This window comes from Falco rusticolus, chromosome 13 (assembly GCF_015220075.1).
Source record: "Falco rusticolus isolate bFalRus1 chromosome 13, bFalRus1.pri, whole genome shotgun sequence".
Classification (NCBI taxonomy): Eukaryota; Metazoa; Chordata; class Aves; order Falconiformes; family Falconidae; genus Falco; species Falco rusticolus.
In genome coordinates this window covers 10,695,893-10,819,462 of record NC_051199.1, presented here as the reverse complement: position 1 = coordinate 10,819,462, position 123,570 = coordinate 10,695,893, and the positions used below count along the sequence as shown (strand labels likewise).

The 123,570-nt window shown below is 43.1% G+C and overlaps 2 protein-coding genes and 1 long non-coding RNA gene across 9 annotated transcripts; 2 read left to right on the top strand and 1 right to left on the bottom strand.

Moving 5' to 3' along the window:
* Positions 1–10,941: 10,941 nt before the first annotated feature.
* Positions 10,942–69,853, top strand: CUL3 (cullin 3). 3 transcript variants are annotated; one of them, XM_037406543.1, is made up of 16 exons: positions 10,942–11,412; positions 30,811–31,008; positions 38,275–38,388; positions 45,354–45,514; positions 46,837–46,951; positions 48,263–48,491; positions 50,146–50,291; positions 53,225–53,401; positions 54,468–54,638; positions 56,101–56,208; positions 59,550–59,674; positions 60,011–60,107; positions 61,155–61,289; positions 66,332–66,518; positions 68,210–68,355; positions 69,036–69,853. In XM_037406543.1, the coding sequence occupies exons 1-16, from the start codon at positions 11,347–11,349 to the stop codon at positions 69,165–69,167; spliced, it is 2,307 nt and encodes a 768-aa protein (XP_037262440.1). In that variant the 5' UTR covers positions 10,942–11,346; the 3' UTR covers positions 69,168–69,853. The 3 variants fall into 3 exon arrangements, with proteins under 3 accessions (XP_037262440.1, XP_037262442.1, XP_037262441.1); XM_037406545.1 differs by lacking the exon at positions 10,942–11,412 and adding an exon at positions 27,519–27,537 and having other exon boundaries at positions 69,036–69,515; XM_037406544.1 differs by lacking the exon at positions 10,942–11,412 and adding an exon at positions 27,803–27,886 and having other exon boundaries at positions 69,036–69,515.
* Positions 12,823–28,540, bottom strand: LOC119156588. 2 transcript variants are annotated; one of them, XR_005107217.1, is made up of 2 exons: positions 28,328–28,540; positions 12,823–14,568 (listed from the first exon to the last, which is right to left on the bottom strand). It is a non-coding gene; the product is annotated as an uncharacterized LOC119156588 (long non-coding RNA). The 2 variants fall into 2 exon arrangements; XR_005107216.1 differs by lacking the exon at positions 12,823–14,568 and adding an exon at positions 23,933–26,887.
* A 14,276-nt stretch (positions 69,854–84,129) lies between the features above and the next one.
* FAM124B (family with sequence similarity 124 member B) lies at positions 84,130–105,460 on the top strand. 4 transcript variants are annotated; one of them, XR_005107304.1, is made up of 4 exons: positions 84,130–84,596; positions 84,719–85,458; positions 88,426–89,493; positions 104,714–105,460. XR_005107304.1 is itself a non-coding variant. In XM_037407290.1 (3 exons), exons 2-3 carry the CDS (start codon positions 84,730–84,732, stop codon positions 89,053–89,055), a joined length of 1,359 nt encoding a protein of 452 aa, XP_037263187.1. In that variant the 5' UTR covers positions 84,130–84,503; positions 84,719–84,729; the 3' UTR covers positions 89,056–90,687. The 4 variants fall into 4 exon arrangements, 2 of the variants coding, with proteins under 2 accessions (XP_037263187.1, XP_037263186.1); XR_005107303.1 differs by lacking the exon at positions 104,714–105,460 and adding an exon at positions 90,172–90,687; XM_037407290.1 differs by lacking the exon at positions 104,714–105,460 and having other exon boundaries at positions 84,130–84,503; positions 88,426–90,687.
* Positions 105,461–123,570: the final 18,110 nt, after the last annotated feature.

Sequence of the window (123,570 nt, the reverse complement as noted above, 5' to 3'; positions counted from 1 at the left end):
CAGAAGGGAAAATCCTAAAAATAATGTCATAAGCTAATGCTGATACACATGGAAAGAGCTCAGCAGTTACATAAAGGATTGGTTGGTCTGGTGTAGACTTCTATGCAGGGAAGGCTGGCTGGGATATTTTTTAATATTTTCTTTTGGTGTCAAATATCTAGGAAAGAGGGGAGAAGTAGAAGACATGAAGAGTGAGACAGAGTGTGTTAATGGTTTGAGCTGTGCAGAGATATGACTAGAAAATTAATCTTCCCTATGGGAAGAATTGTATCTATTTCACCACAGGGTTTTTTTCAGCTATTTAGCCCTCTTCAGGCTGTACTGGCTTCCTAGTGAGTGCTTTAAGAGTCTGGCAGAAGGTATGCAGAGCCAGACTTTGATGCTCCTCTCTTCTTTCTGGATGCTTTCCTGCAAATGCTGAAAAGCAACTCTGGAATATCATAGAATTTCTTCTCATAGTCATCTATACATATTTCCTTGTTAGTAAGCACCATATGTCACTCTTTAAACAGCCCAGTACTGTATTTACTGAGACCTGAGTGTATGTGGTAACACCACAGCTCCTGTATATGATGTACCAGCTATACATTACACACAATTTCAATAAACAAGTCACTTTTAATCATTTCTCCCCCATTCAGAAATGCATTTATATATGTGTTCTCCTGCCCACGATGAAGAAGTGTTTGAAATATGTTATTAAGGGTAACAGATGTATTTGAATAAGGGCTTTTTTTTATGTCTGACTGTTCATTGGGATAAGTCTTTGAAGTCAGGGCAATTCCAAAATGTGAAAGCAGCATTAAATAAAAAATAATGATAAAAAAACCCCCAAAACCAAAACCATGCCACTCTCCCTGAGTGAAAATCTACAAGGACATTAATCACCCTTTTAACTAATTGGAAAATTCTTTAGACACGTTTCTGCTATGGCAACTGGGCCAGAATTAGGCTGATTGATGGGGCTTGTGAAATCATCTTTAGGACTTTCCACTTTGATCAAAAATATTCCCAACTAATAGTCCAGCTGGCCTGGAGACAGAGCGAGGGATGTCTTCATAGATCCTTGGGATGTGTTAAAAAATGCAGTCTTTCTTTTAGCAATGTAAGTATATGTAACTCTTTGGTACTTTTCCAGCCACTCACTTAAACTTGACTATGTATTGAGTGCTAGGTGTGAAAGAAATATACATGTCTTTAAAAGCTAACAAGAAAAGGATTTTTGTTTGTTTAATTTAGAAACTGGCGTTCTGCCTCGGGCTTTTTCTAGTTGCTAATAGCAGGCAACTTCAATCTCTTGCTAGGTCCTGAGAACAACTAGAGGCACTGAGTACACAAGAGGACAGGATTTACACCTTTCCATTTGGCTGACTCTGCCTAATTTGGTAGAAGAAAAATCGTTGGCATTCCTGCTTTTAAGAAATCTGCAGACTCAATGAGGTTTGCTGAACTGTTGCCTGATGTCTAGGCGTTGCTAAACTGTGATAGCATTTTGACAATGAAATGGCTAAATTAGCACAAGCATAGCTCCTGTAATTTTTAAGACATCTTGGGACTATCCCAGAATTTACTTGTTTTTATTTTCCTGAACAATCTGGTACTAGAGACAAGGTTTGAAGTTAACATTCATCCCGCATCTCTGTCATTAATGCACACATTTGTTAAATTCTTGTTCTGCTAAGATGCCCACTTGATTTGAAAATAAGATAAAATTGGAAATCTTTGAGGAGGAGAATTCTTGAAGGTCTTTAGCTAAGGTGAATGCAAATCCCTTGCAATTAATTAAGAGCCTTCTTAGGGACAGGCAGATTGATGGCAAGGTCACAAAAGCACACTGCCTTCTTGGGGGGAACTCTGGTGCCTAGTTCAAAGATTGTGTTTTAGAAAATGGAAAAGAAAAAAAAAAGGAAAACCTGCTCAGTACCTGTGTTTGGCTGGAAAGCACTCGGTGCCTGGATCTGGCACTGGACATGCTAAAAACGGCTCAGGAGGTCTGAGACCTGGCTGCCAGGCTTGTAGGTCAGCTTGGGCTTGGTCGGACCCTCTAGAGAGCAGAGAGAGCAGCAGACAAAGCCAGGCACTGGCATACCTTGGCCTCGCCCCGCCGCTGGCTGCTGCTGGTGGGTGCGTTTTGCAGAGGGCTGCAGGAGGGTGGTGGTGGCCCTTCCCCTGCTAACCTGCTGCTGAGAGGCAGGGGAGCTGGACCTCTCTGCCCAGGGGCTGCCAGCCCCCTTGACCCCACCGGGAGGACTCAAGGCTCCAGGGGGAGAGGGGCGTCTGGAGAGAAAGCCCTGCTGCCTCCCGGTGCATCGGTGACCTGGGTGCCAGCATCCCGGTGGTACCCTGACAGCCCTCCCCGGAGGGGACCGGCCCTGCCACTGCACCTCTTGAACTTGGAGGAAATATTTGCCCAGTGACTCAAGGAACAGGGGCTGGAGCCTCTGCAATCACCACTGTTTTTTCACAGGCAAATAGGAAGTGTTGCTAATATATGTGTGTACATACAGTTGTCCTGCACATTGGAGTCGTCAGAAATACCCCTCACAATGGCCTTTCAAGTAAAATTGAAGGAAATGGTAGGTAATATTGACCAAAAATGAAACTGTATCATTTTGAAAATTGTCGAATACTGTGATTGGTTTGTATTTTCACCTCCTTTTTAATTTTTATACTACAGTTCTGAAACCAACAGAAAGTAATAAAGCATATAACTAAATCCATATTATTGGTTGAAAAAGGTTTCTGATGATAGCATGTTCCTGTCCCTAGGTGTTATAATTTCTCAATTAGAAGAACCAGAAAAGTAGGTGAGGGAGATTATACTTAAGCAATTTGCAGGATTTTTTTCATTCCTCCACTCCCACCTAGACATGTCAGGATCCCATTGAACTAAGAAGAAAATATATTCCAGAAACAATTCTTATTGTCTGTCTTAAATTTACTACTAATATTCTCTCTCCATACTGAAACAGAAGTGTTTTACAGATTCAGATTTTCTTTACAGTGGTATCAAACTTGCTGTTTGCTCAAATTAAGGAACACCATGGATATGTGCAATAAAATATTATTTAAGAGTGCTCATTTTCAACGTAGGTCATTTGCATCTTTCAATGAATTTCAGCTTAGCTCATTTGAATAATATTGCTTGGCTTATGCTATACGGGAAGAATCTGCAGACTTTCCAACACCATTTTAAATCAAATTAGTGATTTTAGTAATGACATGAATAAAACATCACCTAGCCAGGTAGCTGGAGCCAAATAAGCCTTGAGATGTGGCCACAAGCAATTTCACTCCCTAGAAAGAATTTGGATCAGCAAGAGACAGTAAGAAATTGCCAACCTGAGTATCACCTGGAAAAGCTGTTACTGTTTGTTCAAATATTTTTTTTTTTAATCGGCACCACAGGCTTGTGCGAAGTACGTTAGTAACAATGCACTTTTGTTAATATATGCTGCATTTCTATTAGGAAGATTTTGCCATACATCTGATACACCTATCCTGGGAGAATGGTCTTGTATACAGATTTTTATTCTAGTGTATGTAGCTCTTTATCCTTTATGGTCTTGGTTTTTTCTGCACTTTGTATTATAATGTCTTGAGAAACTGTAGCCATTTCACGGGAGTGGGTCTGTGCTACCCAGTATTAACATACCATGCCCCTCTTACCAGGACATTATTTATTTAGGTATTTCCTGAAGGTAAAACAACTAACTTATGGGCATCAAAAGCTTATCCTTACCTTGCATCCATGTCATGACAGTTCAAAAAGCCAGGCTCACATGTGGACCTCGTTTACCCAGCCCACTGGACTCTGCATGAAAGACACATGCATACATAGGTGGTCTCATGCATGTTCACAGCAGGTTCAAGTTATTTAGTATGTGATTTTTTTTTTCTTATTTGCTTTAGGCCTCCTTTCAGACTGAAAGTCCAAGAACCATAATCACATTCCTGAAAACACACCTTCCTTCATGCCACACCTTCCCCATAACCTGCCTTATCTACAATTTGCGAGCTGTTTTGTAGAAGAGTGTCTATTTTTTTGTGCTTGACTAGTGACGGATGCGAGTACTGTTAGTTGGCCCTTAGATAACAGTGTAGTAAAGGTAACAGCAATAACCTTACAGTTTCGAGAAGCATCTTGTCTGAATTTATTGTCATTGTATAAAATTTGTTAAAAGATCACTTTTTGCACTGAACTCCAGCTTGTGAGTTGAGAGCTGTTTAATGGCTGAAGGACAGTTGTGTTTTTCATGGATGTTTCACATTTTTTACGATGGTTGTCGTGATGTGCTCAACTGCTTGGTGGTCATGTGCCATTACCATTTCACAAACACCTTTTGACTACTGAAAGTCTTGCTCTGTCTACCTCTAGGAGTTACCACTGGCACAACTCTGCCAAAAAGGTGTATCCAGGGGAATAAATGCAGCTAGTTTGCTTCAGGCCAGTTCTGCTGGGTAAGTTCAACCAGCTGACAAAGGCAGGCTTGCACGAACCAGCATGCTTTGTCTTGAGCAGATAGGAAAACAGCAGCACAATTCCAATTTATGGAGCTATGGGAAGAGCCAGGATTTCTGGGAATGCCCATTCCAGATGCCTGGCATCTTTAGCCTGCAGAGCCACGTCTGGAAGAGGATGTTTACTGGCAGCCTCTAAAATAATGACTGTTTTCTGAGGCTACAGTCACGCGGTCATTGTAAAAATGGCTTTGTGGCACTTGAAGACATCCATTCCCACCATAAAGTGGAAATTACTCTCTTCCTGGTACAGCTCAGATGTCAGAATAAATCAGCTGGGCACTCCTCACGTATTACAGCAGAAGGGCAGCAGGTTAGTAAGTGCCAGTAGGAGTGATGTGAGTTCCCCCACCTGACTTTCCACTGGAGTTTAAAGACCGATTTTTTTTATACAGTCTTTTATGCTATGCAATAGGGCTGTCTGTACAGCTGCTGTGGAGCAATGACAAACACCTGGATGTCAGTCACACCTTAAACTGGCACAGCTGCTTCTCCAGTAAATACCTGACCAAGACTGAAGATTAGTCACTCTGCTGCACAAGGCTTTCTACAGCAGTGTGAAGGACCTGGAAAATATGCAAACTACAGCCAGCTAGAGACTTCTCCAGTGCATTGTAATTTTTAAAACAATGCATATATTTTAGAAGGAGGAAATTCCCATGTGGGAAACTTAAAAAGAGTTTTTACCTGAATCTGAAAAGGCCACAAATGTACAGGCATTTTAAGTATGCAAGGTGACCAATTCTCTGTCACTTAGTGAACAGGAAACGTCAAAATAGGTGAGGCATGAAAGTCAGTAACAGCCACAAATAAAGTAATCTCTGGTGAGTATAACTATGAAAACTCTGAAACATGTTTCTCCCTCAACTTTCAAAGCAACTTCCTCCAGTCCCAAAGACACTGAATAGGTACTAAGAAATGAGCTCTCCTAAGAATAAAAATTCATCAACCATCTCAGAGCAGACGTTCTCCAGGGCCAGCATCGTGAGTGCCACAGCAAAGAAGTGAGTGCTACCAAACACCTACATTACCCACCTGCATCTGCCTATGGTGCCAGGAGCCAAGATGGTTTTACTACTGAAGTGCCTCAGTAAATCTGGAGCTTCTGTTTTGGAAGAAAGTGGTGTTAGCTAGTCCTGACAAAACTCGCCCCGTTCTCATTCTGTCTTGGTATTTAGCAAGTTACTGAGCTTCATTTGACAGATTGAATCATGAAGGATCTGTTGCACATGTAGGTAAATAGTTTCAAGGAATAATTACTTTTGGTGTGGCATTGGTTTTGATCTTGCTTCATTTTCCAACCGTTTTGTTGAACTGTCTTTTCCTACTTGATTTAAATGGCAGTACTCTCAGAAACCACTTTCCCACGTGGGTGCTTTATACACCAAGATCAGGTCACCCCTAACCTTTTGGCAGGTGTTTGTACAGTATGATGGTACTGGCGCCATCTTTTAACTTTTACTTGGGTTTGTGCACAATATTTTCTTCCATGGTTTGTACCAGAAACTTTTTTCCCTGAAAATTTGCCGTGAGTGTTTTAAAGATGGCTTTTTTAGGCCTTCTTCTGACACATGTACACATTTGTTCATCTCTAAGAGCAGACTGTTGTGATGCAGTAGGAAAAATTTCTGAACCTGAACCATTTGTCTAACCTCACCATTGCAGCTTTCACTGTTGACTGCAACTGCTGTAGCATGATTATTTTTTTTTTGTAATGTGAGCACTGCACAAAAGATTTGCTCCAACCAAATCTCCTGTCACGCTCCTGAAAGCCTGTGAAAACTCCCGACTTGGCAGTGAGGCAGCGGTCTCACAGCTAGAAAATGTGGCTGTAACAAGAAGTCTGCCTTTTCTCAATGCAATAGCATCCCCTGTTCTAGCAGTAGCACTGTAGTGAGGACACAGGCATTTATACAGGTACATTGTACTGCTCTAGTCCTTGTTTGACACAGTTAGGGTGCAAAAGCAGCTGATGGTACAGTAATTACAGCAATTGCTGCCGTAAGAGAAGCTGCAGTGCTGGTGAATTACAGGCCATCAGTTTGCTGGTGTATTTTGCAGCCATATTGTGTAAGATGACTGTCAAAGGCATGCATTAGAGATTTGAGTTCGCACTTGAACCCAGACTTGACTTAGTCTGTTAAGGACTTCATTATTATTCGATGTGTTATTCCAACAATCTCGAAGTGGGTCAGGTACTGAAAGGGAAGCCGGTGCTGGTTGGACAGCATTAACGTTGGTTATTATGTGCATTGTCTGGTTAGACCTGTTTTTAAAATGTGCCACTACATGATGCGCTCATTACAGCAACCTCATCATCTCCTGCCAGTCCTCAGCACTCTGCCTGTAAACAGTCCACTCTGAGCCCGCCAGCGCTAGGGGCAGATCTTGTGCAACAAGTGGTGGGGGAGTCTGCTGATGGGACGGAAAGTGATACACAGAGCTCTAAGGGAGAGCATGGGTTAAGCTGTGCCCGTCAGCAAGGGTTTTGTCTGTTAAGTCAGGTCAGTAATAGAGAACATAGGGTAGAGATAGTACCTCGACACCTCTTTTTCTTCCTGCTTGCAAGATTATTTGAAAGTGCTTCAATCTGATTTAATTTTGAAACTGTTGAGCTGTTTAGACTGTCATATTTTAGCATTTACTCTGTTTGTGGTGGCATTTAAATGCAACAGAAATTAAATTTGAACACAGCCCAGCCAAATGTTCTAAGCAATGAGTTTCCATGAGTGAACAAGCAAATGACTTTATGCTGCCTGTTTTCCTTCTTGCCTTGACACTCCACAGCCTTTCACTGTACCCACTGGAAAAAAAAAACCCAAAAAAAAAAAAAAACAACCAAAAAACCAACAACCCTGGCCCCTGATTCCGGGTTTTAAAAGAAGAGAACTCACTTTTTCCCACCACAATATGCAAAACTCTTTGGTTTCTTTTTTTCTGCAGTACAGTGAGGTCAAGCCCTGAAATGCTTGCTCCTGTGTTTGCAGTCAAGTATTTAGGTGTTCTGTGGACCAGGATGTGGTCATTCGGTTTCCTGCTGTGATAGAAAAACTTTTTTTTTTCCTTCTTTATGCTTGTGTATTTCAGTGGTGAAATACTACTGAGGATCGCAGGGGTGAGGGAATATGTAAGGAAGACCTGAGAATATGTATGTATGATTCCTTGGAAGTGATGTTTACTTTAAAAAAAAAAATACAACTTGGTTCCTGGCTTTGGTGGAGCACAATCAAGCCTTACAAAGGAAAAAGTCACCATTTGAGATAAAGAAATCATATTTTCATAGGTATATAGAGAGAATTTCTCTGCAAGTTAAACAAGAGCCATGTTCCACTTTTAAAGGCCTGATTATAAAAATGTAATTTTAGATTGATTCTAATGTAATGTACTCTTCACATTCTTCTAAAATTTCTTCCACCCTTCAAATGATTAAGGTAAGTGCTAAATCAGATTACAAGAACAGTGTTTAAATAATTAAAATTTGTTACCACCTTCAAGATAAACATGTCAATGAAAAGGGTCATCCTTCTTGCACTGAGATAAAGATGGCAACATATTGCTCAGGTGGAAATACTAAAAATGGATTAGCAGGCACCTGAACAACTTCCACTATTATTTAGTGATAGCATCAATACCTAAAATCAGAGGACTGATAGGACCTTAGAAAAAAAAAACACCATGAAATGAGTGCTTTGGATAATGCTGAGCTCTTCCCTGCACAGCACAAGTTATTTTGGGGGCCTTCACACCTCTGCATGATGTTGTGGTTGGTCGAAGATGCATTCAAGGCTGCTGCAACACACAGATGTGAACTTTCCAACAAGGGTGATTGCTCTTCTGCACAACTGTTACTTCACTGCCGGACTAACAGAAGAGATACATGTATGTGAGATAGCTAAGATGACCCAATTAAGCAACGGGGTGGCTAACTCTTATGCTAAACTCAGTTTCTCCACCTGTCTTCCTTCTGGCTGTAACCCACCTAGAGTTAACATTATAAGCACTTAACAAACCTCTAAATTAGTTCTCAGTGTAAGTTCAAAGACTAATTTTTAGCAAAACTTCATTTTGTACATTATGCATGGAAACAGAAAATTTGCACTAAAAAAATAGTAATTGTCTCCACCTTGGACAGTCACAGAACAGACCTCAGACATGAAGGGAGGAGCTACGGATGAATTTCTGTATAGCAGATGCCCTCACTGGGTCATAAATCTGCACAAAGAAAAGGCTCAGACTCCAAATTCAGCTTTTAGTAATAAAGTTACAACTAGCGATACACCTATGCTGCCGTGTTTTGGTTGTAAGCTCACAGTGTAAAATAAAGCTACTTGATGTGAGAATTGTGATCACTTGGTAGGAGAGTGATTTTATTTTTTCTTCAGCATGGTGTGCCAGACTGAACAGTTTCTAAGGGCGAGTCAGTGCTTTTCTGGCTTTCAAATTAAAATGTGCATTAGTAACAACTCTAGATGAAGAGAAGGCAAGAGGCTGGTGGTCCAGGGCTGCTATAAGCATAAGGCCAGCATCGGGAAGCACAAAAGCAGTAATTACAGAAGTTAATCTAGAGCAATCTGCAGTAATGGATACAGTAAGAGTTGTTTTTCTTCTTTCTTGAAAGAAGAAATGCCACTTCCTCAAAAACAGTTTGCAGAGAAATTTTGGTTTTTGAAAACAGCACTAAATTTGTTGAAAAGTACTCTTGTAACATTTCAAAAATGAAAACTCTGTTTCAGTACAAAATTAATTTTTACCTCCATTTTGTAAACTTTTTACAAGAGTCAAAACTAAATATTTTCAGATGACTTGATCTTAACAGTCACAGAATGGAAAAAAAATATTAACATAAGAGGTTGTCTTCATTTGGCAAAGGAATTACTTTGGAGGAGAAATAAGATTTAAATTATATTGAAATGTGGAAGCCATATTCTTCATATTAACAAATGGCAATCTTTCCCTTCTCATCTTATCTTTGTTTTGTCTGCATTTTGACTATACTGTAATTTTGGAAAGGCCTGGTTCATATTGCACAGTCATGTTGCAATCATTGTTTATTGTGTTGCTGTTATGTAACATCTTCTCTAGGTGTGTATACCTAATTCTGATCAGGACATTTAAAAAAGACTTATATGAGCATGCATAGTCCCAACGGGAAGTGGTTGTAACAAACTCAAGAGACAAAAACGGTGAAACTACTCTTACAGTTGCTTCTGTGCCCTGAGGGCACATGCTACATAAAGGCACCTGCAGGAAAACAGTGATGATAGAGGTAAGTGGAGCTGGATGCAAAACGTGCATCACAAGATGCCCTGCTATTAAGAGGACAGTTTAAGAGTCACCTAAAAGCAATTCTCTTCCGGGCTATGCCACGTACTTCCTCCGGGGGATCTTGAGCAAGGCATGTCTTGATCCAGATTTGTTTCATCCACTACATTATCAGTTAGTCTCCTGGTGACTGGGACCTAGATTGTTTTCTGGCTGACCAGCCTAACTTTCAGAGGCACTATGCTGCTCCTAACGCATGGAATTTGACATTTTCAAAACATTCTTCCCCTTTACAGCAACTGCCTTTTCCCGAATGACCTGCATTTAAGCCTGGGCTCTTGTAAGCACTGCCTCAGGTGGTACCCTCATTTCTCAGGCATGCATTGCGACTAAAACACAAACCATAAATAAATAAAAATGTCTTGCATCATGCCATTCTGCCGTGGAGGGCTACGCCTACTGGTGATATGATTCAGAAGGGCAGAATTGACATCCGGGAGACTTCAAAGGGTAACAAATAGGAAAAGGAACAAACTACCTTTCCTTTTTTTAGCTGTGCACAGCAAGGTTAATAACAGGTAGCCAGAACACGGGGTAGTCTGGGGGCCGGCCTGGGGCAATGCCCCGTTTTCCACAGGCCGCATGCTGCTAGGCCCACTCACGCTTCCCCCCGTGGGGGCCGAAACCCGCGCTTTAACCCTAATGAAGCATCTGCCACAAGCCCAAGGAGTGGGATATCCACGGGGGGGGCGGGACAGGACGACACCTGCCAAAAAGTCCCCACACGAAGGCAGCCGTGCCCGCACCAGGCGCCCCGCAGGCAGACCAGGCGCCCCGCAGGCAGACCCGCCGCCCCCGGCCCCACCGCCGCCCCTGTCAGGCGGCACCGCCCGCCCGACTTCGCCACGCCCACCTCCCCGCGGCGTCGCCCTCCGCCAATGAGCGCCGCCCTCTCCTCCCGCGCGCCTTCCCCGCCCTCCCCGCCCCGCCCTCCGCGACGGTGACCGTTCGGAGCCGCCCGGGCCCGCCCGTCGGAGAGGAGCCGACGGATTGTCTCGCGAGAGCAGCGGCAGCCTCGCGAGAGCGGCGAGCCCCCTCCCCCCCCCCCTCCCCCGCAGCGGCGCTCCGCCCCGCGGCCCTCCCGCCGCCCCCGCCCGCCGCCGCGGCCGGATCTGTCTCTCGCTGGCTGCTGGCTGGGCGGTGGGAAGGGAAAGGAGAGGAAGGGGGGGGGGCGCTCGGCCCTGCGCACTGAGCGATGTTTGTCCGCCATCGCGGCGGAGGAGGAGGGTGAAGGAAGCGCTGCCGCCGGAGCGAGGGGCCTGCGCCGCCGCCTCGCCCCTCGCCGCCGCCTCCCCCGCCGCTCCCCCCCTCCCCTTTGGCCCGGCTCGGCCCGGCCCTCCCGCCCTCCGCGCAGCCCCGGGGGCCGCAGCCCGGAGTGAAGGTCGCCAGCGGCCTCCCCCGCCCGGCGCCCGGCCCCCGGCCCCGCTCCCGGGGTCTGCCGCCCCGCCGCGCGTTCCCCGGCGCCCCTCCGGACGGGAGGCGCCGCCGCCGCCGGGCCCGAAGATGTCGAACCTGAGCAAGGGGACGGGCAGCCGGAAGGACACCAAGATGCGGATCCGAGCCTTCCCCGTGAGTACCGGGCCTAGGCCGGGCCGAGCGGCCGCGGCAGGCCCCGGACTCCTCCTGCCCGCAGGCCCCGCGGCCTCACCGCCCTGTCAGCCGCGCCGTGTGCCCGGGCCCGCGGGGCGACCGGGCGGGCCGGCCCCGGGCAGAGGCGGCCTGGCAGGGGGCGGCGGGTGCGAGCGGTACGGGGGGAGCTGTCAGCCGGCCGGCGGCCCCGGGCACCCCCGTGCGAATGGCGGGGGGCGAAGGGGTGTGTGTGTGTCTACGGCGTTGGGGGGGGCACACGGGGACGTGCGGGAGCCGCATCCCGGGGGAGCGGTGCTACCTGCCGTGCGGCGAGTGGGAGGTGGAGGAACTGGTCCCCGCGATTATCGTCTCCCTCATCAGTCAAGCAAATCAATTATGAAAATCCACGTACGGCATCGGGAGGAGGGGGGGCTGGTTTCTTTGTTTTCAAGGAAAAGGCCTCAAAGAAGGAGTCGGAGGTTATACGCCTACATCAAAACAAAATTAGCTAAGCCTTGTGTGTGTGGGGGGCGGTATTTATTTATGTCTTCTGGAGAGTTTCCTCTTGGTGAATGTATTTCACTCCCTGCTCCGTGAAAGAGGCTATAAGTCGTATGATTGTAGGATTTAGGTGGCATAATGCCAGCTGTTGAGAAGATGTTACTATAAGCATGTTGACATAGGTAACTTTCATGCGTGTTTGGTAGAACCATGAGCATACCATCCCTTTGACTTACAGAAGGGAATGAGCCAGATTATTAATTTAAACTGCTGTAAAGCTTGTTGTGTTTTGACAGTTGGTTCAATTAAAGCTTACAGCAGAATAACAACTACAGTACTATTAATGATGTTGAGGAAGGGGAGAAATAGAAAAGCTTCAGCCTGCCAGAGGATGGCCAGGAAATGTGTATGTGTTCATTGGTGTGTACGTTAAAAAGCAAGATACCTAGTTGAGTCACTGGCATTTAAGGTTTAGTGTTAACTTTTTGATGCTACATCTGATCCCAGTAGCCAGTAGTGTAGAACTAATGTGCCTTGCCTTTACGAGAAACTGGACATACCTGTTTATCGTATTTCACTGACAAGGGATATATCAATATATATGCTTCATCAAAACTCTCGCTGGTGAAATTAGAGAATTCTTTATATTCTCGAAAGCTGACTTAATCATAGCAAAAGCTGACTTAATCGTAGCAATCTGATTTATGCTGTTTTCCTCTTTCTTTTAATCATTGACAGTTGCATTTAGTGGTAAAAGTCAAAAGAAGAAAGTGGGCTATGAAATTATGAATTTTAGCTGATGAAAGGTTTTTGATCTCCAAATTGTATTTATTTCTTTATACAACCTTTTTCAAGAATGTAAGTTTTGTTAGGACGTCTTGGATTGTAGGAATAAAGAAAAAGACTTACTGCAGCATGGCCAGGGCTTTACTAATAAGTAATAGGAAAACTTGTACAAAAATAAAACATTACATATACAGCATGTATGTTTTATAACAAACTACGCCAGAAATATAGCAGTCTTTTAATTTGGTAAACAGATTCATGTATTCCAACCATGAATATGTAGATATGGGTCAGTCAACAAAGGCAGACTTAACAATGGGGTAAACTTTACTCTTCTTTTTTTTTTTTTTTTTTTTTTTTTTACTTTTTTCACCACCTTTGTAAATGAGCATATGAAGTCAGTTTGGGGGTTGAATTCTACTCACACAGAGCCCTGCTCTTACATGAATATTGTCATCAGGTTTTTTTCTTCTGAAACTGCTTTTGCTAGCATTGTCTTTCTTTTCAGTTGCTTAAGGAATGTCCAGGTTAAAAGTTTTAAAAAGTCTAAAAATTACCTTCTCCTGGTTAAACCGCAGCACTCCCTAAAATAATTCAATAATAGCCATCAAGGCCTACAGATCTTATATGTTCGATGACATCTGTTGGCAGCAATTTTTCAGGTGTTCCCTTGAACATACTTTCTTTTCTAAGACAATTTGTTGACAATCCTGTTGATAAAGTTGTTTATAGAAAAGAAGCATGTACTTGGTTGAGAGATTTGGAGGGTTTTCTCAGTCATAATTGCAGAAGGCAATAGCTGTAGTTTGTACAAAAATCTTAACGCAAAATTTGTGGAGGCCTGAGTGGTTGTATAGCTTTGGTCCTGCAAATAGAGCCAGTGACTGCCAGTGGGATTATTCATGTCAATGAGGTTGCATTTGTGTGTGGGATAGAGTCTATATTTAGAAAATGTACTGTTCGTACTTCAGCTACTGATCTTCGTTCTTTTATCTCAAATTTGGTGGTTCTGCTTTTCAGTTCTGAATTAAAAGTGCTTCCAGAGGTGACTTTGTAGGCTGCTTCAATTTGTCGTCTTATTGATTGTCTTTCCTTAGCAGGTCTACCTGGCTTAGATAAGTTGGCTTCTTGCATGGATGTAGCAATTTACTATTATATTAAACTAGAAATAGCCAAATCGGAGAGGTAAGGTTCCTGTAACGTCACAATATTATGGTAACCCATCCATGTAGGTTCTGTCTCTTTAATATTTTCTATTTTTCATAATATTTTTGAAATTTCTGTTGTTGTATTTTACAGTAGGTAAAGGAAAGGAGAAATAGTAATTTGCAAAATACTACTACTACTTCAAAGTTTCTTCTTTTTCTTCCTTACTAGAATTTAAGTAGAAATTGACCAAAACATTTGAAAACTACCAGTGTTGTACCAAGAGATCTTAATGTTTTGGAATTATTTTTATTCTAGATCCCTTCTTTATTATTTTTTTCTAATTGGCAGCAGATTATCTGTCATCCCAAGTGTCCATTCATACTTGCTAGCTCCTGTTATGTGCCTTGATGTGTTTTTTCTTACCTCAAGGGCGATGACTTTGAGTACAAGGCATACTGTTTTGCTGAAGTGGGTTGTAGACTAAGCAAAAGTAATTGAGGAAAGTAATTTTCTGTACATTTAATCCATTCTTCTGTTCACAGTAGAGAAAAAAATGCATTTCTTTTCCTAATTTGAAAATTTAGCTTACTAAAAAAATGTTTCCTGTGTTCTCTTGTTGGGCTTGAATTGAAGATGGTGATAATCATTGTATCAGAAGTAGTCCAGATGAGGATGCATTCTTTTTTGAGACTTCAGACTTGAGTGGGCGTTTTTTCAAATCTAGAAAGAATAATGGAAATTTTTAGTGAAAGTTTATCGTATGTTCAGTAGAGAAACTGATGAGCTTAAGCTTGTGGAGTTAAGTAGCCTTACTTACAGCTGTAGAAGACTTCCATTGTGCTACTTTCAATAACCGCTTATGGTACTTTTAATGCCTTCCTAATACATAGTTGCTCTGTATTTATGTAAGGTCTATCTAGATAGCATTTTGAGTTATTATTTGAGTGTTAGAGTAGTTAAAGCAAGAAGTGAAATAGTGTAAGAGGGCTTTTGAGTGAGCGTAGTTTTTCTTAAGCAGTCTTTAAAATTTCTTGTTTCAAATTCATGCACAACACAACAAATAGGAATATGTTGTATTTGGACACTAAAAAAACCCAAAAATTTCTGAAATCTCAGTATTGTCAGTGATTTCTGTTGGATATAGTTTATAAGTTTTTAAATCATTTGAGGAGTGCAGTAGTATTTTTGCTGATACACAGTATGTGTGTTATGCAAAAATGCAAGGATGATACTTCTACAAGACATGAATTAATTGCACTTGTTTTGGAGAAGGATTGTGGTGGTTTTCTTCCTTACCCTGGTTTGAAGTACTTTCAGGGTCTCAGACTGGCTCTCATTGCTTAACTCTCAGTGAGCCCATTACTGCTGGCTAAAGGAATACTTTAAAAGCTCTCAAACAAGCTTGCAGCAAATCTAATTTTAAAATTTAGTTGATTTGTGAAAAGTGGTGCCAAAGAATGCTAGATTTGTACTTCAAACTTTTGGAGAGATGTGATGTTTGTAACAGCAAGCTAGCATGTATAAATCACGTTTCCCTGAAAATGTATTGTGAACTGTTCTGCTGTGACTTTAGTTAGTGGAAAACAGTAGCGCTAAATGTGTTTTGATGAAAAAGTGGTACCAAGTAAAAAATGCACATTTCTACAGAAATTAAATAGTATTTGAGAACTAATTTTCAAAATTCGTACAAGTCATGTTAAGCTGTGTTGAGTGAACGTTTTTGCAAGAACTCATCCTTCTCTCGTTGCAATATGTCAGTTGTCACCGTAAAATTGGTTGGTGAGATCTTTCTGGAAACCAGCATGACCTGATGTAGGTTATTGGATTTGATCTTCATAGTTGGGTATTTGGGTGGTTTTTTGAGTGCTTGTAATCATTTTCATTTCCTGCAGAGATATCTTTCCTCTTCAGAGCATATGCCAGAATTGCCAGTTCTCAGAACTATTCCAGTGGATCAGTATTATATAGTTACATTATGAATTCTGGAAAGCGTTTAGAGAGATCCTACACATGCACTTGTAATAGAATGAATCTTTCAAGTGCGTGTATGTGTGTGTATATATATATATATATGAAAAAGCTTCACTGAATCATATTATCAGCAGTACTTGTGCCCCAGAAAATTATCATTTCATCCAGTCTTATGCAAAAAGGCAGACAGCGTTTTACTTCTTTCAACCCCATTTATCAATTGATGATACTTCTTCCTCAAATAAACTTCTGTAAACCTGAAGTAAATGGCTTCAGCTCTTCTGTGAGAAAGTATTAAGACTTCTATTTTCATTGCCCCTGCTCCTTTCTCCTGAGCTGTAACAGCCACTTGTTTTAGGCTTTATGTAGGCAGAAGGCTTTTTTTTTTTTTTTTTCTCTCAGAATGCTGGCTGCTTCTGTGGTCTGTTTTGAATCTTGGGGAACTGATGATGCAAGTTGAGATGAGGTTTGTTAAATTTATACTTCAACCTGTAATGTGTAGATCTATCAATTCAAGTAGTTGATGTAAATTTTGTGTCTTACCTGAGCATCTTACAACAGATAGACCCTAGAAAACACATTTAATTGTATTTAAATATTTCAGCGTTCAGGTTCTGTAGGCAATATACGTATTTCTGTTTTGGCTTATAACCCTTGGAGTATGTATGCTGTATTAGTGAGTGACTGGAGAGGCATGGTGGGTGGGATGAGGATAGAATTGTAGGCTTTTTCATCTCTGATTAAAATCATGTAAACCCACTGAGTGCTGCAGGACCACCTGGTTAACTTAAGTTTTTACATGTTTGTCTTTGTAAATCTTGATACTTTTATAAAAGTAGGTTTGAAAATATAAAGCAATCTTAGCTATTAACCCATATAGTATATACAGCAGCAATAATGTTCACAACTAAAATTCTAGTAGGTTTAAAACCTAGAAATAAAACAAACCAAAGAACTAAAACACTGCTTATCTTATTCAAAAGAAGGAGTTGTTTTGGTGTCAGTTACAGAAAAATACAGAAATACTGGCTGTTTACTGGACAGTTAATCTTACAAAGGTCTTCCAGTTTTCACAGATCTGGGTTTTTTTTAATGAAATATTATGAGCAGACTGAATGCCCTAATACTACATTTAGAATTTTTAAGAGATGATAACACTAATTCCAGGATAGACTTTGAGTAGTTGTAGGTGGTTTTTTGTTTGGTTGGGTTTTTATAACACAGTGTACATATTATGTTTTAGTTGTGGTCTAACCTAATCTCATTAGAATTTCTGAGCTATGTAGATGTTCAGGCTTCAGTTGCAAATTTTCTTGGTTTTCCGTGTTAGTTGGGTCCTCAGTTCTGAGCAGTCATTTTTCCAGTTTGAATTGAGTAGGTGCCTCTGCATGGCACTGGAAAGTGTACTGCTGTTTGCAGTACCTGTATTTAAAATTTGCTTGATTTTTGTGCAAGAGTATAAAGTAACAGCACTAGGATTCTGTTAATATTTTTATACTGGCTAATTCAGTCTGAGTTTTTCCATGTGGCTGGGTATGTTTCTTCACCCCCTCATTCTTGTGTTGTATAGTAGTACATTATTAAACAGGATTTACTGGTTTTTTTTCCTTGGTAGTGGTAGGTAAAGGGGCTTTATCAGGGTTGCTGTAAAACTGATCAAGAGTTTTTGGTGTTCTACATGAGTTATAATAATAGTAACATAAAAAAATTGAAGTTTTTTTCCAGAAAAATTATTACAACTTTTCAAGATGTTTCTTCTTTTAATTTCTTCTGGGCAGGTAAAAACAGCATAAGTGGCAACATTGCTCAGAATTTCAAATACGTATTCTGAAGTCTTTGGCTTTGATCTGTGGGACATGTAGTCTTAGTGCAGGTGCTTTTGAATTTTCATCACCATGACTGATCTGCAGTGTCTGGTAATCTCTGTATGTGGTGAAAACATTTTGTGGTATGACTGGGACAGATCTTGAGATAAATTTGGTCGAGTCCATTCATAAAATGCACAGTGATTCTGTTACAGTCCAAAATATGTTCCTGACCTTGTGTGTATGATCACTGGATCTTTGATTTCTAGTAGGTACATGTGGAAAACCAACTCTTGAGAAGTGGGGAGCTCATATTTCTCATCCTGAGTCAGTTTTTTGTGGAAACAAGTACGAAAGTATTGTAGTAGAAAACTAGCATGGCCAACCATACTTTTTATCATGGTTGTTTTATTTTTCTGAAGTTCAGTTAAAGCCGGTAGAATTTTTAAATCACAAATGGTTCTTTTGTGAAGGTGCAAGTACTAGCATATTGGCAGAATGCTGTTAGATGACATAAAAGAACTTCTACATCTGCATTTTTAACATGTGCATTTTAGGGAAGGAAAAAAGTGTGTTTAATACCAGAGTACAACAAGGAGGACAAAACTGTAATAAACATTTACATTTGGATGGTGCTTGCTGTGGAGTTGCTTAGGTTCTTCAATTAGTTGTGCATAAAATTAGTGTCTGAGGGCTGAAGCTGTCTTGCTTGTAATTTAAATAAGGTATAATAGTATGCAAAATGTATGCAGATACTTGCTTTATTTGTTTATGATTATGGATGAGGAGCATTTGTGGAAATGCCAATTTTTGGTTTACTACTAATGAGAATAAACATAAATGAAGACAATAATAATTTAGATTATACATATGAATGTTATAAAACTGGACTAGCTTATATCATCAAAAATTCGTAATGTTCATTTCTTCTACTACCTGTGGTCTGAGAGTACATGCTGTGCGTGTCTGTTCCTTACTTTTTGCATGTGAAGAATCTTTATTGAAATAAATAACTTTCTTTTTACTTTCACACTAATTTTGGTTTTAAAATGTTGGTAGCATCTGAGTGGATCTATTTTTTTTTTTATGTTATAGGTGTGGATATAATCTTCCTGTGTAGCTCTGGATTTATTTTTTTCTGTTGCAGTCATTTTAGTGATGGTCTTGTTCTTCCAGGCACTGCTGATTTGTGCATCTGATCATGGTGTATTCACTGTATGGTGCAAAAATCCCCCAGAGAAAGGTTCTTGTCAGCATACAGTGGTATTGATTATTTGTAAATGTGTAAGTGATTTATTAAGTGTATCTTCCATCCCCTCCATGAAGTAAGCTGAGAAAAAAAGATTATCCTTTATTGGCCTCTGTCTACCATAAAATTTAATCTTTTATTTACAAGTTCTCAATTTGATATGCTGTTATTATGGAGGAGGAGTTGTCATCAAGCCCCCAAAACCTCTGAAGACCCTTCTGCGCCACCCCCACTCCCCCTTTATTCCTTCATCCCCCTGTAAATTGTTCATTGTATTCCTTGTTTTGAAATAGCTTCAGGAAATGTGTCTACAGTCTAGATAATCTGATAAGCATTTCATAGATTTTCTCTTTAAATAGTGTTGATTTTTGAACATTTGTAAAATATTGACCTACTTGCAGGTTAATTGAAGGAAAAAAAAAAACCAAACCCAAAACCAAACCAGAAATAATTCTTGCGGGATTTGCACTGAAGTTGAGTGGGCAAAGAATGGGTCATCTGTGGTTCAGGGAAGCTTTCTGATTCCAGGACATTGGGGTGGGGAAGTTAATGAACTAAAGGATTTTTTTCACTTGGAGAGATGATACTAGTGAGGAGACTCCGTGCCTTCCACAGAAGGTACAGATGTGCAGTACAGCATTGCTCTTCCCCTTGACAGTTCTTAACTGAGATTGAGGCACATATTATTCCGGCATTATAATGTTAATATTATACAAGTCATCACTAGAAAAGATCTGCCAAAAAAACCCATGAATTTGCCTCTTATTAAATTAATGCTATTTCTTTCTACTTTGTAGCATTAGGATGATGGTCTTAAAAGTAATGGAAGTACCATGACATACTGCATCGAAAGTTTTAAACACTTTTGAGTCAGGTAAAAAATAAATAAATAAAAAATCTGTTGGCTTATAGTTAGGAATGATAGCAGTAGCAGGCTGGGATGTAGTAGTGCGGCTTCTGCAGACAGTGACCTATCATCTGTTACGGCAGTTTCAAGACAACCTACTGCACGTTACCTGGAATGTTGCAGTCCCACACTTGGGTTTCAAAAGGAGTTTGAGAGCCAGGGACCAAAATCCCACTGAAATTTGAGAGTTCCAGCAACTTTTAATCTTTGCTAGTAAATCTTGTGAGGTTATAAGCAAACAAACAACTTCCCTTTCTGCTGTTCAGTCTTTAATAAATTGGAAGTAATTCCAGTGGAAGGGGAATGAGCCACGTTCGTTCTACTGCAGCGTGAGAACCTGCACGTGGCCAGTTATCCCAGGTGAGCTGCTTTGAGGAAATCTGCAGTCGAACTTACTTTGTTGCAGTTTGCTCATAGTCACATAGTCCTCAAGTTTTGAAAAAACATGTCCTTGGCTGTCCTAAGATTTTGTTGCACTGGAATGCTAAATGACTTGTGTGAAATTTTTAGGATCTGGCCCTTGTTTGTAAATGGGAAAGGCGTGCCCAGTAGTTTATAAAAAAATGTTGTGCCACTGTTTCCACTGTCTGCTGCTTCACCTTTGACAAGAGCCTGTTTGACAGCTACAGGGACACAGCTGAGTTCTTGAAGTGCAGAAATGTCTGTCTCTCCCTGTGCCACCTAGACCACCAGGATCCTGCTAATAGATGAGAGAAATGATTCACTCCCAGAAATTCAGCTCTTCTTCATTCCGTTTCTGCTGTTCTAATTAGCTTCAAATATTTTAACACCAACTTTGGGATAGAAACCTGAAAGTGATTGTATTTCTTTCAAGAATTGATTTCCTGCTGCTACACAAGCCTTTCAGATTTTTTTTCCCCATAACTTTTATTTGAGGAAACTTGTTTTAGGATTGCTACTTCTGAAGTGAGTCAAGAGGACTCTGAACTTCTCATTAGTCTTCAAAATACCAATATTAATTTTTATTCTTTTGGGCATGGGAGAGGAAGTAGGTAGATTTTTGGTGTCAAGGCTTTGTATTTATTCCTCTGTTTCATTTAGAATGGATTTTTGAGTTAACTGATCCTGACCTGATACACTTCCCCCACTCCCCACCCCCAGCTGTTACTTGTACCCTTAAGCAATCAAGACAACTACTGAAACAAGCCAAAAACTTATTTCATGTCTGAAAATGCTTCTGATACCTTGCAAAGTTAAACGTGAAAGGTCAGACTTCTTAAATCGTAAACTTAAATCTAGACTTCAGCTCTTAACAGTTTCCAATTTAGTAAGAGAAGCTTCAGAAGTATAGATGGTTCTTCCTTACTATTGTTAAGTTGCAGTGTTCTTAGGAAATAAGTAGTTTCATTATAGGTGTTTTATAATCCTCCTCCATTTTCAGGCACTATAGTAATGAGCGCTGTAGAAATGTCATTAAATGTTTCTAAAAGAACCTTGCTTAATAATACAGGCAATGTCACTGTTTTGGCTGTACAAGCACTTCCATTCTATAGCAGTGACAACTATCTTTTGAACTAGAACTTCCTATATTTAGCCTCTTACCAATTCAGTTCTTCTAGAAGTTTAAACCAAACCAGTTAATTGTTATATTTTAAATACAACTTTTTTAAAACAAGCCTCATAGCCTGATGGCAGGTGGGTAGAAGTTGTACCATGGTAGGGGGAGATTTACTCGTTTACAGATAATGCCTTTTGGTATTTGAAAAGGCTTTTATTTATATTTGTCTGCAGATGCTGGGGTGTGGGGGGGTGCAGGGCAGGGGTGAAGGTAACTTAAAAACTTGGATTTCTGTAGTTTTTAGTTAAGTACTATTCTGTTGTCCTTTTTGGGCAAAGCATGTGTGTAATTCTAGGATAAAGTCCCTAGTGTAATTAGTAGCGTCTTTGAAAGTTTATGTTGAAAAGAAGTTAATTTTTTGTCTGTTTTTCTTTGTTTTTCTCCAGTATCCAGCCCTGCTGGAGGAAAACATCCTAAAGTCATTGCTCACTAAAGCCATGCGTATTTCAAGGCGTTTGGGTCTTGTGGGAAATAACCAGTAAGACAGATAAGTGTGTAAGAGGCAGAGATAAGCTTGTTATACATGATCTTAGATACAGTATTTACTGACTTCAGTTACCCTGTTTTGTTACTTAACTTACTGATGTAGCCTTTATGCAGAACCTTAAAGATTGGTTTCTGTGAATGCATATATATCAGTAAGTGAATGAAAAATGAGGCTGGTGAACTATCATTCATTTTTCATTGCCTTACTCAGACAAGTAATATTCTGCTTTTATCTGTATTAATGAGAGTTTTGTTTTTATCTGTATTAATGAAAGTGACTGTTTGAAGGTGCAGTTTGTAAGCTGAGCATCATAAATTGCAAATTGAACCCATATGTTCATTTATACACAGTATAACATAGTTTGTGGACTGCACTTAACAGACCTGCAGGAGAGGAAAGAGATTGATAGGTCTTGTCCCCAGACTTAAACGTGTCAAGCAAGAGTCTGCATCTCTAATGGAAAAATTGAAAGAATGGCAAATTGGAGAGTCTCAGTGGTATTAGAGAGTAGTGAATACACATGGACCTTCTTTTTGAATGAAGTAGGTGCTCTTACATGCTATGCTTCTGCTAGTTACTGCTGCCTAAATATGTTGTCTTTTACAGGTTGGATATCTGTGAAACTGTTTTATGAAAGACTGTTGACCTTAGTCTTTATGTATATGAAGCATCTTATAGTTGCTCATTAGTAGTTACAAACACTTAATATGAGTTAGTGTTGGGAAGGTGTGTGAAGGTCTGTAAATGGGTATCTGTGTTCACAGAATCAGCACTGTGTCATTTTGTCTTTCAGTTTATATTTAGTTGTCTGCCTCTCCGGATTGTTTCCATTGTTTTTGCATTTTTAAAGAAATTAAAAAGGTTTAGATTATTATTTGCCTTGTGTTTATTCAATACCTGATGGCTGCTCAGTTTTACACAGTTCTTAGTCACAGTTGAAATGAAATAGGTGTTTGGGAGAGTTGTTGTTCTCATTTTTTTTGCCCTTCAGGATATTATGTGCCACAGATTTGCAAGACTGAAGTTGAGGAGGGGCATTTGGGAAAAATGAAGAAATTGTATTAAATAGAAGTTGAAATATAGAAAAACTGAGGTATGTTAGCAGTTCAGGATTAGTCTCATTCTTCTGAAATGGTTCCTAAAATATTGAAAGAGAAATGAGTCTCTGATCTTTCTTCAGATTTGTTCAATCTTCTATACATGTCAAAACTGTTGCTGCAGTAGGACATTTTCTGTTAAAGACTTGTTTTAAACTGTGCATATAGAGTGTTAAATTGCTATTAGATGGTAAAGTTTCTGTCAGGTCTACCTATAATGCAGACAAATGTTACCTCTTGAGAGGAGGAGCAAATCTGGTTTTTCCGGGGCTTTAAGCTTACTAGGAAAGGAAGTTCTTGGAGGATATTATAGTTTGCTGTAAAGCTTATCAAAACTAACCAACCATACCCCTTGCTCTTTAAGCCCCTACCCCAAAGCAGCATGCACTTTGTGATGAGCTCAGCAGTGCTCTAAGACAATGCCTTGAAGGTAGACTAAATCTGTCAATCATTATGTAGGAGGTTCAACTCCCATCTTCTAAGGAGCAATTATGTTTTAATCTACTTACACCTCTTCTGTTCCATGCTGGCAGAATAGCTTTTTGTGGCTGCAGAACCCATTTAAGCAAAATGGAGAAGGAAAGGGTTTTGCCTAAAATCCTGCAGCTCTTGGGTGTTTCAACTGACAAAGAGGATTCCTTTTTTGATTTAATTGAGTGTTCTGCTTGCTTCTGCTGAGTAAAGCCTGACAGCCTGGGAAGGAAAGGTGGATACTGCAGTTCTTGCATTTCTACTACTGACTGTTTGTTGTGATAGAGCCCTGCCTATTCTACAGAGGGTCAGGCTAGAGTTGATTTTACTCTTGGCCTTTATGAGATTACTCTCCACACTGGTTACTCAGCTCATCTTCTGAGCCTGGAATGGAGCATGGTGCAGGCCATGAATATTCCTTGCAGGAGGAATCTCAAGAGGCTTAGTGTAGAGGTTGCCCACCCAAACAAGTGTGAGGCTTGGATGTCAAGGCATGAATGAAGAATAAAACACAAATATTAAAAATGGTGTCAGCATTTAATGTTGTAAATGATAACTGGCAGATGCCATAAGCAAACAAAGGCATAGATTTCCCCACCACCATACACACCCTCTGAGGGAGTGTAATAAATATTATAGTAGGCATTTCCTGACACTCCTAGGACATGTGGGGAATACTGGATCAACATCTTCAGTTGTTACAGGTCACCTAGGAGCAAAAGCCAAGTTACTAGGATCAGTTTTGATAGCGCATTGCTGTGACTTCCCTGTGACTCTTTCAGCAGATAGCCAAAGTTGAGTAAGCTGCAGAAGAACAGCAGTAGGTCAGGGTGCCCCTTACTTTCTTCATGCTCCTTCTCTTAGCTTACAGTAGTGTTTTTTGGTCTGTAACAATCAATCTATTCAGATAACGCTATTGAGGAATTTTGTGCCTGGTGGTTTTGGTAGTTTAGAGATCGGTTGCTTTTATTTGTGTGTTGTGGAGTTGTCTGCTTTGTGACATACTGATGTTTCTTCAGCAGTGAGGTGTAGCCAATGCATCTTCTTCCAGATATGCTTATCGCTATACAGTGATGAAAATCTCAAAATTCAGAAATGTGAAAATGGAGCTCTCCATTTGTCATTAACAAGAGTACATTTTATCAGCTCTGTAGTTGAAGGATCCGTAGTTCCATATATTAATAGGCCATTTTTCAAGAGATATTCTTGGTGCAAACACTAGATAATATATCTCTGTCACTGTAAATTCTTGTCTTTTAAATTAACAATATTGGAAGGGTTTATAAAAATTCAAGTAGTGATTAATCTCTGAGGCAGGAAGTGTGCTGCTCTTGCTCTTTTCTGGAGAACCTCAGCCAAACTTCACCCAGAATGAAGGATCCAGGCTAAGGATGCTGAGTTATTCTGTAACAGGCTATTTAATACCACCTTGATGAATGCCCTTTCTTGAAATCAAAGTGAAGACTATTAGTTTTGACAGCCTTCCTTGCCTCTTGGACTGTGGGTCAGGACCCCTGTGGTGGCAGTTTTAGGTGGCAGCAGTCAGCCCTTGCTCATTTTATCTGCTGAGGGATAGGAAATGGTGGAGTGAGAACAGACTGCAATCACTAGATGCAGATGTTTACTCCCAGAGCTGCTAAGTAACTTTAATTGTCAGTATCCACTTGTTTCCTTCAGGGCAGAGCGTAAACACTTGCATTTTGTAATTTCAGTCGGTTCTTGCTCCAGTGCTCTGGGGTATTAGGCCTAAAGGGTGTCATGGAAAGGAATGAGGCAGGTCATGGTTGCGTTTTTTGAAAAATTTGAGAAACATTGCTGAGCAGTAATAATTTCCAAATTGATCTCTTTCACCTGGTAGTGTGTAGAATAGTGATAAATGCTCTGCAGCTAGTCTGTAGAAAAATTGAATAGTAATGTTTGTGACTTTTTGAGGTAAAAATACCCTGCAAGTGTGTTTACAGTATGTTAAAATTTCTGAGGATTAACAGTGGTCTGTTTTGGTTTGAGGTCTTTGTGAGAACTTTATAGAACTTGTCCAGAAACTCTTTGTGCAAAAAGGATGAGAAGCTGTGTCTAGTCACTAGTCCTGTGAGTACTAGTTCATGTGCTTCCTGCTTCTGTTGGTTGGTACGCCTCTGTGGATACTCCTACAGAGATTCTGTAGGACATCTATTACCTCTTCCTCACTTCTTTCTTACCGTCTCTTATTCAAGAAGACTAAGTAGCTACTTCCGATAAAAGTAAGCTGGTGTAAACTGTCAAGAATTCAGGAGGTTCTTAAGCAGTTACAGAAGTAAACTTTTCCTACAATTCATGGTACTTCAAGCATGTTCATGTAAGTAAGAATAGCAAGTTCTGAGAGTTAAGGGCAAAATGACCAACTGACAAGAATATGAAATGAAGTTGCATACAAAGGAGACAGTTGTAAAGGGTAAGCTGTATAGAATGGAAATTACACCAAAAAGTATTTTAATTTTGTGCAAAGTAATCTCGATTTCGAGCAGTAGGTCTGTTTGATGTTCTGCATGAATCTGGGAGTTTTAGCGTTGTTCTTTGTAGTAGGTACAATCTGGGGAACAAATGTCTGGTTCCACTGGTGACAAGCAGCATTTTGTTGCTCACCTTTGTTATCCTGCAAAACATTTCAGTTGGAAGAGTGATACTGGCAGTTTTAATAGGTCACACTTGGTCAGGGAGCCCTGGTTTTCTGGCTTCCTTGGTATACAGGTGTAATGTGTATTACCAAGCACAGAATGATTGAGGTTGGAAGGCACCTCCAGAGCTCATCTTGTACAACCACCCTGCTCAAGCAGGGTCACCTAGAGCCAGTTGCTCAGGACCGTATCCACACAGCTTTTGAGCATCTCCAAGGATGGGGACTCTATAACCTCTCTGGGCAACCTGTGACAGTGCTTGGTAACCCTAACTGTTAAAAAAAATAAAAATCTTACTCCTCGTGTTCAGAGGGATCTCCTGTGTTTCAGATTGTGCCCACTGTCACTGGTCCTGTCACTGGGCTCCACTGAAGCCTGGCTCCCTCTACTGTACACCCTTCCTCGAGGTATTTATATACACTGATTTGATCCCCCTGAGGCTTCTCTAAGCCAAAGAGGGGTGGCTCTCTCAGTCTTTTGTCATGCAAGAGGTGCTCCAGTCAGTTATCTCGGTGGCCCTTCACTGCACTCTCCATTATGTCCATGTCTCTCTTGTACTGGGGAGCCCAGAGCTGGATGCAGTACTCCACCCGTCTCACCAGTGCTGAGTAGAGCTCTTGACCTGCTGGCTACACTCCTCGGAAGGCAGCCCAGGATACCATTAACCTTCTTCGCCTCAAGGGCCCATTCAACTTGATGTCCAAGGAGAGCCCCAGGTTCTTCTCTACCAGGCGACTGGCCGGGTAGTTGGCCCCAGCATGTGTTAATGCAGCGGGTTGTTCCTCCCCAGGATGTTGCAGTTTCCTTTGAACTACATGACTAGAGGGGAGAGAATGATACTTTGTATGATGTTATGTGTTAATACCAAAACTACTAAAGTTTAGCTGTTTGCCCCTTTTGATTTAAGGAAGGCTGATAAAGTTGTTCAGAAGAGGTGGTGTCTGCAGTGTAAGCCTGGGGGAGGGAGAGACTGAGAAGTGTATTTAGGACTGTGCCTAGCGGTGTCATGCTCTTCAGGTGGTAACAGCAATAGATTGCTGACAGTGATTGTTTACTCAGTCTTGGAGCTTTTAAGAGGTTAGACAAACATTGTTAAAGAAAGTGCCTGCAAGTGCCTGATCCTGCACTGTGGCAGTACTGTGGAATAAAGGACCTTTTGAGTCCTTTGCAGACTTCGGTGAAACAATTGCACTTTAATGTACACTGATACTTTAGTCTTATTTCCTCAAGATGTACTTCTGCTACACTTCGAGTTCAGATGTTTTGTGTTCAAGCTGCATATTTGAATCATTAGCATTTGGGCAGCGGTTTCTGGAATTTTTCCAACTAGCAGATTCTTACAAACAGCTATCTCTTCTGCCAGTAACAGACTTGATCTCTCTCCCATTCCCCAAGAAAGGTAATGTTCAGATAAACTGGAGTAGGTTAACACATTTCCTCTCTTTGGTCACTTGCTTGGTATTATCTTGGTGAGTCTGTGTGTAAACACTGCTGAAATTATTTTTTTATTATTATTGCTTCTGAAAGCTTTTCTAAACCCGGGTGGTTGGGGTTTTGTTTTGGTTTGGTTTTTTTCCAAAGCACCAGCAGAAGCAGTAATCTAGTTTCTGCTTATATCTGCAGGAATAGAAGGCATAAAGAAAGCAACTGTATTACAACTGGAGTTCACTTTTAAATTACAACCATTAGAAGAAATCTGCAAATGAGCATGGAAAAACATTTGGGCTTTGATTCTGTATTCATATTTGTGGAAGTGGATGCGTTTTAAATCTGCGTCCAAGCCTGACTTAAAGAAGGGAGATGAAAAGAGATGAACCTGTGAGTTAATTAATCCAAGGGTAGATGTAGTCATTGCATTTCTTCTGTAACTTTGAGGATAATCATGCAGGAAGACCTCTTCTGTTCAAAAGCTAAACAACTGTTCAGCAGTGGAAAGGAAATAATAAATTTTTGTTAAAGCTTTACTTTAGTTGAACTTACTGTCCAAGAGAGTGGCCATTATTTAGAGTATAAGGAGTCTTTGCTTTGTTAGAAAACACTGGTGCAAACAAGGTAGCTATGCTAGATCTTTTTGGAAGATAGCACTCTTCTAACTTGATACCAGGTAACTTGAACAATCCTGTTCCCACAAACCCTCAGAAATCTAAGTCAGTAGCAGAATAGGAAACTGCACCGAGAAGCAGAGTCCTTCATGCTTAATCTTAAAAGGCAGTAAGTTTTCGTAGTACTATTTCTAATGTGTACTCCTTATAAAATTACCTTTTATGGATCTTCCTTGTGCTTCCAGAGCAGCTGGTGGTGAGTTGTTAAGTGGTGGAAAACTCTGTGTTGATGTTTGTATTCAGTGAGTTCGGAGCAAATAAGGTTACAAACATTCCTGGTTTCTTTTTTTTTATATATATATAGCATTTGGATTCAAGTATAAGAATTGCACAGTTCACTTTTAGCTTTTCCTTGAACAGATCTGGATTACTAGAGGTACTGCTTATCTATAACATACAGAAATGTTTACCAGCTGACCAACCCAGAATGCTGTAATACCTCTTCAAACTGGCAGCGGGTGGTTTGCCTGTTTTATGCAGATCATACTTTTTTTTTTTAATACAGTGAGCAATTAAATTGCAGTTGAGATTAAAAATGTGGCATGTTGGCTGGGAGATTTTTGATTAGCAAGGGAAGAAAAAGGCTCTGGGAAGTGTTGGTTTGAGTCTATGCTTTGTTTGAAAACAAAACCTTTTTTTTTTTAAAAAAAAAAAAGGAAAACTGAAAAGCTTTTACTTGGATTGCTGTCCGCAATTCTAAATGGTTGCCTTCATTATCAGTACTTGTAAAATTGCTTGTTCAGGAAGGCTTTAGAAAATAATTTCCCTGAAGAGGCACCAATGTAGCAAATGCAAATTAAAAGATAATAACTGACCTTTCAGTATTATACATAGTAGAATAACCAAGTGAGAGGGAAAATGTTCCACCATTTTTCTGTTACTTTGAGGTTTGGGGAGATAGGGAGCTAAGAATTTTTGAATGTGTTTGTGGTTTTGGTTTTTGGGTTTTTTTGGTGTTAGATATACAGTGACGTGAGTTTTGGGCACATACAGATTAGTAGGCTTATGGATCTGGTATCAGGAGAGTGGAAGAAGCAGTGACAGGATTATTTTTATCATTAAAATCTTTGTACTTAACCAAAATGCCACAAGATGAGGAGGATGGAGGAAGATGTGTCTTGTTTTGATTTTGTTCAGCAATTCAGTTCCTCCCAAGGCACTGAATGGCTTATCTTTATTATGAGGTGTACTTTTATAAATAATGCCTAGAAACTTGATATTTTGAAATTGCACGTAGAAATGTACTTTGAATGAAAAAAGTTCTGCTGATTCTTGTGGTTGATTACTAATGCAGGCACATCTAGTCTTCCATGTCTTTCCTCTATTCACTTAGTGGTTTCTGGGTGGAAGGGGAGGAAGAAGAGGGATAGACGAGTGCTGGTCATGATTTTCCTCTATAATGTCATACCACTATTCTTCAGTCTTTACTACTTTCAGATCTTATTTTCAAAGATGCTTTGACAGTATTGGTAGACTCGGGGTTATTTTCTCTCTCCACAGTAATTCTGGGAGTAGTGGCTTTTTCCCTTTCTTCAGCCTTTTTCTTTAGATATCAAATACTAGATCAGTTCCTTTTTGTATAAACTATATGAAACCAAACTTTAAACAATGCATTTTAAACCTGGTTCAATTAAAAAGTGGTGGGTTTTTTTTCAGTTGGGTGATAAAACTTAGCTAAGTCACAAACTTTAAGCAATACTGACATCTGGTATTTTGTTGCTGTACTCATTTGCCATCCCTGAATCTGCTTTATCTCCAAAGCATCATATTTTGAAGCACCTTTGCATTGATAAAGCACAATTGTAAACTGATTAAGCACTGGACAGTAGAGGACAAAAGTTGGTTTGCTATTGAGACTGTTTCTTACAGGAATTTCTTTCTCAAAAATGACAGCAATAACATTTCAATTTGATGCATTTAGTGAAGTATTTAGTTTCTCAATAAAAGATCAAGTGGATGCATATTCTGCTTAGTGCTTGATGCATATCCTGTCACAATTATTTAACCGTATTTATGCAGTGGAAGTATGTTCAATACAGATGTTTATTTTGGATGTTTGTGAGCGTTTTCAACAACACCTGTAAATATTTAAATTGTAGACACATAATTCTTTGGCCATTAGTACATTGCTGTAAATAAAGAATACCTAGTTAGCTCAAGCAGATGACTAAGTGAGTTTGCTAACTCTGTTTCAGGCATTATTATCTTTTATTGTACAAGTAATCAACTTGGGGTATGGTTAAGCAGATGGGTGTTGCTGTATGATTTATGAGGTGCTAAGTAGCATGTTGGTATGGGAGGAAAGTTAACTGACTGTCTTTGTTAATGCTGGAGGAAGAGACTCATGGCCACGATTACCTGTCTGCCTACCTGCACAGACTCTGGAGTTGTTCTGTGCATTTGCAGGTCTGGAGGAGAAAAGCATTAAACTTTTACAATTATAATTTTCATAAGTATTTCTTGAAACGCCTACTGGTTTCATAAATACTGTTCTTCTGATAAAGTTTGAGAAACCTTGTGATAGTGGAATCAAGAAAATGTGGCAGAAGCAATTACTGCTCCTGGACTTGTTTCTAAAGATAACTTTCTGTAGCGGTCTTTCTTGATTCCAAACAATAATGTGTTGTTTTATTTTTACAGATGACTATGGATGAGAAATATGTGAACAGCATTTGGGATCTTCTAAAAAATGCAATCCAAGAGATCCAGCGTAAGAACAATAGTGGTCTCAGTTTTGAGGAGCTATATAGGAATGCATATACAATGGTGTTGCATAAACATGGTGAAAAACTCTATACTGGGCTAAGAGAAGTGGTCACTGAGCATCTAATAAACAAGGTATGTAATTTTCTGAATTAAAATTGAAGTGTCTTATATGAATTCTGAATAGTTATTTAAATGACAGAAAAAATTCCTTCACTATGTTATGTTGTCTTGTGTTGAAATTGTATTGCTACCCTCAAATTGGTAGCTTAGAGCTAACATCAAGCTTAAATGACTTCATATTCCGGATACTGTTTGTTGTAAATTACTGATGGAGGGCGGACCACAGGAAGTATTTAAAAGTGTGTGACAGGAAACAACTTTAGCTGAAGCATAACTATTGAGAGTGGGAATTTTTGAAAAAAAGATTTGTGGTATTTTGGGACTTTCTCAGAATAAATTTTGGGTTGTTTTCCAGTCAGTTTTTCATCTGTGAAACAAAATAAATACCGATGTAAGAACCTGTTTGTTATGGGCTAATGAACTAGTTCACAAGTTAATGAGAATGTCGTACTGGGATTATGCTGTTTAAAGAAGCAGTAGACAATGTAGAGAAACATGAGCTCAGCAGCAACAGAAGTCCCGAGTAGTCTGCATTCTATCATTTCAGCCTTTTCAAAACAATGTAATTCAGTCAAAATGACATTCATAAAGTTCTTACTTCTGAAGATGTATCATCTGAAAAAAGGGCTCTTCATCTCTGTTAAACCGTTAAAGCACCTCTTCAGTCTTTGTGAGGAAAGTTTAAGGTTGATTAATGAGTATATAATTGAAAAAAAAAAAGTTAAAATTCACTTTTTATGAGTGCAGATAATATTTAGCAGTATTAGAATCCTATGTCTAGGGAAGATGCTTTACTCCTTGCAGTAACATCCATACCTCTCCATCTTTGAAAAGAGACTGCCTCTGGGTCCAGGTGGAATATCGGGGTTTTGTCCTGTTAATACATTTCAAAAGGAAAGTCAGACACCATCATGTGTCTTGGATGATTACTTCTGGCTGAATTAGCAGATGGGAGGTTTGTGTCTATATAATGCTTGGAGACTGCTGTGGCAGAGAAGTGTGTTCTTTCTTTTCTAAAATCTTTTTAGTTTTCAGAGGTGTGGTCTAAAGAAGCATAGAGTATTTTTACTGTTTGCGTGAGAAGAAGCATCCTGTATGAATGGCTCTATTCTATAACTGTAGTACATCTGTGACTCTTGAACACTTCTTTCATTATCTCTGCATTCATAATCTGTACTATTAATATAAAATGTGGCAAATGGCTCAGGTTTTTTGTGTTTTGTTGTTGTATATGCCTGTGTTTACAGTCTGTACTTAATAATCATGACATTAAACTTTTATTCTTACTGGGCTTTAGTTTGTCCTTGTTTGAGGAAAGTGTCTTATCTTTGTTCCTAGCGATTCTGTATAATAAAAATTATTGATACATAAAAATAAGATTTCTAAAGTGTTAATATTGGTAAACTGGCAGAAGAGCAGAAGATCCTGTGAGTTAGTACTGGTGCTGCACTGGCTGAGAGGGTTACACAGATACCATTGTAGAGAAATGCCTTTCTGGCACTTAATGATATTGTATCTGATGCTTTAAAGAATAAAAAATCAAAAGACTTCTCCAATGATCTAATATTCTGATCTTTAATGTGATTATTTTTGTTACCCACTCACACAATTTGGTTAGATGACCTAAAGTTTTTTAAATGAAAAGGCTAACTCCTGAGGTTTTTTAGTTAGATGCTGTGAAGTTAAAAAAAAATACAATTATTCAAATGTCTGATTATGCTGTCCTAGAAATTAATCCCAGGAAAAGATTTTTAAAAAAAAGAAAATTTGACTTATGTCAAAAAGTTCTGCGCAATAAAGATGATACCTGTAGGCTCAAAGCTACTCCTTGTCCTTTTTGATGGTTTCCTTTATGTTGTTACTTTGAGGCAGTTATAGATGGAAGTACGGAAAAAATGGTGCATTGTTTCTTAAGAATAGGATCAGTTCTGTAATGGCATCTTATGATTGTGCCATTAGTACTTCTTGTAAGATAGATAAAAAGAAGGTTTTGTTTAACTTCACATTTTATATAACAGAAATTTTAGAGGAATCTTGTATTTTCAGTCTCTCTTTCCAAGAGTAGTTCTGTTAAATGTTAAGTAGCTAATTAACATAAATGCTCTCATCACAAGTCTTTGTAAACTTCTATTCAGAGAATCAATGGTGGATGCTAGAGTTTAGAAGAGGGGGATTTTGCCAACTGAGGTGTTGTTCATGAAATCTGTTAACTCTTATCAAAATGAAAATGTGTAGAAATTAATAGATTTTTAGTAAACGACTACGCTCAGTTCAAGAAGTGCTTCTGAGGAGCCAAAGCCGAATTTTTAATTGCTGAAATCCTTGAAACAGAATTGCCATTTGCTGTCTGTATATGCTCGTTATCTTTCTGCAAAAAACAGATTCCTGTAGTATTCCAGTCATGCTGGTTAATTGAGAATAGGTGAAAAGACTATGTAGAGGCAATGTATTTGTTCATATGTTTTTACAAATAGTTTTCAAGCTTGGAAAGTGAAAGATTTTATTTTTGGCATGGCATAATTTAAGAGTTATATTTATGCTTTATGCTTATTTAATTACTAGATGAAAGTTGTGTTTACTCAGCATCTTCATTAGAAAGAAACAAAGCACCTTGAAGAAAATTATTTAACTTCTCAACAAGAAAACTTAATATTTTGTATTGTTTTTACAGCCTATTTAATTCTAAATAAAATGATAGGTGCAAACATGATCAATACAAGATACAAGCATGCAAGCAAGTATGCTTGGTTTTGAACTTGCAGACCCTAATGGCTTGTAGTTACATTTACCAGGTTCTGGCTGCTTGATGAAGGCAGTAGTAAGCCAGGTAGCTTACTGTACATCATTGACAGGAGCCAGCTGTCTTGAACTACCTTGGTTTTACTATGGGGTAAGGATGTGCTAAAACTTGCCTTTGCCTGTGTACTTGACATCATTATTAAAGCTGTAGAATTGAATTTAAAAATACCATTGAATAAGAAGTACTGTAACCTTTCATCTTAATTCAAGCATTTAATTCTTGTACATCTGGCACTTGGTTGACTTCTCCCTTTCTTCAGCATTCTTATAGCTTGATGTGGACACTCTTCTTTCACAGTTTTTGAGCCCAGTCCATTACTACCTCACACAAATACTGTAAAAGTGTTTTTAAAAAACAAACATAAAAAGCTTGTTTTATAGCTGTGTAAACCAATTGATGATAAGCAGCATCACTTGTGTTAGAAGTAAAATATCTTGACATTAAAAAGTTTGCAGGATAATATTTTTAAAATTCCCTTCATTTTTATGAACATTTTATAGGCAGGGGTCCTCAAACTACTGCCTGCCACTTCATCTGCGTGCCGGCCCCCTTTTTAAAAAGTTTGAGGACCCCTGGATTAGTGAAATCTAACCCCACAACATGCAACATAACATGTATACGTTCTGTAAATTGTGTGACAGTTATTGATTGGTGTGTTGGCCAAGCCCTATACAGGTCTGTTGTTTTTTCTGTGCAATGTACATCAGAGACTGAGATGTAAAGGACTGTCCTGAAATTAAATGGGCTGAAACATACTGGTTTGGTGAAAAAACGAAGAGGTGCTTGGGTTACTCTCATGTCCTGTAAGATTTCTTGGTCTTACTGAACACTTAACATTATTGTTTGTCGCTGGCATGCCAGAATGCCTTATGACATGGTGGTCGGCTGATACAACGGGTAGAGTTTGATAGTGACTGTGCATGCTGTTTCAGAATAATAATAAAGGCAGGCATGCAAGAAAACCTTCCGTGAGGTGGGCCCAGAGCCAGGTAGTGTTAAGTGCAGAAGGAATTGCATGGGCTGCTGGTACAAAAGGTCTGGGTTGAAAGCAAGCGTATTTATCCTGGGTCTTACAAACATGTCTAGGATCCTTGGCCAGTTTTAAATTTGCTATCAGTGTCGCAGAGAGAAGGGGAGAGAGAAGATAGGAATCTCCTACAGGAGTATGAAATTATTTCTGTAAGATCTATGCAATAGGAAGGAATGACATGAGGAGTCCTGTAGGAGACATAATTAGTGAGCATTAGGGTGTACTGTCAGCCTGACAAGGTATGAGATGTTAGCTGTCTTTATCTTTCCGTAATGATGTTTTAAGATGATCCTGTGCAAGTGTGCAGTTACATGGAGGGCAAAAGGATGTGAGAGAATTGCCAGAAAGTAAATGCTATTCAGAATCACTGGTAATCTTCAGTGGGATTTTTTCTTTCAGCAAGAGGGTAGAAGCTGCAGGGGTGAACAGACTTTTCTGGTAAAGTCATAGTTAAATCTGTTAACTTAGTTGGAACTCTAAGAATTTAGAACACTATCTTTTGGACTACTTGGACTTCTGTGAAAGGTGAAGAAATTCCTTAAGGACTGAGACCTTGAGGCCTTAATTCAGAAAGTGCTGTTCTATACTGCTGCTCCCCACAGAAGGTTCTGGCTGTCCTTACAGTAGTGGAAATTATATAATTGAACTATTAGTGCTGCTGCATCAGGCCAGGCACTGTGGAAGAGAAAATACTAGGCTATAAGTCTGCTTTTTGTGCACTTAATAGAGAGTTATTGAAAAGTATTGCAAGCTTATGCCAATAAACTATTCTTAAGAGATTGGTAGGGGAAGGTGCTATATTTCCTTAAGAGCTATATCCAGTATAAAATACAATTGAGTCTGAAATTACATACAAGATTTTATCCTTGCAAATATAAGACAACATTATGTAGATTGTAAGGCTGCTAATTTATTTTTGAGACTGTATATGGACAGTCCTATTGAAGCTGAATATCTGACAATTTACTGCATAACTGCAAAGATTTGTCATAGAAATCACTGCAAGCTCAGCTAATTGAAACTAACATTCTGCTAATAATCTTTGAGATTGAAATTTTCTTAAGGCTTTGGAAAAGTAGCAGCTGTGTCTCTGAGGGGCTTCCTTCTCCATAGAAGAGTGTGGATATCTATGGGTTTTTACAAGTCATTCCACCAAAGTGGTTTAACTCCGTGTCTTTGCATGGCTAAGATGTTTTGTGCATTGTAGTAGTTTCCCTGTAATACTGTTGTATTCGTGGCCCATACAGGGAATGTGTTCAATGCTTATTAACTGGACAGCTGTTGTAAGCAATAATTTGGTTGGGTTTTGCAGCAGCTAAAAGAACGGCTTCCCAAACCTGTCTACAGCTTAAAATAAACCTAGGAGAATGTCATTGAGGAGCTTCACAGAGAGACTCTTACAGTAGTTTTGTTGTACAGCACCCGTTCCTAGATTTAAAACACATTTCCAGAAAGCCACATGACATACAGTGCAGAGCAGGAGTGGTACAGATCTGAGCGTTCCTGTGTCTGCCGGGAAGCAAGTCATCATTGCTACCTGGTGGCAAGCACCCTTTTTTTGCTACCAGTTTATGGGATTTGGTACTGGCTGGTTTAAGAGGATTATTGTGATTGATGCATGTGATTATAAAAGCACACTGCCTCTGTGTTGTAAAAAAAATAATAAATTATATATATATATATAAAAAAATCTTTGATCCTTGAAGAGTTCTGTGATGGCCTCATATACCTGGGTAAAATTAATTCCTACCCTGATTATCTGCGCTTGTAAAGTAATCAGGCTTTTAAGTTTGCTTGGGTAAATTTCCTAGTGTGGGTGATCTACCAAATCCAAATGATGTTTCCAGTGTTTTTCCATATTGACTGAAGAAGTGAAAGCAACCATGTCCTGTTTGTTTCTTTTACTCTGAGAGATTGTGTCCCCTCTTTACAAGTACAGCTGGTGAAGTTTTTAATGCATGCTTACATTTAGCTAAAATCTGCATAGATTGGATGAGAACAGGGCACACATTTGGGAGACCAAAGGGTAAATGATGATCACTATCAGAAAGAGCGAGGCAGCTAAGCAGTACTGGTTGTAACTTATAAATGCGTGTTATGTTTTCCAAAAGCAAGGAGGAGAGGCCTTGCTGGGGTCTGGGGAGTGGGTATGTGAAGGTTTCAGAAAGCTTTGAACAACCTACAAGCATACCTGTATCACCTAGATTCAATAACAACATGAATATTCTGGGGTTATGTTTCCACAGCTTCTTGAGAACAGGTCACTGTGTTCCTGTTACGCCATGCTACGTTTCTGGTTTGCTCATCTAAGTTTATGGAGTATATATAGTCATGTGACAGACTATGAATTTTTTGTTAATGCTGGGTTTTGCCTGATTACCTCATAAAACTTAAATGACAAAGCGAAGCCTGTCAGGTGGTTGCATCTGATGTTGGTGCAGCTTGTGGCTGCTTGTCAGGTGTGTTTTGTTTTCCTCTTTGAATTCTCTATCCTGAAATTTACACTATTGTGCAAGTATAAATGCAGATCTATAAATGTAGAAATATATTCTGTTTGGTTACAACAGCAGGCAGAAAGTATTCTGTATGCTATGTCAAAAGTCAATTCACACATTTTGTTAACCCTGGAATAATTTTTTTTATGTTCCTTCAGGTTTTTTTTACATGAGTTTAAAGCTTGAGCACTGCAGTATATGCCTATTGCATATACGAAATCAAAATATGAAACTGAATGTTCTTTTTTATTAGTAGGGAGTAGCAGTGTCAAAGAAATAAAGCCTGAAGTTGATGGGACAAGTGAGGCAACTAGCAAATACATTCATGAAAACAATGATGACTTCCTTTTGTTCTCTGAAGTCTTGTTGATGATTGTGGACTATTAGTATAAGAGTCTGGTCTTTACCAAATGATTGTTTCCTTTCAGAACTGTTGTTTGCTCTAACTTTATGCTACCTCAGCTTGTCTTTCTAAATGTCATCATGGCCATCATGGCCGCTTTTTCATCTGTAGTTGTTTCTAACAATAACCAGTACTACCCTAAATTCTGAAATTACTTGTTACAGTAAAGTTAACGTTAGTTAAAACACTATAGTATAGAAAATTAAAGCTTTGAGGATTTGTAAAAAAAATATTTTTAACATTTGGGATTTCAGGTGTTGCTTTGAAATTGAATATCCATGTTTATTTTGTTTCTCTTGGGTTTAGCCTGATTTTTCTTACTTGTGTGAACTCTTTTTTTTCCACAGAAGTGAAATACGAGGTAGGGATGGTCAACACCCAGGGAAAAGCAAGAACTTGTTCATAATGTTCAAGTTCATAGAGAAGCAAGGAGGGGTGGGGGGTGTTGTGTTTGGTTTTTTTTTAAAAAAAAAAAACCAACAAAGCTTGTTAAGATTTAAATGATGCAGGAGAAACTGACGGATTTATGACTTTTTTTTTTTTTCTTCAGGTTCGAGAAGATGTGTTAAACTCCTTAAATAACAACTTTCTACAAACACTAAACCAAGCATGGAATGATCATCAAACAGCAATGGTGATGATTAGAGACATTCTGATGTATATGGTGGGTATCTTCTCTTTCACATGTTTAACTTGATACAGTAACTTGTCTTTGACAAATGTAAGCAAATAAGCTGGAGGAGTAAAAAGCAAGGCATGCTTACCAGTCCTCTTCCTTAGACTACTGTCTGTCCCTTATTTTGAATTCCCTGTGTGCATGTGAAACTATTGTGGGTGTGTGACAAATTATAGTTGGACTCTTCTTTCAAGTTAGCTCATTACTGCTTGAAAAAAGGCTGAATTTTGCAATTCTTAAAAAATAAGCTAATCGGACCCATTCTGGCAGGTTATATATATTACTCGCACGTTTCGGTTCACGTAGCAGTGGTTTGTTAATGTGAAAAGCATGACACTGTAAAGTCTCCTCAAACTTCCAATATAGCTGTTCTTTAAGGTTAAAGTTTTGAAGGGGATAACTTCGCTTAGGCATAGTCTTGTGTCCTTGAATGTTAAATTCTCATTGAATCCTTTGCTGTTCATACACTGCCTGGGTACGAGATTAAGCAGTGCACGTAGATGAGAGTGCGATCTGTGGTTGTAATTTTAGATGTAAAAAAAGCATTCCTTACCTGATAGCTAACAGAAAAGGTCTTTTTTGAAGAGAGTGGAGAGGGCATTACATTCTTGTGTCTGGATTGTGTTATGCTTTAGGTGGTTGGTATATGTTTAAATTCCCAGAACGGTAGGCATGCTCTAGGATGGAGGAGAGTGTATTTATTGCATAGCTCCTAGCCAAAGGCTTTAACTTCAGAAGGAGAACAAATGTGTTGTGACACTGTGGGGGTTTTATGTAAAATCTTCTCCCCCCCCACCCCAAAATAGCATACTGAGGATAGTACTTCATGCAGTATTATACAGTGAAGGACAGATAATGGTAGCGTGCCTTTTTTTTCTTTGTCAAAAAAGATGATTAGCTGAAATTGTATGCTTATCTGCTGAACAACTGGAGTCAAGAACTTACCTGGTAGCTTTTAAAGATCTCATGCTATGAAATTGAACCTGTTTGTATTACCTGTGAAGAAATCCATCTTGGTTAATAAGCTACTAAAAGTTAAAGAATTTGGAATAATTATTGTAGTGACATAGCTTAATTGTTTGGGGGTTTGGTGGTTGTTTTTTTAATGGGTTTACTGACTTTTGCGCTGTAGATTGTGTGGCTTTTTGGTGGGGTTTTTTTGATTTTTTTTTTAAGCTGGGAAAAGACTGCATATCTAAAGATAGAGGGCTGGATAAAATGTGGCACTTAATGATGTGTGTATCTTATCTTGCCAAAAGGGAGATTGAGATGTTATTTTGAAGATGTACTGTCTTTCCTATGAGAAATCCTGGAATTGCTGATCTGTTTGTAGAGGACAAATACAAATCAATGGCTGATAGCTGCATCTGGGCAAATTCAAGAATAGGTAATGATTAGAATAATCTACCAAAGCTAGTGGTGAATTTTCAGAAACGTTTGAAGATGGAATCCAGAGCTTTCTAGTGAAGTAGCCGTTGTGTTTTAGCAAAATACTATGTATTATTTCACTACAGGAGGTGCTGCATGCTCCAAGGTACATAGGTGGTGAGAACAGATAATGCAATGTTATCTGCTGCTCTTGAATTCAGTAACTCTTTGAACTTTCAAACAATGTCAGAGAAAGCTGGCTTATCGGCTGGCCCTCTTTTAGTATATTGACCAGTATACTGAGGACCAAGAAGTCTCCTCTTTGTGGAAGGCTTACATGCTTCAGTTAGCACTTCTGGGGGGAGATGAGAGCTCTTTTCTAAGTACTTTTTGTGCTCAGGAGAGCAATGTCTTGATTTTTGTTTGAAGCTTGCCAGTGCTGTTAGAGCAGACAGCCTTTACTTTTCCACCAAAACTCCAGGAGATGGGAGACCTGCAGCATTCCTCCAAGTGCAGATTGGACTTCGTTGGGTTTTAGTTTAGATTCAGAATATAATCGTAAATAAGTAAACTTTAATACCTCTGGAATCATATATATGTCTTTCATGTGCTGTTTCGCAGTTCCAGACAATTTCAAGTGGCTGTTCAGTCGAGTCCTCCGCTTGACTATTTGCCTCCCAAAGGCTTTTTATCTTGTACCAAAATGAGACCTAAAGAAACAGAAAGGATGTATCTACAATAACATGTATTTCTACTATAATAGTAAAAGTAGAATACATTTTTCTTTCAAGATGCTTGTATAAACTTGTCAAACTTGAGCACTGATGTCTGTTAAATATCTATAATGTAACATGGTTTTTCTCATTATACATTTACTCTTTTTTAGTTCGAACTATCTAATGCAAGGAGCTTATACAATGGGCAGACTGCCTCCTTTTCTTTGATGTAAAACAAATTGTCATTAAAAAATATGTGCTTTGATTACATATTACATATTTACATATTTAAAGTATAAGCAGTGATTTAAAACAGGACTAGTGTCAAAGATTTGCAGTTTCACTTTTTTTGTTATTGGGGTGTCCTGTTGATTGAAACGTAATTCTGTTTGTTGGAAAGAGACTAAGAGCAGAAAACTTCTAGTCTTGACTGTGTTAATTCAAAAAGCTTGGAAAAGCTGCTAGTACGACTAAATTATAAAGCAGAGGAACATCTGGTAAAAGACGAGACCTGACTGCTCTTCAAAGAAACAATTTTCAAGAACTTTATAAAATAAGGAATGATTTGTTCTTTATGATGTTGAGGCTGAATAAAATGTAGTTTTATAGTGATATGTTTGTCAGAAGTTGTTAATACCTTTTTATTCAAGCACAACTAACATGATTTACATAAAAAGTGTTTTATCTTAAAAAACCCTCACTTTATAAACTCAGTTACCAGGCATTGTTGATTCATATGCTTGTGTTCCACCAGGAGAAGTATATGCATTTATAATATATTTATTAATAAGGGATAACCCAGTCCTTCTCTTATTTTGTAGGCCGTCCCAATTACTTACCCATCAGTTTCAGGAAAGGTACCTGTTGGTACCCAGCAAGCCACAATCTGGCATCAGTGAAAGTAAAATATTTAACATCCCCTTGAATTCTGATCTTCCTCTCTGCAATTCGTGCTTCAACCTAGTGATTGTACATCTTAAACTAAACTACATTTGTTTTAATGCCGTGTTTGTTTTTCAGTTTATATTCACCCATTAACTCCCATATCATCTATGTCAAAACACTGCTCCAACCCACCTTAATATCTTTCCACTGTTTAATTTTGCCACTTATAAAATGTATTCTAAAAAAGACTTAATTGAATTAATTTTTATTTTAGATTTTGTACAGTGAGGTTTGTGCATTATTGTATTTATTGTTTGAGTTTTATGTCAGGTTTTCACTTTATGTGCAGAACCTCTTCCACAAGACACTTGTAAAGCTTGCCTTAGACTTGCATTTTTAAAAAAGCGTATTACCTTGTCTCTTGTATTGTGGTTGCTGTCTGGTAAAGTCTGCTTGGTTTCAGGTCTGTTGCAGTTCTAGTGTGAGGTTTTGCAACCTTCAATTGCACAGTAAAAGCGTGTGTAACTTTCTTGAGATATTCCAGTTTCCACAATTGAATTTCAAGTTTAATAACTCCACTGCATCTTGTAGTATATGTGCACAATGTCTCCTCCTTTCATTTTATGTTTAGGCTACAGTAATCCGTGCCAGAATAGATGTAATACTGTCTGTAAATTCATGGCGCTGTATGCAGCAAGCAGTGAGGTCATGTCCTAAGCACTAAGTCAAGTCATGTACTAACACGTGTTGACGTAGTGATGTAATGTACTGCATTTGGGCATATCTGAAATTCAGTTTCACTTACAGTTGCAGTACAGGTAAGTGCACATATGGTAGTTTTTGTTTAGCTACTGTATGCAATAGTAGCAGTGGAGGTGCAGTTGTTTGTTCTTCAAGCTCCATGAGCATGAATATTCTTGGAATGTCTTGTGGAAACTAGTCTAAACTGGATTCTGTGGTGACCCTTCTTTACTACTTGTACTTGCTAAATTTAAAGCAATTTCAGGTATGCAGGCACAGCAGTCACACCCCTGGCTGCATTATAGGCATATGGGTAGTGCCAGTTAAACAGTCAGTAGCGAACAATGACTCCGGTGAATACAGCTGTGTATTTTGCAGAGGGCAGAGCATTCCCTTCTCATCTGTGCAGTGCATAAAGCCGGTGTCTTGATTTAGGCCAGCACTGACAGATCAGCTATGTGAGTTTTGACCTCAGGGCATATGACTCTTTGCTCATGGTTTACGCCCAAGGTGGTAGGTAGAAGTGTTGTTTTTATTTCCAGAACTAGGATCAGAGACACTTGCGTTATAGGTATACACAACGGTGTCTGAAGGCTACATCATCCAGGTAGTGCATCCGTGCAGAGATGGGCAAAAAGCAGTTGGTGATATGTTACAGTAGGTAACTTGCTTTAGTTGACATCAGAGTTATTCTGCAGTGTAAGCAGCACTGTAGTTTCTGAATAATTGCTGTCTGAAACTCCACCCTTGTCTCCTGAGAGTTACTCTTTAAGCACCTGCTGCTTCTCCCTGTGGGAAGTGATTGCTGTTCAGTAGCATGTAGCCCTGTCAGTCAAACCTGTTCCCAAATGTGGCTTCCTGTCTCCACAGTTATTTTTTTTTTTTTAGGTTGGGAGAGCTTGCAGTAAACAGTGAAAGTGATCTGTTACCAAGGGTAAAGCAAATCAGCCGTATCAGAAACATTAATGCTGCTACCCTAATTTGGGTATTGTAGAGTGGTCTGGCTTACTAAAGAGGCATCGCTGTTCCGTTGAGAAGAGTTTCTAGTGTAGTTACTATTTCCTAATGGGAGTGTTTAGCACTGGCAGAACAGAAGCTATGCAGATGAGTCATGACCATGGCTTTAATCCATTTTGATACCCTGCTGCCTGTGCTGCTGAGACCTGAATGTTCTTCAGCAATAATATATATGTGTATTTTTCTCCTCAAGTTATAGAGTATATTAGACACTACTTTTAATGTTCTTTCATCTCTTTGAAAATGTATTTTAAGCTTCTCATGCATCAGAATCACATTTACTTCTGTTCTTGATGCAAGTATGCAAATAAGGGAGTGAAGTAAATAACCCTGTTTCTAAATAACAGGAAGAAAATAGTGACATATGGTGGTCTAGATCTTTGCAGTGTGTTGCTTAAACTGACTTCATGAGACCAATTAGTAAACTTTTTGCTTTGAGGCAGAACTGAGCTTGCTTCATGAGCCACTGAGTAGGCATATCTGACCTGTTCCCATCTTGTTTTTTCATTTAAGTGCTGCCGATCTGAGGGAGTGAGTGGGAAATCATTAGTGAATTGTGGAACATGGTGTTTCTTTCCTCTGGTCATTGAGTGTCAATGGGGCATGTAATTAGTATATAAATAATTTTGCCGTGTAAATTTAGCTGCTAAAATACTGAAGGGTATGGAGTCTGTTCCTCCTGATTTTTTTTTGTAATTGCGGAATTTATATAAACTTACAATTTTGTAATCTTTTTTCCATAGTCTGAAGCATGCTTTTATTTTTTTTAATGCTTTCGTTTTCTAGGTGTTTGAGCACAACACTCAGAATTGAAGCATAGTTAAAGCACTTAAGTAACTGATGGAACCAGTGCAGAAGCTAATCTTTATACTCAATTTCAAACATTGACCTTCATCCTTCCTGGAATTTGATTTTTATTTTGTTATAGCTATGTAAATTTTAGGAAAACCTTAGCACAATCAGATCTGTGAGTGGGTACAAAACTCTTTTTAACTTTTTTGACTATCATCGTCCTGAGGCTTAAATGGCTGTAAAGCAGTATTTTTAGTAATTACCCAAACTGTTACATTAGAGGAATGTATTATACCCTGATGGGGGGGGGCAGGATAATAATTGCTCATCTCAGAAAAAGTTTGTAAAAACTCATAGTTTTTCCTACTTAATGTTTCAAATGGTGTTACCTAGTACAACACTACTGGATATTAAATGATTACGCTAATTTTCTGTCTGTTTAGTAACTCTGTTAATAGTCTTCCTTTCTAGAAGGTTGGTAAGTTGGGAGAGAGGAATAGAAAAGGGGGAGACATTTTTGGAGCGTTTCTGTTGTTAGCAGTAAGAAACTCAAAGGTGTCTGCTCAGCAGTGTCTCAGTCAACTCTGTATGTTGGTGTTTGAGCTATACAGACTTGGAATAAAGTTCTGAGGATCAGCCTTGATTTGTAAACATAGGCAGCATGGGGCTAGTGGATAGTTGAGGAGCTTGATCCTTCCTATAGACTGAGATCATGTATGGAGGTAGAATTTAAATCCATATTGAAACATTAAAAATATTCTTTCTTGCCCCCCTTCTTTTTTTGGGGGTGTGTGTATGTGCGTGATTTTAATAAAACATAAGCAAGGTATCAAGATACTTGCTCAGGCTGATTGAAAGTGAGTTTGTGGGGCTGGGGGCTTCAACAGAAGTCCTTATGTACAATTTTTGCACTACCAATCCATAAATGTTTTGGTTGTAACTGTTCTCATTTTGGCTTGACACTTCCTTCTGTTCATCTAATGATGATATTTCAGCAAATTCCACTGAATATTGGGGGACAACTGGCTGTCTAAAATTAGTAGTAGGAAGATTCATGGGAGTTGGGGAAAAATTAATCAATTTTTCCTGAAGAACAAAAAGGGGCAGATGAAAGGGGTTTGAGTAGGTGACTAAAACCTCTCTGAGATGGTGCCATGAATTTTGTCAGTATATGGAGATTACCCTGCCCCCAAACAAAAAAGTGGCTTAAATGCTGTGTTTACACTCTTAAGCAAAGTAGACTTTCTATGTAAAGGAAGTTTTGGAAAATGGGACTGATTTTGAATTTATTCATAATTTCTTTCTATGAAGAAAGGAGAGAAGATAAATTTGTTTGTTTTTGTACAGTGGAAATATGACCAATCTTGTGCCATTTTTAGTAACAATGGGTGTACTGAATTTAAAATTTTATTGCTGTGTATGCCTTCCTTGTAGGACCGTGTGTATGTACAACAAAATAACGTGGAAAATGTTTACAATTTGGGCTTGATTATTTTTCGAGACCAAGTTGTACGCTATGGCTGTATTAGGGATCACCTGCGGCAAACTCTGCTGGATATGATTGCAAGAGAAAGAAAAGGAGAAGTTGTAGACAGGTAAGATGTTTGTAAGTGACATCTTTTGATGTAAAGAATGCCAATTTACATGCCAATTTTAAAAAGTGAATCAAGAACCTATAGAAATAAATCATTACTTAAGGCTGCATTTCTGATCACAAGTAAAATTTCTTCATAATCTGGAATAACATATTTCTTTGTACATTTAGGTTTAGCATAATGGTAAATGGGGAAGCTTATTAATGTATCTTTTAATATCTATCTTGTATTTTTTAAACAACTTTTGTTAAATCTCTCAATTACTGCTGTGTGTCAGAGCATTTGGTTATAAAGCAGAGTTTTGACAGTTCCTTGCCTCTTGCTGCCTTGTATTTCCTCTGTACTGAGAGGCTGTTTAACATTCTTGTACCTGGCTTTTTTATTACTATTTTTGAAGTTTTCTTTTTTAAATCTGTTTCCCTTGCTTATGTTTTGATTTGTCTGTTTCTTGATAGTTCAGTTGCATCTCTGAGCTTTTAAATCTGATACTCGTGTTCTCCAGCCACTTTAGTAGATCTGGAGTTTTGTGCCACACGCTGCAGATATTGCAGTTGAAGTAACTTTACATTTTCAAGTTTTCTTGTGTATCTCCAGTTTCAGAGCAGCTGTTGGGTGTGGAGATACATAAACTCCATGCTGCTTTGGCAGCAGTTCTGTGACTGAGATTGCCCAACATGGATTTATGAAGAGAAGAATACTCCCTGGCAACAGCTGTGTATTGTCCCCTACTGCCAGAAAGTGGAATTTTTTTCTTGGATGCAGTTCTTTTGTTTTCACATTTTATTGATGTATTTCTATGCCTAAACAAATGCTTAACTTGCTGATGCATTTTCATTTTGTGGCAGTGTTTTGTTTTAACAAAAAAAACCAAAACAAAACAAAACCCAAAAATAGCCAACAAAAAAAAAAAGCCACCCCAAACTTTGCACTTCCATCTGTGCAGTTGTTTTGAATTGCTCAATTCCAACTTACATGTGCAGTTTTCAGTTTGCTTTGAAGTAGTATTTTTGGTTAATTCCTCGTTTGTTGAAATATATTCTTAATAGTTTTCTGAGTTAGTAGAACTTGAGACCTGTTTTTTCTATCGTTGTATTTAAAATATTTAATAAATATTGTCAGCTCCTTAGTTTAGAACAAAAACAATCAATCTTCCTCCTGCAATCTTCTTGAAAACCTGTCATGTACCAAAACATTTAGGATCGGCTTTTTATTACTACATTTTCTTAAGTTGATATTATGTTCTGAATTGTTGTTCTGCTGTGTACTCTTTGTCTTCCAAGCATGTGGATTTCTCAAGTTGTTAACAACTTACTTTTTGGCAGAGGCGCAATAAGAAATGCTTGCCAGATGTTAATGATTCTAGGTCTTGAAGGAAGGTCAGTCTATGAAGAAGATTTTGAGGCTCCATTTTTGGAGATGTCTGCAGAGTTTTTTCAGGTACATCAATGTTGTAATATCATATTTGAAATGTTACAACTGCCTGGAATTGGGAGAATTTGTGGGGCTTTAACTGCTGCTTATTTGATCTGTATGTCCATCTCTATTAAATTACAGAAAAAAATCAATAACTTGGGGGAAATTTTACAGAACTACAATAATTTGAATGTAATTTTGAGCTATGGGTGCCAATAACTTGTAAATTAATCATCATGCTACTTTTGTGCCTGCTTTGGGCTATTTCATGCAACTTAGTCTATCCCTGCACTGTAGCCATAGTCTTTGAAATCACAATATCATGAGAGATTCGAACAGTTTCAGGCTGGGAATGGAGAGGGCAGACTACCTGTCTAACTGCCTTTGAGGAAGCTTTGTTTCCTTCGTAGTTTCTACATTTGTGAGTTATTTTTTTTGTAACAAAATGAAATGAGTCAAAAGAAGTCAAGTCTAAGTGGCTGTCCAGTTGTTGACCAGATGCTGAATAATGCATTTTAAATATTTCCTAGAGCTTTTTTGTGAGGTAGTTTCAGGAAAGAAGGCACTTGAACAGTGGTTGAGTGTAATCAAGCTCATCTACTGTTGGAAATTGATAGGAATTGTAAAAGCATGTTAAAAGATACCTAAATAAGATAACTTGTCAGCCTCCCAATTCTTACGCAGGATCAACTGTCTGTCATACCCTCTGATCTCCAAACTTCTTTGAAGATCAGAAGCATATATTGCACAATCATTTAAAAGTCATTGTATTCTGTTTTTCATTGATGCTACATTAAATTAAAAAAAATAATTACTTTGAGGGTTTTTTTCTTAGCTTTGCTTTAAAAAAAATCTTCCTTCCAAAACACTATGCTGACCAGTATGGACAGAAACAGTTTGATGTGAAATAATGTGCTCAGCATTGTCACTAATGAGAATGAGAACTGTTGATCCCCACAACTCATAAATATGCCATAAACTGGTATTTGAAAGGAACTTTTGTCTCTTCCCTCTCCCCATCCTCCTGTTTTTCTTTGAACCTGTGGCTAAAACTCTGGTTGGTAACTGGACACTAGGTTGGCTTAGGTTGTTCTAGTGTGAAAAATACCATGTTCATACTGCATGTACCCCCTTATGTATGTAACACAATTAACATAATAGAACCTTTATTTTGTGTTAAGCATGTATGTAAATCTTGGGGATATAATCATCTTACTTGTTTTACATGCTGGGTTTGATTTGAACTTGCTTATAAATGTTGATCTGAAATAACTAGTATGTGTCTTTTTTCCCCTTTAAAAAAAAGTCTAAAGTATTAATTTATGTTAATCACAGATGGAAAGTCAGAAATTTTTAGCTGAAAACAGTGCTTCTGTATATATAAAGAAAGTAGAAGCTAGAATTAATGAAGAAATAGAACGGGTGATGCATTGTCTGGATAAATCAACAGAAGAACCAATTGTGAAAGTTGTTGAGAGGGAGCTTATTTCCAAGCATATGAAAACTATAGTGGAAATGGAGAACTCTGGGCTAGTTCATATGCTGAAAAATGGGAAGACAGAAGGTAAGACTGCATCCTATGGGAGACAGAAATGCTTACGATACTGCTTAACTGTTTTTAAATATAGGATAAGTTGAGCTTAGTGTTTGTGCTCCTGTGTAATTGTAAAAATACTTCAGTGGCTCTGTTTTGCAAACATCTGAGATTACTTCAGAGACTTTTAGAAGGCTCTTATAACAGAGCCTGTGTGTATAACTTGTTTCTGTTTAGTACCAGATACAGGTACGTACTTGGTAAGCCAAGTATCTCCTAAGAAAAGTAGAAACCTGTTATAGTGGTCTTTATCACCTTTCTTCCATGAGCCATTTTATTACTTTCATTCCTCTAGTATGTAGCTGTCAAAATACATTGATGTTTTTGGCCCACAGGCAGTCATTTAAAAAGTGCTAGTGTAGATGACTTACTAAATGGAAGTATTGTAGGACCTCTTCTTGGGAAGAGGGCTTTATTGCAGAAAGAGTCAGCTGTTCTTAAAGGATAAGCAGCTTATCAAAGTGGTTAAAAAAGAAGAGCTTGGCTTTATTTGGTTTTCCCTAATAGGGGTTAATGTGGGACTGACTGAATGAAACTTACTACGGAAAGAAACAGAACATAAGTTTCTAAAACAGAATAATGAAGAGAGTGATCGTAGTATCTATATTTAGAAATCAGTGCTCATGCTAAAGCTGTGAGAATGGGGACCAGACTTGTTGCTTAGATGAATAGCCTTTGTTCATTAAAGCACCTTCACAACCTACTGGGTAGAGTGACAGAAGCGAGCAAATTTCAGAAAGAGAATTACTGTATTGAAAAGAAAAGTGATGGTACCATACTTTTTTTTTTTTTCTCTTTAATATCCAGTTAAGATAGCCTTCAGGCTGAGTGTACAAGGATGTTGAAGGGTATTCATAGGTGCAGTAATGAGTTTAACTTTTGTAGGCCTTGAGTTTGATTTAGTTAAATTTGGAGAGGAAATAGTTGCTGCATTGTGAACATAAGATTTTACATCGATGTACAAGGATGGACTGCTTTTTCAGAAAGCCATGTTTAACCTAAGCCACTTCTCATGATTTTAGATGGATGAAACAAAGTCGTATAAGATTATGTGGCTGACTTTAAGATAAATATTAATTAAACTCCGATTTTTACCAGTTTTTGCTTTTATTACAGAAACAAGCATCTCATTAACATTGTCCTATTTGCTTTAACTTATATTTTACTTGAGAACTTTTAATACAGTATTTGATTTTGGGGCTGATAATCTTAAAAGCTACGTTCTTAAATATCACTGGAAAACATAATTTTACTGAAGCTTTAGGAACGCTATCCTTTCACACAGGCTTCAACTTTTGCTGGCCTGGGGATCAGCAGTAACAGATTCCATGCTATAGACAACCTAGAATAATGGAATACAATCTTTCAATTTTCTGGCTACTGCAGTCAGTATGTTTGGGGTAAAGGAAAGGGGACATCAGAAGGGGCTAGCGCCTGAGCTGTTTATGGGATGCTTTCGGTGGCTCAGGTGGCTGAACTTTTACTGCCGCCTTTTGCTATGAGATGAATGAGTTACAGAAGTATAACAGATGTTATACTGTATATATATTATGTATATATATTGCATTCTATATATATACAGAAGTGGAGGATGTTCTGCATAATATCTCGTTCTTGTTTCCAGACCTTGCTTGCATGTACAAGTTGTTTAGTCGTGTGCCAAATGGTCTGAAGACAATGTGCGAGTGCATGAGCTCATACCTGAGAGAGCAAGGCAAAGCACTAGTTTCTGAAGAGGGAGAAGGAAAGAATCCAGTTGACTACATTCAGGTAGTTATATATTTGAACTTTCCTTTCTTCCATCTTTCCCACATTCCCCCGAGTAGCAGTTATGATTGATGAGATTGATGAACACACCACGTGACTGATAAGGTAAACCTTAATATTGATTCCAAAGGGATTATTATTATAAGATACATTAATAGTTTTGTTTAAAATGTACATTTTTTTGTGCTTTCAGACATGTTTAGGACTCTTACCTAAGTTGCTTGGAAAGTACATGCTCAGTTCTTGTGCTTTTGATAGCTGGTTTTATTAAACAACATATTCAGGCTAATTACCTAACTTCTGGGAACTTTTTGGATAATCCTAAATGATAGTTGCCTCCAGAGTGAGTTCTACATCTGCTGGCAAATAGCTTTATAGTGTCCATTTTGTTTAATTTTATGTGATGTTAAATGTCAGTGTTTATTGTGACAAAAATCACATGACAGTATTTCATGGCAAGATTAACTATGACTGAGAGGTGAATGTGTTACAAATCATAACAAATCACTTGCTTCATTCTTGGTCACCTGGAGAAACGGAACACTTCTGCGTGTTAAAAGATGTAAGTGTTCTTCCTTGTTCTCCAGCTCTCACGAAGTGATGTGTACCATTAATTTATCAAGATCAGAAAATATACTTCAGGAGTGTTTGTCGTGTGTCATCTCCCGTGGTCTCCGAGAAGATGGTTTTAAATTTGTACATAAAATTGTTAAATTCATTGCACTTTAAGAAAATGCTTTTATAGCTGGAAGATGTTTTATACTTAATACAAAAATGTGTATTCATTAAACATTTGTTTTGTGGTTTTTTAAATGTGTAGAAGTCCTTGTTTCTGGTCTTTATGAGAAACAGTGCTTTATGTCTGTTATCTCTGCTGTTTTGTTTGAAATAAATAACTTTGCTAGAACTGGTTACTATTAGAAGAAGCCATTTGAGTATAAAAACATTTCTTCTTGGATTATTAATTTTCTGGCAATGCTGAAGCAAACTTCTTACCAAGCTTGGACAAGAATCACTTCTCCAGGGATTGTTAAAAAGAAGAGAGATTGCCCTGTGAAATTTATTAGGCTTAATGATTAAGGGCTGTTACATAATTTTTTTTCTTGGTGGTATGATTTATTTTTTTAAAAGAAAAAAAAAAGCAGCAAATGATGTGGAAAATAAGTGTGTGGATTACTTTGAAGCAGTTTTCACTCATTTTAAATCCTGGTGGACCTAAAGGCGTATCATAAAAAATGTAACTGAGAATGAGTTAAAAACTTAATTATGAAGATGCTATTGATGTTTCCCGCTACAAAGGCAAGTAGCATAACGAAGCTGAAGACTTCTGGCCATACTTCATGTGCTTTGGCAGATCTCATCCACTCAGTATGCACCCTAGCTGTCTGATGAAGATGTCAAGGGGGAGGGATTGATGATACTTCATTACTGCTAAACCACCCAGCAGGTTTATCCTCCACTTCCATTGACATGAAGGAAGAAGAGAAAAATACTTGTGAATTAAGAAGCCATCTCACTCTTCCCACCTTGGCCATGTTCATCTGAATCTTTCAAGGACTTAAATAGCAGTAAGAAGACAAAGAAGCTACATTATACCTCCAAGAACAAAACTTCATCATAGTCCAGCACTGGTTCTGCAACGTGACATCACCAAACCCTGAGCATAATTGGCGAGTTAATTGCAAGAGCATTGCCAGGGGGTTAGATTTAAAACTTCTTAAAATAATTTGAAGGGATGTTGAAATGCTGTTGTAATTTAAGGTACTAACAGTTTCTCCTGTTTAACACCAGGTTGTTCAGATGGTGTACTCCTGGAGAGGAGACATAAGCTAACCTTGGTAAACAGAGAGATAGTGGGATTTACTTTGCATTTAAAATTTCTAATACGCATTAATTAGCCTGTCTAAAGACCATTCCTTTAAGTGAGATGGTGAGTTCCTAAGAAACATTACTACTTCTTTGAGTAATTCTTGAATGGCTTCTTTAAGTAACCACATATAAATAAATTTTTAAGAAATCAAGGATTTAAGACCATTTAACCTGAACAGTTTTTCTGGGCAATAGTTGTCCATGATAAATATAACTCCTGAATGAAAATTTTAAACACCATAGCCCACCCCAAACGCTGTCTTATTTATGCCTAAGCCCTGTGCATATCATACATAATTAGCAAGGTGCTTAGGTGATTTTAAGAAGCTTCCCCCTCCTGCACTCGGTGGTTTTAACTCTGAGTGAAGATGGTACAAATCCTAAAAATGATGTTAAGCATCTGATGCTTTAGCTCAGAGGAAGCGGTTCGGTTCAGGGCCATGAACATGACACTGGTAACTGGAGAACTACTGCATGTATCTAAGTTTCGTGCATTCACAGTGACTCTTAAAGATTAGTAAGAAACACATGGTTAAATAATGCAGAACATGTCTATAGATTGAAAGGGGGGGGGGGAAGCCTAACATGTTACATTACGCGCTTGTTGTCGCAGTGTGTTTGCTCCTTAGACTTGTTTAGTAGCTCTAGGGGTGAAGTTAATGGGTGCTTAGCCTCATCTTTCCCAGATCCTGTGTTTGTTATAGTGACTTTGTCAATGCTATTTGAAATAGACACGGCTTAACAAGTGCAACAGATACCTCCTCTAAGTTGTGTAAATCAGCCTGTTGAATAAAGGTGTTTAAAAAAATGTTCTTACTCTTTGATTAGCCTATCACAGAAAACTGCACCAGTATTTGACACCAATACTTTAGCCAGTTTATCTGAAAAATGACTTGTATAAGAGATTTATGGCAGCTATATATATTTAAAATTTCAGATACTTTCTACATAGAGAGCTTTGCAAAATCTCTGACTGTAGTGTGGTTTTCTCTATGACTTCATCTATTATTACTGTTTTACAACTTGCAACTTCAAATCAGTGAGAAGTTTCTGCCTTTTTTTTAAAGGGTTTACTGGACTTGAAGAGTCGGTTTGACCGCTTTCTTCAAGAATCTTTCAATAATGATCGACTCTTCAAACAGACTATTGCGGGTGACTTTGAGTACTTCCTCAACCTCAACTCTAGGTCTCCAGAGTACCTCTCATTATTTATTGATGATAAGCTGAAAAAGGGAGTCAAGGGAGTAAGTATAAACAAAATTAAAAGATCGTGCTATTTCCAGTGTAAACTTGTATGAAATGAAAGTAAGCTACTTTGCTAAGAATCATTTTTATGATACGGTAATACTGCCTTAAAAAAAAAAAGAAGCATATGTGACACATCTGAGCTTATAACGCTTCACACAGCAACACCTCAAAGATGTTGTGTGGCTTGTCCCCCATATCTGAAGCAGTATACCTGCATTATTTCTGGCAGATGCCCCCTCAAAAAAAAAAAATTAGGTTGTAGTAGATTCTGCAGATCCCTTCCTTCAAAAGCTTAAATATAATTTCCTTAAATATATTCTTATAATTTGGCAATTATTCTCAATACCTAGTAACTTCTTTTGAAAATTGATTCACTTGAGTAGGGGAAACAGTTTGTCTTTGCTTCTTTTTACTGCTTTTACATATCAGAGGACTACTACCATATCTGTCTCTTGTAGCCTAAGTACAACTGTTTCCTTCAGTCTTGCCTCATAGCTTTTTTTCATAAATTTTTTTGCGGTATGGCACCCAGAACTGGACAGGATGATTCAGCTGAGGCCTCAGTGGCTCTGATTAAAGCTGAATATTATTGCATGCATCTTAATGCTTTGGGACTCAATATGTTCTATTTATTTATAAAATAAGTAATCGTTGTATTTGTTGTGGCACTAGGCAGGCTTTGCAAAACGAGTCCTAACATTTAAAAGCTTTCCTTCAGAGCTAACCTCCAATACTCCTGACTGCCATCTGTGCTTTTTTAAAAATACTTAAAAACATATCCAAGAACTTTTACTGTATTTATCCAGGCATTCTACCCATCCTTCGCCTCCCTTCTCCCTCACAATTGTTTTTCCCTGTATTTCAGATCTATTCCTTTCTCTGCTGTGTTGAGTTTGTGCACTGTTCTTTTGGCTCTGTAGTTCACATGTTGGACCAGTTTTGTTGGCTTCTTTATTAGGCTACTATTAGACTATATGCTTGCTGTGAATTACTTTTAAGTATTTAGGTTGTATAAGACACTTGTGCTGGAAGGTTAAAACCAGCAAATTATTTATTTTACAGCTAACAGAGCAAGAAGTAGAAACTATCTTGGATAAGGCAATGGTTTTATTTAGGTTTATGCAAGAGAAAGATGTCTTTGAACGCTATTACAAGCAGCACTTGGCAAGAAGACTTCTTACAAACAAGAGCGTTTCAGATGACTCTGAGAAAAATATGATATCCAAATTAAAGGTAAGTCTGGATACTTTTTACTTCATTTTTTCAGCAATAAAGTTTCTTCTGTTTTTATATAAGGGTTATATAGATAACGTAAATCTCGACTGCTGTTAAACACAGATTTGATTTTAAAGCCCCAACAGAAAATATGAAAGGCTTTTCTGAATAATTCTGTAAATATTGGAAAGCACTTGTGGTGAGAAAGCAGTCTAGAAAACAAAGCTAATTTTATTTAACAAAGCTAATTTATATTTTTTTTACTGAATTTGTTAAGACTTCCCAAATGAAGACAGCCCTGGTTATCCTAGTGACTGGATTTGCGGACAAGAATGTATTTTGTCCTAGATTTTCTGTCATTCACGGTAGAATTCTTTTATTGCATGCCATAGTTGTTTTTTAGTTGCCTCCATCTGCAGACTACTGATAATGTTCAATTCCTTTTTGATTAAGTACTTTGAGATAGATTGGGGAAAAAAATAATCTTCTCATCAGTGTCTGGAAACATGTTTTTCTGAGTTGGTTAAATTTATTGATAAAATAGCCCAAGAGATGGAGAAGAAAGTAAAGCCTAAAGGTGAACAGTCCTTGAAGCAAGTTCTAATGCAGCTTCTTCTTAAGTGGCATGATTAATGGTTATGGAACTTCTGAACCCGAGTGATTTGATCCTAAAATCAAACCTTTAGTGATCCTTGTTTCTGACCTTCATATTCCATCAGTGAGCAAAGCCTGTTTGCATCAAATTTCTCCAAATTACCAGTATTCATTCCAAATTATTGATATTAGTTTCGTCCCAGTTACTTCTCCGCCTCTTCTAGCCTGGTGATTTAGAAGGCACGGGACATACATTTGCAGGATGAATCAGTGGACTGGAATTGCTCTCTTTATGGATTTGCACAGCAATTAGGATGCTGAAGCCAACATGCTTGCCTTTACTGTTATCTTGTCTTAGAAATAGGCACAAAGTCTTGTATGTGCAATTGAAATGCATTTGTTTGTGCGCATGTATCTGTATGTGCATATGTTCCTGATTCTCAAAAGGTCTGGAAATCTCTACATGGCAATCTGCAGAAAGCCATTAAAATTACACACTTTAGGATGACGGGGTTTTTTTCTGATACAAATAAAGATTATCTGTCTTTACAGTATCATGCTAAAAGAAAAAGCAGGTGAAATACATTGGCTTGATAAGCTTTCACAGACTTTTTTTTTTTAAGATGAGATAGGAAGCTAAAAAGATACAAAAAATACAGTGATGGAGAAAAGAGAAGGAAAGCAGGTTTGGATGTGCTTAGGGTTAGATCCTTATATGGAATACAAATGCTAAGTTTTGAAGGTAATGCAAATGGGAATCCCAGTAACCAAATGTACAGTAATAGAATTTTTGAGATTTATAAACTAACTCTTAGTTTTGCAGTTCACATACCAGAAGCTCTGTTTTCATAGTGCTGGCACAACAAGTTATTTTGTGTATTTTCAGACTGAATGTGGATGTCAGTTCACGTCTAAACTGGAAGGAATGTTCAGGGACATGAGCATCTCAAACACGACGATGGATGAGTTCAGGCAACATCTTCAGGCAACCGGGGTAAGAGCATGGGGTTCTGTGTGCTTGTCCTTTTACTTCAGCACAAACCCTAGACCTTTATCATGGCTTGTGGGTTTAAAGCTCTTTGGAATCTGCACATGGAATGAAGGATTTTGTTGGCATGCTCGAATTGTATTTCTTCTGCTGTGTTTCTTATCATACATTGATAGTATTTCCCGAAATACAGAAGTCAGTTCGAAGCTTGATCGACAGCTTGAGTGGTGCCGATTTACTTCCATAAAATCCTGTTTCAGCTCCTCTTGTCCCTGCGTTGCTCTGAGCGGGCCCTGCAGCGGGCGCCCAGCTCGGCGGCCTTTACTGCTTGTGGCCGGCAGGGGGCGAGCTGTGCCCACCCAGCTGTGCCGGCCGCCCCCTGGGGCCAGCTGTGCCCACCCAGCTGTGCCGGCCGCCCCCTGGGGCCAGCTGTGCCCACCCAGCTGTGCCGGCCGCCCCCTGGGGCCAGCTGTGCCCACCCAGCTGTGCCGGCCGCCCCCTGGGGCCAGCTGCCCAAGCTCATGTGGGTTTCCAAAACGCCATGTTACCAGCAAAGTTTCTCATTCTTTAAAAGTAGTCTTCGTTGCAACCCATATTTTACAATAACAGCAAGTAGAAAGTATTCTGTGCTGCAGGGATTGGAAAAACTTACCACCTCACGTTTAACTTTCCTGACACAATTAATACCTTGATAAAACCAGAACTGCCATTTTATTCAAAAGCGCCAAATATGGACTTAGTTGTTCAGTCGGGAAGTGTGACACCTTGGTGTAAAAAGTGGGTGTCTGGAATCCTGCATAACGGAGAGATTGCTTCAATTTTGAGGTATTAGTTTGCTCTGAACACTTTTTTCTATATTGATACTCAATAGCGCTTAATAATAAATAATAAACAGCTAAGTAATTCTGTGTCTGCCGGTAAGTAAGTCTGTATATCAAGCGTGTTTGAAGCAGTTTCAGGAATCTGAATGCCAGAAATATGTTCATGGATGTACTCTGTCCAGTGTCCCTGGTTACACAGGGTGATCTGAAATCTTTGCTGTCTTGAAGCAGTCGGCTGAAATCTTTCTCATCAGCATACTGTGAGTCATCTTGAGAGAAGGAATGGGATCTCCTCAAAGTGGTTTCAGAAAAGGTTGTAGAGGATATGGACAGTTACAAAGGTGTTTGTGGACAGGCAGCTTTACTACTGCTTTTTTTCTTTATAATGTTTTCCTTCTAGAATGCCTGAAATACTAATTTCAAGAAAAATTTGCTAGAGCACTGCCATTTTTTAGGTAGCATGTGGGACTTCTATATGGTGTGTGTGTGTTAATGATTAATGTACTGTACGTGACAGTTTTATATTGAGTGAGTTAATAAATGATGTCTCTTATCTTCTTCTTAGCTATGTACAGCTAATAAAATGAATTTAAAATGTTAACAGATACTCTGCTAGGCATTATTTTAAACTTCATCTTATTCTTGGCAAGGGACCAGCAGTTCACCTGATGATTGCCTTTTGGGCAGCCTGATCATGGCCTTTTAATGAAATTTCTGGAGTACTTATTTATGATAGAAGTGATTATATTTCTATTAGTGTCAATAGTATTTGAGGGGAAATACAAACCAGAAGATTTTGGCAGGTTTGTGTTACTGTTAACTTGCTGGTGATGTTGTGTTTTATATGAAATAGTCCATTCTACTCCTTTTTAAGCCTTGTGTGTACCTTGAATATGTATGGTACCTTCTAGGTGAGTTGGGCATCTGCTCTTCTCTAAATAATCCTACCTGCAAAGTTGCCTGCTTGATCCTATAGCCAAAGATACAAGTAGTGCCAAGGATGGTTTGCTATCAGTGAGTGGAAAGCTCAACACTAATGAAAGTCCAGGCTAATAGATAATGAGTAATTTCTACAACTGTGATCCTGAAACTTCAGTTTGGAGTTTTGTAAAGATTAGATCACTTCAAGGGACTTTCCATTAGTTCATACCGTTTTTACACTGAAAAGACATCTTGTAAAATAAAGTTGTTCCAAAACTTCAAGTCACAAACTGCTCCGCACTGTGTATGTGTGGTGTGAGGCATTCTCAGTGCTGTGTTCTGCTCTGGCTAAAACACTCAAAAAATTAGGAAGTGGTTGCCATGTCAACTAAGATGTTTCAGTTCCAGATAAAGATACTTTCTGTATCTTTCAGTCTGCATTGATGACCTTTCCCTATACTTTGGCTAGAGGGAGAAGACTGTTGAAGCTTTTGGGTTTTTAGGTGATACACAGATCAACTAGTTTTCTGTGTCGAAATGGCTGTTTGAATTTCTCTTGTAAACCTTATGACACTGGTGGTATGAAATTAGAAGCACAGCAGTAATGTTGGCTACAGAGCAAGCTTTATATTGGTCGTTACACACTTTGGCAAATTGTTCCTCTTAAACCTTAATGAAATTCAGAGTGATTTCTGTGTGAATAGTCTGTTACTGGGCTGCCTAGGTTTTTCAGAATTTTGCTAGGCACAAGTTTGTTAATGCACACAGGCATTCAACACGCACAATACAAAAACTCTTCCATAGCGCATGGAAATGCTACTCTGCTATTTAATAAGGAAGGTTTCTGAGTTCATATGACGGTTTTTGATCCTCTAAAATATAACGTACTCTTATTTCCATGTGTTCTTTGAAGGTATTAGTTACAACCCGTAGAGCTGAAAGTAGTCAGTTTTAAGTTTAATAATATTCAGCTTAGTTGAGATACCTCGTGGGGATTATGCCTCGCTGATGTAATGTTTACCAAATGTCTATATATTAGCATTTCAGTTGCAGAATGTTTCCTAACTGGTGCTGAATATATATAGTGATGGCAGTCTTCAGGGAAAGTAGCTAGATTGTGCATGTACAAGTGACTGTTTACATTGCCGTCCAGAGGTAAACTGCAGAAAAAGTTCCCTATGGTTTAACGTTGTATATTTAGTATTTACTCTCTGCTTCCAGAAGGTAAATTTATAAACAGTTGTTTTGAAACTGATGCATTTAGCAACCTGGCTTTGCTAGATGTTGTCAAAAGCCTGATTAGAAAGAGTTGTTATATGTATTGTGAGTTCTGTTTATGATCACGAACATTTCATTCTTGGTTAAGGATGTATTTTATTAAACTCTGTACGATCTTAAATGCTGGAGGGGAATGATGTGGAGAATTTTTGCTGTACCATCTACTCTGATAATGAACTCATTTGTCTGGCTTTGTAAAAACGTTTATAGATATGTCTAAATTTTTTCTTAGTCTGTGAAAATTCTACACATTCTACACTGATAAGAAAAATGGTGAAACATCATCCTGTTTTAAAATAGCGGCTGTTTTCTTCCAATTGTTCTTAGGTCTCATTAGGTGGTGTTGATCTTACAGTGCGGGTCCTCACAACAGGTTACTGGCCTACTCAGTCAGCCACACCAAAGTGCAACATCCCTCCGGCTCCCCGACACGCTTTTGAAATATTTAGAAGGTACGTATTAAAACAGATTTTTAGGTAGAGGTTTTAAGAAGAAACCGTCTGAACTTAACTTACAGATACATTTTACCATTAAAGACAGGCTAGCATACCGCTCTTCTTCGGTTCATGTGAAAATAAGAGAATGCAGTGATCGCATTATGAGGCTTGAGGTTGGAGCTTTTAAGCTCTAACTCTAACAAGAGTTACTGTTTTGAAAAAGCAGAAGTTAGAAATGTCTCAAGAGTGTCCGTAATGGCTATGAGAAGTCTATGTAACTGTTTAAAGCAATTTCCTGTTAGATACACAGTGTGAAATATATAATTGAATTGAAAATTTTATATATTACAGATTTTATTTAGCCAAACATAGTGGGCGACAGCTGACACTCCAGCATCATATGGGTTCTGCAGATCTCAATGCCACTTTCTATGGGCCCGTTAAAAAGGTAAGGTGTCAAGATTATGAAAATACTGTCTTTTTTTAAAAAATGTAAGCAAATACATATTTGTAATAACTTTAGAACTGTGTAAAATAAAAGCTTACCCATTGATAATAGAAGAAATATGCCTTCCCTTGGCTTTGTAGTCTGATTCTTCCTTTGTAGCTGTTTTGTTTTCACTGTTTTTCCCCCCAGTAAATCTAATTTGGATGCATCAGTCAGTATCGTTCTTTGTTAACCTCGCAGAGAAATAGCAATTTTGATCTTAAAGGAACCTCAATGGTTTGAGTGTTTGTGGGGGTTTTGACTGTGAATCAGTCTAAAGTGAAATTAAACTTGTTTCTCTTTAGAGTTTGTTAATGTGAAAGTACTGTTAAGCCAAGTTCAGCCTGCTTTTCATCTGCACAGTGCTAGCAATGTGAACAACATTTTTTTCAAACATGAGAATCTTAGAGGAGTTTAGAAGTACAATGTTTAGTGTTTATGTCTATAAGAAAATAATTTGATGGTGATTTAGACCAGTTTTAAAATGCTAAACTGGAAGTAGTAATGGCGTGATGTTTAGGAATGTATGACAATGCAAAAGGAAAACAAAATTCTTACAACAAAGTATTAATAATGTGCATTTGTGGGGATGTTCAAATTGTATTACTGTAGGGTAAATATTTTGATAATTTTAAAGGTAAGAATGAGAAAACTGGAGGGTGGGCAAGCAGTGGAACAGGGGCCAGCCAGAGAGGTGGTAGAGTCTCTGTCTTTGGAGATGCTCAGTATTTGACTGGACACATCTAAGCATCTTGCTCTAGATGGCCTGGCCTTGAGTAGTGACTCACGCAAAGGTGGGACCTACAGAGGTGCCAGCCTCGGGCACCCTGTGATGCCAGGACAACTACTGGAGAGACATTCTGTTGATGCCACCAGGCATATACTAGTCTGTCCCTTGTGTAGACAGGTCTCCTAGATAAATATTTTGCCATATAGCCTTTGTCTTACTGAGGTAAAATATTTTGCAGTGGAGAATAATCTAATAGTAGTTTTGGAATTTTAAAATAGGAAGATGGCTCAGAGGTTGGCGTAGGAGGTGCCCAAGTAACTGGCTCAAATACACGGAAGCACATATTGCAAGTCTCCACTTTCCAGATGACGATATTAATGCTCTTTAACAACAGAGAAAAATATACATTTGAGGTAAGTGTTGTGGTTTTCTCACTTGAACTGTTCTAGGCACGCTCTTTTCTCTTGAACAGATCTTTGAAGATCAAGTGCCTCACATTCTATTTGAATGGGGATCAGGCCAGTAAATACAGGAAGCAGATCATTAGCAGTGCGCCTGGGAAGCAATCCTAAGTGAGGAAATTATTTGGGAACAGAAGTTTTCAAAAACACAGAAGAGTTGTGTGATTTATTCCTAGGCCATACAGCTATAGAAAAGCTGAAGTTGGAATGCAGCAGGTGGCTCCATTTGCTCATTTGATCTTTGAAAAACAGGATTTAGAGGCCAAAGGATGGAGAAGGGTTTGTTTCCTGGCCTCTTAAACACTCAAGTGCTTAAATTGGCAGGCTGGAGTGAGCTGTGGGATGAATCCAGGAACTGTCATCCTTTCTCTTGAGTGGGTCAGCCAGAAAGGACAATGAAGAATGCCCAGATAGATTCTTAACAAGGAGACTAGAAGGGTATTGCTAGGAAAGGTTCAAGTGGTCAGCTGATAGACGATGATGAAGGCTTTAGGAGTAGTGGAGGAGGATCCTGTAGTGTGAGGTTTGAGGATTGTATTGTTAATGTCAATTAATATTCTTGGGTTTGGCATTGTCTTCTGTTTGAGAGAGCATTGGCAGCCTTGAAAAGCGCTATGGGTGCAGTTTGAAATGGAGTGGATTTCCAGGTTTTTTTCAGCTACTTTTGACTGCGCTATGCATAGTAATCATTTTGCCTTTTTGTTTGGATTTTGTTTTCAGCTTATTTGGCATACTTCTGACCTGTTAATGAAGAATGTTGCGTTGAAACGGTCTCAGTTGGGATTAAGAAAGGCAGCGTTTGATAAGAGGCTCTTAGTAAAATACTCATAGCTCAAAAAAAGATTATTTTAGAGCACAAAGTCCTGTGTGTTGTGAAATTTGTTACAGGAGCATTACCGCTTTGAGTACTTTCTCTGCAGAATACTGGGGGGGTGACAGATGGACATGACTTAACAGCTTATTTTTTCTTGGAAGTTGATGCCGGGCTGGTGGCTACCTTATTCCACAAAAATGTAGGCTTTATAAGTAGTAGAGCCTTACCTGTATATGAATAAATAATACTTGGTAGAGCAGTGAAAAATACATTTTTTAATATATGCTTTAAGTTACAGTTTATATTACTAAGACCAGATGATAGAGCAATGTCCGTGTGCTTCTAGGTTGTGTTTTGTTCAATTCTGGTTTGGGAGTTCTTTTACTCTGCGTCCCATTGTAACTAAAACATTAAGAAGGCATATTTGTTTTGTTTGGTTTCTTTGGTGAAGTGTCTGGGAGTTGTCTTTAACTCCAGCCAGGAAAGCTTATGAAAACTTAAGAGTAGAATGACTTTTATCTTTATTCTTTGGTTATTGAATACATGATTAATTGCTGAGTACTGGGCAACTGTTATTTCTCTGTCATATCAAATCAGTGCTTTTACTGCAACATAACGTGAGAGATGACTTGTGGTGTGTGCTTGTGTAAGCATAAAACTGTCTGATATACAAGTGTTTCTGCAGGTTCACAGCTGAACAGATTAACTGGAAGTCGCTTCAGAGTTGAACAGATGTTGCTGTTTTGTTTTGCATTCAGTGTGATTATTAATTGCAAACTTGACAAGATCTACACAATAATCGTAATAGCCATTAAGCCATGTGATTGAGAGAAAAATGTGATAATAATGATGCAAAAATTATGCATAAGATGCTACAGAAACTTAAAGGATTATTGGTATAGCAAAATTCCTTCACAAAAACATTACGAATTTACTGTATCCCTCCCTGTACAGCAACATTTATATATGCAAAAAGAACTGGTGGCCATATGGGTCTAGGTTAGTGCTACTTGAATTTAAGAGGAAGGATCTTCATACAAGCCTTCAAACAATGCTAATTTTTTCGAAGAATTCAATTTCTTCGAATCAAGTCTCATCTAATACTCCAAATATTTTTCTGTTAGTTTACAGTACATCTCGGTGTTTAAAAAGGTGAAATGCACAATTTTTTAATGATAACATGGAAAATAAGGGGCACGTTTTTGCTTCTTTCTTTAGGTTTAACAAATGAGAAATACATATGCAACTGTGATAGAAATAAAGTTGTTGAATAATTCCACAAAAATGAGAGATTAGAATTTAAAACTGGCTTAACTGTTTTCTTCTCTTTTGCTGATCTCAGCTTTGGAAGATAGACATGTTGAAATCTGTAAATAGAAATACAAATGCTTCCCTTTTTTGTCATTTCAACAAAATGTCATAATGCTTTTCCCTGTAAATTTCTTCTCATTTTCCTTTTAATAAACTTTTTTTCTGGTGTAGAACCAGACAGAGGCAGTTCCATACCTAGAATCTTCTCTTTTATAGCCTCCAGATAGAGCTCACTTGGCAATATTTTTAGAACTAAGGTTGTGTAATCAGTACTGCTCTTGTGCATAACTCTGGTGTGGTCTTTAAAATAAGACATTTAGGTGGTGGGGAAGAAATGTGTGCGTTTTTCACTGTTATATTTTTACATAGATATTTGATGTATTTTGAAAAATTATATGCTACAGACTGAAGGAAAGAGAGCACAGGAACATCTGTTATCCCCGTTTACATTCACAGCTACACTTTTTTTATCCAACTTGAAGTTTTTGCCTGCCTCTGAGGCAGCATATTGCAGTGCAGTTCTTCCTGTGGTTCTTGTTGTAAAGCTAACTTAGAAATTCTGAAACCTAAGTGGTTCACATAGATTGGTGGCTGAGTTAGAATGCTACAGAATGAAGTAAAATAAACACAGAAATACCTAGTAATTAGTGTAAGGATGAGTAGCATCAAAAAAGTCAAATTCCATTTTAGATCTTTGTTTCACTTTCATCAAAAGCATAGTATATCTGTTTCCTTGTAGAAGTAATTTAGATTTGAAAAGATTAATTTTAGGTGTTGATAAAAAAAATCAGAGTTTGAGAGCCTGCATGTCACAGGCATTACATCAGTAATAAGCTGGTTTTGGTTTGTAACCTTGAGGCTTTACATTTACCTAAGTCCTGTAATCTAAGTGTCACCTTCCTTTGGTTTGTTTAAATTTATGCTGATCAGTCCACTTCAGTAAGACTGTTTGTTGTGACCACGTGGAGGATTATAGTGTTTTGGGGTTGTGGGTTTTGGTTTTTTTTTTTAATATTACTTTGTGCTGGATCTAGGAGAATAAAACAGTGTGAAGGTGAAAACTTAACTAAAGTAACAAATGAAGAAGTAGTAACTTTTCTGTGAGCTACTTGGAAAGAAGCATTTTGATACTAGCAAATAGTTAAAATACATGGATGCACATCACTTGAAATAGTATGAATATTTCTGAATGCATTATGCTAAGGATACTCTTAGATAAAAAATGCTTTATTAGTTCCCGATCATCCATAAGCAGTATGTATCAAAAATTCTGATATTTTTAAATTTTAGACTTACTGATTTTTTTTTATTTACCTCATTCAAATGAATCAGAACTTGTACCAAAATCACATTTTCACATAAAGTCAACGTTGTACATGTGATATTGGGTCTGTAGTTGAAAAGTGAGGCATATTCCGCCTTGGTGTCACAGAGACTTAGTGAGATATTGTATATGAGATGCGCTGTAATTAATTGCAGAGTCCAAGTAGAGGCCAGTACATCCAAATTATTTTTATTGCGTGTTGTCAGTGGTGGATGACCACAGAAGAGTGGCATTTATTTTTCTGCATTGATTTTTAAAAAACTTGAGCACACCCAAGAAGTAACATAATTTAATAGAACCTGGTTGTACTCTGACGTTTGATTTTTCTGGTCACAGTTCAAAGAACTTTTAACAAGTTCTTTACAGTTCTTTACAGATCGTAGCATTTTGATCACTGGGAGTTGTTAGTGCTGTTTTTAGCCTGAAGGTCGTTGGTATGACTTGTGTGCCATGAGAACTAGGAATTTATGGGGGCAGTGTAAGAGCTGGACACTGGCCTTGGAACTGAAAGTGGAGATGCCGAGAAAGTGACAGCTCTTGTGGACAGTTGTGTGTCTGTGAGGTTTATTTTTTCTATTTAGTAGTTTGATCTTCAGCTGCTAGAGGTCCCTCGAGTCTGAACGGGAATGTGAAATCGGAGATGTCTGCAGTTTCCTCAAAGTAGAAAAAGGAAGAGAAAGGCTAAAATGAACTTCTAATGAATGGGAGCTCAGTAAACAAGTTAAGTTAGAGGAAGCAGTAGTAGTTGGCCTGCTCCTAGAGCATGTTAAGACATCATTCTACATCTAGTATAATCTGATTACTAACTCATGATCACTAGTGACTTACCTAACATACAGCTTGCAGCTGAACTCCTAAGTATACCGACAGAGATGCAACAAGTTATGTGCATGTTTTTACAAACATTCTTCTTCAAAGTTCATACCATTTGATGCACTATGATATTTGGGGTTTTATTTCACCTGGAGAAGTCCTAGCCAAGGGCATCTGGGCTGTAAATAAATTGTTTCAGGTTATTCAGAAAGGAGATGTAATTCATCAAGAGCATCTCTCTCTTACAGTGGCCTTGTTTGCTTCCGTTTGTAAAGATTTTATTTTTAACAGTGCTCCTGAATGTAAAAACGTTTACACAGTTTGTCAGAAATGCTCATGAACAGCATGGATGTTTTCCATCACTGAATTACTTAAAAGGTTTGTTTTCACTCTGTTCGGCAAACGTTGGAAGCAGTGAACAAATCCTTTCAGCCTTCTCAAAAATGACAGTGACATGAAGCAGCTGGTTATTCATTCTTCTATTTTCAACTCAGGATGACTGTTTACGTGACGGAATTTACTGCCTGTGCATTGACCCAGGTGGATCATTTTGCATATTATGTATTGAGACTGTGCTACTGAATTAATTCTAACCTTTCAAGCCCCACAGCTGCTGTCATAGCAGTAGTATTTTGCACACTTGAAGGTGTACATTTAAGCAGTCAGTGCTGCTGTTTGCAAAACATGATGCATCTGCTGTAGCCATAAACTAACTAAGATATCTTTCTTTAGGAAATTCAACAAGAAACAGATATCCCCGAAAGAGAACTGGTTAGAGCCCTACAGTCCCTTGCATGTGGCAAACCAACACAACGTGTTCTCACAAAAGAGCCTAAATCAAAAGAAATAGAAAATGGTCATATATTTACAGTGAATGATCAGTTCACATCTAAACTACACAGAGTCAAGATTCAGACGGGTAAGTGAGCTTTATATTCTACTGTGTTGTAGTCCTAAAACTGCCTTAAAATGTCAAATTATCTTTTGCAAGATTGATGTCTAGACATGTGAACAAAAGAAAATAGTATTTTTTTGTTGATGATCAGTTGCATCAAAATGAAAATTTAAATACTGAGAAAAGCGTGGAAGTCATAGTTAAGCCTTTTACTTTACAAAATTTGTAATTATCTCTTAAAAGGAAATGTTGAAAGAGAAATAAAACTCAGTAAAATTAAAAACATGCTACTGATCGATTTAGAAATAGAAACATTGCCTCATGAGTTGTTGCACTGCTGTGAAACTGAGTGATGTTTTTAGCCCATACAACAGTAATTTGCAAGTGCCAGGTAGCTATAATGTATTTGGGCTTAACAAATAAGAAAAACGGATTGGTATGATACAACTTCATTAGCTCATAGAAATGCTGGTTTGTCTTGTGCATAAGTAATGTTGATACCTTTTTGTCTGGAAAACTCTCTGGAAACAATTTCTGAGTTGTAGCATTGCTGTGGATATACCTTATAGAGCGCTGGAAAATTAGTTCTGAGTTTTAGTACATCTAAAATATTCTCTGACTTTGCAGATCTCAGTACATAAAATATACAGCAGCACTGGCAGTGTTTTAAGTGCAACATAGGTGATTCACGTGCTGTTTGTCACATGTGATATAAGTTCTGTGCATCACTCTGTTCAGGGATGTAAGCATGTAAAACCCGTTAGTACCTACTAATTACATTACGTTGCGTGTGTCCCTCTGCGTGAGTGATAGCTGGGCTCTCCTCAGGCGCATGCAGAGCGCTGTGATGGCAACAATTTGCCATGTCTGCAGAATTTTTCTGGTGAGCAGGGGCGCAGCAGCCAAATGAGGATGTTAAGAAACCTCTCATCAGGACCCAAGGCACTTCCCTGGCATAATCAAAAGTAAATTCTGTGACATCTATTCGAGGTTTAGTGGAATTCTGCGTTTTCATTTCCACTCCGCAAATGTCTGTGAATGGGGAATATGACTGGGGGCTCGGCACGGTTTCAGAGCAGATTTGATACTTGTGGTTTTATTTTTCTGTATCTCTTTAAAAGTGATAAATACTTGGGGGTTTTGAGTGAAGAAGGGTAGGGGGCAAAGTGGTGTAGTGGTGTGGGGGGAGGGCTTGATTATGACAGCTCTTGGGTGAAAGGGTAAGAAAAGCTAGAATAAGGGCAGAAATAAAACATAAATAGGAGAGCAGAATACAAAGAATGTAATGAGTTGAAGAGGATAAAGTTGGACTGTTTCTTCCGACTGATGAACTTCCAAAGTTTGTAACTAGTTTCTGAAGTACACTTTCAATCCTTTTTCTGTTTTAATTAATAGATTATTTGTTATATTAAAGGGAAAAATATTTAATGGAAGCGGGGGGGTTAGTGGTGCCAGTAAGCAGATTTGCATACTGTTCAGATTTTAACATAGCAATAATTAAGTAACAGATTGTTACCTTGTCAGTTGCTATCAAAATATGCCAGAAGGTGTTAATATGTTCTGGTGGCTTTTCATTAAAAAAATCAAGTTTGAGAATGTCAAAACTCAGGAAAATAGAACTTGATGTCTAGATGAAATAAGTAGTGAAGCTAACACACAATGAAATTAATTTTATTTTTGCTAACATGCTTTACATTCTGCTTCTTTTCTTTAAGTTGCTGCCAAACAAGGAGAATCTGATCCAGAAAGGAAAGAAACAAGGCAGAAAGTAGATGATGACAGAAAACATGAGATAGAAGCTGCTATAGTTCGGATAATGAAATCTAGAAAGAAGATGCAACACAATGTGCTAGTAGCAGAGGTATATTTACTCATATGATACGGGCTGGGGAATTCTTCTTGCTTTTCCTGTTAATTCATGAAAGTTACACAGCTCTAATGTGATTCTGAAAGGCTTTTGAGAGATGCTGTATTAAATCCACCCTTTTGTTCTTTCTCCCTGTGTATGTGAAGACATCTAAATCCTTACCCATCAGTTTAGGCTGTACCGTTGGGTGTATCTAATTTTCATTCCTCCTTTTAGTGCTATTATGATGTTACCAAATTCCTTGAAATAAGTTGGCAACAAAAACCATTGTATTTAACATTAATTATTTTCTGATTTGATCTTGTTACTGACTGTTGCGTCCAGGTTTGAGCAGTTTGAGCTCTTGGCTGCTCTTAACTCCTAAGTTCTGACAGCTTCAGGGATAGTTCCCATTGTCCACTTTTGAACCCCCTTAGGGCTCTGCAGTTGAGAGCATTCTCAGGTTGGGACCATGCCTCTGCGGAGGTCAGTACTTGGAATCGTACCCAGGGATGAGCAATCAACTCATCAGGGGCTAACAACTGTCAGCAGTTTGCAGACTGCTTCTTATGCTTCATGGTTGTAGCCAACCCTGTCTAAATATGTTTTTTCTGACTATTTGGTTTGGTTAGGCTACTTAATGATCTTACTTGCCTTGTGGTCTTATATTAATTGGTTTCGATCTTATGTTTTAGGTCACTCAGCAGCTGAAGGCCCGATTCTTACCAAGTCCAGTTGTTATTAAAAAACGTATTGAAGGACTTATTGAGAGAGAATATTTGGCACGAACACCTGAGGATCGCAAAGTATACACTTACGTAGCATAAAATGCGTTCAGAAAATTTGATTTATTCTTGGACTATACTCTTCGCATGAACTGGGAAGTTCTTTTAAATCATTAATATTAAAGACGACCATCTCTTCTATTAAATTACAGTACATGTTCTAGACCATTCAGATCAAGCCTTTTACTCCTTTTGAGAGTTTTCAACATCAATTGATTGAGCTTCAGGCTTTTCAACGTTATCCCTGTAGAGATCATCCTTACAATACTTCGGGAAAATGTGAATGTGCCGCGTTTGTTTTCAATACTGTATGAAAACAGAAAAATAAAATCAAATTTAGAAAATACAGCTCATTTAAAAAAATAAAATTGTTGGAATTTCATATCCCCAGATCTTCAGTGTTGATGTAAATGTGTTTCTGTAGTGTTGCTTAGCACTTCGCGCATTGTATAAGTTGGGTTTAAAAGAAACCACAACTGGTAAGGCAAAATTCCCAGTTATATTGCTCTGCTTCAAATGTTTCTTTAACTAGCCATGTTTAATTTAAATATTTGGTAATCTTTTGAAGACCCAAGAAGACAACTTGAGCATGTTTCACTCTTCCACCTGCACTCACTGTTCCAACAACATGATTTAGGAACTTCTGGGGGCTCAGAAAAGACCGTAATAATTTTGGCTTTCCCTTCTGTAATTTGAGTTCTTCTAAATTAAACTCTATATTGATTAGGTTTGTTCTGGTTTCTTTATAGAAAAAAGGAGAAGATTTTAGTGTGTATAAACTGTATAATAATTTTTGCTGTTGTACTCACTGCTGATAGTGGATTGTACAGGGCGATGTTTTTATTTCACTAAATGTAGACAAAATAAATTTAAAATAAATGGATTTAGTGTACACAAACAACTAATTCAAGTGTTTTAGAGTACAGGGTTGACAATCTCTTGGAACTAAATACTGTCCCCTGGGGAAACATACTGGGATTATATTTTGTTAATAAACATCATATATGGATCTGTAGCCCCAGGGCTTCCCATCATAAGTGCATATTTCAGGAGATTAAAGTGAAACCAGTGTGCACTATTTGTTTTTAAAAATGCATTTTAAATGTGTGCTGGTTTTGGCTGGGAGAGTGAATTTTCTTCATAGTAGCTGGTAGGGGGCTACGTTATGGATTTGTGCTGAAAACGGCATCGGTAACAGAGGGATGTTTGAATTACTAGTGAGCAGCACTTACAGTCAGGGCCTTTTCTGCCTCTCGGCCCACTCTGCCAGTGAGCATCAGGGGGTGCACGAGAAGGTGGGAGGGGGGGACAGTTGTGACAGCTGGCCACAGCTGACCTAAGCAATATTCAGTTGCTGTAATGAAATTTTTAGTTCTTACCCTGGAACTTTTTTCTTCTTGTCAGTGTGCTGCAAAAATACTTTAAAAATCGCAGTTTAGTGACATCATTATTCTCATGGTTAGAAATTGTGTGCATTGTACTGCAGAATTTTTATTAAACAGTATTTTTGATGTTCCAATGCACGTATTACACGCTTTCTCTGCTGTAGCTATTTTTCTGTTTTAATTCAAAACAGTATTTTATTTTATGTTTTGGTTCACATTATTTTCATCCATAGATGCTGAAAAATATAGTTGGGATGGGCTTCCCAATGTGTAGATCTTGAGTTGAAACAAAGAAAAACTTGGTTGTAGAGCACTAAGATACTGCCAGAGCATTTCTTAATTAGCTTTATTAAACAAATACGTGGTGATGGTGTAATGTAGCAATGATTTGGAGAGTATTTTTCATAATGTGTCCCCACTTTCACCCCTCTCCAGCCTGTTAAGATACAAATCCTGTAAATTGCACGGTAGTAGGGTATTTCTCCTACAGAGAGGCACTGGAATTAGGGTGATATTTTAGCATGACTAGTCTGAAGCTTTTTCTGAGAAGCTTTATTCAGTTTTATGGCACACCCCCAGCACACGCAGAGACATATATTAGCTTTTATAAGTTATCAGAGGGGAGGTTACTGAGGGATGTTTCTGCCTTTGTTCATCAAGAATTTAGCCCCAAAAGAAAATAGCTGGGCTGTTGGCCGTTCCAAGTATGTATTTGCTCACCCTTATTAAAACACCTGTGTGTCTCTGTACAGTATGTACAAAACCTCGATAGAAATGTCATTTATTGTTTAGCCATAGAACAATACTAAATGCAGGTTGGATGACATCTGGGTTTTGGATTGTCATTAAGTCATCAGAAACTTCTCAACATTTAACTCTGCTCCGTGTACCAGTATAAAGATTTTCTTTTATGCGTATCTTAGTGGCATGAATGTGATAATTGCACGTAAATGCTTTCCCATTGCTCTTCAGGGAGAAATGGGTTCACGTCCTTTTCCTTGTGAAGCTTTTAGAGATATTAGTGCTGCTATCCGTGACAGGAGGAATTTGCCCTCAGCGTTGTGATGGTACTTTTGCTGTGCGTCGCCTGAAGCTTTCGGCCACAGGTGGCTTTTGGAAGTGCTGAGCCTGAATGCTACATGACTGACTGTATAATTACATGTGTAAGGGCGGTTTTGTTACAAGCTGTGTGGGCAAGAGTGTTCTTCAGTAACATGTGCTAAGAGTATTAGTTTCCATTTTAAATTTAATAGAATTTTGAAGACACTAATTATTCAGGAAGGGGCTTTTTCTGAAGCCACCTTTTGGAAATACATCCTTTACCATTGGACAGTGAGGTCATGATACTGAGGATTTAAAGATGAAGAATGTGAAAAGTCTGGTCAGAGAGAACAAGACATCACTAGGACTCTGAGTAAGGTGAGTTTGTTGCTTGTGCCTTTAAGTTGTTTGCATACCTTAAGTGAGATTTCTTTTATAGTCCATAGTAGAATTCTGCTATGCCTTATCTAATTTCATTTTTGCTTCCTTTCTAATTTTCACTTAAAACATCTTTGTAATTCGTTAGAATTTCTCAGTAAGTTTGTAGTTAGGTGTATGAGTGTAGTTATTACTAAGTTTCGTTTCTTTGCATTGATGGGCAGTTAAATGCAGTAACAGCATAATAAGCATGGAATTTAATTCTTCAAATAAAAGTTGGGTTTGAGTTTCATAGCTATTTGGAGGTACCATGGGCATGTACTTTCCTTGTAGACCAGTTTCTTTTAAAGGGTTGAGAGTACATTTTTACCATTCATAAGAAATCTCATTTGTATTCCTGATTTAGTTCTTGCTCTTTTCAATGTTGGCTACCTTTACAACTTTGATTTGCTCTGTCTTCTAGAATTAATCCGCGCAATTTCCCCATTTGCTACAGAACAAATGAATGTTAAGCATGTCTGCAAGGCAGGCTGAGTCTTGGATGCTAAGCTACTCCTGAATGAAATGTCTCCTTGCTCTCTTTCCTGAAGAGGAACTTTGCCCCGCTGACCCTGAAGCTCTCAAAGTAGTCGTGTCTGTTCTTGTTACCTTTGCTCATTGAGAATTGGCAGCTGCCATAACATTTACTTTTTTGGGGACCTGTAAAAACGAAGAACTGCACTAAATATTCTGGATGACAAGTATTTTTATTCACATGTATTGTAAACAAATTGTACGGTACCTGATAGGTGGCACATACATACATATATATACGGCAATAGAGCCTGTTGTGATGCATGGTTTTGGGGACGTGCTTGCACAGAGATGGGGTTCTTGTTTTGTCAAAAGTAGCAAAAATTGGAGCTACTTGTGGCCTTTAGTTGTATGTCCAAAATGGGTCAGAACCTTTGTAGCTCAGCTGAAAACCCCTTATCTGTGCTTTGCTCGTGATGGTGGTGGAGGCAGGGTGGGCTCTGACCGTTGCTCCCAGTCCCTCCGAGACCCTGGGGCTCACCACGAGGATTTGACAGTCTAGAGCTCGGCTTGCCGGAGTGTGCAGAGCTGGTAAGAGGCGTTTGTGTCAGTACTGGTGTCTAATTTCTGTTAACACTCATTTTGGTGTCTTTGATAGTAAGCTAAATGTGCTCAGTCTGAAGCGTGAGTTTGATGGCTCCTCTGTCTCCTGAAACGTGTCAGGTGAAAGGTTTGTGAAACGCAGAGCTAGCTTTTATCCAGCTTTCTGTTGAATATATACTTCACAGGAGAATAATTCACTTTTCTGTCCTCCAGTACGTTGGGAAGCATTCACAGAGTGTGCCCACAAATGGGATTGGATATTCTGGACCTTTCAGCTGGCTTTCTCCATGTTGTAACTCTGTATCTGGTATGGCAGAAATGAATGTTCATGTAAAAATGTAAAGCTGCTGTTTAAATGAAAACAGTGGCACACCTTTGACAAACAGCTGTGATAAACAGTGCGCCAAACCCACCCACATCGGTGCAGCCCGGCTTGGTTTGCGGGTGCAGCGGTCTCGGTCTCCCCTGCTGCTGCCTTGGCATTAGTACGGGTAGTGTTGGCAAAACGGCATCACTTCTGTCAAGGGCTTGCTTGTTCCTTCATTTCTTTTCCAAAACTGGAACTTTCGTAGGGAGTGAGGCTGTGGGAGCCGGTGTGTGCAGTATCGCCGAGATGAACATGAAGTTTATGGATAGGAAAAGAAGTAACGCTTGACCTTAGAGCAATAATGTTTGATTATTCTTTCTCCTGCAGTTCAAAACTTGGTTTTTTTTCCAGGTACAACAGATGCTGAGGAACCCTCAAAGACTGCTCTTCTGTTCCTCCTCCTCGAAGAGCGGACTGCTGCGGTTCTCTGTGTGCCTTGTCCTTCCAGTGCTGGCAAAGCGCCCACGTTTGATGTGTTAGAAGCTGGAGCTCAAGCTGCAGCGGGGCAGCGAGTGTGTTGTGTGCCCTTGGCAAAGAAGCGTTCAGGCAGCTGAGTGGTGTGTTTGTGACGAGGGGCTGCCCCGCTGGCATGGCAGCCTGTCAGCCGTGGGGCAGGGAGGAAGGTGCATCCCCGGGGAGAGCAAGGGAGGCGTTCCCAGTCCTCAGTGGGGATGGCGGGGCAAAGAGGTGGTTGAACCTCCTGCCAAATGTGGTTTCAGTGACTCGTATTTGTCACGTATGAAGATGGTAAGCTGTGCTGGTAGCTTTGTGGCATCCTGGATGACTTCCAGCAAGGAGCAGGTATCGCTAGGGACGCCTTTTAACCTAGAAAGCAGAGTCCGCAGCACCAGGCTGCTCCAGCAGCAGAAGCCGTGATGATGCCGGCGAGGCGGCCGAGCACACTGCTGCACAGGGGACCCAACGCCTGGCGGGGGGGACTGGGGGGTCCCCACTGGGGCTGGCGGGGGTCCGGCCAGGGCAGGGGCGGTGAGCTGGAGCCCCAGGGATGGCCTCGAGCGGCTGGGGCGCGGGTGCAGCCCCCCATGCTCCAAGGAAGGCTCCCCAGCAAGCGCTCCTGTGTGCTTGCCTGCTTCTCCTTGCCCTGGCCCGAGCTCCGTTAAACGCTGGTAAGGCCTTCCACAAGCTGCGCCTGCAGGTCCTGGCTGGAAGCTTCTCAGGATGCGCTCTGGGATAGCATGGAGGCGGGTGGGAGAAGCAACTTCTCTTCCCATTTAGCGTGAGCTGTTGAAGGATGAGGCAAGCGGCGACTGAGTCACGTACACAACGTCAGGCAATGGAAGGGGATCGCGCTAGGTCTGTAAACTGCACCTGAAGACCGTGGGTTTTCATCCTGGTCCTGGGACACCTTCTTTTTAAGTTATAAAGCGAGGTTTTATATCTTGAATATGTCTCTCACAAGATGAAAAAACTTGGGAGACTTCCAAAGCCCACAGAAGGTGTTGGCGTTAGGTGGTGGTGATAAATACAGTTGTTAGGCTTATTAATTACCTACTCATCTATTTTCCCTCTCTCTGGTGTGAGCACGGTTGGGTAAGGGCTGCGGAGCTGGGTAACCCGTGAGACGTAGCGCACACTGTGGGTCTCGTGCATGCTGAACTTGGAGTGGGATTTAAGGAAATGAATGGGAAAATACTAACAAACCCAGTCTAGACTGGAATCCTGGTGTCTTGAGCAATGTTGTTCCAGCGGCTGGTCTGCAGCTGGGTGATACGACAGCACATGGGCTCATTAGCTGTTGGCTTTGTAAGGGGACAGGCAGGATGGGGATGGGGAGGGAGTTAGCCCTCTCCCAAGGAATACTTCCTGGCCTCTTGGAAATGCCCAGTATCTCCTGTGCATTTCATGGTTTTTGAGTGATGTGTTTGCATAATAAACTATGATTTTGCAGTTTATAGAGGCTCTTAACATCAAGCACTCTGTCGGGCAGCACCACGGTGATGTGTGGCGTGTCGCACCCTTGGTCAGGCAGAGGAGGGACACTGCTGGGTGCCCCATGACGCTCACTGGGTGCTGTGTGGGAGCTGGGCAGCACTAACACCCTAAACAAAGGTGCTCAGGGCAAAGGGGCCCGCTGGTTGCTTTCACACTGAGCTCTTGCAAGACCCCTGTAACGTGCATATTCACTACGGGCGCTTCTCTCCTGCTGACACTACACAGTGCTGAAGTTTTATATGAACAGCACTGTAACAGCATGCTGGCCAACACGGTGGCTGTGCTTCGGTGTGTCATAGCCTTCACTGGGAAAAATGCCTACTGAAATCTATAGGAATTCATCCCAAGCCCCAGGCTGCATGATTTAGGGCTGGGTGCTGAGCGGAGAGAGATCTCGGTTGCTTGTTCCCTTGATGGAACTGCTACTCATGGCGTTCTTGGGTGAAGCTGGGAATTGCATTCCTCCAGGGAAGCAGACCTCACAAAGAAGTGAGCATAAACTCTAGTTCTAGGAAGTCTTGATTCAAATTGAGCTGATGGTCTTTCCTGAGCTGGAACCCAGGTGAGGGACCAATGTCTGAAACAGCATTGCTCTGTGCTTGTCTGTTGGTTCGATCCCAGAATAATATCAACATGGAATAATATTTTACACTAAATCTGCTCAGGTAATAATGTCATCATAAAATGAAGAGCACAAGAAAAATGAGGTTTTAGCAAGGAATTGGTGAATAATAGACAGAAAAGAGTGAAAACGCTGTTCCAAAGGGTAGGAGATAAGCTCTGGGTTCTCAGATCACTGTGCTTTTGCTTTAAGCATCTTTAACTTCTTTGGCACCTTCTGCACTTGAGCTGCAGTAACAGTTGTGCTCTGAAAATCCAGTATAGATGTGGCTTTATTACTCGGGGACAATTATGCTTTCTCTGCAGGTGGGCTGTTCGAATAATGTTTAGTCTGGTGGGTTTTTCACCTTCGTTTTTAATCTTAGTTATTATTCTCATTAGGTAAGTACCTGCAGCCTCAACTGTGGTCACATTGTATTTAACCTGTATGTGGAAAGCTACAGCTTTGGTTCTTGCTTTAAGGAACTTAGTGTATTTACATCTAACGTGAATTCTTTTTATTTTTACGACATTTGAAATTAAGCCAAGTTTTGCAAGGACAGCCTGGCTGTTTCGGGGAAGTACACTCACAACCTGTGGCTCTGCAGCATGGTATTTCTGCCTGTTTCTACTCTATGGCTGTGAGGTTCAGGCAGGTGCTTCTGGTCCTTCAGTCTTCTCATACCAAATACAACCTGACCTTTGTTTTCACAGTTCTTGCCTGCAAAGAAAATCTTGCAAATGTGGTGTGGCTGTAACTAGCGCAGCAGTATCTGCCTGGGTCTCCAGACAGCCTGACGCAGTCTGCCTGCTCTCAGCAGTTGTTCACCCTAAAGCCAGAAGGTGTGATGCTGTTTAGGGGAGACTGGCCTGTTTCATCTCCTCGAGTCCTGGAACTGCTGACCTGGATTAGCTGTGGGCAAGGCAAGGAAATTGTCTGGTGAGATGATAGTCTGGGAGCCATGTGCTCCTGTTTGCCTGAGGAGAAGCTGGGAGGGAAGGGGGATCCAGCAGTAGGTGCAACTTCCATTCACTGTTCATGGATAGCCTTTAGCAGTCTTGTTCTTGGAAGGAAAAAATGACAATGGGAAGCCACATCAGAGTCTGATCGTGCCTTACTATGGCCTTTGAGTTCATGCACAGCTTTTTCTTTGCAGAGATTGCTAGAACATGTCCCAAATCCCAGTAATGCCCAAGCTTCTTAGACCTGATACTTGTTTGCCGTTTGGATATTGCTGCTTCTGAAATTCTGTTAAAGATGAGGCTAATAATCTCCTGCAGCTTGTCTGTCACAGCGTTTGTTATCAACTTAATTATGCAAATCCGCACCTCCAACATAATGTGGGACCCAGGCCAAGGCTGGTTTTTTTAAATTAAAATTTGGGGTATATTATTCTGTTCCTCAGGAGGGCTGTCCTCAGGAAAAGGGAGTAATTAGAAGCCTTCACACTGTGTAGGTCTGACTTGTTCCTTAAGCTGGAGCCTGGACTCGCTGGTGAGCTCACCGTCTCCTGGTGACTTGCTCTTATTAACGCTTGGTAGGGTGCAGTTTCTCTTGGCATCCGCTGCTGGCCTTCCAAGAATTTTGCCTTGAGTTGTCTTCAACAATGCTAAATGCAAGCTGATTAAGTGAACGCTTTACTGGGCCCTGCAAGTCTCGGTTTGGTTTAGATGTGCCTGTTTGGTTTTTGGGGGGTTGTTGGTCTTTTTTTTCTGGAAGGCTTTTAATTCAAGTGTAATTTATATTAAAATTGCTAGGTTAAATCTTTCAGAAATAAGGCCCTGAAGCTAGACACTTAAATCCACGTGTAGGCAAGCTGACAGCCCCCTGGTCCCACATTGACCTGGGTGGGAGGAGGGGGCTTGATGCTGGGGATGTGGGCAGAGGGCTCCCAAAGATACTGTCTCGTGTCAGTGCTGGATTTTGGCTCTGTGTAGTCAAGTCAACAGATGTAACTTCAGGTTTTTTCGGTTTTGAGAGTTTTTTTGAAATATTTTAACCAAACTTAAAACTGAGGAAGAGTCTACCTGTCTGCAAGCACCGTGTAACTTGCAGAGGAAACAGCTGAGATTTGACTGGAGCTGCCTCTGTCAGGTTGTATAAATCCAAACCTCACAAACTTCATGTTCGTGCCTGTGGTGGGGTGTCTGTAGCCAGGCAAGGATGTGCAGTGCCTTTTGTGACACATTGGGAATGTGTCACATTCTAATGGGAAGCTATAAAGGGCCAAGTGCCTTCCACAGCTTTCTGGGGTGTGTGGCACGTGCCCATTGCCGCGGGCCGAGGCTCGCTGCTGATGGCCATCAGGACGGGAGCCTGGCTGCCAGCTCTGAGCCCCAAGCCGGCTAGGAGTCTCTGCAAAGAAACTTGGGCATCTTTGGTTACCATGCACTTATTTGGAAGGTTGTCTACTTTTCCCTGTGTTCAGACTGCCTGAATTTGAACCACCTGAATGACTAGAGCCGGCTTTCCGCTGGTCGTGCTTGCTTTGAGATTTCCCATGTGTGTGGCTGTAGTGCCCATCAGCCATGTAACAGGAGGGGTACCAGCATATGTCAAAGGCATCTATATAACCACATCTCGGGCACCTTAGGGCATCAGGAATGGGGAAGCTGACTTAGGCTTCAGGTTATTTGTTCCTCTTCCCAACCTGGTCTTGCTGCTGGCTCTCGTGATGGGGAGGAAAATTGGAAAGGAATGTAAAACTCAACGGTTGAGATAAGAACAATTTAATAGGTAAGCAAAAACCGCGCACGCAAGCAAACCAAACCAAGGAATTCATTCACTACTTTCCACCAGCGGGTGGGTGTTCAGCCATCCCCAGGGAAGCAGGGCTCCATCATGCATAACGGTCACTTGGGAAGACAAACGCCATAATGCCGAATGTCCCTGCCTTCCTCCTCCTTCCCCCAGTTTATATACTCAATTTGATGTCATATGGTATGAAATATTCCTTTGGCTAGGTCAGGTCAGCTCTCCTGGCTGTGTCCCCTCCTAACTTCTTGTGCCCTCACCCCCCATCCCCCACCCCACCCTCTCAATGGCAGGGCCCAAGAAACTGAAAAGTCCTTGACTTGGTACAAGCATCACCCAGCAACAACTAACAACATCAGTGTGCTGTCAACATTGATCTCACACCCAATCCAAAACACAGCACTGCACCACCTACTAAGCAGAAAATTAACTCTATCCCCGCTGAAACCAGGACAGCCATGATTGTTTTAACCTGAGCTTCGGCAGGGTCATGGTTTGGTCCGTCGCCAGTGACCTCCCTCGTCTCTGTCTCAGCGGGGCTCTCCCAGTCTTGCATTTGCACCAAAGTCCACGTTGCTTGAGGATAACTATTTGCTTTACTTCTGTAAATATAGTCACTAAGTGTACAGGGAAAATGTAGTTTGTCCTAGTTGTCCCTCTGACGTTATGTGCTGTAGTGCTGCCAGGCTGCCTGTTCCCTCAGCCACTGTGGCCAAGTGTCGGGAGGAACCTCTCTCATTTTAGTTCGTATTTTATCTCCTGCGAGTCTTGAAACTCTGTCTTGTCTAGTGTAGTGTTTCTCACGGCCAGAGTCTCAAGTCGCTGGGTCCCGTCAATGGGAGGAGTTGCAGCCCGCTGTACCGATGCTGCTGCCAGGTCGGAGCTGCGGCTCCCGCTGCGGCCGAGGGTCAGCCCTCCCGGTAGCTCGGCAAGGTAAGATAGGCTGCAGCCTGTGGCAACCTCCCCATTCCTCTCCTTTTTATAACTTTTTTGTTTTGTTGGGGATTTTTCCTTTTCTTTTTTTTCTGTGCGTATGTGCCTGGATACCGATTTTGCAGTGTGCAGTGGAGCTTTCCATTTTCTGTGTCTGCTGACAGAGCCTTGCTCGATTTCTGCTCTTTGTTAGCTGGTTAAAGAGAAGAAACAAGAACCATTTGGGAGAGAAATATGCTTAAATAAATGCAGGAGGCTAGATAGCTTTTTGGTCAATGGGGTGTTACTTTCCTCCAAACTGATGATGAATTGGAGTCACAAGGTTTGCAGCAAGAGAAACTCTTTGGAAAAGCTTACTGTAGTCAAGGAGACCTTAATCCTCATTTTTGGCTCAATACTGTCTAGGCTGTAGATAATTGTCATCTAGCAGGTTAATTTAGTATTTTTGGCCTGGTTATAGGCAGAGCTTGAGATTCAGGTAAAATAAAAAAAAATGTCTTTTAGAAGTTCGTAATCCCAAGACATCGCATGTATTTAATGAGGCCTGCTCCTGAGATGCTTAGGTAATTCACACCCAGTCTCTCTGAAGTTAATTATGTGCTAGTATACAAAGCCTAAATCCTTATAAAGCAACTTCCTTTCAGATATTACTATGAACTTATTAAATCCTGTGATGCATCGTCAGTCTTGTTGGTGTCAGCGAGAGCGAAGGGCTCTGAGCACCGCAGAGGACTAGGCACATCTTCAGAATTCATTATGAAAAGGAATTTTTAATTATTTTGCTCTGCCTTTCCACTGTAAGACTTTAAACATATAGTAGGCAGTATTCTCTGAGGCTTCACACAGCGAAGTGTTTGTTAGTTGACTTTATTTTATGCAGGGCTTGCTGTATGGGTGGTAGATGCAAGCGTTGGTGCCTGCCCTGCTGTGACACACGGCTGGCGTCCCCTGCTCTGCCTTCTGATGTCTTGCCAGTCACCGCCAGCTGGGAACGGGGCTCCAATGTGCTTTCTGAGCACCGGATCGGAATTATTTTATTTTGTTTCCCCCCCCTCCCCTCAGCAGAGTGAGTCTTCGCTAAGATTGAACTACTATTTTTCTAATCTCTTAATGAAATTGCTCTTGGCGTGTTCAGCAGGTCACTATGAATAATGTGTTTTTCCGTTTGGCAGCCAGGCTGGAAAGCTGGGGGAAGGGGAAGCAGAGAGGAAGGCGAAGACTCATGATGTTCGGGGACAGCATTTCCCTTTTCTTACAAGATCCAGCAAAAGCTGGCACTTTGTTCTGTGGCAGTCACCCCTTTCCCACCCAAGACCTTCTTGGTGCCTCTGTAAGAAAAGCAGTGAGCGAGGAGGTCTGAACTCACCGGGAGCAACAGCGAGGGCCATGGCATCCTGGCTTTAGTCCAGGGTTTAGGGGTCAATAGATTGGAGACAACGTGAGGTCATGAGATACCCTTGTCCGAGGCTGAGGAGCCTGGCTTTGAGCCCTTCCCTGGGGGCCTTTAGAAGCAAAGTGGAAGAGGAGCAGAGTCTTCCTCTACTGGACAGTGCTTAGCTGGTGGTGGGGCTGCCCTCCAAAGGAGGGGATCGGGCAGAGGCTGACGTTCAGTTCATCTCATGCTCCTCATGGTGGGAGGGGGGGGCGCCCCTGACCTGGAGCTGCTGGAGAGCTTATGGATCTGAGGACCAGGCCTGAAACTGTCACCTGGCAGCTCCATCGGATGGTGCCCACAGGTGAGACTGATGCCCCGTCCCACCCCAGTAAGTGGTCACGGAGGCAACCCGGCATGGTGGCAGGGTTCAGGATCTGGCCCTTTCTGTGTGTAGGCTCAGTTTCTTGGCTGTCGTAAAACCTGGAGACACTTGAAGCGGATGGTGGTTACCTCAGACCCCACCTCTGCGCAGGAGAGATGCTGGTCCCCTTCAGCAGCCTCTGTAGGAGGCACTCGCCTATCTGGAAACCAGTTTGGCTCCCAGTGGCTACAGCGGGAGCTGGAGGGAGACGTGGTATCTGCATTGTTTCCTAACACCCCCTCCTCCCGGCTCACCAATGCTTACTCTCTGCAGCTGCTTTGCCAGAGTTCACATCACCAGTGCTTTATCTTCCTCACTATGATGCTGCTGCTCCTGCGGGATTTTAAACAGCCAGGCTGGTGGGATTCGAGTGGAGTGGGGATGGGGGCCGAGAGCTGTGCACGCCTGTGGCCATCGATGGACTGAGCAAGGACAGCAGCGCGGGCAGCGCTCGCCCCCGCTTCCTGCCCGTGAGACAAAGGGCTTGTGGGTGGGGGGTGCCGGGGGCTCTGCTCCGCGGGAGGGGGCAGGTGCTGGGCAGCTCGGTGTAGCAGCAGCCCAAGGGGGTGGTCACCCGGGGGGGGACCGAGCGTGCAGGTGGGGTGAGCCTGCTCACATGCTTTGTGTTCTCGGAGGCAGCGCAGCATGGCCCTGAGCGCGCTGCCCAGCCCCTAGCAATCTGGTAAATCCTACATCCCTGCATGGGCGCAGTCATCTTCCGAATTCCAAAAATCTTCTGGTATCACATTGCCTTGTGGCAGGCTTCATGACACATGTGGAGAAGTTTTCCTTGCTGGGAAAGGGGCGTTGCTAGCTGCAGTTGGTTCCCTCGCTGCTTTTTGGGAGGGTCCTTTGACCTATGTCTGCCCTTTTGCCCTCACAGCTCTGTAGCATGTCCTGCTGAGTTCCTCCTCCGGGCTGAAGGTGCTCATCTGCTTGCTTCCCTCACTGAAGTGGCATCTTCCATTGCTCCTGTCTTTCTCCCTAAGTCTCCACATCCATCTTATTGAAGGGCAGCTGGAACAGCAAATGCCATTCAAGATACAGATGTGCTGTGGATTTATAGGGTGCCAAAGTACCTTTTCTGTTTCCCTCCTGCTCCTTCCCTAGCAATAGCATAGTTTCAGGTGGCTGCTGCTGGTGGCAAAGCTGCTGCTTTCACCCGACCGCCTGCTCAGCCGCTGGCAGGCTGCTGGGCTGCATGCAGCAGGCACGCAGGGCGAGGATGGCTTTCCCCTGCTCACCACTCGTATCCCCCGCTTTGGCTCTTACTCTGCTCGTTTGCCTGACCCCAAGGCCGTGCCACCGGGGTGCTGCCCCGCTTCGGCACGGTGCTGCCGTGGCCGTGCCAGGCATCCCTGCCATGCCTCCTGCCAGCACAGGGACCCCGAAATGCAGCTTGTGCTTCCAGCTGCAAACCCAGCCCTGATGGACTTTCTTAGTTTCAGTGCTTTCCTGTACAGGCAAAATTCCCCTTTTCCTCGCAGGCAGGAAGGCGGATGGCTGCTTGCCGCTGCCCTGCAGCAAAGAGTTGATGAATCATTTCCTTTTCCATATTTTAGCAAAACTGTGTTGTTCAGAGCTCACCTAGAGCATTTTAATGTTTTGAGCACTTGCACTCTTCGCTCGCTTCCTGCAATTGTCCGAAGGCTGGATTCTCTTTGTCTCCCAACAGTTGTTACTTGCTCAGGAGTGCTGCGGGTGGGTTAGGCTCTGTTAGTGCAAATTATTTTTTTTTCTCGTTGTCTTAGTCAGCCTTTTTACTTTTATTGTACATTAGTGTCAATGCGGTTTTAAAGCATGAATGTGTATTTCTACCAGTAAGAGCGGTTTTGTACGCAGAGGAGACAAAGCACCACTACTTGTACCTTTAGACCTTGGAGATTTCACTCGGCTGAATATAAAGCTATAAAGGGCTGTATTAAAAAAAAAAAAAGAAGTGTTTTGAATTCAGAGTTTTGAATAACAGACTTACTAGTGCTGGGATTTCTGCATGGTGAACCTCTGGTTTGTGTGCTTGGCTGTTTGAGAGGGAAAATCTGTGAGATGTGTTGCTCTTAATTGGGCGGAGCTGGATACATTATCAGAGGCCCTGGGTCCAATTTAAATACTGGCTGTATAGAAAATGGGGGTTGGCTTAACTTGTATTGCTCCTGGGCTGAAAAAATAAGGAGATGAAAGAGCAGTGTGATTTATTGTCTGGACACTGGAAGAAGCCTGGCAAGAGGTGTATCTTCAGCATTCCTGTTGTAGTCTACACAATAAGCTAAATTAAGTACCAATATGTAAACGTGAGGAGCAATGGAAAAAACCTGGAGTTTGCCTAAGGGTGCTAATCACAGGGATACCTTTGGCATTAAAATAAAAAAAAACACAGGAGCAAAAAGAGGCAGACAGGGCCCTGAAAGGGGGAGACCTGGTACCCAGCTATTATGGGCTGTGTTTAATAACCCAGGAGCTGATTTCTGGCTAGGCAGCAAGCTACCTGTGTTGTGAAGTGTGTAACTAGGAGTCGAGGTTTTTTTCCCAAAGCTCCTCTTTCCTGAGGCTGATTCATATCTGTCCTTATTGTTATCTATTGTGTTCACATGGCTGGGTTTTTTTCTTTTGTTAGCCTGTTTTCCTTCCTTGTTTTTAAAGAATAGCTTATCTGTATGCTCCAGAAGGGTGTGACTCACAAAGATCACAAGCTTTTTTGCAACGAGCTAAAGCCAGCCTGCTGACTACGAGAAAATACGCTGAGGTTTTCAAACACGAGTGCCACATCGCCTTTGCAAAAGGTGGCGATGGCACAGAGATGAGCAGTGGTGGGATTTGGCCAGATCCGGAGTGTCCGTTTCCACCGCTGCCAGGCCGGAGTGCTGACAGCACCACCTCACCCTGGGGAAGCGCTGCCCCTGTGTTTGGTGCTCTTCATCTCTGCTGCTGGTGCCATGAGGGACAGGAGCAGTAGGACACAGAGGTGTTTCTGGACATGTCGGTCGCATGAACCCAGTGACCACAGCTTGGGTCTGGGAGCTGGAGAATGAGCCTTCAGCTGAGCTCTGCCGTCGCGTGAGTCACCCGGGACCCGGCACGTAACACCTTGTCACTCCTCACCTGCCTCCCCATGTGCATTAACCATGCGTACCTGCCTATTTCGTTGGGGTATCGCGAAGCTTGTAGGAGATTGACTTTGTTCTGTCTAAGTTCTAAAGTATACCCCTCGTGTTACTGAGGCTGCAGTAGCAGGAAAGGGAAGGCACCAATTTGTTTTTATTTTTTGTCAGGCACCTTTGCAATGGATGATGGAGCAGACGCTGTGATGACTGTGCATCTCCTCGCCAATTCAGGACACTCATTGCTTCTGCAGCAAACTCTGGATCGGCTTTTGGAGTGGATTTGCCCAGATATTCGCCTTTTCCTGGTGTCTGAGCGAGTTACTCCACTGAAATACTATGAGAGATGTCGTAAGAGAAGCTGCGGCTTTCCTGGAATATCTGTTCTTCTTTTTCTACATGAGGACTTGGGAGAAGAACGGATTTTCCAGATCCACGAGCAGTTCCAACGTCCACCCTGGCGCTACCAGTGTGCCCAGATTGCTAATGGGCAAAGCCACCCCTACGCCCCAGCTCCCCAGGACTTCTATGGCCTGGATGACCAGATGCCTGTGTGGGGCATCAGGCGGGTGCACTGTGGCCCTGAAATCCTGCGTGTCACCCTCTACTGCAGCCTCGATAACTATGAGGATGCAGTCAGGCTCTACGAGATGATCCTACAGAGAGAAGCAACTATGCAGAAAAGTAACTTCTGTGTCTTTGTGTTGTATGCAACCCAAAATATTGCTGTCCAGCTCTGTTTGAAGCAGCTGCCCGTCGGGGTGGCTGCGGAGCCGAAGGAGTCAGCAGCCTTGCAGTTCAAGGTGCAAGAAATCGGGCAGCTGGTGCCTCTCCTGCCTAACCCGTGTATTCCTATCAGTAGCACCAGGTGGCAAACACAAGACTACGAAGGAAATACAATTCTGCTTCAGGTATGTGTCTGTGGTGCTCTGAGAGGAAGGGTTTTTTTATCTTTTTTTTTTTTTTTTTCAAGGAAAGCAGGACTGGTTTAAAATGGAAATTAAGATTTTGCTTGTTCATGTTTTCTTTTGAATTTTTGAATGCAGTAATTGGTAGCTGTCAATGCCGTGATGCTGTCGATAAATATAAGCACAGATCCTTGGAATGTTCTCATATTGTTAAATTAACATCCCTGACAGTGAAAGTATGAATGCATTTTTGAGCAGGCTAGTTTAACATCTTGCCTTCCCTGCTTGAATTAAACAACCATAGCAGCCTATTCATTTTTTTGCTAAGTCATTATGTTATAAATGTTTTTGAAAGCAAATTTTTAGCATCTGAAACCAGATGTATTCTAAGTATAGTCTGGATACAACTGCCTGCGATAGGTTTGTGTGAGTTCTTGAGTCAGTTGCAGTTGGGTGCAAGTGCCAAAGAAATGTCCTAGGAAATCTCTGCCTTTTCTGTTCAGGTGTGTGGTCCAGAGCTTGTATGAACACACACCAATTAAAAATGACAAAAAAAGGCTCTGCTGAGATAATACACAGCGGGAACTACATGTGAGCAGGCAGGCAGTTTAGCTTAGTGTGCTTTCTTTCCATTGTAACAACACCTCCCACCTCTGATTATTTTGTTTCTTGTAATTTGGATATTTAAATATCTTGCCCATCCTGTGGTTTTTTCTTTTTCTTTTAGCTTCCAGAGCTCATTTGTTACGAATCAAATTACTAATTCTGCACGGCCTATTTTTATGCTGCTCTGAACACTAATCCCCCGGGCAGCTTTTGCATGCTTCTCATTCAGTATCGCTTTATAAACTGGTTTCCATCCACTTAGACTGGACAAGGCCCTGAGCATCTTCATGTAGATTTGAAGCTGACCCTGCCTGGAGCAGGGCATGGGGCCAGGTGACCTCCAGAGGTCCCTTCCTAAATTACTCTGTGGTTCTTCCTGCTGCAGGTACAAGGTCTTTAAGCTGACAGATGTACATGAATTCACTGGCAGGATGTTCAGCAGCTTTTTTTGGGGTGTAGCTGTGCTGCACTGTGCTCCTGGTGAAGGAAGCTGGAGGCTGCTTGAGCCTGGGGATGCATCTCCTGTGGCCGCTCCATGCAGGGCGCTGGCAGCCTGGCACAAGGCTCCTTGTTCTCCAGTTCATGCTGTCAATCTTTATTCTAAGTACCTGTAGATCATTTATTCTGCCTCTCCCCTGCCCCAACTTTCTGCCTTATTGCAAATCAAACCCAAGGGTCAGCTCACGGACTGCTACCCACGCAGAGCTGTCATTCCCCCCTGAGCCTGCAAGAACTTTTTCTTGGTTTTATTGCAGAAGAGATAACCCAAGCCACCCAATTTGATAAAGTAGTATATAAACGACATCCTCTCTTTTTTTTTTTTTTGCTGAAGTCGCTCACTAATTACTATTCTATTCCATGTCCTTTCTTTGACTACTTACAGGAGATCCCTGTTTAAATTTTACAAGTTTAGCCTTAAGACTGATTTAGGAGTCTTAAGTAGGAGAGTAGGACCATTGCTTTGTAAATAAAGACATGAAACATGTCTCTAGCCTTGTAGAGGATTGGTGAGTGGGTGCCTTGCTCTGGCTGGGGTCCCAGGGGCGATGTGTTCCACGGGAACCGGTGGGACATGTATGTTCAGCCGGTCCCGGTCTCATTGGCCTCGCTGGTCTGACGGGTATCTCCCCCTGGATTAGTCTGTCCGTGTGTTGCCCAGCCATCAAAGGGAATGCCATGTGATCGATCCAGAGCTTCCTGAACAAGTTTCTTTCCAAAAACAGCCAGTCTGCTTTTGCAGACGTGAAGGAGCTCTGGTAGGTCTGATGCCTCCAAGAGGGTTTTGGGACAGGCACAGCTATTTGTGCGTGCGGTGTTTAGGTCACCTGCAGCAAATCTGTCACATGTGTGTGCTAGTCCTGAGATGCCTCTGGAAGGTGGCCACGAGCACCACAGCGTGTGCGTGCTGCCATCAGGAAACCCCCAAACAGAAGTGTAAAGAGCTTCGTAGATGCGATGTGGCAATTCAGGTTCTTTGTCTGAACTGGGGTTCAGCTGGGTGGCTGCCTTGGCAGGAACAGCAAGAGGACAAGTGCATGTGTTACACCCCACCAATATACACTCCCAAACTGCCTGCTTTAAACTTGAGGGTCTTCTGAAACTAGCTGTGGTAATTCTTCTTTAAGTGTTTATCTAGTCTCCCCTTGAATCCACGTCACCTTCTTGTATGCAGGGACTTCCCCAGGCCTACTGCCACCTTCCTTTAACTGGAGCTGGCTCCAGCTGGCTTCATTTGATGGCTTCTGCTTCTTGCATTGCAAATGGCAGGGAATGGACAATCCTTATCTGTTTCTCCGGGTGGCTCGTGGTGGTTTAGCCTTTCATCCTCTCCATTCCAAAATGTCTTTTTCCCCAGGATACATGGGTGTTCCTCTACTGTATTTGCAATTACCCTTATCCATTTCTGAGCGTTTCCAGCTCCATGATACCCTCTTGTGTGCTGCAGGTGAAGGACAGGCATCATAGCCCAGCTTTGGGACCAGAGCTGCACCGTGCATAACCATGTTCTCCATTTCATTTGGAATAATTCTTAAGATTTCATTTACTTTTTAGACTGCTTCAGGCACTGAACTGATGCTATCATGCTGCTGTCTGTCACAGAAATGAGACCCTGGGTTACAGTCACCTCACAAGCTAGCATTTTGTGTGTAAAGCCAAGATTATTATTTTTTTTCTATGTGCATCACATTACCTACATTTTCATCTGCTATCACTTAGGCTTGTAGGACCACTGTGCTGTTCTCTAGTGGGGCTCTGACTCATGCTGCAGGCGATTTCAGCACAGTGAGGCTGGGTGAGAGCATCACCACTTGGCCAGGCTAGAACAATCTGTTAATGAGGTTCTCTCTAAATTTTCTTCAACAGGTACAAGAGAGGTCCAAGCCCCATGAAGCACATGTTGGGCTTTCCCATCAGCATAACGCAGGCAATGAAAAAATCCTGCAGGACTCTGTCCCAGCCCCTCTCCCTGCAAAACAGGGTAATCCTGGGTGGAGAAGCCAGGAGGTCAGAGCCGCAAAGGGTAAAATAAAATCTGACCACAGCGAAGCCCTTATTCCTGAGCAAGCTGGCGGTGAGCTCCACAGGCACTTCTGCTCTTCTCACAGTGGTCCAGCAGCCCGGCCATGGTGGGAAGCCACCCCGCTCCGCAGGCGGGCGAGCAGCAAGCAGCAGGCTTCTCGCCAGGAGAGCCACGTCCCTCGGCACACGGCGGAGACCAACGTTGACACCGGGCTTGCCGTGGCCAACGCTGTGAGTGGCCGCTGCCCACTGAACCGCTTCTCCAGGGACCTGCGGAGCAGCCTCTTCCAGCTGCGAGCAGCCACGGATGGGGCCAGCAGCACCATGCCCACCCCGGGCAGGACCCAGCTGCTGTCTGCTGCAGCCAAAAGGAGTAAAGGAGCAGGGCAGAGCGCGGCAGCCTCTCCCTCGCAACCGCCACAAGCCAGCATTGCAAACAGGGCAGAGGATGAGGAGGAGGAATTCTTTATATGACTGAAAACAGACATGCTAGACAAAGTCAGCGTTTCCAAATGGCAGCAGGGTGCTTTTGTGTCTATTGTGCCTCCTCGTGCTGTGACCGCTGATGCTCAGCTTACCTCTGTAGCTGTCACAACATTTCGGTAGTGGGTTCACCAAAGCAGACGCTTACCTTCCATGCAGCAATGCTAAGGAGGCTGCAGATAAAGCAAGAAAAATAACACTGAATTTACAGAAAGCTTTATATTTTTTTAATGTAGAATAGATTGGAGGATTATTGTGCAATGAATAGGAATAAGCCATATGGCTCCTAGAGCTGTTCTAAGATGCTAAAAAACAGCCAGTGACATCTTCAGATGGGGTTAGATGGTGCAGTTTGCCTAAGCTGCCCAAGCCGCTGGATGCCCCCAGCCATGGGGCTCATCGTCCTTCCCTGGGACCTGTTGGAACAAGGTAGTGGCATGGTCACGGTGGTTATGCTGATTTTCCAGTGTGTTCCTTCTCTCTTCCCTTGTTGGTATTTAAAAGCTATCAATGTCAGTTTTATGCAACATGTGAAACGTAAGCATGTTCTTTTAAAATATTTTTGAAGAAAAGATTTGTAGGTGCCTTTTCCCCAAATAAGCACAGTACATGCAAAAACACAATCACTAATAGTTTGAGCTATGTTTATGCTGCAGTAAGACCTGTGGTTGCCTTTTCATGTGACACTTACAAAGCCCACCATGTTGCTGGGTTTATTTTGTTTAGACCAGTGTGGAGTTACCAGCAAGCAATCATAACTGGGTTTTAATTAACAGAAGACAAGAGAAGCTAAGAGTCTTGGAGGGAGCTGCTGAATGCTGGAGAGTAAAAAGTGCAGGAGAAACGAAGTAATGTTTCAGGCACAGATGCTGAAGTAACTCCCATCTTGATCAGCAGTTTTCTTTTCTCAAGCAGGATTAAGTAAATCTCAAAGGGAAAGAGATGGGAAGGGTATGACAGAGGCACGACTTTATTAAATGAAAAGCCAAATCTGATCATACTTACTTTCCAAACAGCACAACATTTTCCCCTTAAATACACCTGAAGTCGACTTTACACAGAAGTGTGAATGTGTCTGGTGAGTGCCATCTCGTTGCCTCTCCTTAGGTCACAACTCAAGCTTGACAGGTGATGACTTCTTGTGGCCGGAGGAGAGGCAGAGGGCGAAGGGCAGCAGCAGCAAAGCCTTCCTGGGGCTGCACAATGTTATGGGTATCTTCTGGTACTCGTGCCAGCTGAGCACAGCTCACACTGCACCGCTACAGCTTTGCTACCTGGGGGGGTCCAACGCCTGCCTATGCTGCGGGTGGGCTGTGCGCTGGGGGGCTGGGGAGCCATGCCACTGCTGGGTCTCCGCTCAGGCTTTGGGAAGGCCCCACGTTCTGGGGAAGTTTGAAGCCCAGTTGGTCTTAGGGCTGTGGGTGGGAGTAGGGCAGTCCCTGCTCTGCACCCCCACAGCTGGTGCTGCCCTGGAAGTGATGCTCACGTACCCTCCAGTGCGGGGCCCGGGACCTGCAGAAAGCTGAACTTATTTCACTGCACACTTACGCACCCCCACCGCTACATTTTCACAAGCTCCATAAATATTTTGGGCGTTTTAATAAATCATACTGTGATATTTTACATCTTTAAAGGGTTATTATTTAATCTTGCCTAACATGCTAGAAATCTAGCCAGCACTTTTCAGAGCCGGAGGAAATGTTTGGACAAGAAGGCAAGCGGCAGAGGGCTGGCAGGGGGGTGAGCTGTCTGGGCTCGCTGTGGTGTGGCTGGGGGCAGCCTGGGAGGGATAAGGAGAGAGAAGGGGGATCGGGGTAGGGCCCTTGGCAAGGTAGTTGCAACCCTGGCAATGGGCATGGACAAGGATAGTCATGAACCCAGGAGTGAAGCCAGAAGTGGGATTCCTGGGAGAAACTGCTTTAGAGATTTCATGGTATTATCTCTATTTTGATGCCAAAGGTACCTATTTGATGCCTATTTAGCATCACCTCATTCTACTTAAGAGAAAGAGGGTGCATAGGAGGTGGAAGGTCAGTATCTAGCATGGGGGAAATGCTTCATCATTTAAAACAAAAAAGAAGAAAATGTTCCATGAGGTTCACCTGCCTGCAATAGATCACAGAAGAGAATGGCTTCAAGTCAAATGAAAACTGCTCTGAAAATACTGCTTGTGACAGTGAATATATAAAGTCCATCTATTTTAAGTGTAGGATACACCTCACTTAAATTCTGTATTACCCAGGCAGCTGTTTGGTCCGGGGGTGCAGTTTCTCCCTGGTTGGATTCGGTAGTGAAAGGCAAAGATTCACATTTTCCATAGACACTTCATATCTCTGCAACCTTTATTTTACAGTTCCTTGCATGCTGTGCCATTTCTTTCGGGCTTTTTAAAAAAGGCTGGTTAGAGTGTGTGCAGGCTGGCAGGGGGCTGCTGAAGCTCTGTGCCCCCAGTAGTGTCCAGGCAGCCTCCTGGGACCGGGCAGGAGTGCGGGGTTGGCGATGCTGGCAGCAGGCTGAGCCGGGGGCTTCCCTCTCCCCTAGCTCCCATCCCACATGTTGGTCCCAACAAAGCACGCAGGGGCAAACAGTCTTGGTGGAAAACCAAAGAGGGAGTTTTGAAAAGTTATGCTTAGAGGTATGATGGCGTTGCAACCCTGAATGAAAGGAAGTGGTGTGGGGGTTTTTTACCATCTGTATGTGTCAGGCTTGATATAAATGATTTAGTCTGGTGGAAAGGGTTCTGACTCAGTTGTGACCATCAGGGGTGATGATGCTGTGGGTACCGAGCTGCTGATTCCTCCAGACACCTTGATGGACAGCAGCCAAGGTGGTCAGCATGGGTTGGCACCTGCTAATCAAGATTTTAATGTTGAGATGTGTACTTTTAGAGGGTGATGGTCATCCTGTGTTGTGCAAGTCTGTTGGGTGGTATCACACCTGGGAGCAGGAGCATGGCCCTGGGATTCCTGTGAGCCATGTGGCTGGGTGACCCCGTTCCCAGGAGGGAGCAGAGATGCTGCTGTGGCTCTGCTCACAAGGGATGATGATGAATGGTCCTGGCCCAAAGGGAAAGGCTTTTCTCCTGGTCTGATTGCACAGCCTGGGTGATGAAGGCTAGAAATCTCTTCTTGTGGGAGTGGGGTGCATGCTGAGAGCGAGAGCTGCTGGCAGCAGGAGTTGGGCAAAACAGGAGAGCTTGCTCTGGAGTCACCTTAAGCCAGCCTGCAAGGGTGGCTGCTGTTGCTTTTCTTGTTTTGGTCCCTGGCTACAAAAGTGGTGTCTCTTGTCTCCTCTGAAGCAAGTGCAGCGGCATTTGTGAGGGACGAGTTGCCAGGAAGGAGTGGGAGCACTCCCGGATGCCTGGATACGGGCACAAAGGCAGGGGGTGCTCTCCCCACTCCCTGCGCCTGGCACGGTGTGGCGGCACAGGCGGGCACCCGGGTAACCTTGGCCTCGGCACGGCGGCTGCTGGAGTCAGTCCTGACACCGCAGGCTTGGCCCCTCATACTAAGAAGAAGCTGGCAAGCTTGATTCTTTCGGGGAAGCAAATGCTGAATGCACTCTTCTTTCCCAAGTTTTGGGCCAAATTCAGCTTTTGTGAATGTCTTGGTAAATCCTGAACTGGTCCAGCGAGCACAGCTGAGCTTTCCACATTTACACTGGTGGGTCTGGGGTGGGAGTTGCTTCTCTCAGCTCTGGCAGGATATTCTCCATCTGTGTTGGTGCTGCGCTCCGTGCCCAGGACAGGCAAAGCTTCACAGCCACTTGGTGGAGGGAAAAAATGTTGCACGTAGCAGAAATCCTTAATTTGTCATAGGGACACGAACCAGAAATTGTCTCTTTAGCCAAAGATGAGCGTGGCAGCCCCAGCTTCTCCGCGGGCTGTGCATGGTGCGCTCCTGGCACCCATGGCCGGGCCGTGGGGTCTGCCTCGCTGTAAATTGCGTGGGCAGGGTGCGGGGCGGCTGCCCGTGGGTCCCTCTGTCCGAGCACGTGTAGCTGCAGCAGTAACAGAAATGTTCTCTGTTGCCTGTCTGCTGTACCGCGTCCAGCCAGGTGGCCTGTCCCCTCAGGTGGGGACACCGGGGGGGTGCCGGGGGGCGGGGGGGCTGCCCGTCCCTGGTGCACCAGCTCCGCCTGGTGCCCGCCGGTGGCATCTTCCCGGCCGCTGCCGCCCCCGCCCCCCGGCAGCAGCGGGGACCGACGGCGCTGCCCCGCCGCCCCGCCCGGGCTGGCACCGAGCGGCCGTGCCCCAGCGGGCGGCCCCGCACAGCAGGGAGGGGGCAGCTGCCGGCGGCCGGGGCTGTGTCCCCCCGCCCCCCCTCCAGGCTTTGCCCTTCGGCAGCGGCAGGTGCCACCCCCGCCGTGCCCCGGTGCCCCCGGGCTCCTCACCCCGCTGCCTGCCCGTCCTGCGGCTTCCCACCCTCGCTCTCGTTAGCACGGAATTAACCTGGTATAGAAGAAAATAATAGAGATACCAATACCAAAGAAAGCTAACTTAGCTCTCAGTCATTCGTTTTCTCTGCCAGCAAACTAAATTAAGGAGATCTGCCACGTGAGCGACAGGGGTGAATACCGTCCGTCATTATTCCGACGGCAGCCTCAGGCATGGATGCGCTGCAATTCCATATGCAGCTGTTAATGTGTATCTGCTGACTGCAGAGAAAAATCAAGGCACAGTGCTAGCATGCTTGTTACAAAGGCGTTTTGCTAAGAAATGCCATGGCAGATCAACTTTTTTAGCTGTAATAACAGAAAAAAGTAAATCATTAATTTTAACTGGAGGCAATTTTGTTTCAAAGGTTAAAAAAACAGACTTCTCCCTTTTTAGTTGAGCGCCAAAGGATCACTCTTGGCTTGCCGTGAATTAATCCTGTTCCCCTTCGTGGAGGTGACGATCCACTGTGTGATGGAGCGGGGCGGGAAGCAGGACCTTTGCCTTGGTGGGGTGGGGCAGGAGGAGATGCGGGGCGGGAGGAGAGGTGGAGCGCTCTGGGGCGGTGGGGTCATGGCTGTGGTCCCTCTCCGCCTCACTTGCAAAGTGAATTAGGAAGCTCAAAGGCTCTTAGGCTTTGCTTTAATAATGAGGAACTGGAAACTTCTGTGGAAGCCAAGAAGGGGTCTGGGCTGTGGGAGGGATGCAGAGGGCTCAGGGGTCCCCATGGCACACTGCGTGGAGCGCGTGTCCTTCTTCCCCGCCACCCCATGTGGGTCCACAGTTCACCCCTCTCAGCACAGCAGCAACAAAAGGGTGTTTCGGGGTGGGGGGGATTCTCTGTGACCCCCTTTGCCGGGGTGCTGCAGAGCTGCCGGTGGGGCAGGAAGGTCACTGCTCCCTTGTACACCAGGATCTCCCTGCCCAGCCCTGCTGGCACCTCCTGCAGCCAGGCACGGCTTTGCTTGAGCCCAGGTAGTGGAGGTGGGAGGTCTGGCTGCTGGATTTTGCCAGTGAACCCTGAGTGACCACCCAAACATTAGTCCTGTCGGCCTGCCAGGCCGGCTGGCATGAGACGTGCGGCAGCAGAGTGGGAGTGTGTGCACATCGGGGCTGGGGCTCAGCTTGCACGGAGCTACCTGCCCTGCATGTGTTCTTTAAGGGGTTTTGCTTTTGTCCTCTTCTCCAGTAAGTGTTCTCACGCAAGGTTCACCAGGACCTTTCTTTTGTCCTTAGGGAGATGAAAACTCATTTTTCCTTCAGTCTTTTGGGCCATGATGTGGTAAGTGCAGAAGCTGCATCCCTGCCTTGGGATGCCGCTTACTTGCAGACATCAGGGAACATTGGGAGAGGGAACTTGCAGCAGGAGCTGCCTGAGGATGGGGCAGGATGTACGGAAGGAACTGGAGACGCCCTGTTTGGGCCTCAATAAGAAACCTGGAGTATGATGTGCTTCCGTTCAGCAAAGTGCCTACCTGGCTGTGGCTTTTCATCCAGCGTAGGGTTGGCTCAGCCCTGCGGGGGCTCAGTGCCTCAGAGACGCTCTGCTGCTTCATAAGCCAAGTAGCCAAACACACTGGGGAGCAAAAAACTGACATGAGATTAAAAAAATGTCTTTTAAAAGACCTGCCTGAGAGCTGCAGTATAATCCTCAGGGTGGCAAGTCTTAGCCAGGCCCCTCTTCTGCCAAAGGCAGGTGTGCCTGCAGGCTGGGCTTCAGCAGCAAGTGGTGTCCTGGATCTGTCCCCTTCTTGGTGTCAGATGTTCCCCATCGGTTTTACTTTCAGGAAGAGCTGCTCGTTTCCAATGGCATATCTCAGGTGGAACACCTCATATCCTTAGTACCTCATTGAAAAGAAGCATCAGAGGTATTTCTCTACACCCAAAACGTAACAGTAGTTATACAGAATAACAAAATATAGCAGCTGTTACAGTGAGCAATTTCTTTCCTGTTCCTGTATAGTGGGTTTCATTAAGCACAGAGGATGCACCTGATCAACCTGGATTAAAAATTGAGTTATATTATATTTTACAGGAGAAACAATGATTGCACCCAAGTTTGGAAGGGTGTCTGGAAAGAAAATTCAATGTGTTGGGAAGCAGTCGGTATGGGTTTGTGGTCCTGGGCACTACCAGGAGGCAGTGATACTCCCGCTGCATTTCCCCACCTCCTCTTTCAGCAGGCTTCCCCTGACACTACCACTGCATTGCAGTTTGCTGCGCTGCTCTTCTAACATTTAATTCTCATTATTCGAGAGAGGTTTTGAGAGGTTTCCATCTCCCATGGAGCACTTGCATTAATATTCCAGTTCAGGATCTCAGTTCTGCTGCTGATTACAGGCAAGGACAGATCCGATTCCTATTAGTGTGAATTAATATTCTTTAAGAGTCCCAACAGCTTTCTTCTCCCCTATCACCCTCCTTCAGGCACTGGCAGCCTGGCTATGCTGGGAGGTGATTAGGTTTGTAGATTTGTTCCTGCAGACACTCGGTGACACCATTAGTTTTCTCATCTCACTTGTGCAGCTGAAATTGTGACAGCCTCACTTCTTTAATTGGGATCATCTTGAGTTGCATCTCAGCATCAGAAGGAGCCTTGTAGGGCACAGGCCTGGCTAGGCACGGAGCAGGCAGGAGCCACTGGGGCTTTTAGCTGTCACAGCTGGTAAAAGGTTGATCCTTGCTTTCTGAAATGGGAAGGTAGGATGAGAGATGCCCTGACAACTGACTGGATGTGGAAGATGTTCCTTGCTCTGAAGTAAGCCCCCTCCTGTTGGCATGGCTGGGATTCAGTGTCTTGGTGTGGAGCAAGAGGAGAAAGTCCCTCCTTCTCCTCCTCTTGCCTTAGGTTTGACTCACTGCTGCTCCCTTGGGAGTGGCAGGAGAGGCATCCTAGCCCTTGTGCCACTGTGTCACATGTGCTGTGTAGTGCTGGTAGCTGGGATTGCCCCTGGTGGATGTGGTGACTGGGTCAAGTGCAGATCCTGCATCATATCTCTGCTCCAGGGTGGGAAGGGGTGCAGCTGGAGTTGTGACTCCCCAAAGGTCACTTGCCCTGTGCCTGGGCCACCTTTGTCTCTTTCTTCACGTGGTGACAGTGAGCACTTCCACTGGGCAGGAGGACCAAAGGTCTCTGCAGAGCTCCACATGGCCCTGAGTCACCCTCGGTCCCTGTATGGCAGGGAACCACCCTGCCACCTCTGCAGGCAGCGACAGTCAGCCGAGTGGCTGCCTTTGCTCTGCCAGCTCCCAAGTCTGCTGTGGGGACAGGGCTCTTGTGCAACGCTGGGCTGCCCTCACTGCTGTCCTAGGACCACTGCTATCAGAGCATCTCTTCCTGGCCCCAACTTCATATTCCAGCATCACCAATTCTCCTCCCCTGCTCCATCTCCCGCTGTCCTGCAGAAGATGCTCATTGGGTCCCACAGCGGGTGTGCAGCAGGGTCCAACTGGGACCTGCAGCGTGGCACATGGGGGCAGCTCCCTGCCCCTGCTGTGGGCTGAGAGCCGTGCCCTGCCACTGCTGCCGTGTTTCCAGGAGGAGGGAAGGGAGTGACCCACTTGTGGGAGAGGTCAGCCTTAAATCCCAGTGTTTGAGCACCAGTAAGGAAAAACCTTGGGATAAACAGCAGCAGTCTCTGCAGTGCCCCTTTTAATCTAGATGGAAGAATTTTTCTAAGGCCTGAGAGTTACCAGCTGGTGGGACAGGTGACTGCAGCTTAGAGAGATACTACATTTATATGAAAAAAAAATGTTAAACCGCAGCCTAAGTCTCCCCTTGGATCTCATACTTTATCCGTTCCCATCCACCAATGTTGTGCTGCTTGGCCAGAGGCTGCACGGCAGGGCTGTCAGCAGCCTCCAGCTGCCGGAAGGCTCATAGCCTGCATAGGAGTGACTGAATCAGCTGCCTGGGCCATAAACGCTCATCTGTGATCCTTTCTCTGGGCAGGCTGGGAACCCCATCCTACCACTGGCTCCTCCCAGGCTGCCCTGGCCTCCCCTGCCCTGAACTGCCCTGATGCTTCTGGAGCCTCCCACAGCCTCTGTGCCCCGAATCCACTGGCTACGTGGGGAGTCAAGGCTGCTTTGGGGGGAAAAAGGGTGGTTTGGGGGGCTGAGAGCAGCCCCATGGTGCCGGCAGCAGGGCTGCTGGAGCTGGGTCTCGGGGCACAGTGCGTGTCCCTGCCGGCTCGGTGGCCGGGCCAGCAGCGTGGGTCAGCCCTGGGCATGGGCACACAGCTGTGGTCATTAAACTGCTGCCTGTTCCCGTGGGCTGCTCTCTCACCTCGCCTCAGAGGTAAGGCTTTCCTCCTCTTGCATTTATTGCTCAAACCCGGAGCTAGGAGACCATGTATTGAGCTGGATTGCCTGGGGCACAGTTACAGTTATTGCCCACCCTAGATTCTGGCAATGAGCCCGCCTGGCTCGTCAGACTTCCCTCTTCAGCTAGCTGCCGTGGCTGAGCCAGCGCCGCTGCCAGCGCTGCGCTGGGTGCCCGGCTGTTGGCTCCTGTGGCTCCGTGCTGCTCCGAGCCAGGGAGCACCCTGGGGAGCACGGCCACCCCCTGTGCCCTGCCACCCCGCGTGGGCAGTGCCCGCTCCGCCTGGGAGAGCAGCAGTGCCACACGGGAGCTATTCACTCGCTGGTGATGGAGAGAGGTACCTGAGCCACGGTGTTCCCGCGCTGCTTTTTGATTCTGAAGCTTCACTGGCTTATGGTTGGAATGGAAGCAAGGTTTGTGGTTTTGCTTTTGCTTTACCAGAATTGGCTTAAAGCACCCCAAGGATTTTCAATTAAAACAAACAAAGGAAATTATATTCAAGGACACTCCCAGGACAGTACAAGAGATGTGATTCTGATGTGCAATGAGTACAAAGGGAACGTGTTTTGGCCATCCCAGTGGCTGGAAGTTTTGTTTCCAGCCTGGCAGTGGATCTAAGCAAGTGGATTTTGGTTGTGTTCCTCTCCCTCCTCTATTTGTTGGTCATGTTAGATGGAAGCATCCTTGCAGGGCCACCACATGTATTGGGAACAGCACCAAGAGCAGCTTCCTTCAAATGCAGCTGTGGGCAAACCAAATAGCCACTGTGATGGATGTAAGCAAGTGGGATGAAGTAAATCAGTGTTATGGAACCTTGTCATGTAGATCAAATGCAACATTTCACAGCATTGATACCCCAGGGCTTCCTTACCCATTGGGCACAGTGGTTGTTGTGTTGGCCTGCGTGGCCTCCTGCCAGTCCAACCAGTGCTTAAAAATGTAGATGTACTTTCCAGAAGTGGGTTGAATTATTGGAAGGTGACTAATCAAATTGGTTCTGGAACCACTAGCAGCATCCTGGTGGATCAGATGCTGAACTGTGATGCCTGGGCTCTGCTGAAGGCCCTGCTGGGCTGCCACTGGCCTTGGTGGGGGTGGTTTGGCCACCAGCTGGTTTCAGCTGTAGGGTCAGTGGCTTCACACTGAGGAGGGCACTGGGCTCCCAGTCCCTCAGCCTGACTCCCCGAAACCTACAACGCCGATGTAAGCCAGGCTGTGAGGGTTTCCAGCCTGTCCGTGTAAGCTGGGAGACCAGAGGGAAGGGGTGGGGTGGGAGCAGAATTTCCCTGAAAATTTTGCTGTGTTTTTTCATCTTGATTTAATTCAGAGCTACTAGGCTTTGTGGAGGGAATAGCTGATTGCAGAAATGTCTCATGCTGATGTTTACCAGATACTCTTTTTAGATGGGAAAGTCATTCTGTGTCACGAGAAATTTTGCAAATGTTAGTTTTTGTTGCAAATCAGAGTGAAACCAGATTTCAGGAGATTTAGACTTCTCACAGACTTGGAGTTTTAGCCACCCTTAGCTGCAGCTCTCTGACAGCCTGCTTGAGCTGCTGAGCCACCTCCTTCAGTAGCACATGGCACAAGGAGTTAAAATAATTGGAACAAGATATGCGCCATGGGAAGCCAAGCATTTTCTATTAAGGAAGAGCAAACCTTCTACTTCTTGTAGCTGTTTTGATTCAGCAGTTGTCTTAGTGGAGACTGCTTTTTTTCCCGATTTCATTGTTCAGCTCTGGTAATAACCACTGTTGTGTTTGCAAGTTTTAAGTGATGACAGGCCAAATGCCTTACCAGCATTTCATTTCTTCCTGTGTGAGTGTGCTGGCTTTGCCTGCCTTCATCAGCACCATGGGCTTTCTCTCTCTTGCTCCACTTGACATGTAACTGAGCTGTGGACAAGCCCTATCTTGTATGATGCTGGCATGGCATACGCAGTCGCTGTGCCTCCCCAACAATCAGTGTCTTGAGGCACCGCTCATCCAGAGGGATTACATTCAGTCTGCAATTTTTTTGGCATCAGCAAAGCGGGTTCTCAGTGTGGGGGTCCTTAATGGCCTTCATGCTCCTTCTGTGCCCTGTGTTGTATTTGGTTCCTGAGTTTAGTTTGGAAAGGAAAAAAAAAAAAAAAAGTGCTGCCAGGGTGTCGGTGGGAGCAGGGATGTGTGTGGGTGTCAGAGGCGCAGCAGATGTGGCAGGCAGGCTCACGCAGAGGGCTTGGCAGGAGCGGGGATGGTGTTGGGAGGACATGCCAGGGCTGAAAGTGGTCACCTCTCCACGTACCAGAGCAGGCTGGCCACGGCCATGGCATGTGCCAGGAACAGCTCTTCCTCCTCCTCCTCGTTGTCCACATGCGCTGCCGGCACAGCCTGTCCCCACCGAGCCTGCCCGGGGGAGCACAGCACGAACCAGCCCCGCCACAGCAGCCGGTGCCACCCAAGGGGCACCGTGCAGGGCGGCCGGGAGAGGAGACTCCCGGGATTCCAGTTTCAGGGTGGGAGCTGCGAGTCACAGGCTGACGCCAGCCCAGTGGCCCCCGCAACCCCAGTCAGCCCCATCACGGCTGCTTGCACAAGCTGGGTTATTTAAGCTCCCGAGTGATGTGGAAAGCTGTGTCCCAAAGAAAACCTTGTGCGTTTAGCCAAAAAAAGACCCAGAAAAAAAGGAGGAGAGGAAGGGAGGAGGACCCATAACACATTTTCCCCCACCTTGCAGACTCAGAGCCCTTGCCCCACTTACCTGGCCGCTGGGTTTGAATTTCAGCTGTTTGATTCATGAGAGCGTGTCTCGGAGCCTCTGGAAGCATGTGGACTGCTCCCACCCGCAGGGTGACTGCCCGGCGGCACTGCCACAGCCTGGCTCCCCGGGGAGGGGAAGGGGTGCTGGGGGCGTGGGGGTCCCGTGCCCCGGGGCCCTGCAGCGCTGCCTGGCCAGGTGCCTGCCAGTGCCGTTGGGTAACATGCAACTGTGCAAAACCAGAGCGGGATGGATGTTTTTGTTTTTGTTTTCCAGGTCTAATGTGAGCTTTTCATGGTTCCAATGTAACTGTGAGGTTTTATGGACTCCTGTTCACTGTGTTCTGCTGTGCTTTTATGGCAGGAGCTATGCTCACACCATCACCAAAACCTGTTTGGACTCCTGTTTACTGTGTTCTGCTGTGCTTTTATGGCAGGAGCTATGCTCACATCATCACCAAAACCTGTTTTTGAGTTGTTTGTGATGGAAACCGTACTGACAATGAAAATACTTGGGAAGTATTGCAAAGCCAAGGTTGAATGGAGATCTCCTCCCTCCACACCCACCACAGGGATCTTGGACCTCCAGGAGGCGGGTGAGGACAGCAGCCGTGGCCACCCATGAGCAGCTGACCCACGGTGCACGGAGCGGGTGGCCTCCTGGGTCCTTGTCTGAATTTCCCAGTTGCTATTCTGGGTAGGAGTTGTCTGCAAGAGAATCTGTCACGGTTTTGATTCAATATGCGGTTTACTGCTTGGAGAGGTGATTGAGAGCTTTTGTTCTATGTTTTTCTCCTTTGTGTTCTGTCTTGCTTGACCTATACACAGAAATGCACGTTGGCAACCTCAGCCTATCCATCTATAATCATGATGCTCCAGCATGTGTTTTACTTTACAGAGGGTTTCAGTGTTGCTGTTGGTAATGGGAAAGGAGATGTTATGGGCATGCAGCAGGGCCTTTAACATCTACAAAATCTCAGCCAATTTTAAAAGCCAAAGCAGTCACCGCTGTATGTCTAAAGCTATTTTGTCATAATTTTAAATTGTAATAATAATAATAACCTTGCTGATGCAGAGGGTGTGTGGAAGAAACAGGCATCCTTGAAAATTTCCTATGAGGCTTTGCCAAGCTTGAAGTGACTTTTGATATTTTTTCCCCCTTTTTTTCATGACTGAAAGCCATTTCTCACAGTGGTGGGTAGCAGCTCCAGCTGCTACATGTCAAAGCCGAGCACAGGATCTGGCTCTGGAAGCAGTGCAGCTCTCTGCTATCCTTTTGCAAAGCGTGCAGGAGCAGCAATTTCCCCAGAAATGTGGGAAACGAAGCCCTGGATGCAATTGCCCTTCGGTCCAGCAAGGCTGTCAGCAGAGCAGTCCCATCCCCTCCTGGCCCAGCTGTGCGCTGCACATCTGCAGTTCACAGAGTGCATGCTTGGGCTCAGCCTTTCCTCAGCCACCCCCAGTTCACCCAGCATCGAGGCTGAAAAGCCACTGATCTCACTGGAAAGGATGCAATGCACCGGCTTGCTCCAAAGAGGGCGCAGGGTTAAAACTTGCTTACCTCTGTGGTTACCGTGGAGGTCTCGGCTGCGTAAATGCAATTTAATGCCTTGGAATCCATCAGGCGCCGTGGGTGTGCAGGGCAGCAGCATGAGAGCTGGCTGGGTGCTGAGGGTGCCCGGGCTTCAGCCACCCCGGGATGCTGCGCTGCGGCACGGATTGATGAGACTGTCATAGGTGCAGCCGTGCGGTCACAGTTAGGAGGTGCTCCCATCCGCAGCCCCTCTCCCGGGGCTTCCAGGCTCTCCAGAAAATTACCCTGCTAGAGCATCGCTTCACATGCTTATTCTTAGCCTAACGGTGTGTAGTCATTTGGGGGTTTGGAAACTGGATGAAATTCGATTCATTTGAGTTTAAAATTCGGTCAGTCCGATGTGGTTGTTTGAGTTGTTTTTTCTTTCACCTTGTGCTTCATAAACTTTGGTGGCGGGCATTGTGAGCATTAGGGGCCGAAGTGATCTAACCCTCTCCACCGGGCAGGAAAATAGAGTATTCCCATTTTATTCAAGGGAAATGAAAATAAAGGGATTTTATACAGCTTGGCCAACACTGCAGGGAAAGTCCCTTTAATAAAACCAGATCTCTCATCTCTTAATCTTACACGTTAACTGCACAACATCCTTCTTCCGTAATCTTCCTTTCATGCACTTCAGAACTTTGCACTAACAGTTTTGTTTTTATTGGGCATGGCCTTGATAAGTGATTTCTTTTGTGAACAATAGCCAATTCACTGGCCTATGTTCGGTGGTAATGAGCTGGCTTAACATAAAGTCAACAGTGAGCCAAGACTTCACACCTGAATAGGCATCCAAGAGGTCGGAACCGGTGTCTGATATTTGAAAAAAAATCCCCATTACTATTTGGAAAATAGGATAAGAACAATTAAGAAGAGGACTGATGCAGGTGTATGACATAAATGCAAACTGCAGCCATCTTAGGTGCTCAGGCTGGTTTCTCTGTTTTTCTTATGCTGGACCATCACTGCTGTTTCAGTCTTTATAGTTACTCTTTGTCAGAGGGATGGTGAGACAATGATGTTGCCTTTACCCAGGGATGCTGGGGGCTGAGAATGGCTCCGTGAAGGTTGGTCAGTGGTGGGTGGGAGGGAAGGAAGTTTTGGCATCTGTATGAGAAGGGGCTGTGGATGACGGTGAAGTCCTCCTCCCTGCCTGGAGGAATGACGAGCTATTTAGTGCATCTTTCTTCCATCTAAAGTAGGAGTTGGGAGGCCAGCTAGACCACAGTTAAGGCACTTCTGGGTGAATCTGGGCATTCCCTGACAACAGGATATCTCAGAGGCATATGAATGATGGGATCAGAAAGAACTCATGAATGTTTTTATCTCTATGCTCCTTGGCTCTTCACATGTGTTAGTGGAGCTATTTCTGCCTTTTTCCTGCCTTTTGGAGGTGCTTATTACTACAGGCTGCTGGAAGATCCCGGGGAGTGAATGGTCCTACTTTGACAGGAGCATTGATTATGCTTGGAAATTGTTCTGGCAGCACTTAGTTATTTATCTTTTTTCCCCCCGCCCTTCCCCTAGGCAAGAAGTGCTTGTTACAGTTGAGTACTGTACAGTGATTTTTGGATACTAGGGAGGCAGATCCTGAGGTATCTTTGCTGTGCTCATCTCTTGCATATTTCGGTTAGCAGCTAACGTATTGTTGATGTTGCCTTTAGAAGTTATACACCTGCAGCGGGCTGGCCGCCTGCTTCAGGTGCTCTGGTGCTAAGGAAGCCACACGTCCACCCATGGGTGCTCCCCTCGGCATGCAGGCAGGGCGTGCCATCCCCCCGGCTCCTACCTTCTGGTAGCAGAAACCGAAGCTGATCCAACTGGGAATACTGGGGCTGCCCCCACTCACGTGTTGCCCTGCAGAGTTGTGTTTGCCACTGCTGGTTCTGCCAAAGCATTACCTACTACGCTTGTTGTTACTGATATTTTCCCTGCGGTCATAGATTAGGCAGTTTTGGTTTGCTCCCCCTCCTTCTTTTGTACAGTTTGGTTTTAATTACTGTTTGACCTCCTTGCTGCTGGTTCTCTTCTGCACTTGCTGTATTGTAGTAACTTTGCTCTGGGCTGTATTCTGAGAAAAACTAGGACATACTCAGTGCCTTTGGTAGATGTTATGCCTGGAAGGTGGCCAGTGCTGTAAGAAATGCTCCTGACTGAGTAACAGAAGCCAAGAAATAAAAAGTTATGACAGTGTTCCAGTTAAAACATGGCAGTACCTCATACAATTTCAAAGTGGCTTAGCCTGTGTCATCACAGTACCAAAAGAAAGGTGCGTCCCGAGTACTGCTGTTCCCAGGAAATCACTGGCTGCATAAATAATCACTCAAATGAGGAGTTTTCAGTGATAGCCTAAAACCACACCTTCTGTCATGCCTGTATTCTTTGCTAGTCTACTGGCAGACAGGCCAGACCTCCTTTATAAGACTTACATGCAAAGGATATTGCTGCAGGCTCAGTATTTATCGAGAGACAAGGTATTGCTGGACTCTTTCTAACGGGTATCATTTTAGACCTAATGTTCTGCTCTGCTTTCTGTGTCCGTACTTATTTAAATCTCTTCCATGTGTGTTTCCCAGAGCGATAAGATCTCAGTGGCACAACCTCAGCAACAACAATTGCATTTAGCCCATCATCTTTCAAAAGCCTCTGCTGTCAGCAGCAGCCAGCAGTTCCTCCTCGCCGGGTGGAGGAGCTCCCTGGGAGAGCTGCCGGCAGCGACATGCTCTGCGGGGATCACGCTCAAGCAGTGAAGTTGGACCTGGCCATCCATGAAGGCAAACAGCTGGCAGCCAGTGATGGAAATGTTAAATGAGGTATGGTTGTGCCTTTTAAACGCTCCTCTGGGTTACATAGAAGGTCAAGTGTTTGTTTGTATAAGGTAAACAAATGCCATACTCTTAGCCCATGTTCACAGGGTGTGCTGGGTCATGACCTCCAAGTCAAAGTTATGGGATATGCAGGTCTTGGTTTGACATGAGAGTTGGAAGTATCCACCTGGAATAACAGGGATCTAGGTGGGTAAAAGCAATGGCAAGAGAACGTTTGGTGGAGATGCCTAATTTAATTGGGATTTGCCATAGGTGACTATTGCCTAAATCAGCCAGGCTCCAATGTACTCTTGTCCGTGTGACTTCTCTTGGCAAGAAGTGGGTCTTCTGCTATATGTTTGTAAAGTTCCTCATTTAACACTGTTCTGACTCGCTGGTGATACCGCTATGCGACGGGTAAATATTGAAATTTTATTGTCTAGTGCTGAACAGGCATAAACTTGCTATTTTATCATCCCTATTGAATTATTATTAGAATGTTGTTGAATAAAATACTAACTTGTCAGCATGACTTCATTTTGATGGTATTTGTTCATTGAATCTAACCTACAGACAATGGTGAACTTTGCCCTGTGCTGTGGAAACGCTCCTATTCTTTGACTTGTGCCCTTTTAAACAAAGTGATCTGCGAAGTGTTTATCTAGAGGCATAAAAGCCCCCCTATAAATCGATGCATATCCCAACTTTATAAGACTTGCATATTAATTTGCTTATTTTCCATCTGAACAAAGGATCTCAGGAACCCACAAACATGGTCAGAATCATCTTGATCCAATTTGCTACATAGTTTTGTTTGACTGCGCAGATGTTTTCTGTGTGTTTGGCAAAAAAGGGGTCAAACCCTCTATCTGGGCCTACTATTTCTGGCATGATCCCTGAAGTTTTTAATCCTTTTTGAACATGAATCTTCTGAGAGTTTATTTTGATTTATTAACCTGATTGTTTGAACACAGGGAAACAATCTGGAACTGCGACCTTCGCTCGGGAAAGTGCATGCTCAAGTATTTCTGCTCTAAATCTCTCCAAGCTCAGTGCAAAGCATGTGAAGGACCCTGATGGCCACAGCAGGGCTCATCAGAGACACGGCTGAGCCTGTGCATCCCCCCTGCAAGGTCTGGGTATGGCTGTGGTCTGCATGGGGCAGTGGGGCTTGCAGTTACCCAAGAGAGTTCTGGTGGAGGGCCCGGGCTGTATCGACAGAGCTCTTCATGGATGAGCAGCCCCAGCCCGGCCAGCATTGCGTGGGGCTTTCTGCTCTGGAGCAATGTTGACAAGGGCTGATCTCGCCTGGAGCCTGCGACAGCGCACTGTGCTGCACGTACGGGCTGGCCACTGACGGGTAGCCGTCTTATCCAGAACAGCTGGGTTTTGGGGGATGTCACCCCATGCAGTTTCATTAAATAACCCTCTCTGTCTCTGCAAAGGAGACCTGGAGATCTTACGTGCTTTGGGAATATGCGCTGACATAGCCTTAGTGCAGCTCCCATTCCTCATTTGCCCCGTTGCAGCATGTGAGGGGTCCCCAGTGTGGGCACTCTATGGACAGGGTGCAGAGATGGACACCATCCCTCAGTGCCTTGCAGTGAAAGTGTATCTGGCCGGTGAGTGGCAGGATGAATAGTGCTCTTAACATTTTCTGCGGAGCTCCACAGCCCGTGCAATGAGGCAGCAGTCATCTGGGTCATTATACCTCCCTTCCTGTTACTCACAGAGTTACTGACTAATTCACACATTTCTGGCCAACGTTTTTCCAACTCAGCTGCCTCAAAGAAAGCACCTCTGACAAGAGCAGCTGGGTTTCAGAAGGTGCTAGGGAGTCCCTGCTGCCAAGCAGAGTCAAATCCACAACTGCTGGCCTACATTTGCTTTATAATTGCAAACTCTGTAAGCCTTACCATTGCAATTGGAACTGTTGGGGTTTTTTTGTAATCCAGTGGAGCTGATCCGAGTGTGCTGCAGACAGCGCGGGCGGACCCAGGAGCAGCGAGGATGTGCAGCAGGATGGTTCCTAGCCCATGGCAGAGCTGTCTCTGCGGGGCAGACCACGGTGCCACGGCTGCTGACAGGGTGCAGCACGCAGCGATGGCTGGGGAGGTGTCTGCTAGATGCAATTAGTGCTTCTTCGGCAAGCCGGCTGTTGGAGAAGCAAACCGATGGAAACAATAACAGGAGCCAATAAGCAGCCTTGTGTACAGCAAACTTTTAAATTCTCCATTTTGTAAGAAACAGCAGTTGTTCAGGGCCAACATCATAAACGCCCATCTCGGAGCGCTGCTCTCCACACTGACGATGACCAGATGTTTAGTCAAATCTGACTAACCTCTGTTTCACAAGTTCAGGCTTTTCCGGTGCTCTGGGCCAAACCCAAAGCTCACGGGTGTGATGGAGGGCCTCTGTGGGACACAGGGGCTTTGAGATGTTTTCAAAGCTCCAAGGTTGTTTGTATAAATATTGGAAAGTGGTTCTCAAGCAGCTCTCGCTGTGTTTTGAGCGCTGTTCTCTTCCGGGCTTTGCAAATGCGTCAGATGGAGACATCAGTAAAAACCCAGCACTGAGTGGCACTGGCATGAAACCTGGGGATGGGGACAAAGATGATAAAGAAGCTGAGCTCTCACTACTTGTGTTATGTCTTGAATACACTTCTCTCCCTCCCTTCTCCAGAGAGGTCACTGTGGGCATCACAGAGGCAGCTGTGTTTCAGGCCTTAGCCAATGATTTTATGTGCTGACTTAAATTTTGGCCCTTTTGCTCTTTCCCAAGGCAGTGCTGTAACTAGATTTTTCATTTAGGGAAGATTTGCCGTGGCTTTTAATTACCAGTCTTGGCTGATCCTGATGTGGCTTTGCTACCTCAAGAAAGCCCTTTTTGTCACAAAAGCCATCTCCAAGACGAGCCTGTGAGTGAAGTCCAGAGACGCAGCAGGTCTCATGGTCTTTCCTTCTCACTTCTAACCAAGAAAAGCAGAGCTGGCTGGCGGGTGGCACACAGGCGGTCGCCTGCCTTGGCTCCCAGGGACAGTGAGTTATCATGCAGGTGTTTCCAAAAAGCCTTTTCCAGCCAGCAATGCTCTGGGTGGTGGAAGTGGCTCTGAAGGAGGACCTGTACACAGATTTGGATTCATCTCTGTGATGGTCTGATCTGCCTAATGTCCAGGACTGAGACATCCTCAGCTGAGTGGAGACTGGAAAGGACATTGCATTTCATGCCTCAGTTGCCTCATAGTCAGCATACAGCAGCACAGTGTGATTGGCTTGGGCTCAGAGCTTGTCAAGGAAATTTCTCTTTTAATCCAGAAATGTAGGGCACCTGTCAGATTTACTCTGTTTTCACTTATCCCACGGTGCCTACTGTCACATCTTTGAAATATGGCTTGGGGTCCCTTTGACAGTTGTCCAAGGTGTAGGTTCCTCATGGACATGCTCAGCAAAAACCCAGGATATTATAGCACAAAACTTCAATGCCCAAATTTCTTTAACTCCCCTAATTTACATACTCATCTGCAAAATCCTCAAATATTTCCACTTTATTATACTCCCTCTCCTGCCCCCACATTCTCCTCATCTTTTACTCCTTATTGTAACAAAGGTCAGCAGGGTCAGCAGAAGGTTTGCCTATAGCCTTTGCAAGGTCTGGATCTGTAAGCGTACCTGAATTATTCTTCACCCATCTAGGAGTCCTTAAACTTTTTGATATTGCATATGGACACCAAACAGCACCTTAAATTACTTTCTTTTCTATTAAGCTCCAACAGAGACAATCTTGGGGGTGGGATGTACAAGGGTTTTTTGAACTACCATGTGTTTTCCAGAATTGCAACTGTCATGCCTACAGCTCATTTCCAATGCAGGAGAGCCACATCCAGGAGATCGAACTGTGAAGTGACGAGCAGAAGCCTTGCCCACCTGGTGTGTTTCTCCCTGTAGATGAAGATCAGCACAATGAAGCTGGCTGGTGTCTCCAGGTAAGCTAAGAAAAGGTTTAGCAGGTCAATGAATAGCCATCTGTTAGAGAAACTTGGGGTGGAGATCTTTGTGGTAGAGAATGAATCATAAACTTGTGGACTACCCAGTGTTCTTGTCTAAGAAAACAAACAATTTGTTGCCAATCTGGACAAACTGATTTTTTTTGAGCAGGCCTTGTTCTAAGCCAATGATGACAACATGTCTCATCCCAGGTTGTTGTAAGAAATCCTACATTCAATTCAACTCTCTTAATAGACTGCCTACTCATCTGCTAGGAACAGAAATGATAGTAAATGTTTTGTATAACTTTGCCACCCAGTATTTCATATAGCAGTACTGGCACCGATGGCTTGCACCACACTGGTGTGTCCTAAACCCAGACCATAAAAGCAATGTGCTGCTGTTGACAATGACGCTAGCAGGATTTGAAAGGCTGGTTGTTGCTCTTCTGGCAAGCTCTTTCAGATCCCTTGGTCTCTCTGTACAACCCCATCCCCGAAAGGCCAGCTGTTGCCTCTTGGACACATCAGGCTGTACTGGGCAGTGGGGAACCCAAGGGGACCAGAGCTGTGGCCCCTGCCACCTGCCTCACCAGCACCCAGCCTGTGCCTCGAGCCACCGCAGGGCAGAGGAGAGCCGACCTCAGTAGCGTCAGGGGCCACTGGTTCTCACGCAATGATGCCATGCAGTTGTTTTGGTCCACACTGAGCAGTACCAAAGCCTGCAGACAGCACAAGCGAAAAGTATCTCCATGTTCTTCATATGTTGATTGACCGGTGTTCCTCTGGGACGGATAAAGCTGTCCTGTAGGTCTGGCCTGGACTCTCACCTCCTCTTGGCAGAGGGGAATGGAGCTATCGGTATCTGTTTAGTTTCCAATGACTTCTGAATTTACCTGTATCCTATGGAGGTGGAGCCCTTCGTGCCCCCCCTGATGTTAACTGTGGTAGGACGAAGCATTAGTTTTGCTCCTCTCTACTTCCCGGCAAAGTTTCTGTGTGTGGGCAGAAGGGAAGCAGGTGCAGGGAGTGCTCATCCTTCCTCATGCCCACGCATTGGGGTGCACGCTGCTCCCTCACCCCTGTTATAGGGAGGTGTATGAGCTGGCATCACACGTAGCTCTCCATTTCTGTCCATGGGTCTTCCTAAGAAGAAGGATCTCTCTCTTAGCACTGACTGTAAAAATCGGGAAATGCTGGTGTTTTATAGCTTGGCAGGCATGGAAGCTGGGGCCTGACCGCTGTGCTGTGAGGGGACAGCGTGTCCTCCCTTTCACTGTTTAAAATAGGTTGATTTGAACACTATAACAGATTAAGGCACTGTGGGTGTTTAAACTTTCAGGATGATTGATCACCTCTCGGAGAGAGGCAGATGGCACTGTGATGAGTTCCAGATCCTCTCAATTGAGCATCTCCAGGGAAAGCTTTATGGACCAGGCTGGGGGCAGGGTGCTCTTAATTTAATTATTTCTTAAAAAACAATGTAGGATTTCAAATTAAATCCTCTTGGCTCATAAACAGAAGTCTAAAAATTGACTTCTTTTAAAATAAACTGCCTGAGCCAGTCTAGGACAAGGGCCAGGCAAAAGGGCCTCGGTTCACAGCCCCCTGAAGGCTTTGGGAAGGCTTGGCACGGGTCGGACTTTGTGCCATACTTTCACCTGGGTGCTGCTGTGTGGCCCCTGAAGGGAGCCCAGGTCTCCTCCCAGCCACGTGGCCTTGGATGGTGACCGCTGCCAGCTGCTGGGCTCTGCCAAAAGCATCCGCATTAGTGCCCCTGTTTGGATCACCCTGCTTACAGGCTCCTGATCCCTGGGGTAGGAACGTGCTTTCAGGCCCACTTAAATATTCCAGCAGCTGTACTGGAGCCGTTAGCCCAGTAACCCTGTAACGGGGCTGATGCTCCATGAGCTGTCATTGATCTTCATCAGTGAAAAGCAATAAGCAACTAATGAGCAGAGCTCAGCACTTTCCCAAACACATCCCAATTCTCTGCTAGCCTCAGTTGCCTGAGGAGGGGGAGAATTGATTAGAAAGGGTCATTTGCCTTCTTGCTTTCTGGCATAGGTTTTAACACTTCCAAGCAAGGATGCAGTCAGCATTCCCTTCGTCTGAGGCAGGTTCCCCCCAAGCATCCCCTGTGGCTCGGAGCAGAAGCCTGTATCTCCATGTCAGGGGCTGCATCTCCACGTTCCTGTTGGTCCCCACCATTTGCCAGCGAGGCTGGGAAATCGCACACTGGCTTCAGTTCAGGAACCATTAACTGTGTGGGTGTTAAAGGAGCCGGTTAGTTTTTCGAAGGCAGTTTCGGGGCTTTATGGTGATGTAAAGTTCCTCCGTAAGCCAGTTGGCAGCAGCGCCTGGGTAAAAGCCCGTGCTGCGTCACTCTTCCTTGAAGTGCACTCCCAGCCTGCCCAGGCCCCGGCTCTGTGACTGTTTGGGCCGTCTGGCTTGACTTCTGCAATTAGTTAAAGGTTATTGTAGGTTTAAAATGTTGCCTGCTTTGGCAGTATCTGCAGTCCCTTAAGGCAAAGATGCCTGTTTATTGTTATAACACCGCCTAAGCACAACAGACAAAAAGTCCCTGTAGAAAAGAGTATTTCAGTGAAGTGGATTTTTTTAAAAAAAAAAAGTCTTGGCTGGCCTCTGAAACTCAGATGCCATTGGAAACTAATACTAAGTTTATGGTTTTTTTCCTCCATAAATCAATCTCAGAGCTTTTGTTATTCTGCTCTCATCCTGTGGTATCTCCCCAGCGCTGATAAAGAGCACTTAGATGCCCAAGGGGTGAGCAGAACTGCCGGGGCTGCTGGCGGGTTTCCCAGGAGCTGAGCAAGCCCGTGCTTGGGCGCCAGGCATTGCAGGAGGCCGGCGGTGCTGCCGGCCGGGACGAGGGTCAGCCCGTGCCACCGGGACGATGGTCAGCCCACGCTCCCACAGCCCCCCAGCACGTGGTGGTGCTTTACTGGTGCTGAGGGCTCCACTGCCGCCAGCACGTTGGTTCAGTCGCAGTGCTTCTGCCACCCGAGCAGGCTTGCAAACCAGCTTTGCCAGCACCGCGTCGAGCTGGGAGACATGCTGGCAAGTGTGACAAACTGACTTTCCGCTAGCTGCCAGTCGGTCTGCACTGGCATCTATCAGCTGTGTTTTGCGCTTTACCCAAGCATCACTGCTGTCAAGATGGTCTGCTTGGGCTGTCGCTGGAAAACGGAGGGAAAAAAACCTATTAATCTCACTCTCCTGCTAGTCCTGGTTCTCTTTAGCACAGCTGCAGGTGGCCGGGGCGGCACATGCGTGGCGCTGGGGGGTAGCATGGCTTTTCTCCCACAAGGCCAGGAGCTACGCTTGTGGCTTCTTGGCACTTGCAGGAAATGGAGGAGACAGCATCGCTCCCTGTGTGCTGGGGGCTGGCCTGTCACCCAGCCTGCTCGGGGCACCCAGGGGTGCCTGCTTCTGCTGGGGGTCTGCTGGGAGCCACCACTGCATCCCAGACCTGTGGGAACAGCTGCTCTGGGGCTTGGTCCTTTCAAGGCTAAACACCCAGCCACCTGAGAGGCCATCTCCAAGGGGAGGAAATCCCATTGTGGGGTGGGCTTGCTTATGAATTAAAAGAAGCAAGTGCCTTGAAATCCATTTTGGGTTTCTCTTCAGAGGAACTGGAAGATCCAGTGTGAAAATCCCTGTATCCCTCAGTGTGAAGCAAGGGATGGCTGGGAAGCGAGGGCCTGTCTGTTTGGCTGTTTCAAGTGTTTGGATGTCTCTGTTTTTTTATCTGTAAGAGCAACACCACACATATATATATAAAATAGATGGGTTGTTTGGCCTTTTTCCCTCCAGCACCCACCTTTGAAGCTTTCCCTGCACTCTACTTGGGCCGTGCAGAGGAGGAGCCAGCCCAGCGTTACTGTGTGGCTTCATTTCACACACATTGACGTGAAGATGCTAAATGACAGGACAATTCAGCCCACCCCCCACTCACAGATGGGTGGGTGCAGGTGGCAATCCTGCTGCTCTGAGGGAGCAATCACGCTTTGCTGGGCCCCCAAGCATTTGCTCATTTCTGATTACTGTAAGCCAGGTCATCCTGGATCTTTGTAATCATACGGACTAGTTACTGAGGCCTTTTTAATTCTCCAGGTCACTGTAGAAGACATTGATGCATCATTCTGATCCTTTCCTACTATTAACCAGCAGGGTAATCACAAGAGAAATGGAAATATCCCTGTATGGATAATGCCTGACTGTACAGCCTGTGTGCTGCCTGCCCACGGTACCTATTGAAGATTTTCCAGTGATCTGGCACATGATGAACTGGAATGATTTCTGATTTCACTCCTGACCCCCTTCATCATGCATGAATAATTTAGCAAGAATAATGGGCTGGATCATCATGTCTGCTATGATGCACCAGCTAATGAAGTGGCTTATCATCTCTGCAGCTAATAGCACGTCCTGGTGCGAGCAGTGGCTTGAATGTCTTGGCTTTTACTGAGAGCGCTGAAACTTCTGAGTGGATTTATTTCACTTTTCTCCTTGCATTTGATGTGAACTTTATGCTAATGCATTTCAACTCTCTTGATGTTCCTGTCAATATTCCAACTTTCACATCTTTGCCAGTGAGGAGCAAATCAGTTAGGTTCCTCAGACTTCACAGGAGTGATGTTTTCAAAGCAACTGCTTGTAAACTCATTATTCAAGGAAGACTATTAGCAGAATATTCATGATTTAGGTTTATCTTCTCGAAGGAAAACATTCAAGCTTAAATACCTCTGTGTGCTTTATCTGCCATACTTTCCCTTTTGGGTCTCTGTAACTACTATATGAGATTCTAATATTATATAAACCTAAACTTCTTGAAGAAAGAGAGATAGGCGAATTATCTGCTTAAATTCTGAATTGTAGTGGGGTTTTTTTCCTGCTTTTTAAACAGCAACTGTGGCTATGATCTTTTCTGAGGATGAGGTTTTAATAGCAGTGTATATTATACCAATGTTTTCCTAAAAGCATGAACTGGAATTTACACTTAAATTATCATTTGATTAAAAGTGGGATTATGTGAACTCACAGTAATGATCTTTCAGCGAGGGTAATTTCTCTCTCATCTCTCTGAGGGAAAGTTGGGAGGAACCATCCTAGAATAAGCAAGGTCACAGTGTTATTGTAAACCTCCCATGGTTTCCAGAAGAACTTGAGACAATATTTATTGGAAATATAGTGCTGATACATGCCTATAAAGCTAGAGTGCATCCATTACCCTTACTTATGGCGAGCTGCAAAAATCCCTTTAGACCTCTTTTTGGTAAAGGTGAGTCTGAATATTGTGACTTATTTTTTTTAAGACTTTTTATGGGGGTTTAAAGATTTTTAAACCCTTCCACCAGCACTGCTGGGCAGCAGAGGGCAGGTTCCCCTGCAGCCTCCTGCTCAGCAAAGCCCACCACTCCGCTGCTTTCTCTGTGCAGTTTCAGGAAGAATCTGTATCTGTTGCCCCTCTGGGTGTGCAGTTTGCCAGCACTGTGCTGCAGCCCCCAGCCCTGGACGTGATGTTGTGGAGCCTGTCGAGCCACTTGAACCAGAAATAGCTGCTCTGCCTTCTTTGGCCTCTCTGGCTTTAGAGAAAAGTTGCTTTTCTCCAGGTCTAGCTGCCATCTTCAGAGCCTCCTCCCTGCCTGAGAAGACCCTGTAGGTAAACGTGCCTCTGGTATTTCCCCTCTCATTAATATATGGATGCCTTGCGTGCCCCAGGCTATCAAAGCAGAGCTTCACTACTTTGTGCTGGGGAATTATGGAATCTTTTGCCATTGTGCACGCTGTGCCTGAGATTCCATCGGGTATCTCTGTCCCACATGCTGTTAATTGACCATGGGACCAGTTGGCATTTTGCAGGCAGCTGGGGGGTGACTACCCTTGCAGCTTGTCGTTCACAGCTCACTGGCTTGTGCTAGGGATGTAGCTTGTTGCCAACATAGAAACTTCTCTGGAAAGAGTTTGGCAGGTTATGTCCTTTGAGAATTATGGCTGTGCCGTGGGCTTTGTAATAAATTAACTTTGATACAAATATTATTTTATTAAGTTTGATGGGAGAACTAAACAAAATGTTTTTGGGGTAGTTATGTCAGCGTTAAGCTGCTTTCCCATGTTAATACCCCATAAATAAAAACCTGACAACATATTCTTTGTTCAGAACCATACACAGACTGTTGCACAATATCCTTGCTTACTGCAGATGGGCTTTATTTTCTATGACTTGCAACTCACCATGGTTGGAGCATGAGCAGCCAGGAGCTGGGTCTGAGCAGAAAACAGCCCCACGGGAGGGGGCGAGCCCAGTGGCTGCAGTGGGGCTGGGACAGAAGCAGGGTGGCCAGGGAGGGGTGTGCTGGCTCTGCTGGTGGTCGCCGTTGTGGGTACATGGTGGGAGCCATGCCCTGAGGGACGGGGAGCAGCTCCCTGCGAAGGTGCTCCTGCACACGCCCAGCAGCTGATGGTGTGCGGTGGGAATGGCTGGCCCTGCGGTGCTTCCTATGTCAGTCACAGCTGTCGGTGTAGGCTGGGGGTCGGTGAGAACTCAGGAGGGAGGGGACACCTCTGTGCCCTTGCCAGCTGACCACCAGCCCTTTGCTGTATTGCAGTACCAGTCTGCTGGTGTGCCTCGGGTCCCCGGGGCTTGCTGGCCAGAGCTACATCCATCTCCTTGCTGCAGCGGGTGCTCATGCGGGCTGGTTGTGCCATGCCACCCCCCCGCTCTGCCCTGTGGCACACACCCTGGCACCACAGCCCCCTTCCAGCTCTGCTGAGCTGACGGCTGCTGGCTCATGGGGCTGATCCTGTAACGCTGAAGCTCAAAAGGAACAATTTGACTGCCAGCATTTAGATGCAGGAGAGACCCCTAGTCTTCGCAAGTTCTGAGCAGCAGCAGCCAACGATGGCTGCAGAGTGGGGCCCTGGGAAACAGCTAGCTGACGGGGACGTGCTGCTGGCATGAACCTCCTTGCCCTGGCGCTTTAGGGCCAGTGATTTCCAGATTTATGCTGGGGTATCCCCAGAGTTAAACCACGTGCGTGGAGCTGCTCTTGCAGGCAGGCAGCAGGTTTTGCTCACAGTAAGTCTGTCTGCGTAAAGCTCCTTAAGTCTGTTAGTCAAATTATTTCCATAGTCAGCATAAAAGCACTGAAGCCATGTAAGCACACTCGGGCGTTAGAGGCAACCCTAGGACCTTGCGCAGGCTGTGACCTCAGATGTCACTGGGGTTTTCAGCTCATTTCTTGTGCTTCAAGTAAATGCCAGAGAGTTGAGGGACATGGACAAAGTGCAGGAGGATACCCAAATGAGCTGCCATCACCTGTGCGGTGAAGCCTTACACAGGCAGCGGGACCTTGCTGTGCTTGCAGGATAGCACGGCTCTGATGAAGGGATGGGTTGCTCCCTTTGCTGGCTGCTGGGCTGCTTGCCTGGAGATTGTTAACGTCCTTCAAGCGAAAGTCGAACAAAGCTGCCCTCCCTGCTCAAAAGATCCCAGTTTGTTGCTGCTGGCAGCATGCTACTGCTAACGGGAGCTGGTGATGCCAAGCACCGGCAGATCTCATGGCAGTGCAGATGGAAAATCCAACGGGGGGGTGAGCACGTGCTCTGTGCCTCGCTCTCCAGCTCCAAGCTGATGTGATTCAGCTGCCAGTGCCAGGCAGAAGCCAGGGAGAGCCTGTGGCTCGGAGGAGGCTGAGCCGAGTTTCCACGGGAGGGGTCCAGCAGGCTGTCCTCCAGCTCCTGGCACCGCAGAGGCTCCCCAGTTCCCACTAACCTTCCCGTGGTGTTGCTCATGTGCTACCCCAGCCCCACAGCCTGAAATGCAGTTTGTATGCTCTGCATATTTTGCTTCTTCCCACCATCCTTCAGCTAGTCCTGGAGCAAGCAGTAGCAGAAGGCTCCCAGTGTTTCTCCCGTGGGCAGCGGCCGGGAGCGATGGGATGCGTGCTTCTCCCTCAGATGTCACAGGCAGCGGTGAGACAGCCAGCTTCAGGAACTGGCTCTGTCTTTGGGGAGATACGCAGTGATGATGGCTCCGTCCAACCCTGCTCGTCCCAGCTGATATCCCTGTGCTGTGCTGCTTTCCTTCTTATCTCTGCATCCCAGATTTCTCCTCCTAGCTCCCTGTCTCTCCCGGTTTCACACCCCGTCCTGCAGTCGGGAGCCAGCTGCAGCAGTGTGACCGGGCTCCTTTCTGCAGAGGTGTAGGACGTGCTCTGCTTGAAGCGGCTTCTTGCAGAAACACTGAAGGCTGCTGAGACCACCCCTCCAGGATGTCAAAATGCTGCTCAGCATCCCGATAAACCACTGTAATGTTTTAAGTGAGCCAAAATGAGGAATTTTCCTTTTCCTTCCCATTCCTGGTACAAACATTCCCACTAAAACCTTCATGAAAAGCTCAGCCTCAGGGAAACACCTGGCTTGGGGAAAAAAAAATCTTGATGTGACTGGTTTCAGTTGCTCAGCTTTGCAAGCACCTCAAAAGGAAAGGTTTGGAGGCAGAAAGTGCTAGGCAGTTGGTGGCTGCAGCTACCCACAGCACCTGGGAGTGATGGGGAAGCAGCTGCCGGCTGCACTGTGCTGCTTGCATGGCAGCAACGGCCGAGGCCAACAGCAGAGCTCCCCCCTGACCTCCTCAGGAATTAGACTGAAGTCAAATGCTATTAAGTTTCCCTTTCTAATTTTTGCTTTTCAGGGGGCACACACAAATAAGCATTTAGCATACAGTGTGCAGAGCTTTTAGTGCCTTTTGAAAGATTTCTTTAATACCAAGCCTGACTGGAAGTAGGTCAAGTGAAAAATGAGTAAATTACACTTGTAAAAATGCATTAGGAGCTGAGGTGTGCATATATCTAGCTGTCATTTAGCAGAGGTCCTAACAAATTAGAAATTAAAGTTTTAGATAGAAAAGTTTTCCTGGCTACAGTAGGTGAAGCAGCCTCTGCTGCTGGGCTCTTTGCCTGCCCTGGTGTTGCTCTTCCACCTCACTTGGAGACCTGTGGGAGCAGTGTGTGGGGCAGCTCATGACATGGCTTTCTGTGCCAGATGTCCCTCTTTTTTGCTTTTAAGGTTGGATGATTCTATAAAAACTTGTTTCTTGGTGCACTCCTTATAAAAAGGACTAATGATGCTACCACTAGCAAAGCCCTGTTGAGGGATGAGTGCTGGCACTCTTCTGAAAATCAAAACCTGCAGCTTATGTTGAATGGAATTTAGGCATCACCAGCGTTTTGAAGGTGGAATCCTTCCAAATGTTTCCAACCTCGGTCACTAAAAAGCCAAACTCTAACTTGTGACTCTTGCTCTTTTTCTTAATGGTAGGGCGAGTGGGAAGGGGCTCATGGAAATACAGTTTCAGCAATGTAAATGTAACTCTTGTTTTATTTTCTTTTTAAAGAAAAAAACCCAAAACACATGAAAACCCACCCTGTTAAAACTATAGTCTGAGCATGCTCATCCAGAAACACCAGCAAATCTGTTTCTCAAAGGATGTTCTTTAGTCTCTAACAAACACATTAAATACCAAGTCTCCAAGAAAAAGCAAAGCAGTTTAATGTAAATATGTTGGGTGAGCTGTGATAACAAATACTTTGAAATAAGCATTTTTTTGAAATAAGTATTGTTTTCTTGTCCTCAGGCTTATAGTTCCTGGGCCAAGCACCCTCAAACTGCAGAAAACCAAGAGTTTTTTTCCTCTCCCTCTCCTCTCACCTAATTTGAACGTTGTTCTCTTTCCCTCAGTGTGGTGGTTCTCCTGCTGTCTGCCAGGCATGCCTCCTCCTCCAAACATGTGATGTATTTAAAAACAAATGTCTGTTGTGCCCTGGCACCTATGCTCATCCAGCTCTCAGATTCATTTGAAGGGTAAGAAGCACCTGATTTTCTTTAAAAGGTAGCAGGACTAGCAGTCAAGAAAATAGCTTTAAAATGCACCTCCCTTCAAACACCGTTCTGGGTGCTTGTTTTACCAACCGTACACATCCTCAGATAGCCAGGTAGGGGATTTCCTTCAGCCTGGGCTGCTGAAATCAGGTAGATGAGCAAGTTTAATAAGCGCTCATCTGTACTGCAGATATACAGTAAGCACTGTTGCTGGGGTGTCCCAAGTGTGGCCAAGGGCCGTTGGAAAGGAAGACTTTTAATTGCTATCCAAGTTCATCCGATACCTTTTTCACCAGCAGTAATGGTATGTAAGCCTGGAAAGCTTCTGTTTAGTTCTTCATTGCTGCTAGAGCTTCCGTATGCTTGCAGGGTGAGAAATTTCACCCCGGTACCACAGAAGGCAATGTGAAAAACCCACACTGCTGTGTTAAGTCCTCTTGTAAAGCAGAACCATGATTTAAAATGTTAAGAGGCTTCTTCCTTGTCTGTCTTCATCTCCTCCTCCCTTTCCCCAGCTGTTTGTTCTGCAGTGAGTTTGTCACCCTCCTTCTCGCCGCATCGATTTCTAACGCAGGGCTGCAGGGTGATGCACCACTGCAGTCGTCTTTCTGATCAAGGGGGAAGTGTTTAGCTGAGTTTTGCTCACAACAGCCTAAAAGAGAAGCATACACGAATACTGCAAAGTTGTTTACAAGCGCAGCCGGGCTCCTGGATGTAGCATCCCTATGACCCTGAAGAGCAGGAGCTGCTTGCTTTGCCGGAGCGATGGTTTGTGTGCTCTTTGGAGTCCCGAGTGCTAAATGTATGATAGTCAGCACCCGAGTGAGGAAACCCAATTACAGCTGCAGAGATTAATGTCCTGCCAGCTCATGGGATTGCTGTGCTTTGTAACCGTGACCCACATGAGGCAATGAGGCCTTGTAATGAAGCTCAGTTGCTTACCAACACCCTGCTGTCACCTGTTCTCTGACGCAAGCTGCATTTTTCAGCAGAAGCTTCTACTTTCACTGTCTTGGGACCTTGGTCTGAACTTCCAAAATACCTTCTTGTGCCTGAACCTAGGGTTTGTATTTGTTTATTTCATAGCTTTAGGGACCCCCCCTGGTTTTGTGAGGGTGAGGGAGTACCCTGCACAGTTGTGTTGTACTGGCTGTCGAGCCTATATCTTTGATTTTCCACAAAACCATTGAAAACAAAATGACAGTAATTCTATTCCAGGTTAAATGCTGTCTTAAATGCAGGGAGGGAATTACAGGTGTAGACAGCTAGCAGTTTGATTGTATTTTAAGTGCATTTTCTCCCACTTTTAAATCTTTTATTAAATACCGTGTAGGTATTTCTATATCTCTTCTTGTTTTCATGCCAAAACATGTATTTTGAGGCATTACTGTATGCACTACTGAGACAAAGAAGAGACAGGTAAGACTGTGTTATGATGCAGAAACACTTCTGCATCCTTAACACCACCAGCAGAAGCCAAGGCCTCACGGAGGGTCCAGTTCTGAGCGAACTCGGCACATTCCTGCTGGGGCTGGAAGGGAGGCACGTTGCAATGGGGTTAAGACAGGGCTGTGTACCAAGTCACACACGTGTTGCCAGTGGGTGTTCATCCTTGCTTTAACTGGGGTTTTCAACCTTGTTAATGGAAAGTGCACTGAGTATTATGAGCGTGTAGGAAGAAATAAACCCCTGCCCAGGAGCTTTGCTGGGGCCTGAGCTGCAGGAGGTGGCTTTGGCCAATTTATGGAGAGAGGTAAATGAATGGGAATATTCTCCGACTTGCAAAGGCTTTGCCACAGGAATCCCTCACAGGTCTGCAGCTCTTTGGCAGCATACAGAGAGTCTTCAATCCGTAGACATATATGTGGCAGATGGCCGTGCTTGTGCATTCAAGGCATCTTTCAAAATCACTGCAATGATTAAGACTTTAGCTGATGGTTTCCATATTCCTGTGTCCTGGTGGGTCCTGCCTGTATAATGGAACAGGATTGTCCTGGGGAAGATCGAGATAATGGCGAATGAAAAAGCAGTTTTGGTGGAATACAGCAGAACACCTGTCTGGAAAGATAAGCAGTTCTGCAGCAATCAACAGGGTCAGGCTTGTGTACCAGTGACATGTCAAGTGCAGGGCTACGGTCTTCTGGTTTCATTTTGTTTTAAGCTTTTAAAATTGCGACTTTCCATCTCCTCAGCAGCTGTAGACTAGCACAGCTCCACTGATTACCATGGACCTCTGCTGATCTGAAGCGATTGCATGTCGTTTTGCTGAGGAAGACAAGGGCAAGTGCCGCAGGGGCACCAGGAGCGTGGTGATGGTCAGCGAGACCCCAGCCCTGGGCTGCAGCCCTGTCCCCCTGCCTCGCTGCCTGGCTCTGCCCCGTGCAGCTGGGGCTGGCCTGATAGTTTGCTGGGAAAGTTATTTGTTTCCCTCTGAACAGGGATCAAGGCATGGTGGTGCGGTGCTGATGGCACTCTGGATGAGGACTGGTCTCTGTTTGCCTGTTTCTTTTTAACAGTCGACACTCAGAGCCTGTTCACAGTTTCAAAGGAGCAGAGACAGGCATGAAACCCATGGGAGCAGCTTTCTTTTGTGTGTGCCAGTTGCTTATTATTATTATACGTTTTGTCACTTGAATTATGCATAATCAGAAATCAGAGCCAAGCAAAATCAGGATATATTACCACAAACAAAATAAATGGAATATTTGTCTTTGTGTTCTTTTAGTTAACCGTTTTGCATGAGGTATTTCAACAGAGCAATTTATTCTCTTCGGTTACTCAGTATAACTCTATTGGCAAAGGCTGGGGTAATGATGGTTAATGATGGGTAAATTACTGTCCAAGCTGGTGAATCCCACATGTTTTTGTTACCTATTAAAATTTATCTGTTGAATATTCCTCCACAGGGGACAACTGGCCCTTCAGATTCAGAATCAACCATCTTGTGTCTATTATCAGCAGAGGCTGCGCTCTACTTAAAATCTAACATTCCAAATGTCACTTCCAGATGATCCAAAGAGAAGCGCTTGCAGATGCCCGAGTTGAGGAAAACAGCAAGGGAAAGGGCATTACATGCGTCCATCTCATCAGGAAGTTTTGTCACATTGCCAAAATCTGAAAACATTTGAGTTGCCAAGCGCAGTTTCTCTCGCCCTCTAAAGCAGTTCAGTATGCCATGCAGGAAAGCAGTCTGAACAGCAGTGTCCTTGAAGGAGCTAGTACGGCTCACTTATTTTTAATTGAAAATAACGAACCAGATGTTCAGCATATACTGGGAAACTCGAAACACATGCCTACTGCTGCAGGGCCAGACCTTCACTGATGGAGTGGGACCACGTGTGGCCTGGGGCACTTTTCTCCCCTGGAGCTGCTGGGTGTCTCCCTCCCCTCCCTGCCTGTTGTCCTCGGCCCACGGTAGGGCTGGGTGTTTGTGCTCCCAGCCTTTCCCTACTGTCCCTACACCATCCCGCACAGCGTCACCGCCACCGCTGACCCTAAGCGCAGCACCAGGGTGACTCAGCTCTTCTGAGGGCAGCTCCTCCTGCCCCCCTCCTCTCCGTGCCTGACCTCACATACACTCAGATGCGCTTGGCTGTTGCATTTTATGCTTATTTGGAGTCAGAAAAAGCCTAAGTGGAAAAATAGCCGCTGTAACAAGTTACCTGACTTGTCCCTTTCTGTGTGGCTTGGCTGCCGCCCCAGCTCTCGGAGTAGTGCTCAGCAGTCCCCGAGCCTCCCAGGCTCTGGCATCTGGTCGGCTTTCAACGGGAGCAAAAGCCAGCCATTTACAGAGAGGAACGGGTGTTTGTGGGAGATGTTTGCATGTGGTAATGTGCTCAATGGCTCTCAGTCTAAGTATTGAAAAATGCAAAACACCCTGGAAAAACTGCTGGCCTTTGGTACTTAACTCTTTGGTGATCGTGTAACAAGCAGCTAATAACTGTAGTAATTTGGTCAGAAGTACAACTGGCACACCACAAAAACAAAATTCATTTGTTTCCTCTTTTACTGCTTACTTAAGAGAGAAGTTAAATCTGACTTCCCAGCTTGTTCAGAAAACCTTTGTAGACTTCTTTCCTGGTCTGCATAAGAGATATTGCTATTTACTACACTTTTTTTTTTACTCTATTTCAGGACATCCTAGAACTTCTTGATTTACCATGAGTCATTAGGAAGTTACCAATTTTTAGGTCCTAGCAAAGATTAGTCAAGAGACTGTTTCACAGCACGCCGCATTAGCTTGCTCCATCACGTGCTGTACCTGAGAACCACTTGTGGTGAGATTTATGTCAGGTGACGGTATCTCCTGTTCGCAACCCAAAAGTGGTCCACAGATTTGTGTCACCAAGGAAGGGTGAGAGAAGAGCTGAGAAATGGCCATAACATCTCTATGGCTGAGGTCTGGTGGCAAGCCAGGCCGTGGCTGGGGGGAGGGGGCTGGCGGCAGCCTTCCCACCACCTGCATCGCCAGGCAGTGGCAGCGGGGGAACCTGGAGCATGGAGGTTAGGTTAGAACCAAAACATCTGTGAGAATGTCAAGGCCCAACTAGCAATATCAATTTTGGTAAATGATTTTTATGCACAAACACATGTATAATAACGTATATTGTGAAAACATGTTATACATTCCAGCGTACATACAGGGCGTGTGTACCACTAACACCTTAGCCCTAGTCTTCTGTGTGAAAATGCACAAGCTCCTCTGTGAATTTCAGTTGATCTTTAGTCCTTCTTCTAG

Coding starts and splice junctions, on each gene's coding strand:
- FAM124B (XM_037407289.1), top strand. CDS start 84,572: ATGCGTACCTGCCTATTTCGTTGGG. Junction 84,597..84,718: donor TACCTGCCTATTTCGTTGGG/GTATCGCGAAGC, acceptor ATTTTTTGTCAG/GCACCTTTGCAATGGATGAT. Junction 85,459..88,425: donor GAAATACAATTCTGCTTCAG/GTATGTGTCTGT, acceptor TTTCTTCAACAG/GTACAAGAGAGGTCCAAGCC.
- CUL3 (XM_037406543.1), top strand. CDS start 11,347: ATGTCGAACCTGAGCAAGGGGACGGGCAGCCGGAAGGACACCAAGATG. Junction 38,389..45,353: donor GAGACATTCTGATGTATATG/GTGGGTATCTTC, acceptor CCTTCCTTGTAG/GACCGTGTGTATGTACAACA. Junction 56,209..59,549: donor AACATCTTCAGGCAACCGGG/GTAAGAGCATGG, acceptor AATTGTTCTTAG/GTCTCATTAGGTGGTGTTGA.